Source organism: Lotus japonicus, chromosome 2 (genome assembly GCF_012489685.1).
Source record: "Lotus japonicus ecotype B-129 chromosome 2, LjGifu_v1.2".
In the NCBI taxonomy this organism is placed as follows: domain Eukaryota; kingdom Viridiplantae; phylum Streptophyta; class Magnoliopsida; order Fabales; family Fabaceae; genus Lotus; species Lotus japonicus.
The window spans coordinates 35,533,993-35,678,171 of record NC_080042.1 but is presented as its reverse complement, the minus strand read 5'-3'; the positions used below and the strand labels follow the sequence as shown (position 1 = coordinate 35,678,171).

Here is a 144,179-nt window from a genome sequence, read left to right as displayed (position 1 = left end):
GATACAATACTTGTCGGTACTCCGTGAAGTCGTACAATCTCCGCTATATATATCTCTGATAGTTTCTCCACGTTGTACGTAGTCCTCACAGGTACGAAATGAGCCGACTTAGTCAGTCGATCCACGATTACCCAAATAGAATCGTAGCCCTTCTGAGTTCTTGGCAAAGCCACAACGAAATCCATCGATATGCTATCCCATTTCCATTCTGGCACATCCAAGCTTTGTAGCATACCTGAAGACTTCTAATGCTCCACCTTTGCCTTCTGACATGTCAAACATGCAGCTACATACTCAGCCACTTGTCTTTTCATTCCTGGCCACCAAAAATTCGCCTTCAAGTCCTGATACATCTTCTTCATTCCAGGGTGGATACTTAACTTGCTCTTGTGACCTTCATCCATAATCAATCTTCTCAAGTCAGGGTTGTTAGGCACACAAACCCTATCCTTGCACCGTAGGATATTGTCACTTCCTACCTTGAATTCTGGGTCCTTACCTTGACTTACCAAATTTCTTTTCCCGAGCAGAAACTCATCTTGTAACTGTTGGTCTCGGATTTCTTCCATCAACCCATTGGTAATTCTGATCATCCCGAACTTCAGTTCTCCCTCAGATAATTTCACATCCAAGCTCAAATCTCGAAATTGCTCTAACAGCTGCAGCTCCTTCACCATCATCGACGAGATGTGCATCTTCCTGCTCAAGGCATCAGCAACTACGTTCGCCTTTCCAAGATGATATTGCAGAGTGAACTCGTAATCTTTGAGAAATTCCATCCACCGACACTGCCTCATGTTCAACTCCTTCCGCTCAAGCAAGTACTTCAAAATCTTATGATCACTGAATATGGTGAAATTGCATCCATATAAGTGATGTCTCCAAATCTTCAGCGCAAATACGATTGCAGCTAGTTCCAAGTCATGGGTTGGATAATTCTTCTCATGCACCTTCAGTTGTCTTGAAGCATAAGCAACCACCTTCCGATGTTGCATCAGCACACATCCCAAGCCTTGATATGAAGCATCACAGTATACCTCATAAGGTTCCTCTGGTTGCGGTAAGACGAGTACAGGTGACGTCGTCAACCATTCCTTCATCGTCTGAAAGCTAGTTTCGCACGCTTCAGTCCATGCGAAAGGTTGATCCTTCCTCGTCAGTTGAGTCAAAGGTCCAACAATCTTCGCGAAATTCTCGATAAAGCGACGATAGTATCCCGCCAAACCGACAAAACTTCTGATCTCAGTCATTGTCTTCGGCCGTTCCCATGACAATACGGTCTCTACCTTTGCTGGATCCACAGCTATCCCCTCCTTAGAGATCACATGGCCTAAGAATTTTACCTCTTCGAGCCAAAATTCGCACTTAGAAGGATTGGCATACAACTCCTTCTCCCTCAGCACTTGTAAAACTTGTCGCAAGTGCTCCTCATGGTCTTCAGCATTCTTTGAATAGATCAGAATGTCGTCGATAAACACCACGACGAATCGATCCAGAAATGTATGGAAAGTCATATTCATGTAAGCCATGAATATTGCCGGCGCATTTGTCACCCCAAATGGCATCACTAAGTACTCATAGTGTCCATAACGGGTTCTGAATGCCGTCTTCTGGATATCCTCGGTCTTGACCCTGATTTGATGATAACCCGACTTCAGGTCGATCTTCGAGAATATTGTAGCTCCTCGCAGTTGATCCATCAAATCATCAATCCTAGGTAACAGATACCTATTCTTGACGGTTACTTTGTTCAGTTGTCGGTAGTCGACACATAATCTCGACTTCCTGTCCTTTTTCTTCACCAATAAGACTGGCGCTCCCCAAGGTGAAACACTTGGTCGAATGAATCCCTTCGACAGAAGATCTTCGAGTTGGGACTTCAGTTCCACTAGCTCCGCAGGTGCCATACGATATGGTGCAATCGAAATCGGCCCTGTTCCCGGTACGATGTCTATAGCAAACTCAATGTCGCGTACAGGCGGCAATCCAGGTACATCGCCAGGAAAAACATCCGTGAATTCCTTCACCACTGGAATACTGCCAACTTCTGGGTTCCCTTTGCTCTCCAAGCTTAGCAAAACAGAATACTCCTGAGATCCCTCGTTCAAAGCGACGCTGATGTGATTGGCAGATAGATACTCGGAAAGATCCGAATCAGGAAATACCACTCTCTTTCGGTTGCAGTCCAAAAGACAATGATAGCGGGACAACCAATCCATTCCTAGGATAACATCTAGGTTCTTAAGAGTTAGGCATACTAGGTTAGCATGGTAGATCCTATTGTTGTATGTTATCGGACAATACATGCATGCTGAATTAACAAGTAGAGTCTTGGCAGGAGTAGCAACTATCAGATCGAAGCTCAAAGCAGTAATAGGAAGTCTTAATCTGATCGCACACTCTCTAGAGATAAAAGAATGCGTTGCACCGGAATCAAAAAGTACGGATAGAAGATTACCGTCAATCTCGCAGTCGCCTCTAATCAGTCCATCGACTCCCTCAGCATCTTCACCATCCATGGTGTAGACTCTCGCCTTCGCAGCAGGACGCTTTCCTCTAGCAGTGTTGACGGTTGGTTCCGCCTTTGGTAGCCTGCACTGTGCAGCAGTATGCCCCGGTTTTTGACAATTGAAGCATTGGGGTCTCGTGTCGGGACAATCGCGAGCATAGTGCCCCGGCCTCCCACACTTGTAGCAAGTCAGCTCCCTATTCTGAGTCTGACCTCCAGAACCACCAGCAGCACCCATCATGGGCCTGTAAGATCCCGAGGCAAACCCTCTACCAGCAGGACGCTGATACGGCCTCCTGTTCTGAAACCTTCCCCTGTTCTGATTATTCTGGGAGCCCGACCTCATCGGCCCTCCAGTTCCAGCCTGGTTCAACCTCCGGTTCTTCATCAGCTCCACTTCAGTGGCTTTCTCCACCAATGATTGGAATCGCATGATTCCCAGTGGCCTCACTGAGTCCTCAATATCCGGCCTCAGTCCATTAACGAAACGCTTGCACATGTAGCGCTCGTTCACGTGGTCATGAAAGAATTGGAAATGCTTCGCCAAGGATTCCAGCTTCGAAGCAAATTCCGGTACAGACATACCTCCCTGACGGAGGGTCAGAAACTGTGACTCCCTCTCATCCCGGGCACTTGTTGGAAAGTATTTATCCAAGAATGCGTCCCGGAAAGAGTTCCAGTTGATCTCTTCATGGTTAGCTTCCATGATCCCCTGGTGCCCTTCCACCAGTATTCAGCATCTCCCAGCAGAAGATAAGTCGCCATGCCCACCTTGGCACCCTCTACAGTTTGCAGAACACCGAAAATCTTCTCGATTTCCTGGATCCAGAGATCCGCTGCGTCTGGGTCAGTACCACCAGAGAACTTTGGTGGGTTTTGCCTCCTGAAATCATTGAGGCCTTTGTTCTGGTCCAGAGTGACTTCCCTCTGGCGCTGATGCTGTTCACGTGCTTCTTCAATAGCACGCCTCATGGCATTATCGTTTGCCTGCGCTGTTACCGCTTGGGCCTGCGCTGTTACTGCTTGGGCCATAGTGGCCATCATCTCCGCTAACTGGTTAGTGTTCACCATGTTCTGTTAAAGGAAGCAAACAGTCAGTACTCATCATAAGATAGCATCTAGCATCACTATACAATATGAGTAAGCAATAACTTCAATCAATTTTTAAGCGAAAAATCGCTTGCAGACAATCAATTTTCACTCTTTGCAGAGTCACACAACCTAGCACAGAAGACCTATTCCCCAACAACTCCCGAAAGACTCGACCGTGCTCTGATACCACAATGTAACACCCCGATTTCGGTGGCGTCACTTTAGTAACCAAAATAAACTTAATGCGGAAAAACGTGAATATTTTTTTTTTTGATAATAACTAAGACAAGACTGAATTAAATAAAACCCGAAAGCGAAAAGCAATAGAACAAATATACAATATATAAACAGCCCCCGCTGTAAGTAACAACCTCGTCACGAGTAACCTCCAGTGACGGAAAGAAAAGTGCAACGCTCGTAGGCAATATATACAAACCAAATGAAAAGGGTGAAGTGCCCGCAACACCATCCCTCAAAACTGAGAATCAGCTGACCCAATGGCCTGAAAATAAGACCTCCTAAGTCCAACCAACTCTCTGTGATTCCCGTAAGGAAACCACACAAAAAGCTATAGGCGGATCTACCCTGTCCCCTAAGTAACAAATGAAGCAAGACTGTCAGAGCTAAAACTCTACTCCTACACTAATCCTAACTCGAGGAGCTCATACCAACACTCAAAACTATGTGCTAGCATGATCGTCGTCTGAATCAGAATCCAGAACGACCAAGTCTACTAACCCTATCCGTCCTCCCCTCGCAACCGCAGTGCGCTCCGATGCTGGACTCACGGGCTTAGGGCCCGAACCCTGATCATCAATGATCGCAAGAGAGGGTGCACTAGACCCTGCCGAGGGCACTCCCACTGGAATCTCCTCTGAGGGATCCTCCTCCTCTGAAGATGACGGTGGCGGCGGTGCTCCTCCGAATCCTGGTCTGCAGTGAACGCCCGGTGGCAAGTTGAAGCTGATAGAGCATCGCCTCAACACTCCTGACCTCAAGAGTCCTCCACTGTCCACGTGGTCCTCCATGATGCGCCCCGAATACGTCGCTCGATGGCTCGCGGGGTCAACCACCCACGACCCGGGGTCGTCCTGATCTATCATCTCGTACCTAATCCCCCCCGAAGGGTGGACCATGGTGAACCAGTCCGCAATATTCATCTGACAAAAGGCATTGTCCGCCAGAGCACACACAGAAGACGCGAGGGTCAACTCTAAAGAACTATGTAGATAATAAACCCAATAGGTACAAATAATAAATAGCCACTTAGGCTTATAACTAGAGATGTCATTCCTAGGGATGCATGTTCCATATCGAACGTAAATGACAACAATAACAAATAGCATGTTCCAAATAGGATTGACAAATAACAATCACACTCGACAACTAAATTAGTATGTATGTTGCATGATATGCAATACAGGTTAACCCAGTCAACCAATATGCATTCCGGAACGGATGGACATCATCGGATCAGCCCTAACACCAGCCACGGTGGGACCATTTCGGCCCGTGATGCCTCTTACTCCAACATCATCCTGTAGCCAGATCAGCATAAAACCCGAAGGCCTGCCATTTCGGTCTGCTACTAAGAGACACCTAGCAGCGCTCTTACGCGGAAATCCTGGTCTTATAACCAATTTTGGAATCCGCCGTGGTCCGGTATCTCGCCGTGTTTAAACCACTTAATGAGTGCATGCAATGCAGTGATTAGCCAAACAACGTCTCCGACCTCACTCGACACGTCGCCACGTGTTCTAGCTAAATTAATGTCTCTAAAAGCTTACCCTAAGGTAAAGTCGATTCTGCGACAAAATACAATAATCATAAAATGAGTGCAACCACTCACGATGACTCTTCGGGTCATCAATACTCTCACGAAGTCTCACGCTTCAGTGAAGTTTCATGCTCTCACAAGGTCTCACGCCTCAGTGGAGTTCCATGCTTTCCACAAGGTCTCACGCCTCAGTGGAGTATCCCGCATTCACAAGGTCTCACGCCTCAGTGAAGCTTCTCGGCTCATCCCTTGGATGGCTAACAAACTGCTCAACGAGCGAAGGAGTACCAACATACTCAGAACTTACCAAACTCCTCAACACTTGGATCCGACGACACTCCTCGTTTTTCCAAAACTATGATTTGACTTCCAATGCCTTCCTTCGAGGTTGTTATCATTACTTAAAGATTTTGAGGTTATTTAAGGTCTTATGAATTTTCTTTATAAAATAGATTCCATTTTGTCTTATCGCAAGTCTTATACATTTGCAGGATCTCCCAATCCCAAGTCGCTTCCAGAGGATGTCTCGATCCACTAAACAAAATTAAGGCCCGAACCTCGTTCGTCCTATCAAACTTTCTCAAAACTCTCAAAATAAAATCGGCATGACCTGCCCGCTATTCTCACCATTCAGAATCTCAGATTCCAGTACAGAGCATATTTAAATCATCACAATCAACAACATGTCATATATCAATAAATCGCATCATAAACACTTAGCACTTAGCATATAAAGCATGCACCACACATCCTAGATTACCCACATAGCACATAGCATGTAAGACAATCTCAAAAACATTCAGTAGATGAATCATCTACATTGTCAGCCGAAGCCTCAGAAAACATTTTCCAATCACACACAATCCAGTGCATAAACAGTAAACAATGTCGAAAGCATCGACCCTAAGCATTAACTAGAGATTCAGTGAGAAGCCCTCACCTGAAGGTTCTCCAGAAGGATCGTCTAACGCTTCCTCACCAACAAAGCCTTGTTCCTCAAGGAATTCCTCAAAATCACCTTTAGAGCAAAACCACAGAAATACTATCAGAATCTATCGGAAACTAAACTATCAATACTTACTAAGGTTACACGAAGCAATACATACTCCGAGGTACGATAATCTAGCGCGAAAGGACAAGTTTTCGGAAAAGGAAATTTTCCTCCTTCCCCCTAATAGGGCTCGGCCACTTTGGTTAATTGTGGGGTTCGATTTTTCTTCGATCAAACTTGGTTCCTATGCTTTCATAAGCCGTAACTAAGGGTATTCTGAACTCGGAAAAATTATCGGATCAAAAACTGTCGCAGGGGTATTTTGGTCATGATTTTTAACTTAGGCGAAAAATAAAATTTTGCAGGGACGTCACCAACGACGTTTATGACAACTAATCCTACTAGCACTAAGCTAAGGCGATAGTTTTCAGCCTAAAGGTTGAAGCTTTACACCAAAAACTCCAAAAATGGGTATTTTAGGTTCAAATTGATTCCGGCGGAATTCCGGCGACATAACGGAAAATCTAATCCGGCAGAAGTGATCTTGGTCACATATAGAAGAGGTTTAGAATCAGAAATGAAAGATTCAGGATAGTTTTGCAAAAACCCATAAACTATCCACTCAGAAAACTCTACAGAAAAGCTATGGAAAAAGCGATCAGAGGTAAGGATTAGCGACTATACCTCGAAACCTTGAAGCAACAACTGATTAATCAACGATCAAGCAAGGATTGAACAAAATCTTCTTCTCCTCCTCTCCTCTCAAACTCGCGGCCTCCTTGGATGAAATGGGTAAGATATTTGTTTTTTCTCATTTCTTGGCTATATATAGAGGTTGGCGAAACGCGGTAAAATGAAAGTTTCGCGAATCTGATTTTTCCGGCGTCATTCTCCGTGAATTAATAGATATGTTTTGGCGAAAGAATTCCAAAACTATAAAGAGGTCTCCTTGTATTTTTGGCAACTAATGCATAGTCGGTATAAAACTATTTTACCCGATAAGTTGCTTTTTGCATCGAATGTCGGAATAGAAAACTTCCTTCGGAAGAAAGATTGAAATCATCAAGAGAAATAGGTGTACGCGTGTAGAATATTCATTTGAAGCTCTGAATAGATAAAGTCCCCATAGTCGAGAAATTCTAGGGTTTTGAAATACCAGGGATTCGGTTTCGGCAAACTTCCGATGATTGGAATCGGACGTTCGTAGATCCTAGAGTTTCGCCTCGAAACGATTGTGATATATGGAAAAAGAGAAGTTCTAACATTTCTCTGAAGATTTTTGGAATTAACTGCCATCGTGCCTAAAAGTGAAAATTAGCTATATACTAGGGTTTCTGACCTAGGTTTAAGCGTAAAACGTTCGTGCTATAACTTTTATCGATCATAATGCAATCCTTGAACTTTTCCTGAACTTTCTCCTTCATAAATATATTTCATTTAATAAACTTTCGTTCAGGTTTCCCTTCACATTACATCAACCCTAATCGTGAATAAGAAGTTTATTCACTTAACATAAACTTAAAAACTCGTGCCTTACAAAAAGAGAAGAAAAACCTAGAATTTGATCTTCAAGAGGTAAGGGTTTGAATTTACCTTGTATAATTGTAGTATAACTAAGGTTGAGTTTAACATGAAGGAACCCCCGACTTCTTTGAAAATTCAGAACTGAGGACTGTGTTGAGTGTTAACATGTGGTGAGCAAAATTGATTTTGAGCGAAATTGAGGATTTGGGAAAAATTGGGTTCTGTTCTGCCCACAGATACCCTAACAGTCTGTGTTGTAGAGAGCATAACTCTCTCTACAGACTTCCAAATTGAGTGAAACCAATTTTGTATGAAAGCTAACTCATAGGGCTATGTTGGGTAATATTTTCATAATTGTTCGATTGCTGGTTCAATACCAGAATCATTTGCAAGTTCATTCTGTTTCTGCCCGCAGACACCCTAGCAGCCTGTGTTATAGAGAGCATAACTCTCTCTACAGAATTCCGAATGGAGTGAAACCAATTTTGTATGAAAGCTAACGCATAGGGCTATATTGGGTAATATTATCATAATTTTTAGATTGCTGGTTCAATACCAGAATTATCTGCAAGTTCACTCTGTTTCTGCTTGCAAAAACCCTAACAGCCTGTGCTGTAGAGACCATAACTCTCTCTACAGAATTTCAAATTGGGTGAAACCAATTTTATATGAAAGCTAACGTATAAGGCTATGTTTGGTAAAATTTTCATAATTTTTGGACTGCTCATTTAGTACCAGGATTATATGCAAGTTTGCTATGTTTCTGCTTATTTCTGGGATTGATTCTGAAACTGATTCTAGTAATTGATATGAGACATTTGATGATTTTGTGTTGCTATTTTGTCAGTGGAATAGTGAATGATTTGATTATTGTATTGAAGTGTTATTTTGTGCAATTTTGGTGTGATTTCCGTTATGGAATTTGGTGAGAAAATATGTTATATTTGGGGCTGGAGTGGTCTCAAATTGCATCTTTTAATTTATGAGTTTTTGCACGAAATACATTTCATTTAGTCAAGAGGCAATGTGTCGGTTTTCATTGGAAAACTGAGGTTTGTCCCAGAACTGGAGTGGTTCTGGAAATCTGGCGTGGACTTCATTGGTGGTTAACTGTCTGTAGTGGACGCGGTGATATCGCTAAGGTTAACAATTGGTACCACATACATACATTAGAGTCTCACACACTAAGTTTCACGTTTTTAGTGGTTTTATGTGTTTGGTGATTTGTTGGTGAATTGTTTTGCTGTTGTGGTAAAGTCGAATTATTATTCTTCTTTAAGCTTATAATTTTTCGAAACATTAATAAGAATTGTGAAACTGTCTTGAGAGAAAATATTATAATCACTCAGATTTTAAAGAAAAGGTAAAGAGTTTATAGAGTAGAATTTGAATTGTTTACTTGCTCTTCGTTATGCTATATTTTATACAATGTAAGTTCTTACCCTTCTGTTGGAATGATGTTCTATGCGACATCGCTCAGGTACTGGAGATAGAGATGTGGCTCATGAGCAGTAGCTTCGGAGAGTCTTAGTTTATGTTATTATTATTATTATTATAATAAAATAAGTGTCTTGCTCTGTAATGTAACACTGGGTAGATATTTTTCGTTACTTTTACATTTTGTTGAGAGGGTTTTATAACCTCTCCTGAATGATTTTCTAACTTATGACGATGTCGTACTGTTGATGGCCGAAGTGCTTATGAAATTCAGTTCTGAGTATGATGAATTTTATTGGAATATCATGGAAGTTAAACCTATTTAAATAAGTGATTTTATGCATCTTAGGATTATCTGACTAGTTTAGAAATTTCATTGGCAGAAATAATTCATTCTTTGAAAAGCATATGAACTTATAAATTTTCAAACACAATCAGTGTTAATTTTAATGAGTTTTCGTGAAGAAGTGTAATACTCCCTTGGTATGTTTTTAAACTCTGATAAGCGTTTTTAAATAAAACAATGGGAAAAAGGGGGTGTTACATTTCACACTCATGACATTGAACTCCTTTGCCTTTGTTAGGTTTGTCCTCCTCTTTGTTTCTTCTAGCAAATCCTGTGTTCCTGAAGATGTCTGGCCGTTTGTCGGCAACATTTGGTTTTGTTCTTTTATCAAATCTTCTCATGACTTTGTTGAACTTTCTTCCAAGTAGGGCTATAGCATCTGATAGATTTTCTTCTGATTCTTTCTCACTTATCTCATCATCTCCAGTGTTTGCAGCAAAGGCTATACTCTTACTTTTCTTGTCAGTCTTGTCATCAAAAGTCATCTCAAATGTCTGCAATGACCCAATAAGTTCATCAACTTTCAGAGTACTGATGTCCTGAGCTTCCTCAATTGCAATGACTTTCATTTGAAACCTTGGAGGTAGTGATCTGAGTATCTTCCTGACAAGTTTAACTTCAGACATTTGTTCACCTAAGGCAAAAGAAGCATTAGCAAGATCACGAATATGCATATGAAAATATGAGATAGTTTCATTTTCCTTCATTTTGAGATTCTCAAATTGAGTTGTCAGCAACTGCAGTCTGGACATGCAAACTTTGGTGCTTCCTTCATGAGCAACCCTCAGAATCTCCCAGGCATCCTTGGCAATTGTGCATGTGTTGATGAGCCTGAATATGTTCTTGTCCACTCCATTGAAAATGGCATTCAAGGCTTTGGCATTTCCAAGAGAAGCTTCATCTTCAGCAACGTCCCACTCCTCTTCAGGTTTCAGTTCAGTAGAGGAAGTGGTAGCACCTTCCTCAGGAGCCTTCACAGGATGCTTCCAACCATTGACAATAGCCTTCCATGTTTTGTTGTCAATGGACTTCAAGAAGGCTGTCATTCTAGCTTTCCAATAGTCATAGTTGGTGCCATCCAGGATTGGTGGCCTATTGATTGATCCTCCTTCCTTGTCGTTGTCCATAGTAACAGAATTAGTTCCCTAGATCTCACCCAGAAAAGAAAACAGGCAGGGTGCCTGCTCTGATGCCAATTGAAATTCTATTAACACGAGGACAATTGTTTTACCAGATGTCTACAACATCTTGCATGACAGAAAGAACAATTATGCAGAAAACAGTTAACAAAACTAAACAACACGAAGGTTTGTTAACCCAGTTCAGTGTCAAAACACCTACGTCTGGAGGATACCAATCCAGGAGTCAATTCATTATCTCAGTAATAGCTCTCAGGTCATACATGAAAGTCCCTCCTATACCTAAGTTACTCCCTCTTAGTATAGAGCCTCTTCAAAGTCTACCACTATTACAACTAGTGAATCTAGCTTAGCCCTTCCCTCTAAGCTACGAGGAAACTTCCCCTAACTCCTAATGATCACTGCCACAGTGACCGATCCTTTACACAAGAGATTGAAAGATAGATCTCATGATAAAAAAACAACAAAGCAAACAACTCTCAGTTTATATGGTAACGCTTAAAAGCTTACTGAGGAAGTTACAACAAAACCAGTATGAACTCACAATGAAAACCATAACAATACTCAATCCACGCCCCCCAGAAAACTAGGTTTAGATCTTCATATATAGCAGTTGTGCAGGCCTTGTCTTCGATGGGCTTGGGCGAGCAAAGAGTCCATAGCAAACAGAAAGATTCCTCATTTTAAAATAGCACAAAATCTTATCAATTAAGATTTTGAAGTTAAACAGAATCTTTCACAACAAACCAATCAATCAAATCGTAACACCTGAATTGATTTACACCTGATATATTCTCTTGACGGCGCGGAGAAGCTTCACACGCAACAACCCTAACATGTTGCACACGAAACAAACATAGAAGCTTCCAGAAAACCAACTTTACCAAATGATGTAGTCACAATGTTGGAAACATTTGGTCCTCTAACATGTCACACAACACTTAGCTAAAATTCTTGACAATCACAGGAACAACAGTTGTAGATGTCTTCACTCCTACATCATTGAAGAGGATGGGCTTGATAGAAACAAAAGTTGAAGTTAATCCTGCTACTGCAAAGTCAAGAAGAAGAGTCCCTCTGAAGGACTACCCTCTCTGGTCAAAGGCTGATGATCCAGGGGCTATCAGGTTCTATCTTGATGATCTGAAGCAGCAAGGCTTTGAGATTGATGTGGATGAATTCTTCAGAAATCTTCCAGAACCTCTGGACTTTGAGTCTCCTATGAAGAAGAAGACCAAGAGGAAGCAAGAGGAACCCTCTGAGACAAAGGATCCCTCTGATGGTGATGATGATGATGATGAACCATCACCTCAGAAGAAGGCAAAGAAGGTCAAAATTGCAACCCAAGTCACTCATCTGGAACCAACTCTGGAGCCTACTAGAGCTTCAATTTCTACCAGAGTCACAAGATCTGCAGTCAGAGCTTCAAGTAAGTTTGTTTTGTTGTTCTTTCTGAAGAAGATGATTTAAATTTTCTTGATGCAATTCATGTTGAATCCAACCCTGAACCCACACCAGTTGATCAATCCACTTCACACATTCCACCACCTAGGGCTTCATTCTTTCAACCCTCCATTGAGGAAGAACCCCTCTTGAAAATGCTCCAAACTCCTAAGTCCACTAAACCAACCTCGCCCATTATACTTCCATACACTCCACAAGCCTCTTAACCACAAGCTTCTGAGACACAAGCTCTAGAGACACCAACCACTGAAAAGGCTAACTCTGAGCCTAAACCCTCTGATCACTCAAATCAGGAATCCTCTGATAGAGAAATTCTCTCTCCTACTCCCTCTGTCTCTTTTCCTACCAATGTTCAATTTTCCTCTCCATCAAATAAATATGAAGCCTCTCGCCAATTCTTTCAAATTGCCAGAGAAAGAATTTCAGAAATTCCTGAACATTTTATAAATGTTCGAAGTCCAAACCGCTATCCTGGACCAAGACCAGAACCTCTGGTTGCTCCTGATTTTCCAATCCAAGCGGTCCCTCTGTGTAACACCCCGATTTCCGGGTGCCACCTTAGTAACCAAAAATAAACTTTACGCGGAAAACAGGTAATTTATTTTTTTTTTTCGTTTGATTCCTTTAAATGGAAGCGATAGAAAATAAAGACATAACCCAGCAACTAAACTAACCGATGTACAACATATATAGACATGTACAGCCTCAGCTGTACTCCCACGTCACGCGCACTCGCAGTGACTCCAAAGTAGTGTGCCCGTAGGCAAATATGTACAGTCATCCAATAAGAAAGTCGGCCCCAAAATGGCCTCAACACAAGACCCCCATAGTCCGACAGACTCTCTGTGATCCTCAGCAAGAGAACAACACAAAAAGCCATGCATCGGGAACCTACCCTGTCCCAAAAGCAAAACGAATCAGAGCTCTACACAAAAATGACGCTGCCTAAACCTACCCTCCCATGAACGCTCACATAACCGAGTCCACAGCGAACTGAAGACGGCAAGTTGATGCTCAGCTCCATGCGTCGTAGAACTCCCTCCGTCAGACGTCCACGCTCGTCAGTACGGTCCTCCAACTCAAACCTGATCCCCCCCAAGGGAGAGACCATCGAAACCCAATCCACCGTCGACCTCTGGCAGCAGGCCGACCGTCCAAACACAAACATGAAACCAAAGCCAAGGCACTAGGGTCAACTCACGGAAATAAGTAGATATACACTCAACATGTGATATGGGGTATAGATATATATATGTTGATATATATATATAAGCAATCATAGCATGTTATTGGCTCTAACAATGCTTCAATAAATCAAACAGCGCACAATTCCAGTCAGAGTGAATGTATGCGTGAAATGCAATCAATATGATCCGGATAATTGTGACGCGTTCCCGTTCGCCACAAGTGAAGCATTCCCGTTCTTCACTCTTGGTGAACCATTCCCGTTATTCACCGTATGATGAACCATTCCCGTTATTCATCAATAATGCATTGGTGAACCATTCCCGTTATTCACCAAATGATGCAATGGTGAACCATTCCCGTTATTCACCATATATTGCATGATGCAATATGGTTAGCCAAACATTGAATCGTCCTCACAACACAAGCGTTTAGCTCAAACCCAATATCAAGACAAACCCAAGAGTTAGTGTCGGTCAATACAACACAACTCGGAGTTTGTGTCGGTCAATACAACACAACTCCAACAACAAAAGAACCCAAGGGTTTAGTGTCGGTCACTACAACACAACCCCAACAACAAGAGTACACAAGGGTTTAGTGTCGGTCAATACAACACAACCCCAACAACAAGAGTACTTAAAAGTACTCGGTGACTTTCAATCATCACCGTAGCTCACCTCAGTGGCTTTCCGCAATTCCAAAACCCACAACAAAAGTCGACTTTTCCCCGTCTTTCACAATCATTTTCCCCTTCAGTTTTCCTATGCTTAAACATTAATAAAAATTGTTTCAATTCGAATAAGTCAAGTTATGAGTTTATTTCTCAAAGTCTAAGTTTCCCAAAGTCTCTAGTTTTCAAAATCTCTTTTCTTTCTAAGTTTTCCAAAAACCCACTAAAAGAAGTTTCCCGGGGAAAGTCTAAGTATTCCAACAAATACCAACGAATGGCTAAGTCTCAAACCCCACGTTTGAACTTGCCTAGGGTTGTTCATCCAACCCGAAATATCAAAGATCATCAGTTCAGAGGTTCCCCACTCCGAAGTCGCGTCAAAACGCACAATTCAACAATATCACAATATCACAAGTTATGGAAAACATCATAGCATCAACTCATCATCATAATCAACATCAGATAAAGCATAAGTCGAATTTATCGACGCCTATCATGCAGTCATAGCTAATAGTAAGTTGCCCTAACCTCGAGCTGCTCCAGTCTCGTGGTTTAAATATCCCTCACACGATTGCTCTTAAATATCCAAAGTCCCTTCAACTGAACCTCAGAGAAAAACAAAGCAGAATCCAAACAAAATCGATTAGTTCGATCGCAATACAACACATTAACGATAGACAAAGCATTAAAGCTTCAGAATACAACAATCGGATACGAAAAGACAAGTTTTCGAAAACGAAAACCCCCCCCCCATTGATATAGCTCTCGGCCATAAGGGAAAAAGGGCTCCGGCTCTTTTTCTTCGATCAAATCAGTTCACAAGGTAGTTTTAGGGTAAAACTAAGGCAAAGAAACTGTCGGAAAAATTTTCGGACGATCGGATCGAAATACGGCTGTTCAGGGGCGTTTTGGTCCAAAATAAAAGCTCAAAACCTCAAAGTTATCACTTCGGAAAACAAATTTGACAGCAATGATCCTAACGACATCCGTAACAACTAATCCTAAAGGCACGAAGTCAGATTACGACTTTTCGACAATAAAGTTTCGAAATGTGCGCAAAAAGGGTTTTGAATCAGTTTTTCAGATCCTTGACAACTCGATCCATATCGGCGAATACTGACGAAGGTTTTAGGCTCTTGGGCACGTAGAGAACAAACCCCAACAGAGAAATCAGGAAAAACGGACAGTTTTACAAAAAGCTCGAAACTTTGAGCACAGAAACGACTACAGAAAAGCAGTAGAGACGATGATCAGAGGTAAGAATCAAGCTAGTTACCTCGATACCTTGAAGTAGGAACGAACTGCGCGAAGATCGGTCAAGTTTCGGCGAAAAATTATTCTCCCTCTCCTCTCCACAACTCGCGGCCCCAAATGGAAGAAATGAGAAGATATTTTGATTTTTCAACAATTTATAGGAAGGTGAAATCGCGGGAAAATGAAAATTTTGCGATTTCGATTTTTGCAGCACATTCACCGATAAATTCTAAGAGAGATTCTGGCGACAGAATTCCAGAACTCAAAACAAATCTCTAACATTTGGGAAAAACGATATCTAAAATCCCAAAAGCGGTGCAAGTTAATCTGTCCCGAAAAACTACTTTTTGCTGTGATGGTCAGACGACAAAACTTTGTTCTGAAGAAAGATTGGAAATGTCGATGCAAATCTGGTAGGGCGGACGAAAACTTCGTTAGAAGTTCCGAATAGAAAAAGTCTTCATCCAGCGATCAAATCTAAGGTTTCGAAGCAAAGAAATTAGCGTCGTCGGACTTCCGAAAAGTGAATACTATCGTGCGTACAGTCCAGGGTTCCGAAATGAAACACTGGTCGAAGGAAAAATAAAGAGAACCTTTAAATTTTCCAGGGATTCCAAATCTCACTTAAACGTTGCTCTAAAAGCGAAATTAACCTATTCTGGACACGCTCGCCATAAGGCAGGTGTGCAGACGACTCGCACTAATTCCTAAAACGACTACGCAACATTCCTCAAGCAATTCCTGAACTTTCTTCTTCATTAATCTCTCTCAAACCTCAAACTCCTATCACGCTTACACTGATTCTACGCGTGAGTCGGAAATTAACTTGTCCTGTAAATCCAGGTCTTACACTCTGACTTCAGTACCACCGCCTCTTCCTCTTTCTCCTCCACCTCAAAATGAAAAATCTGTCTCTGACCAATCTCAAAATTCTGAGACTGAAGCCTCTCATCCAAACCCTGAGACCAATACCTCTGAACCTCAAACTTTGCAATTTGGTTCTCCTCAGGTTGTTTCTGAAGCTACAAGTAGCAATCATCCTTCTTCACCTTAAACCAATCTCTCCATTGTTCCCTATGCCCACCCTGGACCAAACACCCTGCTTGATTGCATCAACTTATTTAATCATGAAGCATCTTTAAGGGTTCGCAATGTGCATGGTTGCACTGACCTCAGTGAGAAACCAGACCTGGTTGCTGAAGACTGGGATCATCTTTGCACTTGGATGCTTGACCAAGTGGCAGTGATGATGAGTTTCCTTACTCCTGAAAAGGATCAAAGAGTTGAAGCTGCTAGTCAGCGTTTCAGAAGAAGAGAAGCACTAAATGAACAAAAGTTGATCTATCAACTTTATGCTGCTATTGAAGAAGCAAGAAGAAAGAACAAGAAGAAGAAGCAGCAAGGTTTGAAGCTGAACAACGTGAAGCTGCAAGGCTGGAAGCTCTAGAACAAGCTGCTAGACAACAAGCTGAAGCTGAGGCTCTTAGAAATCAAGCACTTGGAATCATTCCATTTACTGATATTGCCTCCACCTCTGCTCAAGCTCCTCATTCTGATCAAGCTGTTCCGTCTACTCAAGCTCAGTCAGACTCAAGACTTGATCTCATTGAATGAAGACTTGATTCTCAAGAAGCTCTTCTCCAGAGTTTTCAAGAGATGTGCACAGAACTTCTGAAGAGGACACCCAAGCCTTAGCTTTAGGAACTCTCTTTTCTTGTGTTTTCCTTCTACTATGTTACTATGTTTTCGTATTTAACTATGTTTCTTTTATCAAATTATCGTTTTTCTTTCCTATGTGCTTGCATAATTACTTGTTCATCATTACTTAGTTTTACTCATACGCATTAATCAACAAACAAGCTTCTTTTATTAATAACATCTTTCATACATTTGCATTCATACATTTAAAAAGGAGGATTTTTCCTCAACGATCTACACTGCCTACGCATCGCTACTTTCTCAAGCTCCAGACGATGCTGCCTATACTCTAGTTGGATCAAGCTCTGGCGCACTTCCTGCCTCTCAGGACCCTCCACCATTGTCTCGAGTGCAGTCTCTGTCGCTTATCTTTTGGCAGAATTATCCAGCTCCCGCTGGAAGAGATCTTGAAGCTCCTCTACAAATGCAAGGAAGCCTCTGAGGATGCTGTCCATTTCTGGACTTAAGCCCATGCCTAGTAGCTGGTTTGTCTAACTATAGACACTCGGCTCCTCTGGGTGGCGCACGTTGATGAAGAGATCTTCATCAAAGGCTTTGCTCCTTAATTCTTCGATGTATGCTATGACGGATGCCATTGCAATATTGATTTCAAGTGCAAATGAGATGTGAAGACTGTTATGCTTTAACCGCTTTTTATAAGCTCAGTTCAGTCTCCAGAAGTTAATGTTGAAGCAGTTTCTCGAGGATTGTTTATTGGTAACAGATGCTTACCTTTAACTCCTTGGCCGATAGTAATCGTTCCACTCTTTCATTTAATCTTCTGCATACGCATTAATTAAATACGTTTTCTTTATTTTTTATTTTTTTCTCCATCTTTTTAAACCTAGACCTTCTCTAAGGGGGAGTACCTTGTACTTCAAGCTAAGTTTTTCACACCCCGTGCTTTTTGCTTATGACAAAAAGGGGGAGTATACAACCAGTTTTTGATATGTAAGATGTGTTAGTGTGATTTCTTTTTCTTTTGGAGAATTTAAGAGTTCCACTCTTTATGACCATAGATCTGTCCGTGGAAATTTGCAAGGAATACATTTTCACTTCTTCTGAAGTGATCATATGCTAAATCAGTTGACTCTGATACTTTTACCTTGCTCTTGACTCTGATTATTTATGCGCTCTGATATTCACATAATTATCTATGTCATAAATTCCCACTCTGAACTCTTTTATTATTTAGCTCAGAATCTAGATATTACTAATGTTTTCATTAAGTCTTAGATTCAGGGGGAGCTAAGCTCAGAATCAAGCTGTGACTTGAATTCAAGATGAGCAACATAAACCATTCACCTCAGGATAAGTTTATCTCTATTCTCTAAACTCTGAGTGAATTCAGTTTATTGTTTAAGAATTGTTCATCAAAATACTTGGTTTTGTCATCATCAAAAAGGGGGAGATTGTAAGATCAAGTTTTGATCTAGTAATACAACTCTATGTTTTGATGATTACATGTTAACTATTGTGTATGAACAATTATGGTACTCTAACGTTGTTTTCTGAGTGTTTTAATGACAGGCTCTGACTCTGATCTAATTACACATAATTCAGAAGCATTATGCTCAAAGAGTAACCTCCGCAACGCTTTCGCACTCACTATGTTCAATCTGAACAATAGAATAAGCTTCAGAAGATCTGAAGATAGTAAAGCTCTGATATGGATTCAGATCACTTGAAGTTCTAAAGACCAGAAGTTCTGAAGACCAGAAGCTCTGAAGGATCAGAAGCTCTGAAGAATCAGAAGCTCTAAAGGTCCAGAAGCTCTGAAGGTCCAGAAGCTGAGTAGTGAAGATTCTTGTAACGTCCCGATTTCCGGGTGTCACTTAGTAACTCAAAAATAAAACAAAGCGGAAAAGCAGGTATTTTTTTCGTTTTCTTTGTAGAATAAAAGACATTTTCAGAATAAAGACGCAACCCAAAATGCAATAAACATAAACTAATATACAATACTATTACAGTCATGCTGTAACCAAAAGTGTCACAAGTATTGACAAGCGACAGAAAGTGAGCCCGAAGGCAAAAGAGTACAAGTCCAGAAATCAAGTGAGAAGTTTATAAGTACAGTCCTCCAAAAAGAAAGAGAGCCAGCTCAGCCTCCTCAATCTGAACATAGTGAGAGCGAAAGCATTGGGTTGGCTACTCTTTTTGCTTTGTGCTTTTGATAAGTGTGTTTTTAGACCAGAGTCAGAGTCTGTCAATTAAACACTCAGAGAACAACGTTAGAGTACCATAATTGTCCATATACAATAATTAACTTGTAATCATCAAAACATAGAGTTGTACTACATGACCAAATCTTGGTCTTACAAGTGGAAAAAGCACAAATGAAGTACATCGTAGTGGAGGTGGATTACTTCACAAAATGGATAGAAGCTGAAGCATTGGGGACCATAACAGCCGCCAAGATTAGAAACTTCATGTGGCGGAGAATTGTGTGTAGATTTGGCGTACCACTGGCGTTAGTGATGGACAATGGCACTCAGTTTACCAGTAATTTAACAAGAGAATTTTGTGCGGACCTTGGAATTGAAATGAGATTTGCTTCTGTGGAACATCTTCAAACTAATGGACAAGCCGAACCAGCTAATAAAGTGTTCTTAAATGGCTTAAGGAAAAACTTGGACGAGGCGAAGGGTTTATGGGCTGAAGAATTACCCGATGTCTTATAGGCGTACAATAATCCTGAACAAACGAGCACCGGAGAAACACCGTACATGTTGACATATGGGACTGACGCCGAGTTACCAGTGGAAATTGAAAATCAAAGTTGGCAGGTATCTAGATTTAACGAAATAGAAAATGGGGAAAATTTGATCGCCAACTTAATCATGTTGTCGGAGGAACAAAGGGAGGCACATCTAAGGAATGAAGCAAGCAAGGGAAGGGTCGCCCGGAGATATGCAACAAAGGTGGTACCTAGAACAATGAAGGCGGGAGATTTAGTGCTTCAAAAAAAGAACATTACCCACCAAACACAACAAACTCTCGCCAAATTGGGATGGACCCTTCAGGGTAATTGGAGACATGGGGAATGGAGCTTACAAGCTAGAACAACTAGATGGAAAAAAGATTCCTCGTACATGGAACGCCTCGCACTTGAGGCAATATTTTAGTTAAAAAGAAAAACAAAGAAGTCGCACTTTTTTTCTCTACATGAGGTTTTTAATGAGGCGACAAACCATAAATCAAAACACATGTCATGCTCATAATAAATATATAAATTTCCAACTTTAGTGTCATAACATCATATGCATAGCACAGCGGATTTATTTTTCAACTCCAAAATAAAACATAATCCAAAAATAAATAAAGAGAGTTCATAAAATAACTCTTAACATCAAGGTGAAACGTTCTCCCATGTTACATAACAGAGCATGACTCCCCTAACTAAACCATAAATGAAAGATTAGCTCCTCCAACTAATCCTCACGAGAAGCTCCACTATCCTCAGTACCTGAGTGATGTCGCATTGAACATCATTCCAACAGAAGGGTGAGAACTCATATCATATGAATAAGCATAATAATAAGTAATGTAAAAGCTTATCTATGTTCCACATAAATTCTTCACACTTCACTAACAAATAATAAATTATGTAATTTAATATAATCAATCAATCTCACATTTATGACAATACTCAACAATTCATAGCATCAAGTAAGCAAATATTATTGTCTCCAGTTACCACAACATGAAATCTCAAAAAAAATCACAATTATCATTAATTAGCATCAACATCTCCCTAACATATATGATTCAAGTGAGACCCGTGCAAATGCCTTTGGTACCAAAGTTGTTATCCTTAGCGGTATCACCGCGTCCATTCCAGAAAGATAACCACCAATAAAGCCTGCGCTCTAGGCTTCAAAACCACTCCAGTTTTGGAACAAGTCACTAGCCTCCACGAGAACTAGCAAACATTGCCTCTTGACAATTATGCAGTGTATTGTGCAAAACTCAACTAACATATGCATATTCAGACCATCTCCAAGTCTTAATTATTTTAGCATATTCATCATCAGCTCAACAATTCACACCATCTCCAATTTCACAAAACACACACTTACATGTTATCAATCACACAACTTGCAATCACAGTAACTTAGCAACTTAACACATAACATCAATTCAGAAACAACATCATATAATGAACTATTAAACATATATAAATTAAATATAATTCATATATAACAGGTTCTGCAACTATTATACAAAAACTGGATTCTTCCTAATTTACCCCAAAAAACTCGTCATCTCCCTGCACGATCCCCTCATGCGCGCTACCGCGCGCACCACTACCTACATGCGCCAACTCCCTCGCGCGCAACCCTTACCATGGCCCCGCGCCTTGCACATCACCACACGCGCGCACCACATCTTTTTTCGAAAACATCATTTGCACATAAAATGACTCATTTTATTCAAAACGGTTATAAACTGTACAGCAAACTAAGCGAATTTTTAAATACCTCAAATACACTCAGAAAAATTCAATATTGTTATCATGGTTTCCTATACACGTTTTGTAAATCCCTGTAAATTTTCAACTCTAAATTCGAAGTACAAAATTCAGGAAAAATCTAACACTAACAACAGTTCGTGAGAAACGAGACAGCTTAACCTATCCTCACTAAAACGCATATAACTCGAGCTACAGACGTTGGAATGACGTGAAACCAGCGGCAAAAGTTTTATAACAGAAAGGGTTACAACTTTTATGAAGACTACTTCTTCAAATTCAGTCATTAACACAGCTCGAAATAGGGTTCAAGAGCTCGTAAATTTCCCGCGCGCAACCCGCGCATCATGCGTGCCTATCTTCTACCCCCAAAATTCATCTTAAAATCAAACCCTAACTATTTCAATTTGGGAATTTCTGCATCCTAGGATTCCTAATTCATGCTTCTTATAATTACCCACTATCATACTAATCCATAGAACATGAATCCAAACCCTTACCTCTTGTAGATCAACTCTAGGTTTACTTCTCTTTTCTCCCCTGCTCTCTTTCACGCTTCTTTTCTTCTGCTCTGCTAACTTCTCCAATTCTCAAATTCTGATTTCTCTCTTTCTAATTCACTGCTAACCCTTAAATAGTCTTACAATGGGCCCCACTCTCAACTACTCACTATAAAACCTAAAACCCTTATTTATCTATATCACATAATCACTTAATTATCTAATAAAATCACTTAATCACCTTATCATCTAATTAAATCACATAATCACATAAATTATCAAATTACCATTTAGCATAATAATAATTAAAATAAAATAGTAAATAACCTAATAACGTAAAATGGGGTGTTTCCAGAGAAAGGGCCCTTTTCGTCTGAGGCGCCTTCGAGAGTTGTTGTCCTCATGGCGCTTCCTCGTCATTGATACTCCCCCGTGTGATCTTCTCCACCGCTACAAACCATGCCGTTGTGAACCGTGGGATGATTACCAAATCCGCGTCGTTGTGGCGAGAAAGGATGGAAGTGCGGTGTGTAAGGGTAAGGTATGACCTTCATCTTTCAGATTTGAAAGATGAGACGTGATGTTGGGTAAGTGATGACCCTATTTTGGTAGTGTTTTTAGGGTCATTTCTTTGTGAGTTTTGAAAGCAATAAAATTTTAGATTTTGATTTGGTTGATTGTGATAAAAGGGTTTGCAAAATAAGCAAAAGTAAAGAGTTAAAATTATCAATTGATGGAAATGCCTTGGGTTATTGATCATCCAATCCACTCTAGTCAACCTACCCTATGCATATGAAACCTTGATTCAATCCCTTGTTGTTCTAGCATAGTTACTCACTTATTGATTCCTCACATAAGCAATTCTCTCATACTAAAAGCTAAGCCCAATTTCTTGTGTACTTAGTCATTTATATGAGGTTTTAGATCATGCAAATTCAGGCCAACAAAACCCAACCCTTACTCTATTCCTAGTAGCAAGCATAGAATGATCAATTTCAACCCAAGTCCCTAAACCACAACAATCTTCCGATATGATTATAGTTTAGCCTTTAGCAAGTGTTCACACAAGCTAATCATGCAATATAGAATTGAAATTCAAGGTAGATTCAAGAACAAAAGCATAAGGATAGGAATTAACAACTAGAGATTCATGAAATCACTTAAACCCAAAGCAAAAAGTAAACTAGCCACTCATGGCTAGTAAATCCATACAAGAAATGTAAAGAAACCTTCCCACAAGCCCCAAAAGCACTTCCTAAGCTTCAATACTTGGTAAAGTTATAAGAAAAAGTCATAAGTCTTGAACAAAATGGCCTAAGGCCTTATTTATAGGCATTCAGGTCGAGCAGGGGTGCTTGAGCGCCCATAAGGCAGAATCTGGCAATTCCTCATCTGGAAGGCTGGCGCTGGAGCACCAAACATGAGCGCTGGAGCACCAAACATGGGCGCTGGAGCGCCAGACACACGTTCTGATGGTCTTTTTGGCTTCTTGTAACCCCCCTTTGAATGTTTCCATCAATTCTTCAAGCTTTTTGGTCTTCCCTCTTCATGAGTTACCTGCTGAAGTACTTAAGGACCAACACAAGGAAAAATATCAAGAAATTCAAAGGGTTTTTAAGCACAATAGTCCTCAGACTTCCATGGAAAACACATGCATGTCCTAAACTCTATAAAAATGCAAGAAAGACCCCTATAAAACTACATAATTACCAAAACTAAACAAAAACTCAAATAAATAAAAAAATGCATGAGAATGCATGAAGCACTACATGGGACAAAGAGAAAAGACTCAAAACTCACAAAGAAATGACCCTAAAAACACTACTAAAATAGGGTCATCAGTAATTCAATGTCCTTCAGCCTTAGATCTTCCAGGCCAGAGGTGTATCCTCTATCATCTCTTCACGCCATTAGCTCTAATGGAGGTGGGTTCGAGCCCCACGGTGGGCGCTAAAATGTTCTTACATGAACATGGAAGACCTTCATCTAGGGGTTTATGGTAGTCATTGTTGAGTATCAAAGAGAACCTGATTTATTATGAATGGGGGCTAGCCTTTTATAGTTGGGCTGAAACCTAACCTAAATCTATTACATATGGGCCTTATACTTGACTCGTTGGGTTTAACAGTAATAAACCCAAAATCCTAGTCACGTGCCAGGTGTCATCTGTATGGGTCTCGTCAGTATGAGTGGACCCGCCGTGGTCGAGTGTTGGGACCAGTCCAAAATTCTTTAGTGACATTTGAGATTATCAATTTAATTTATCTTCTAGGTCAGTCTAGACCCACCATTTTATGACCCGATCTATGTTTAACTCGCATCTTATCAAGTTTCTACAAGTTCAAGACTAGGAAGAGTTAATGTGTAAAAACTAAATCATATTTAGGTTTGGATAAAAATCAAGTTTTTTTTTTTGTTTGATAAAATTCAAGTACTCAAGTTAAAACATCCCAATCGGTCCACGAGAACCTCTGTCCCCTAGTTTCATTTTGATTTGGCTTTCACACACACTAGCGTTTTTACCCCGTGCGTTGCACGGTGAATATTGATCTCATTATTTAAGCACGATTAATGAATTAAGATATGAAAAATTGAAAAATGAGCATTCAACCAAATAAAATCACAATGAGTAATAACTTGCAAAATTTGACAAAAACTTCATATACATTTAATCCTAAATATTTTTAAAATTATGAAAAATATACTTAAATTAGATTAAAAATTATTCCCGAGAGTTAGCAAAAGTGGTAAAAGCTATGAGACATAAGGGAAGGATGAGAATGAAAAGATAGCAAAAATTATTAGTTTTTACATGAACTATTTCTTGTGTAAAATGTTTTTCCCCGTGAAACTTTTTTGCCATGTGATCTAATCATAAGTATATAGTACTAATTTAAGAAAAATGTTTTAAAATTTGGTCTCAATTACTTTTATTTAGTGCTCATTTTAAATTTCCAACTCAAATCTCAATTTTTTTTTACAATTTTTAAAAAAGGAAATGCATTAACTTAAATTGAATATTGACTCCTTAATCTATGAGATGATTCAATAAATTATATTTATTTCTTAAAAAAATTAAAATAAACGTAATTAATTATTATGAATAAATTTACAACTGATTTAGGGTGAATAAAAAACGTATTATGTGTCTAAGAAAAATAATTTAAAATCCGAGTGAAAAATTGGATCAAATTACTATTATTTAGTACCCATTTTAAATTTCAAAATCAAATCGCAAAATTATTTTTTACAATTTTAAAAATAATAAATTAATTAAATAAAATTAAATATTCACTCCTTAATTTAATCTATGAGATCATTCCATTATTTAAATTTTTTCTAAAAAAGGTAAAAGAAACCCCAATAATTATTATGAAAGGAAAAATCAAAATCTACTCATTAAAACGAAATTGACTCTTTTTTTCATCATTCCACTCCGAAATTTCATGTCGCCCAATTAGAATGTTTTTTTTTTAAATTGATTATTCATTTCCATTTTACTTAAAAAACGGATTTGCCTTATTTATACTCATAACTAACTAAATCTGATTTTGCTTAAGAAAGTTGATTATGTACTCATTAAATTCAATATTTATTTTCTTTTTTCGTTAAAACTAAAGGATTAAGTGTTTACATTTTTTTTAATATCACACCATAAATTTTGACGCAAGTATTATTATTCACAACCAATTTTCAATTTCAAATTTCAAACTCAAATTTCAATATTAAATTGAATATTCACACCACAATCTATGAGATTATTCTAATTTTTATATTTATTACATAAAAAGTTAAAGAAACCCCATTAATTATTATTAAAGGAGAAATCAAAATTTATTCAACAGAATTGACATTTTTTTAATTCATTTTACCTTGAAAGTAAATGTATCCCAATCAAAATGATTTTTTTAAAATTGATTATTCATTTCCTTTTCATTAAATAAACAAATTTCTCTTATTTATACTGATCACAAACTAAATCTGATTTTGCATAAGAAAGTTGAATATCTACCCATAATATTTATTATTGATTTGCTTATTTTGTTAAAAAAAAGTATCAAGTATTTTAAAATCTGACTGAAAATTAGGCTCTAATTACTATTATTTAGTACTCAATTAAAATTTCAAACTCAAATCTCATTTTTTTTTACATTTTATAAAAAAGAAAATGCATTCACTTAAAAATAATAGTCACACCATAATCTAAACGCAAAACAGTAAATAACTCAACATGCACGAATAAATAAATAAATTACAAAATAAAACGACAATCTTTGCTAAGTTGGAAGAAGATAATGCATCAGCCTTTAATCCAAAAGTAGTTGTCATGAACGGATCTGAACCATCCTGAAATTAGAGTAAAAATTGAAATTCACAATACGTAACTATTCTATAGTGATAGCATGTGCATATATAATAACATTTAATTTTATTTTAACTTACATCACTTAATACTAATTATGTAAGCCGCAACTGTTCAACACTGTCATCCTCAACCAAAATCTGTGAACACCAAAAGAAAAAGAGTATAACCAAATTGTAACATGCTGAACATTAAATCATGCAGCAAGGTCAGTAGATGAAGATTCATGCCTAAAATCTAAAGATGTATATGTTTTCATGAGTTATATGTTTCAATATGCTTTGCTCAAAATAAATGTGAATCAAAAAATTCACAAGGCTTACCTCTCCTTCCTTCTATTTCTTCTTTGGTTTTTAATTGTAGAACAAAACTCAACCAAGCCACTCTGGAAAAACAAACAAAAAATTTAGCAAAATCTAACAGAAAGTAGGAAGAGGGCAAAAACCTCACATGTTGTATTCACTCTTCAAGAATCTTCCATATAAGCTCACCATTCCCAATTCCAATTCACAATAAAAGTCCCATGGTGATGAAGCATATGGAATTACAGAAGGAAAAGTAAAAGAGCATCACTCCAATCAAAATCATTTCAATAAATCACACACGTTGCAGATCATTTCATAATGTTCATAGAGGTGTAACTATACCCTTATGATATGGCAAGAAATTGGTTGAATCAAAAGCAATACCTGAACTTTTTTTGCTTTTTTAACATTTGCTTCTCAATTTCCCAGTCATCACAACAACAGTTATTTCAAAGCTCTTAGATGATGGTTAAGGGATGAAATGATAGAGGAGAAGAATTACATAAGGGAGTTTATATAGATGAAAATAATTAGGGTTTATGTTGTTTGCATGTGAAAAATGAAAGGAGAATATTGTTCCAAAAAGAATATTCAAAATTTAAATTTATAGGTTGTCAAAATTTTAAAATTTGAATTTGAATCTTGATTTCAAAAACGTAGATTTTGAAAGGTTAGCAAAATCGGTTTTAATCACATAAAAAAAAGCAAGATACGTATAACAAAAGTGAGAAAGTTTTCGTTTTTAAGCCTTATGTATGAATAAGAATACTAAACATCAATTAATGTGATTTTGAATGATTATTCCATAGGTAGTCAATGATGGGTGATGACTTTTGTTATAGCATTAATGGAGAGTTTAAAAAAAATTAAACAACAATTAATAATATTTTGAATGACTATTCCATAAGTAGTCATTGATGGGTGATGACTTTTGATTCAGCATAAATGGACAGTTAAAAAAAATTAATCAACAATTAATGAGATTTTTTATGATTATTCAATAGATTGTCAATGATGGGCCACAAAACTAAAATTAAGGAGAAATTGTCTCGCCATAAATTTGTCAGAATGATTTAGAGCTTGACACTTATCCGCTAATGAGGGAGGGTGAATAAGAGTGAACCTGGAAGTGCCAACTCATCTAAGTGGCTCTCACAGAGTTCTTCTTTTCTATAGTATATAGATTCCAACTGAGAGAGAAGAAAGACCAGAGTGGCACAAGTTTCGCACGCTAACACCATCCGCGTGAAATCGACGCGCGCTTCCCTGTCCGGAAGATGTCTGAAACCAATTGAACCAAAGATAGAGTGAAAGAGATAAGCAGAAGCTTCTCACTTCTCATCTCACTCTTCACACCACTCTCATTCGCGCTCCCTCTATCTCACATGGAACCTGAATCCAGAGCTTCTTCTTCTCGAAATCCATCTCAGGTATCGTAACTAACGCTTCTTCTTCTTCTCTCTCTAAATAATGATAACATCTTCGCAGTCGATTTTGTTTCAATTTTTTGGTATCGAGTCTTTGTGTGTCTGAATTGCAATGCGCTATAGTTTTCTGACATGTGCGTTATTGTGATGCAATCTTTATCATTTCTGCTACGTAGGTATGATAAAATCCTGTTATACAGAGATTTGAACAATGTTCTTCTTACATATTTATACAATAACGAACTTGTGTTAATTTCTTGTGTTCATTTGTATTTTTCCTTTGATTGTCATTGTATCATGTGAATATACTTCACCTTCAACATTTTCGCTTGTTTTGTTCACAAGTTTTGATTTTCTTTTTATTTTAATGAAAAAAAATAGAATGAGCCCGGTAAACATAATTTTCATGTAATAGCATATCATGTTCACATTTCATCATGTTAGAAGACCGCTAGAGAAAGAGCATAGATAGTCTTTTAAGAGTAGTGCAAACCTCAACTCTTGAGCTTTTGTGGTCGAGTATAGGTCTCCCAATTTCTAATATGGTATCAGAGCCTATCTTAGATCCATTTGTTGTGTGGAGACCTCCCATAATTGGGCCGCCTGTTGTTGTTGATCCCACGTTCCAGTTTGTTCAGTCCTAGACGTGAGGGGGTGTGTTAGAAGTCTTACATTGACTAGAGATAGAGCATAGATAGCCTTTATAAGAGTAGTGCAAACCTAAACTCTTGAGCTAGCTTTTGTGGTTGAGTATAGGCCTTCAAATTTCTAATACATCAATTTTTTGGTTCATTTTTCAATTTTTATAAATTGAATTATGTAAGTGATATATTTGTTCTTCTCTAATTTACTTTTTCTCAGTGAAGCAAACCATCAGTATTGGTATGCACTATTTTATGATATAGACTCTGTTTATTCATCCAAGTATTATTCATTTGAATAATGAAGATTTAATGGCTTTATGTTCTTCCTTTGTGATTGCTTTGCAGTTGTCGGGGGTAAACTTATCTAGGAATTTACTGTTAGCATATCAAAGCTTTGGTGTAATATATGGAGATCTAAGCACATCACCTCTCTATGTTTATAAAAACACATTTAAAGGAAAGTTGCAGGACCACCGTGATGAAGAAAGTATTTTTGGCGCTTTTTCGTTGATTTTCTGGACGCTCACATTAATACCTCTGCTTAAATATGTATTCATCGTATTGAGTGCTGATGATAATGGTGAAGGTATTCTAGTGAAATCTATTTTTCTTCTAATTAATTTTATGGAAGAAAGGTTTTCAACTGCGCAGTCTGATCATGATTTTGTCAGGTGGGACATTTTCTCTATATTCACTGCTCTGTAGGCATGCCAAGTTTAATTTGCTCCCCAATCAGCAGGCAGCTGATGAGGAGCTGTCAGCGTATAAATATGGTCCCTCATCATCACAGTCAGGAGCCTCTTCTCCACTAAAGAGGTTTTTTGAGAAGCATAAAAGGTCAAGATCAGCACTGCTTGTTGTAGTACTGCTTGGTACTTGCATGGTCATAGGTGATGGTGTACTTTCTCCAGCAATATCAGGTAAGGTACTCCTATAATTCAAAATTGGGAGCATTGGGGGGACGTTCTTAGTATGTCATTTTTGTGTAAAACAGAGTACATTGCAAATTAATTTTGTGCCAATAGCCCATACTCCCAACTGTTTTGGTGAAAGAATTGGAATCTGTGTTTAAAAAAACAATTTTAACCCATGTTATAATGCTCATTGAATAGCATTTAATAGATCCATACAAAATTATTCCGGTTTGTTTATCATTAAGATATTTGAATTTTGAAGTTTGGGAGTGCCTGGACTTTGAAGTTTCTTTGAAACTCGTTTTGTTTAGTGTAATCCTTGATATTTATGCAACAAATTACCGTTCCACCTACTTGATCTTATGTCAGATTTTAAAGCTAAGCCATTAAAATTGATTTTGGAAGTTTATGCTCATGCTGTCTCATGCTGTGAATGTTCATACTTAATACAATAAACATTAGTAGGCTAATTGTTAAACTAAATTAGAACTCAAGTAATAACATTAAATGTTAAATTTTTACATACGAACTATTTAGTTTCCAGTAAGAAATTAAATGTTACCTGGCCTCTTATCCTGCAGTTCTAGCATCAGTCTCAGGAATACAAGTAATAGAAACAAAATTCACTAATGGTGAGCCAATTTTCATTTCTTGGAAATATCGACATTCGACGTTCTTATCGTTGTTTGTGCAATCCTACAAGGGCATAAATAATATGTGACGATATAAATTTCATGCTTTTTCCAGGTGAGCTTGTCCTTCTGGCTTGTGTCATAATTGTTGGACTGTTTGCTCTCCAACATTGTGGCACGCACAGAGTTGCATTCTTGTTTGCACCAATTGTAATCATCTGGCTTGTATCCATTTTATGTGTTGGGATTTATAATACAATACATTGGAATCCAAAAATAGTCCGTGCTTTATCCCCGCACTACATCATCAAGTTCTTTATCAACACTGGCAAAGAGGGCTGGATTTCTCTTGGAGGGATACTTCTCTGTATTACTGGTCAGTTCTGGACCTACAATAAGTTATCTAATAAGTTGATTGTGCTGTTCTTTTTTTCTAGTTGATAAATTTAATCGGGCATTGACTTTCTAGAAGCTGAAATTTTGACACCTAAGATAAGTTCAACAATTATGAGAGTTTTGTGTCTCAACAGGAACTGAAGCTATGTTTGCAGATCTTGGCCATTTCACAGCTTTTTCAATAAAGGTGAGCTTGTAGTATAACTTAACTGAGTTTTATTCATCAAAGCTGTGAAAACTGTTGATATTTTATAGTAAAGTAAGAATAATTATTGTACATGCACTATAATTGTGTTTACAAGAGATTTCCTAACATTCTTCTTCTATACGCAGCTTGCATTTGTCATTATTATATACCCTTGTTTGGTAGTACAGTACATGGGCCAAGCGGCTTTTTTGTCTAAAAACCTCAAGTCTATTGACAACAGTTTTTATGACTCAATTCCTGGTTAGTTCTTCTGATTCTCTGACTCATTGATACGGGTGCCTTTGTTTTGTAAATAACAGCAATTTGTTTCAAATTGTTAATGTCTTTACGTGTCTGGCAGGTCCAGTGTTTTGGCCTGTCTTTCTTATTGCGACCCTTGCAGCTATTGTTGGGAGTCAAGCTACTATTACTGCCACTTTCTCCATCATCAAGCAATGCCATGCACTTGGTTGCTTTCCTAGAGTCAAAGTTGTACACACCTCAAAACATATATTTGGACAGATCTACATCCCAGAAATAAACTGGATACTTATGATCCTGTCTCTTGCTGTAACCATTGGATTTCAGGACACAACCTTCATTGGAAATGCTTATGGTAATCTGTTTATTTTTTAAACATTCTGTGCATGTGTGTTTTTGCTGGAACCAAAACTACTGGGAGATCATTAAATGAAAAGTGGATGATCCATTCATGAGGCCAAAAGGCAGGACAAGGAGTGAGATGCTGTCTTGTGAGTTTTCTCCTCCTTGGGCCCCTATGCCCACCAATACACCCCCTTTAAGAGCTGCCTTGTCCCCAAGGCAGAAAGAATGAAATTTTAGATTCAGCAATTTTAGATTCAGCATCCTCCCATCGTGGGACATAAATTCACATATTTCCTTGTAACTACATTTGGGCCTTGGGTTTTGGCCTTTAAGAATATATGTTTGCACGGTATTGGCATTCAAGTCCACGTTTTATCCACAGATGTTAGCTTGTTTCTGTAAGGTCCATTTGTTACATCATTTTGCTTCTTTTCCCGTGGCTAGACTTATTTTCTAACTATTAGGTAGCTTTGCTGTTGTTGCTCTCTGGAGACAAACTTGCATGAATGCTTACCCTTAAAACAAGTAATTTGATCAATAGTTTATATAGATGGTTCATGATTTTTAAGTACCTAGACTAGCTTGAGGGTGTGAAATAATAACAGTAGAAAAGAAGAAAACATAATGTTAAAAAGATAACTTAGGGCCTGTTGATTACTGTTTTGTAAAATACTTTTCCCTTTTTAGAAACTGAAATAAAAAAACTCATTTGATCTGAACAATTTTTAAAAACTATTCTTAAAAACAGTTCTGATTTTTCTGTTTTTAAAATTGAAATCCCAAAACATCGTAGGCTTTGTTTGGGAGTTTTTAGGGGAGGGGAGGGGAAGGCTTTGAGGGTAAGGGGAGGGAAGGGCATGGGGAGGGGGGGGTGTAAGCCCTTCCATTGTTTGGAAGTCCAAAAACCTCCAATTTGGGAGAACTAAAAAATATAACTAAGAGAGGGTTTTGGAAGGGTTTGATAGAGTGGCTTTTAGCTTTAGGCCACCGGTCACTAAGGTGTATGTTAAGCAGCTAATTAGTTAGTTTACCAGTTGTTTTACTGGTTGGGGGGTAATATTAACTGGCAACTGTCAGTCTAACTCTGTTAGCTGTTAGGAAATAAAAGCATGGGGAGTTATGATGTGTGGTACCTTTTGGGTGAACTCATTTTGTGGAGAGCTCTCTAGACTCGAATATCCAGAGAAAATGGTACCTATTCCTTTCTTAATAAGACATTTCAGTTCTATCCGTATTCTGTCTTCTCTGTTAGTTCTGTTTTTCCCCAATTCTCTGCTCCTACCTATCAGGTCTTGGAGGGTTGTAGAAATACCTCGAACTTAAACCCTTCTCTACCTTTATTAAATCTCTTTAACAAGGGGGGAGTTTTTCATAAGCCTCCTCCCTACCCTCCAAAACTGAAATCACAAACACCCCCTTAGAGATGTTCTGTTTCTGTTTTTAGTTTCCAAGTTACAAGTTTTTCAGTTTTGAGAAACATCGCTTGATAGGATCAAGGGAAAACCTATAGTCAATGTATATGTTAGAAAGTCAGCTAAGGGGAGGGTTGACGAGTAAATGTGTCATTTGGATTACTCTTGTAATTACTCAAGTCTGTAGGGACTAGAAACGAATTAGGGAATAATTGTAATACAGCTATAAATTGCTGTCAGTTAGAGTTTGTTAGTAGTTTTCTGGTTAGTTGAGTTTGTTGGAACTGAATTGTGGAATTCAGTTAGTTCTCTCTCTCTAGGAAACTTGTAACTTTCTCTCTCTTCATCTGAATTAGAATCTTCTCCATTTTCTGGAGATTTCTCTTCCTGTTCTTGATTCTTTGTGCAATTCAGATTACCAGCTCTATCACTGGTATCAGAGCACCGATTCAGGTGCCCTGATTTCGTTTACGCTGAAAAACTCGCAAATTGTTGAAGGTTTCAGGCATGGTAACCACGCGCGCAATTTCCCAGGGTGGCGACAAAGGAAATCCTGAGAAAGAAGAGCTTCGAACTTGCATGGAGTTGAACGAGGCCAGAACCAAACGTGTAGAGGACGCGATTGAGGAAAACGCAACCAGAGCAAAGAGAATCGAAGATTCTCTCTTCGCAGTGTTGTCTAAGTTGGGAATTACTACGGTGGATGAAACCCTAACTCGTGAATTGGGGAATGAAATCGGAATCGATTCCAATCCAGAACGCGACAAGGGAAGCCATAGGTGGAGGAAACTGGAAATTCCGATTTTTGGAGGTGATGATGCTTACGGTTGGACTCACAAATTGGAGAGGTATTTTGCTCTGAGAGGAGTTTCAGAGGAAGATAGGATGCAAGCGACTTTGCTAGCATTGGAGGGAAAAGCTCTTAGCTGGTTTCAATGGTGGGAGAGGTGCAATCCCGATCCTACTTGGGAAGGGTTCAAATTGGCAGTGATTAGGCGATTTCAGCCTGCTATGGTGCAGAATCCGTTTGATCTGTTGCTGTCTCTGAAGCAAACTGGAACTGTGGAAGCATTCGTGGAAGAATTTGAGAAATACGTAGGGGCATTAAAGGAGATTGATCAAGATTTTGCAAAGGGAATCTTCTTGAATGGACTGAAGGAGGAGGTCAGAATGGAGGTAAAGCTTTATGAATTACCTACATTAACTGCTGTTATTCAGAAATCTCTTATGATTGAGCAGAAAAATTTAGTATTGAATAAAGCTAGTTATTCCAATTTTGCAAGATCAAATAGCTATAGTAGAAGTAATACCTATAACAAGGTAGTAACTATTGATGCTAAGGGAATTGGTGATAAGAAAGTAGATGCTGCTGTGGGAAACACTGTGCCTAATAGTGTAGGTACAGCAAACACTCTCAGAAGTGTGGATTACAAACACCTCACAAGTGCAGAGATGAGAGAAAAGAGAGACAAGAGGCTGTGTTTTAGGTGTGATGAGCCCTATAGCAGAGAGCATATATGTAAAAATAAACAACTGAAGATGATCATCCTTGGTGAAGAGGATGGGATTGAGGGGGAAGATAAGGAAGAGGAGATTGAACACTTCAATTCTCTTCAATTATCCATGTACTCCATGGCTGGTTTGACTACTGCCAAGTCTTGGAAGATTGCTGGACAAATGATGGGAAAACCAGTGGTAGTAATGATTGACTGTGGAGCTTCTCACAATTTTATAGCTGAGGAATTGATTCCTAAGTTAGCTCTTACAGTGACAAGCACACCTAGATACACAGTTGAAGTTGGAGATGGCTACAAGGTTAATTGCCAGGGAAAATGTGAGGGATTAACTCTTACTGTCCAGGGAATTGAAATTTCCTAGAACTTCTATTTGTTTAATCTCAAAGGGGTGGATTTAGTCTTGGGTCTTGATTGGTTGGCCAGCTTGGGGGAAGTAAAGGCTGACTTTGGAAGGCTGGTGCTGTCCATTAAGCAAGGGAATGAATGGGTCAAAATTTCAGGGGATCCATCTCTCACTAAGACACAATTGTCATTGGCAGCCTTCATGCAAGTGTTGCAAACTGAGAAAGAAGGCATGTTGCTCCATTGTACTGATGCAGGGGAAGAAGGCAGACCAGAAATTTCAGTACCAGGGGAATTGCTTGGGGTTTTACAATAATTTGATGAAGTTTTCCAAGACCCTAAGGGACTACCCCCTTCAAGACCCCATGACCATGCTATCCACTTGAAGGAAGGAGCTGAGATTCCAAATTTAAGGCCATATAAGTGTCCTTATTTCCAGAAGTCTGAGGTTGAGAAGCTAGTAGCAGATATGTTGCAAGCTGGGGTCATTAGGCCAAGCATCAGCCCATATTCCAGTCCTATCATCTTGGTTAAGAAGAAGGATGGTGGCTGGAGGTTTTGTGTGGATTATAGGGCTTTGAATAAGATAACTATACCTAACAAGTTCCCTATTCCTATCATAGAGGAATTATTAGATGAAATTGGGGGAGCAAAAATATTTTCCAAGTTAGATTTCAAATCTGGTTACCACCAGATCAGAATGAGGACTGAAGATGTGGAGAAAACAGCATTTAGAACTCATGAGGGCCACTATGAGTTCTTTGTTATGCCCTTTGGACTCACCAATGCACCTTCAACCTTTCAAGCCCTTATGAACTCAGTTTTGAAGCCCTTCCTAAGGAAGTTTGCACTGGTCTTTTTTTATGATATCTTGGTCTACAGCCAAGACATATCAGATCATGAAGCACATTTGAGCCAAGTGTTGGCAGTCCTAGAAGACAATTCTCTGAAGGCTAACAAGAAAAAATGCTGTTTTGGACAAACAACCCTGGAATACTTGGGCCATATCATCTCAGGGCAAGGGGTAGCTGTAGATCAGAAGAAGGTTGTAGCCATGCAGCAGTGGCCTGTTCCTAAAGACATCAAAGGCTTGAGGGGATTCTTGGGGTTATCTGGGTATTACAGAAAGTTTGTCAAAGATTATGGCAAATTGTCTAAGCCTTTGACTGATTTGACTAAAAAAGACAGTTTTTCATGGAATGATACAGCCACTACATCTTTTAATGCCCTTAAATCTGCTATGGTAGACCTTCCTTTGCTTGCTGTCCTAGATTTTTCCAAACAGTTTGTGATTGAGACAGATGCTTCCAGTAAGGGGTTGTGTTAGGAACCAACTAACAATTAAAGCAGAAAAGGTAATTGCAGAAACACAAATATCACTGATTGCTTATTGATGTCAATAGAAAGTTACAGAGAAGGAATGGATCCTTGATTCTGCCCAGAGCAAAGGCTCCTATAGGAAGCTAGAGCTCCCTACTCAACATTATAGCTACAAATAATCCAAGATACCCCTCAACCTCTCATTCACTCTCCTTATATTCTGTGGTTAGTACAATCATTCCCTCTCTCTATTCTGTTAGGCAACTACATTGTATTCCCTTTCTTAGCCCTTCTAGAAATACCCTCCATATCTTTGGGCCCGCTCCCTTAAAATGTATCAGCTGCTCTTGTGCGCTTGCCACCTGGTTAGTGTGCCTAACAATACCCCCTCCTAGAGCTGCTACCTTGTCCTCAAGGTGAAAATTAGGAAATTGACTCTTAATGGTCACCACATCCTCCCAAGTGGCTTCTTCCCCTGACTTGCCCTGCCATTGAACTAATAACTGAGGTATGTCTGTTCCCTGCTCAGTGAGTACACGAGTGGCTAGCACATCGTGAGGTTGCAAAATTACAGCAGGTTCCCCTTCTAAGTTGTCAGGTAACTCAGCTTGTTCCTCATAGTCCCCGATTGCTTTCTTAAGCAGAGACACGTGAAAAACAGGATGCACACGCGAAGTCTCAGGTAGTTTCAAACGATAAGCTACTGCCCCTACCCTGGCTAAGATGGGATAAGGCCCATAGTATCGCGCTGCCAGTTTAGCATGCACTCGGGTCACGACTGAGTGTTGGCGGTGAGCCCTCAATTTGACAAAAACCCATTCCCCAATTTCAAAAGATTTCTCCACTCTTTTAGTATTGGCTTGAGTCCGCATTCTGTCCTGTGCACGAGATAACTGGGCTCTCAACTGCCTGAGTGCTTCGTCCCGATCCAGCAGTTCTCTTTGGACAACCTCTACACGAGTCTCACCGAGGCCCCATCGTGTGATTGCCGGAGGTTTTCTACCATAAACCACTTCAAAAGGGGTTTGGTTAGTAGCTGAGTGGTATGTTGTGTTGAACCAAAACTCAGCCCAATGCAGCCAGCTAGCCCATGTCGTTGGTTGGTCGGCGTAGAAACAACGAAGGTAGGTTTCGAGGCACCTATTTACCACCTCCGTTTGACCATCAGACTCGGGATGATAAGCTAAACTCATCTTGAGCTGAGTCCCCTGTAATTGAAAAATCTCCGTCCAAAAATGGCTCATAAAAATTGGATCGCGATCACTTACAATGCTTGAAGGGATGCCGTGCAAGCGTATGATTTCCCGAGCAAAAATCTCTGCAATGCTGCGAGCCGTGTAGGGGTGTTTCAGCGGCATAATATGGCAATATTTGGATAAGTGATCCACTACAACCAAGATAGCTTCAAATCCTTTAGATTTTGGTAGACCGGTGATGAAGTCGAGCGAGATATCTTCCCAAACGCGCTCTGGAAGTGGTTGGAGAAGTCCAGCGGGAGAAGAAGCTAAGTATTTATGTCGTTGGCAGGTATCGCATCGACGCACATAATCCTGTATCGAGCTCTTCATGCCAATCCAGTAAAGGTTCTCAGCCACGCGACGATACGTTCGCAGGAACCCAGAGTGCCCTCCCTGAGGCGTGGTATGGTATTCTTGTAAACATTCGGGGAATCAAAGATGAGGTCTAAGACAGTACCAATCGCGTCTTGTAGAAGAGGATTCCCTTGCGGAGGTTGAAATCAGGGTGTGAGGACGGATCCTTGAGCAATGCTTCAATGATCGATTGGAGCTTGGCATCACCTCGAATTTCTTCTGCTGCTAGGAGTTTGTCGTCCCATACTGGATATGAAGTCAGGGTTCGCAGGTCCCCTCCTTCATTGATGCGAGACAGGGCATCAACACCTTTGTTAAGTTTTCCTGGCTTGTAAACGATATCGAAGTTATACCCCAAAAGCTTAGCAGACCAGTCTTGTTGCCCTCCTGTAACAATTTTTTGGTGTAGCAACTCCTTCAGACTTTTCTGATCTGTGGAAACCAAGAATTTCCTACCCAATAGATAAGGTCGCCAGTGTTGGATGGCAAGAGCTACTGCCATCAATTCTTTTTCATATGCCGATTTCGCCAAATTACGCACTCCTAGAGCTTTGCTGTAGTAGGCTATCGGATTCTTCCCTTGCATAAGAATTGCTCCTATCCCACTACCTGAAGCGTCGCACTCCACCAAGAACTCTTTATCAAAATTCGGGAGAGCCAGAACAGGAGCTGTAGTGAGCTTCTCCTTAATTGTTTCAAACGCTTGTTGTGCCTCCATTCCCCACTGAAAAGCGTCTTTTTTGGTTAATTCTGTTAGTGGCCTTGCTATCTTGCCGTAATCGCGGATAAACTTCCTGTAGTAACCCGTTAGGCCCAAAAATCCTCTCACCCCTTTCACATTGCTCGGGGTTGGCCACTGCATCACACTAACTATCTTTGGTGGGATCAACAGCTACTCCCTGTTTTGAGATCAAATGGCCCAAGTATTCAACCGATTGCCTAGCAAAACTGCACTTCTTTTTGTTTGCTGTTAGGCTCTGACTGTGAAGCACTTGCAGGACCTGTTCCAACTGTACAAGGGGAGATTCCCAGCTGGAGCTGTACACTAAAATATCATCAAAGAAGACTAGTACTCCCCTCCGCAACATTGGCCGGAAAATCTCATTCATCAAGCTCTGGAATGTTGAAGGAGCATTCATGAGCCCGAAAGGCATAACCATGAATTCGTAGTGTCCTTCGTGGGTGCGAAAGGCGGTTTTATATGTTGTAAATAAGGAATTAATATAAGAATTATTATTAGAAGATTATATTCAGTATTAGAAGATTTATTCTCTTATTAGGAGATTGTGTACATAATTAGTTATTTCCTTATTTAGGATTAGTCTTCTTCTATATAATGTAATTACCCTTTGTATTCTGATTAAGAAGTAATAATACAATTTCTCCTACTTTCAAGTTGGTATCAGAGCTCCCGATCTTGGGAGTTCTGCTTCTGCGAAAAAAACCCTAGCCGTCTTATTACGGCCCTTTTATCTGGTAACGTTTCCTGTTTTGCCACTGTTGGCTTATACCGTTTGGAGGCCTGTGCTCTTCATCACCGGCCTGCCATCCTCTGTTCGTTACTCCGATTGCACAGAGAGGGTTCCCCGTGCCTTTTGGTCTTGTTCTGAGGGTCGTTTCCTCACTTTGTTGGTGTTTTTTCTTGAGAAGCCTTTGGTTCTTCCATTCAAGGAGAGTGCAATCTTCTCTGTTTCTGTTATTTTTCCTCTTGTTTCCCTTCTACAGTAACATCTCTCAGTATGTCTGGAGACGAGATTCCCATACCTAAGGAGAAACTCACTTCTGGAGTGAAAGTCTCTCTTCCACCTTTGACCCACAAAGATCTTCCGGTATTACAAGGTTCCTTTCGCTTGGATGGGCGCAACTACCTCCAATGGTCTGAGCTCATCTGTCACACTCTCATAAGTCGTAAGAAAATCAGTTATATTGAAGAAAAAGCCCCTGCTGAAACTGATCCACAATATGACACATGGCGTGAAGAGAATTCTCTTATTATGACCTGGTTTTGGTACTCCATGATTCCGGAAATTAGCCGGAATTATATGTTTTTCCCTACTGCTAAGGAGATTTGGAATAATCTGGCACAGGCATATTCTAAGAAACAAGATCTCTCAGCTTGTTATGAATTGGAAAATAAAGTTTTCAATTCTAAGCAAGGAACTCTCTCCGTGACAGATTACTATGGGACCTTGAATGGTCTATGGATTGAATTAGATCAGTATCAAAATCTGAAGATGAAGTGTGATGCTGACTCCACAACATTGAATAAATTTATTGAAAAAGCGCGAATCTTTAAGTTTCTCTCTGGGCTTAACTCTGAATTTGATCCGATTCGGGTCCAAGTTTTGGGTAAAGAGCAACTCCCTTCTCTCTCAGAGGTGTTCTTTATAGTTCGTGGTGAAGAAACTAGGAGGACAGTGATGGTGGAAGACAAATCAGTTGATGGTTCAGCCTTAGCCTCTGGAAAGGGTCCCATAAAAGGATCCACCTCTTCCGGACACCCTAACCGTGATGATCGCCCCAACCGTGATGATCGCTTCAACCGTGATGATCTCTTCAACCGTGATGATCGTTGCACTTACTGTAAGAGGTCTGGTCACACCAAAGAGTACTGTTTCAAACTTTATGGAAGGGAAAACGTCCTTAGACGTATGAGGGGGTCCAAAGGTGCTCCGCAGAGGCGCGCAAATCACACAACTTCTGACATGGAAAATGATGGTGAAGTCCCACCTGTACCACCAGCAGAAGATGTCCCTAGCCTTAGCAAAGCAGAATTGGAGCGTCTGAGAGCTTTTATGGACTCATTGAGTAAGCCCTCTGGTTCTTGTTCTCTCACAATGACTGGTAAGAGTTCTACCTTCTTATCTCTTAATGCTTTGAGTACTGAAAATGACTGGATTATTGACTCTGGTGCTACAGATCATATGACACCTCACCCCTCACATTTATCTTCTTATTCCACTTACCCTGAAAAACACTATATCACTGTTGCTAATGGATCCCAAAACCAGATTACGGGATGTGGTAATATTCACCTTAGTCCATCTCTTCCCTTAAAGCATGTGCTTCATGTCCCAAAGCTTTCTAACAATCTTTTGTCCATCCATAAACTCACTCGAGACTTGAACTGTGCTGTAACCTTTTTCCACTCACATGGTGTTTTTCAGGATCTTGCCACGGGACAGATAATTGGGATTGCTAAGGAACAGGACGGGTTATACTGTCTGCGGCACGAGGAAAGCAAGTGTCATCAGACGAGTTCAGAGTCCTGGAATACTTCTCAAATATGGTTGCGGCACAAGCGTCTTGGGCATCCTCCTTTTAGTATTCTTAGGACCATGTTTCCCCATTTATTTTCAAAAGTGTCAGTCGAATCTTTTCATTGTGATGTTTGTCAGTTTTCTAAGCATCATCGTTCAACTTTTCTTCCTAGTAATAATAAATGTGCTCAACCTTTTGATCTTGTTCACTCTGATGTGTGGGGACCTTCGTCCATTTCTAATGTTTTTGGTGCAAAATGGTTTGTTACTTTTATTGATGATTGTACTCGGATTACATGGGTTTTTCTTATGAAAGATAAGTCTGAGGTGTTTCAATTATTTGTTAACTTTTTCCACATGATTAGAACACAGTTTGGGAAACCTATTAAGAGGTTAAGGTCAGACAATGGGAAAGAGTATGTTAACAAGAATTTTTCTGAATTTCTTACAAAAAATGGTGTGGTTCATGAGTTGACTTGTGTTGACACCCCACAACAAAATGGGGTTGCTGAAAGGAAAAATCGTCATCTTCTTGAAATCACTCGAGCTTTACTCTTTCAAATGAATGTTCCTAAGTTTTATTGGGGGGAAGCTGTCTTGACTGCTGCTTATTTAATTAATAGGTTACCTTCTAGGGTTTTATCTAGTGTTAGTCCTGTGCAGGTTATGACTAGCTTCTTTCCGTCTGTGCCCATTAAGTCAGGTCTTCAAAGTCGTGTATTTGGTTGTTCCGCCTTTGTCCATGTTCACGGTCATCATCGGGGTAAGTTAGATCCTCGGGCTATTAAGTGCATCTTTATAGGATATGCCTCAGATAAAAAGGGCTACAAGTGTTATCATCCTCCTAGTCGTCGTGTCTATATATCCATGGATGTTACTTTTCAAGAATCAGAGTCTTTTTATCCCAATCCTCAGCTTCAGGGGGGGAATACTCAGGAAGTTGAGTCTCCAGAATTGTCTGTTATTCCTCTTTTACAGGATCCCTTGATGCCTTCCTCTATTCCTATCACTGAGGACAGTGATGATGATGACAATGGTCCTGAACTAGTACCAAATCAGAATGATGACAATGGTCCTGAACTAGTACCAGATGAGAATGATGACAATGGTTCTGAAGTAGTACCAGATCAGAATAATGTTGACAGGTTCAGGATAAAGTACCAGCGGAAAGTAAAACCCGTCCTGATCCAACAACAAGTCCAATCGTCTGATCCTGAGGTAAGTGTTGCGAACCCTGAGCCTAGTAATTCCTATGAGCATAACCTTGATGACTTACCTATTGCCTTACGAAAAGGAAAACGTTCATGTGCCAAGTACCCTATATCCCAGTTTGTGTCTACTCAAAATCTTTCTGTGCAGCATCAGAGTTTTATTTCAGCTATTGACTCTATTAGAGTCCCTACATCAGTACAAGAAGCATTAAAAGATAAGAACTGGATTCAAGCCATGAATGAAGAGATGCATGCACTGGACAAAAATGGAACTTGGGAGATTGTTGAGAAGCCAAATGACAAGAGGACAGTAGGTTGCAGGTGGATTTATACCGTGAAGTACCGATCTGATGGCACACTTGACAGGTATAAGGCGAGGCTAGTTGCAAAGGGATACACCCAGACCTATGGAATTGATTATGAAGAGACATTTGCTCCGGTAGCAAAAATGAACACTGTAAGGATCATTCTTTCCTTAGCAGCTCATTTTGATTGGGAGTTACAACAGTTTGATGTTAAAAATGCTTTCTTGCATGGAGATTTGGAGGAAGAGGTGTATATGGAGATTCCACCGGGGTATGACCCTACTTCAGGAAGAAATAAGGTGTGCAAACTGAAGAAGGCCCTATATGGGCTCAAACAGTCACCCCGAGCTTGGTTTGGGAGATTCACTAATGCTATGGTGTCTCTGGGTTATAAACAAAGCCAAGGTGATCATACCCTCTTTATCAAACATACTCAAAATGGTAAACTCACTCTTCTGTTAGTCTATGTAGACGATATGATCATTGCAGGTAATGATGAACTTGAGAAGCAGAATCTGAGGAAACAGTTGGCAGCCCAATTTGAAATGAAGGATCTTGGAAAACTGAAATATTTCCTAGGTATGGAGGTGGCATACTCGAAGCAAGGGATTTTCATATCTCAAAGAAAGTATGTCCTTGATCTTCTCAAAGAGACTGGTAAATTGGGTTGTAAGCCCATTGGAGTGCCTATAGAGCAAAACCACAAGATTGGAAGTAGTGAGGAGGACCTTAGGGTTGATAAGGCTCAATATCAGAGACTTGTGGGGAAGCTCATTTATCTATCTCACACTAGGCCTGACATAGCTTATCCTGTTAGTGTTGTCAGTCAATTCATGCATGACCCACAGGAGAGACACTTACAGGCTGTGGATAGAATCTTGCAGTATCTGAAGGCAAGTCCAGGGAGAGGTCTGCTGTTCAAGAAGAGTGAGCAGTTGTCTATGGAGGTTTATACTGATGCAGATTATGCAGGGTCAATTGTTGACAGGAGATCCACTACAGGATATTGTATGTTCTTGGGTGGAAATTTAGTTACATGGAGGAGCAAGAAGCAGAATGTAGTTGCTAGATCAAGCGCAGAGGCAGAGTTTAGAGCCATGGCTCAAGGAGTTTGTGAACTGTTGTGGATGAAGATCATACTGGATGATTTGAAAATAAAGTATGAAGCTCCCATGAGACTCTTCTGTGATAATAAATCTGCCATTAGTATTGCTCATAATCCAGTCCAACACGACAGAACAAAGCACATAGAGATAGACCGGCACTTCATCAAAGAGAAATTGGATAGTGGTCTAATATCTACACAGTATGTCCCCTCAGGACTTCAGTTGGCTGATGTGCTCACCAAAGGACTTCCCTTGGAGCGGTTTCGAGAGCTTACTTGCAAGCTGGGAATGATAGATATTCATTCACCAGCTTGAGGGGGGGTGTTGTAAATAAGGAATTAATATAAGAATTATTATTAGAAGATTATATTCAGTATTAGAAGATTTATTCTCTTATTAGGAGATTGTGTACATAATTAGTTATTTCCTTATTTAGGATTAGTCTTCTTCTATATAATGTAATTACCCTTTGTATTCTGATTAAGAAGTAATAATACAATTTCTCCTACTTTCAAGTATGAACATCTTCAGTCCTCACTCGCACCCGGTGATAACCGGATTTCAGGTCCAGTTTTGAAAAGTATTGGGCACCATGTAACTCATCAAGGAGTTCTTCAATTACTGGGATAGGGAACTTATCCGGAATCGTTACTTTGTTGAGTGCTCGATAGTCCACACACATTCGCCATGATTGATCTTTCTTCTTTACTAGAATGACGGGACTTGAAAAAGCACTTGTGCTTTGGCGGATTATTCCCTCTGATAGCATTTCTTTGATCTGTCATTCAATTTCATTCTTGTGATGGTGTGGGTATCGATAGGGCCTCACATTAACCGGGCCTTGCCCTTCTTTGATATTGATGCAGTGTTCCCTACCCCTACTAGGAGGCAACCCGGCCTTTGCCTCAAAAACTTCGTGGTATTTCTCAAGCAGCTGCGTTAACCCTGTTTGTTGAGCTGTGGTGAGGTTTGCATCCCCACGTTCCCCGTTTTTTCCCAGGGTCTAGAAGGCACAGTACTCCAGTTTCTCCTCCTTTTTCCCTCCTGAGAATCTGCTGAAGTGCTACCATGGATTCCCTTCCCGCGCTCAAACCTTGAAGCTTAACCCATCGGTCACCATCCCAAAAACTCATGGAGTGTGATTGCCAATTTGCGATGGTATCCCCTAAAGTTTTCAGCCACTCTATGCCCAGTACCATATCAGGTCCACCTAGCTCAAACAGATGAGGAGTGCATTTGAGGGAATAATCCCCAATTTCGAGCTCGATGCTCTTACAGCGGCCGCGGGCGTGAGTTTGAAATCCATCCCCTAGCTTGATGGACATCCTTGGAGTGTCCTCAACCTCCCAGTTCATGCGTTGCAAAAGATTGAGGTCGATAAAATTATGGGTTGCTCCACTATCAACCAGCACCAACACCGGAACTCCACGGATTGTGCCCTGTAGCTTCATCGTCTGAGGCTGTTCCTGAGGGGTGTTTGTCATGTTGTAGAAGCTCATCATGCTCATTTCTCCGTGATCTCCCTCTTCTTGTTCCTCTACCTCTACTGCAAGGGCATTCCCGCCCTCGTTTTCTTCATCTCCTTCTTCTACAATGAGAACTCTCAATTGTTTATCTGGACATAGGTGTAAGGGATGGTATGGCCCTCCACACTTAAAACACTGACCCTTTTGTCTTCGTTCCAGCAATTGTGGATAGGTCAAATGTGAGAAACCTCTATCGCGTGGCCCAACCCGTCTGTCTTGTTGATTTTTTGTTTCAACCTTTGGGCCATTAAAAACGGCCTTGTTGGGGGGCCCTGGGTCTTTAGCTTCTTTGACCCATACCCAATCCGCACCGCCCGCTCGTCCTGATCCACCCGACCCGGCCTTGAAACTCGGGTTTCCAAACCGGTTGCTTCAAGGATAACCCACTCTGTTATCTCCCTTCACCTCTTTCTCTACCGCCCTAGTCACCGCCAGCAGCTTAGCGCGACTGACTTCCCCTATTGCCGCCAGGCTACGAACCTTTCCCCGGAGCTCCTCCTTCAAGCCATGGAGGAAATAGCCCTGAAATTGCTTATCGGGCAACTTAGGGATTTGAGCGGTGAGGTATTCGAACTCGTTGATATACTCTTCCACCGTTCCTTTCTGTCGCAACCCCGTGAGTTGTTCATACACATCGCCGACACCATGGCCTCCATATCGTTCCAGTAATGCTTCCCGCAACCGCTCCCATGTCAGTAGTTCCTCAGATTCTAGAAGGGCATTGAAGAAATGGATCGTAGGACCATCCATACTCAGTTGTGCAAGACTCACCTTGACCTCCGGTGATGTTTCTTGAACCCAGAAGTATATCTCAGCTCGAGAGATCCACCCTGCTGGGTCCTTACCATCAAACACCGAGAGCTCTACTTTCTTTACCGATTGGCGGAACTTCGTCAATGCTTCACCGTGGAGTTGGTGAGCTCGTCGCTTTGTTCCAGGGTCCTGCTGCAGATTTATCATCTGCTCCGGAGATCCCGTTTTCACGCCAGAACTATCTCCGACGCCGTTGCGATTGGCGCTCGTCTCCTCAAGGTGAACTGATTTCCCCATTGAGCGTTCCATCAAAGCTACCAGAGACGTTGGTAGATCTTTGACCGCTGTTGTGACCGCTGCTAGAGATGATCGCACCTCTGCAAGCTCTGATTCCAGCGCATCGATTTTCGCTTCCATGTGACTCGTAGATTGTTAGGATTTTCTGGGTGGCATCCACTGGCTCCGTTTCCGGATCCGGTAGGTCGGACCAAATTGTTAGGAACCAACTAACTATTAAAGCAGAAAAGGTAATTGCATAAACACAAATATCACTGATTGCTTATTGATGTCAATAGAAAGTTACAGAGAAGGAATGGATCCTTGATTCTGCCCAGAGCAAAGGCTCCTATAGGAATCTAGAGCTCCCTACTCAACATTATAGCTACAAATAATCCAAGATACCCCTCAACCTCTCATTCACTCTCCTTATATTCTGTGGTTAGTACAATCATTCCCTCTCTCTATTCTGTTAGGCAACTACATTGTATTCCCTTTCTTAGCCCTTCTAGAATATACCCTCCATATCTTTGGGCCCGCTCCCTTAAAATGTATCAGCTGCTCTTGTGCGCTTGCCACCTGGTTAGTGTGCCTAACAGGTTGGGTGCTGTACTCATGCAGGAGGGACGACCCTTGGCGTTTTGGAGTAAGGGTTTATCTCCAAGAGCTCAACAGAAATCAGTTTATGAGAGGGAACTCATGGCTTTGGTGCAGGCAGTTCAGAGATGGAAACACTACCTAATGGGAAGGCATTTAAACATCAAAACTGACCAAAGAAGTTTGAAATTTCTGACAGACCAGAGGTTATTCACTGATGATCAGTTCAAGTGGGCTGTCAAATTGATTGGCCTAGACTTTGAAATTCAGTATAAACCAGGTCATGAGAATAAAGTGCTGATGCTCTATCTAGGAGGGATATGTATTCAGCTTTATCCCTTGTTAATAGTGAGGAGACTGAGGAGTGGATACAAGAGGTGGATCAAGATGCTGATTTGCTGAAGATTTAGCAAGATCTTCTTTTATCTTCCACTTCCCACCCTGGTTATGAGCTCAAACAGGGGGTGTTGAGGTTCCAAGGGAAATTGGTTTTGCCCAGAACTTCTAATAGGATTCCAATCCTCATTTCTGAATGTCATACTACTCCAATTGGTGGACATTCTGGGTTGTTCATAACTTATAAGAGGATTGCCAGCTTTGTCTATTGGAGAGGAATGAAGAAGGACATCCAACAATTCATTGCTGAATGTGATATTTTCCAGAAAAATAAGTACTCCACCTTGTCTCCAGCAGGTCTATTACAGCCCTTAACAATTCCCACTCAAGTCTGGCAAGACATCTCTATGGATTTTGTTACTGGCCTACCTAGAGTAAAGGCCAATGATACCATTTTAGTGGTAGTGGATAGGCTCACAAAATATGCTCACTTCTTGGCTTTGGGCCACCCTTTTACTGCTAAAGATGTGGCTATGATTTTCACCAAAGAAGTCATTAGACTACATGGTTTTCCCTCTACTATTGTGACTGATAGAGATCCCATTTTTCTGAGCAATTTCTGGAAGAAATTGTATAAGATGGCTGGCACACTCCTAAAATTTAGTACCTCTTACCATCCTAAAAGATGGTTGGAAGGACTTTTATGGGCAGAATACTGGTATAATACTACCTACCACATTTCAGCAGGCATGACCCCATATCAAGCTCTCTATGGCAGGGAACCCCCCACACTAATTAAAGGTTGTGTGGTACCTTCCAAAATTGCAGATGTCAACCAGCTGATGCGGGACAGAGATGAGTTATTGGGAGTCCTTCAGCAGCACTTGCTGAAAGCCCATGATCAGATGAAGCTCCAGGCAGATAAGCATAGAAGGTCCATCTCTTTTGCTGTGAATGATTGGGTGTATCTTAAGTTGCAGCCCTATAAACTGAAATATTTGGCTCATAGACCCACTTGAATATGATAATTTCTGATATTTCATATATTGATAAACTTGTACAATATATATAGATGTAAAAGAGATATCTAAACTATATCTTTCTAAATCTTGAAGATACTAATCTATAATAGAAACCTATATCTGAACCATATCTCTATTTCTAAACTAAATCTTAATAATAATATGCAACACTCCCCCTCAAGCTGGAGCATATATATCTAATGCATCCAGCTTGTTACATATATATTGTATCCTAGGACCTCGTAAAGACTTGGTTAACATATCTGCAAGTTGATCCCTAGATTGAGCATAGGAAGTCTTGATGACGCCTGAGAGGATCTTCTCTCTGATAAAATGACAGTCGACCTCTATATGTTTGGTCCTCTCATGAAAAATTGGATTTGAGGAAAGATACAAAGCTGATTGGTTATCAAAAGCAAGCTCCAATGCACCTAACTCACAAAACTTCAACTCCTGGAGCAAGTGCTTTAACCAGAGCAATTCGCACGTAGTATTAGCCATAGCACGATACGCTGCTTCTGTACTAGACCTTGCTACAACAGTTTGTTTCTTGCTTTTCCAGGAAATTAGATTTCCTCCAATAAGAACACAATAACCTGTAGTGAATCTTCTATCACTAACATCACCTGCCCAGTCTGCATTAGCATATGTAATGACATCAGTATGACCCTTGTCTGTATGGACAAGCCCCTTTCCAGGTGATCCTTTAATGTATTTTAGGATCCGGATGACTGCATTCCAATGACTATCACATGGTGAATTAAGAAACTGACTCACAACGCTAATTGGGAAGGCAATGTCAGGTCTAGTCATTGTAAGATAATTCAATTTCCCAACTAACCTTCTATATCTCCCTGGATCAGGATATGGCTCCCCCTGATTAGGAAGAAGCTTCACATTGGGGTCCATAGGTGTGTCAACAGGTTTACAATCCAGCATTCCAGATTCCTCTAGAATATCAAGAACATATTTTTTCTTTGAGAAATAGCAATACCCGCCTTTGATTGTGCCACCTCAATCCCAAGAAAGTATCGTAACTGACCAAGATCTTTAGTTTGAAAGTTCTTGAACAAGTGTTGTTTCAACTCCTCAATACCCTTTTGATCATCACCTGTAATGACAATATCGTCCACATACACGACAAGATAAATGGATTGATTGGATGATGAGCGTTTAAGAAACACAGAATGATCGGCTTCACAACGAATCATGCCAAACTCTTGAATGACTTTGCTAAACTTCCCAAACCAAGCTCGAGGTGACTGTTTTAAACCATATAGAGATTTCTTCAACCGGCAAACCTTACCTAACTCCCCCTGAGCAACAAACCCAGGTGGTTGCTCCATATAAATCTCCTCCTCTAAATCACCATGTAAGAAAGCGTTCTTAATATCAAGTTGATACAACGGCCAATGGCGAATGGCAGCAATAGCTAAAAACAAACGAACAGATGCCATCTTAGCAACGGGAGAGAAAGTATCACCATAATCCATACCATATATCTGAGTGTACCCTTTGGCAACAAGTCGGGCCTTTAAGCGATCCACCTGTCCATCAGGGCCAACCTTAATGGTAAAGACCCATCGACATCCAACTGTAGATTTACCATGAGGAAGTGGAAGAAGTGTCCACGTATGATTGGCTTCCAAGGCAGTCATCTCGTCAATCATAGCTTGTCTCCATCCAGGATGTGAAAGTGCTTCTTGAACTGTTTTAGGGATAGTAATAGAAGACAGGGCAGACACAAAGGAACAATAGGAAGGTGATATGCGATGATAACTTAGGAAGTTATAAATGGGATGAGGATTAACTGTGGAACGATTACTTTTACGAAGAGCAATAGGCTGGTCATCAAGAGGATCAGGGAGGACCGCAGCAGGAGGAGATGTTGGAGCTGGATTTGAATCACGAGTCTCAACTATAGGAGAAGGTCCTGATATGTCTGATCGTCGTCGCTCATAAGTAATACCAAATCGACGAGAGTCACCGAGTGGCACAGGTAATACTGGAGATGTAATACCAGGGTCAATAAAATCCTGTGAAGCCACGTCGGATGCTGAGTCAAAGAATGGTTTATTCTCAAAGAAAGTAACATCCGCACTCACATAGAACCGTTGTGTAGTTGGTGAGCAACACCGGTATCCCTTCTGACAGCGAGAGTATCCAAGAAATATACATTTAATAGCTCGTGCAGCCAACTTGTCACATCCAGGGGAAAGATTATGAACAAAGCAGGTAGAGCCAAACACCCCGGAGAGGAACAACATAAAGTGTGTCTTGAGGGTGCAAAATACTGTGAGGAACCTTATTACCAAGAGCAGCAGATGGCATGCGATTGATCAAATAACATGCAGTAAGAATGGCATCACTCCAAAACTTCAATGGCGCGTTAGCAGTGATTAATAAAGTTCGGGCTGTGTCTACCAAATGACGATGCTTACGTTCAGCCACACCATTTTGTTGTGGTGTATGAGGGCAACTGGATTGATGAATGATGCCATGAGATGCCAAGAATGAAGTAAACTGCGCAGAGAAATATTCTTTTGCATTATCGTTGCGTAAAGCGCGAATAGTCTTTCCAAATTGGTTCTTGATCTCAAAGCAAAAAGTCTTAAAAACATCAAATAACTCAGAACGATCTTTCATTAAAAATAACCAAGTACATCTTGAAAAGTCATCAATGAAGGTAACATAATACCTAAATCCTAAAACTGACGTAACACAACTTGGACCCCAAACATCAGAATAAACGAGGTCAAACGGTGATACAGTGGGACTACTAATACTAGATGGAAAGGATGCTCTAACATGCTTTCCAAGTTGACATGACTCACACTCCAATGTCTTCAAGTGGGAAAGCTTCGGAACCATTTGCTTCAACCTTCCAAGACTTGGGTGACCCAACCGACGATGCAAAAGATCAGGAGACTCAGAGACTGCACATAGTGTTGATAGATAAGGTTGCATGTAATAGAGACCACGTGATTCATATCCAACTCCAATCGTCTTCCCGGTACTTCGGTCCTGTATGAGAAAAGAATCAGAAACAAAGGTTATGGAACAATTCAAAGCACGAGTAAGTCGGCTTATGGAAATTAAATTAAAAGGGGAACCAGGTACAAAGAAGACATAATCTAATGATAAAGAGGAAAGGGGTGAATCTTGACCAATGCCCTTGACTTGTGCTTTAGATCCATCAGCAAGAGTAACACTATGAGGTGCTTTAGGAGGTGTCAAATTATTGAAAAGGGAAGGATTACCAGCCATATGTTCAGAAGCACCAGAATCTAAAATCCACGATCCTGCAGATTGAGAAAGACAAAGGGTAGAATTACCAGCATGTGCTACGGTGGCTGAGGAAGAGGATTGTTGAGCTTCCTTAAGTTGAAGAAATTCCTTGTATTCACTAGCAGAAATACGATGTTCCTCAGATTCGAGCTTTTGTTCAGGAGCATGTATCGGATAGCAGGATTTGTCAGAGTTTGATTCCGAATAGATTCATAGTCTTTATGGAGGCCATGGAGAACAAGTACCATGAGCATATTATCAATCTTCTTTTTCATCTCCTTTACATCATCATTTTCCAACATCAGTTTGACTTCATCACAAAGAGACTGAGCCTTCTTCAGATAGGAGGGCAGGTCAGAATCTGTCATATGAAGAGACGATATACCTCGAGCTGTCTCATAAAGCCTTTGAACATCATTCGCATAAAAGGTTTCAGCTGTCTTCCAAATATCATAACAAGTTTTGTAAGTGCGAAAGTGAAGCATCAAACTCGGTTCAATCGACTGCCATAACAAGGATACAAGCTGAGCATCAACTTTCTTCCAATCGTCTTTTTTAGAAGCATCAATGTCAGAAACCTTGAAAGAAAGATGGTCAGATAATCCCTGACCAACAAACCAAATGTCAACAGCATCACGCCAACTCATTTAGTTCTTTCCATTAAGCTTTTCCGAGGTAACTTTAGGAGATCCGGAAAAAGCATAAGACACCAAACTCTTCTTCTCTTCAGCCATGAAGAAAAGAGGAAAAATACCAAAGAGACAAAGCACAAATAAACAAAATTGGGCAAACGATGGGAGCCGTCAAGGAGGACGTCCAAACAGATGCAAAACAGCACCTAAAAACAAACCAAATCAAACCAAACTTTGTCAACAATGAGAGGTGGCACGAAACCGGGTCAAGACAGAAGACCCACAAACCAAACGTGGCCAAAAGGGAAAGAGGAAGGCCGGGCGATCACTCTGGTGGCGGAAAAACGGCGCGTGGCGGCTTGGAAGGCGGCGCGTGGCACTCACGCGCCTGCGAAGCTGTGGTGCTGTGGCGGCGCGTGGGTGGTCGGACGAAGTTGAAATTTCGTCGGAGAGCAGATCGGCGGCCTCTGGTTCTGATGGCGGTGGTCGTGAAATCACTTAACCACCGGAAAAACGAGCGGCAGCGGCATAGTGGCTGCTGGAACAACAAACCAGTAAAGAGAGAAAGAAACCTAAAAACTAGCTCTGGATACCAACTTGAATATGATAATTTCTGATATTTCATATATTGATAAACTTGTACAATATATATAGATGTAAAAGAGATATCTAAACTATATCTTTCTAAATCTTGAAGATACTAATCTATAATAGAAACCTATATCTGAACCATATCTCTATTTCTAAACTAAATCTTAATAATAATATTCAACAGACCCTATGCCAAACTAGCAGCAAGATATTATGGCCCTTATCAGATCCTTGAGAAGGTTGGAAAGGTTGCTTACAAGTTAGCCCTACCAGACCATGCCAAGATCCATCCAGTTTTCTATGTTTCCTTGCTGAAACAAGCTTTACAGCCTACATAGCAACCCCAGCCATTGCCTCCTATGTTGAATGAGGAATATGAGTTAGAGGTGGAACCAGCAGACTTGTTGGAGTGGAAGACTAATCCTAAAGGACAGTTGGAGGTGCTCATTGCTTGGAAGGATCTTCCAGCTTGTGAGAATTCTTGGGAATTGGCTTCTTCTATGTTGGCCAAGTTTCCTTCATTTCCCCTTGAGGACAAGGTGGTTCTTTTAGGGGGGTATTGATAGGATCAAGGGAAAACCTATAGTCAATGTATATGTTAGAAAGTCAGCTAAGGGGAGGGTTGACGAGTAAATGTGTCATTTGGATTACTCTTGTAATAACTCAAGTCTGTAGGGACTAGGAATGAATTAGGGAATAATTGTAATACAGCTATAAATAGCTGTCAGTTAGAGTTTGTTAGCAGTTTTCTGGTTAGTTGAGTTTGTTGGAACTGAATTGTGGAATTCAGTTAGTTCTCTCTCTCTAGGAAACTTGTAACTCTCTCTCTCTTCATCTGAATAAGAATCTTCTCCATTTTCTGGAGATTTCTCTTCCTGTTCTTGATTCTTTGTGCAATTCAGATTACCAGTTCTATCATCGCTCCAATAGTTATTTTTCTTTTCTTCATTTGACAAACAAGTTTTAAAAATTGTTTCTGAACATAGTTTTTCAATTCAAAAAACTGAGAAGGAATCAAACAAGCCTTTAGTTTACTCAAGTATTTGTTAAATTTGATGTATGTAATCTTTTGGTAAATCCAACTTAAATATATATTTTTTCCTGCTACTGCTTTTAAGAAGAAATACCTGTTTTCTGTACATTTGCCTATTTATCCAAGAGACAATGAAGATGCATATTTTCCAATGAAGTCAATAGTACTGGGTTGCGCATGATTCCTGTGTTTCAACAATGGCAACATACATGGGTTTTCTCTGAGCTGCATCTGAATAGCTTTGTATTCTATTTGTCTTATGGAATTTGAAATTTTTTTTCTGGATATTTTGTTTGCAGGGGTTGCTTGTATTACGGTTATGTTTGTGACTACGTTTCTGATGGCGCTAATCATAATCTTTGTCTGGCAGAAAAGCATACTGATTGCTACAATATTTCTTTTATTCTTTTGGGTGATAGAGGGTGTATATGTATCAGCAGCACTAATAAAAGTGCATCAGGGAGGATGGGTTCCTCTTGTCTTATCCTTCATCTTTCTGGTCATTATGTATGTATGGCATTATGGTACTCGTAAGAAGTACAGCTATGATCTACGCAACAAAGTTTCATTGAAATGGTTACTGGCTTTGGGCCCTAGCCTTGGTATTGTGCGTGTCCCAGGGATAGGTCTCATCTACACTGAGCTTGCTACGGGGATACCTTCAATATTTTCCCACTTCGTAACCAACCTCCCCGCATTTCACCAGGTGTTGGTTTTTGTTTGTGTGAAATCAGTTCCTGTTCCACATGTCTCATCTGAAGAACGCTTCCTGATTGGGCGAGCTTGTCCCAGACCATATCGTATGTATAGGTGCATTGTGCGATATGGGTACAAGGACATTAAAAAGGATGATGGAGATTTTGAGAACCATCTCATACAAAGTATAGCAGAGTTCATCGTGATGGAGGCAGCGGAATCACAGTTCTCAAGTTCTGAAGCTTCTTCACTTGATGGCAGGATGGCTGTTATAAGTACTAGAAGCTTAGAATCAACTTCAAGCCTGATAGTATCTGAGCTTGAAGATTTTGGTGTGGATGACAGCATCGCTAGCAGCAGATCTTCAACGCTTCGACGTTTGCAATCAACTTATGATGATGAAAACCCACAGCTAAGAAAGCGGCGAGTGAGGTTTCAAGTACCTAACAGTCCTGGGTTGGACCATGCTGTTAAGGAAGAGCTCTTAGATTTAGTTCAAGCTAAGGAGGCTGGTGTTGCATATATATTGGGGAACTCATATGTGAAGGCAAGGAAATCATCCTCATTCTTGAAGCGGCTTGCCATTGACATTGGATACTCATTTCTAAGGAAGAATTGCAGGAGCCCAGCTGTGGCTCTTAACATTCCTCACATCAGTCTTATTGAAGTTGGAATGATATATTATGTTTAGTTGGTTGAATTTTATAATTGGATGCTCTTGGTTTATAGGTTCTATATCCTGGCTAGAGATAGACATCAGTTACAAGTTTCTAGAAGGGCTGGTTGCTATTTCTCTTTGTTTCTGCTCTTTCCTTCCATTATGTAAATCTCATATCTTTCTCACACTTGAATGTTGGTCTAGCAACATCTGTAGGATTTCTCAATATGTTGTTGGAAAACTCATAGTAATTGCTTTAGAATTATCTTGGTACTTGTTACTAAACGAAATTTTTGGAATGAGATTAATTATGTTATTTATTTTTTCGTCACTTAAAATATCTTACAGATTTGGAAATTAAATAAGAACTTAATTGTTGAGATTTTGTCATAATTTCCAAAAGAAAATATACTTTTGAAAAATGTTTTAGCTTTCAGGATATGCAAAAAACATTCAAAGAATTTGTTAGTTTTTTTTTTTTTTTTTTTTGCAAAGAAAAGAATTTGTTAGCTGAATTACAAGATTAGTTTGTTTATTTAATTTAAACTAACTATTTCCCTGCAGTCATACTTTTTTTTATATAAGTCAAATTTGCATTAAAAGGAAATACAATGGATACTCAACCCATAATACAAGAAGAAACAAAAAGGCGAACAAAACAAGAGAACATAAAACCAGAAGCCTGCAATGGGAAACACACACAGTAAACCAGCAAAAAAGAAATCCCACCCAACATAGCAAAGGCTACCACGTCCTTGGGTCCAAAGAATATGCCAAAACCCAACTTAGCAAAGGCTAACACGTCCCTGGGTCCAAGAATATGCCAAAATTATACAGCCCAACACAAAGCATTCCTCAGACCCAATAACTTCAATTCCAAAAAGAAGCTTCCGCAAAACATCCTCTAGGATCCATGAATGCAAAGAAGAGGATTAGAAAACCGATCAGAGGAAGAATAACAAAAACCTCGCATATTCGCCTTACTCCATTGCCATGAGCGACGCTTAACAAGCTCAAGTACAGTCTCCACATCTGCTGACCTCCCGCGAAAGATCAAGTCATTCCGTGTTAACCACATAGACCAAATGACAGCAAGCCAGATTGAACGAGACAAGCGTTGCTGCAATTTATTAACGCCAAACCTGAAGTGGGAGAGGTGGTCACGAGCAGAGTTGGATTGAAAGAAGGAGCAACCCAACCATTGTAAACATCCTTGCCAAATACTCATCGAAAAGGGGCATGAGAATAAGAGATGGAAACCTGATTCCACATGGTTGTTACAGAGGGCACACGAGGCATCAGCTAGAAAAGTAATTACCCGACGCTTCAACAAGTTTTCCTTGCTCGTAAAGCGGTCCAGCATCACTTGTCAAGCAAATTCGTTCACATTAGACGGAGCCAAAGATTGCCAAATATTCAAAAAATCTTGATCAGACTCAAACAAAGTAGGTTCCTGCAAGAAAAGATAAGCAGAATTAACAGAGTAAATGTCATCATTACTTGGCAGCCACAACCAAGCATCCGGGACACCTTCAAACAATTGCACTCTCCCAATCACATTAAGCATGGCTTGTTCCCACCCCAATTCCCTCCCTACTAGAGGTCTCCTCCACAAGAATTTCCACTGCCACCTCTCATGCTCCCAACTACAACAATCACTGACACGATGCCACTTCTGCCTGGAAAGGTTATAAAGTCGATAGAAAGTACCACGCAAACATTTATCCCCTATACATTCGTCGTGCCAAAAATCAGTAGCATCCCCACTTTTAATTGATTGAGAAACAGCACCATCAAACCAATTTAGTTCATTAAGTTGGCAAACCGCATCAATATCGCGCCACCAAGCTGAATATTTTGGGCACGCACTAACATATTTGGACCTAACCACTTGACACCAAAAAGAGTTTGCGTCTGTGCGCCATCGCCAAAGCCACTTGCCTAGTAGTGCCCTGTTAAAGAGATATAATGTTAAGTTCAAACGCATCATATCATTTTAAAATATAATTTTGATCAAAAATGTAACACCCCATTTTCCGTTATTAGGTTATTTATTATTTATTTTAATTATTATTATGATATATGGTAATTAAGTGATTTTATTAAATAATTAAGTGATTATGTAATATATGAAACGAGTAATTTATTTAATTTTTATTTGAGAGAGATAAGATTAAATTAGATAAGGTTGTTGGGTTTAGGTGATATATGCAGTGAGGCTCATTAGTATGACTATTTAAGGGATAGGAGTGAAATAGAAAAGGAGAAATCAGAATTTGAGAAGTTAACAGACAGAGAAAACACGTGAAAAGCAAGAAGGAGAGGAAAAAAGAAAACCTAGAATTTGATCTTCAAGAGGTAAGGGTTTGGATTCATGTTCTATGGATTAGTATGATAGTGGCTAATGATAGGAAGCATGATTTAGGAACCCTAGGATGCATAAATTCCCAAATTGAAATAATTAGGATTTGATTTTAAGATGAATTTTGGGGGTACAAGATAGGCGCGCATGATGTGGGGGTTGCGCGCGGGAAATTTACGAGATCTTGAACCCTTTTTTGAGCTGTGTTAGTGACCTAATTTGAAGAAGTAGTCTTCATTAAAGTTGTAGCCTTTTCTGTTATAAAACTTTTTTCGCTGGTTTCACGTCATTCCGACGTCTGTAGCTCGAGTTATATGCGTTTTAGTGAGGATAGGTTACGCTGTCTCGTTTCTCACGAACTGCTGTTAGTGTTAGATTTTTCCTGAATTTTGTACTTTGAATGTAAACTTGAAATTTTACAGGGATTTACATTACGTGTATAGGGAACCATGATAAAAATATTGGATTTTTCTAAGTGTATTTGAGGTATTTACAAATTCGCCTAGGTTGCTGTACAGTTTATAACCGTTTTGAATAAAATGAGTCATTTTAGGTGCAAATGTTGTTTTCAAAAAACGATGTGGTGCGCGCGCGTGGTGATGCGCAAATCGCGGTGGCGCGCGGCCAGGCCGAGGGTTGCGCGCGAGGTAGGTGGCGCATGTAGGTAGTGGTGCGCGCGGTAGCGCACGCATGAGGGGGATGGTGCAGGGAGATGACGAGTTTTTTGGGAAAACTAGGAAGAATCCAGTTTTTGTATAATAGTTGCAGAACCTGTTATATATTAATTATATTTAATTTACATATATGTTTAATAGTTCATTATATGATGTTGTTTCTGAATTGATGTTATGTGTTAAGTTGTTAAGTTACTGTGATTGCAAGTTGTGTGATTGATAACATGTAAGTGTGTGTTCTGTGAAATTGGAAATGATTTGAATTGTTGAGCTGGTGATGAATATGCTAAAATAATTAAGACTTTTAGATGGTCTGAATATGCATATGTTAGTTGAGTTTTGCACACTGCATAGTTGTCAAGAGGCAATGTTTGCTAGTTCTCGTGGAGGCTAGTGACTTGTCCCAAAACTGGAGTGGTTTTGAAGCCTAGAGCGAGGGCGTTATTGGTGGTTATCTATCTGGAGTGGACGCGATGATACCGCTAAGGATAACAACTTTGGTGCCAAAGACATTTGCACGGGTCTCACTTGAGTCATATGTGTTAGGGAGTTGTTGATGCTAATTAATGATAATTGTGATATTTTTTGAGATTTGATGTTGGGGTAATTGAAGACAATTATATTTGCTTACTTGATGTTATGAATTATTGAGTATTATCATAATTGTGAGATTGATTGATTATATTAAATTACATAATTTATTATTTGTTAGTGGAGTGTGAAGAATTTATGTGGAACCTAGATAAGCTTTTACATTATTTATTATTATGCTTATCCATATGATATGAGTTCTCACCCTTATGTTGGAATGATGTTCTATGCGACATCGCTCAGGTACCGAGGATAGTGGAGCTTCTCGTGAGGGTTAGTTGGTGGAGCTAGTCTTTCATTTATGGTTTAGTTAGGGGAGTCATGCTCTGTTATGTAACACCGGGGAAGCGCTTAGTTTGTACATTGATGTTAAGAGTTATTTTGAAAACTCTCTTTATTTATTCTTGGATTATGTTTAATTTTGGAGTTGAAAAATAAATCCGTTGTGCTATGCATATGATGTTATGACACTAAAGTTTGGAATTTATATATTTATTATGAGCATGACAGGTGTTTTCATTTATGATTTTGGAGAATAAGTGTGACACCCTCTGTGTTATGCATTTTACTCTGATTTAAGCTATAATATTTATGCGGGGTTTAGAGGGTGTTACATTAGTGGTATCAGAGCATGATCGGTCAATAGACTAGGGTTATTAACATGTCTAATTACTTTTGTATTCGATATGTGTTTATGACGCAATCGATACTGTTTTGGAATTCCTATCCCGAGTTGTTCGTTTAAGGTAATTTTCGAGAGCGAAAATTCTTAAGTGGGGGAGAATTGTAACACCCCATTTTCCGTTATTAGGTTATTTATTATTTATTTTAATTATTATTATGATATATGGTAATTAAGTGATTTTATTAAATAATTAAGTATTATGTGATATATGAAGCGAGTAATTTATTTAATTTGTATTTGAGAGAGATAAGATTAAATTAGATAAGGTTGTTGGGTTTAGGTGATATATGGAGTGGGGCTCATTAGTATGACTATTTAAGGGATAGGAGTGAAATAGAAAAGGAGAAATCAGAATTTGAGAATTTGAGAAGTTAGCAGACAGAGAAAACACGTGAAAAGCAAGAAGGAGAGGAGAAAAGAAAAGAAAACCTAGAATTTGATCTTCAAGAGGTAAGGGTTTGGATTCATGTTCTATGGATTAGTATGATAGTGGGTAATGATAGGAAGCATGATTTACGAACCCTAGGATGCATAAATTCCCAAATTGAAATAGTTAGGGTTTGATTTTAAGATGAATTTTGGGGGTAGAAGATAGGCGCGCATGATGCGCGGGTTGCGCGTGGGACATTACGAGATCTTGAACCCTTTTTCGAGCTTTGTTAGTGACCGAATTTGAAGAAGTAGTCTTCATTAAAGTTGTAGCCTTTTCTGTTATAAAACTTTTTCCGCGGGTTTCACGTCATTCCGACGTCTGTAGCTCGAGTTATATGCGTTTTAGTGAGGATAGGTTACGCTGTCTCGTTTCTCACGAACTGTTGTTAGTGTTAGATTTTTCCTGAATTTTGTACTTCGAATGTAAACTTGAAAATTTACAGGGATTTACAAAAAGTGTATAGGGAACCATGATACAAATATTGGATTTTTCTGAGTGTATTTGAGGTATTTAAAAATTCGCCTAGGTTGCTGTACAGTTTATAACCGTTTTGAATAAAATGAGTCATTTTAGGTGCAAATGTTGTTTTCAAAAAAAGATATGGTGCGCGCGCGTGGTCATGCGCAAATCGCGGTGGCGCGCGGCCAGGCGGAGGGTTGCGCGCGGTAGCACACGCATGAGGGGGATGGTGCAGGGAGATGACGAGTTTTTGGGGAAAACTAGGAAGAATCCAGTTTTTGTATAATAGTTGCAGAACCTGTTATATATTAATTATATTTAATTTACATATGTTTAATAGTTCATTATATGATGTTATTTCTGAATTGATGTTATGTGTTAAGTTGTTAAGTTACTGTGATTGCAAGTTGTGTGATTGATAACATGTAAGTGTGTGTTATGTGAAATTGGAGAAGATTTGAATTGTTGAGCTGGTGATGAATATGCTAAAATAATTAAGACTTTTAGATGGTCTGAATATGCATGTTAGTTGAGTTTTGCACACTGCATAGTTGTCAAGAGGCAATGTTTGCTAGTTCTCGTGGAGGCTAGTGACTTGTCCCAAAACTGGAGTGGTTTTGAAGCCAAGAGCGAGGGCGTTATTGGTGGTTATCTATCTGGAGTGGACGCGGTGATACCGCTAAGGATAACAACTTTGGTACCAAAGACATTTGCATGGGTCTCACTTGAGTCATATGTGTTAGGGAGTTGTTGATGCTAATTAATGATAATTGTGATATTTTTTGAGATTTGATGTTGTGGTAATTGAAGACAATTATATTTGCTTACTTGATGCTATGAATTATTGAGTATTATCATAACTGTGAGATTGATTGATTATATTAAATTACATAATTTATTATTTGTTAGTGGAGTGCGAAGAATTTATGTGGAACCTAGATAAGCTTTTACATTATTTATTATTATGCTTATCCATATGATATGAGTTCTCACTCTTATGTTGGAATGATGTTCTATGCGACATCGCTCAGGTACCGAGGATAGTGGAACTTCTCGCGAGGGTTAGTTGGTGGAGCTAGTCTTTCATTTATGGTTTAGTTAGGGGAGTCATTCTCTGTTATGTAATACCGGGGAAACGCTTAGTTTGTACCTTGATGTTAAGAGTTATTTTGAAAACTCTCTTTATTTATTCTTGGATTATGTTTAATTTTGGAGTTGAAAAAAAAATCTGCTGTGCTATGCATATGATGTTATGACACTAAAGTTTGGAATTTATATATTTATTATGAGCATGACAGGTGTTTTCATTTATGGTTTTGGAGAATAAGTGTGACACCCTCTGTGTTATGCATTTTACTTTGATTTAAGTTATAATATTTATGCGGGGTTTAGAGGGTGTTACAAAAAACAATTTATATATATATAGAAGTACTTCGCTGAAATCTAAGCTTCTCAATTAATTTGAATTTCAGGATTTATTCTATTATGAATAAAGGATTTTAACGTCAATCTATCCTAAAAGATAAAGATTCAAGTTTGCAAGACTGTCTGGCACACATGTGACACAAGCTGAATGACATCCACTTCTGATCGTTTAACGCAAGTTCATTATTCAGAAAGTTGAAGACAAATGTCAAAGCATCAAAGATAAAGTCAGAATGCATTCAGCCGCTAATGATTCAAAGGTGATCACGTGAAGACTCTCTCTTTCCTTGAAGCACGCTGGCCAAAAAGAAAAGTACAACATGTCACCATCAAATTTCCAAATTGTCTCACTTCTGAGAAGTAGCCAAAGTATATTGCCGCCTACTAGCTGACAAGCCTCACATTTTCGGAAAAAGGACAAAAGTAAACAGTAGCATGCATTTAATGCATCTACCAACCAGAGCCATTTGAATCAATAGATGTATTTATCTCACAACGGCTAGAACAACGGTTGGAATTGTCTCACAACAGACATAACAAATGCAAGCAAGTATTCAAGGCGATTCTGACGAAAGAAGAGAAGAAGAGTCAAGACCGAAAGAACAAGAACACCAAGCATTCATTCCTTCATTCTTCTAAGCATTCAAAGCTCTTCAAGTTCATAGCAAAAATTATTTTAGTGTCAAATCCTTGACCACCAAATCTGCAAGAAAAGAGAGAGAGAACCTAGATCCTTAAAGAGTCGAATCTCTTCATTTAATTCTCTCTAAGAAACAGAACTCTTGAGTAATCCAAATTCATATATGTACCAAAACACTTAGAGTTCTAGTGCCATAAATTCTCTACCATCACTCTTGTAAGAAGAGAATATTTGTAGAGCCAAACGATCTTGTAAAGATTGTAGGAGAAGTCCTGGATAATACTTGTAGAAGAAGTCTTGTAGAATACTTATAGGAGAAGTCCTGGAGAATACTTGTATTGGAGAAGTCCTTGATACTTGCTAGTGAAAATCTTGTTGGTGGCCAAGTACCGGACGTAGCCCATCGTTTAAGGGTGAACCAGTATAAATCTGTGTGTGCTGATTGTCTGATAACTCTGTTTACATTTCCGCAGCACTAAACGTTTACGACAAGTTTTCAAAAGCATATATTCTTTTTGAAAAACAAAGTTTTAAAAGAACACAATTCAACCCCCTCCCCCCCTTTCTTATGTTATTTACTTACATCTTAGATAGACCTTTAATACCCAACCCGCTAGATTCCTAAGGCAAACAAATTTGGGACCATTTAACCCATGCAATTTTCCTATCCTCATCACCACCTCCCCACATAAAATTTCTCATGAGGCTGGTGCAATACTTCACAACACACGACGAGATTTTAAAGAAAGACAGGAAAAACAGAGGCAAAGCGGAGAGTACGCTCTGCACAAGACAAATTTGCCCGCCAAAAGAGACTGTTTTCCTACGCCAGGCAAACAACCTACTACTGAATTTTCCAATGATAGGGTCCCTTGTTTTACGGTATCAGGTCTAGCTCCAATTGGTATGCCCAAGTAAACAAAAGGGGTTTCTATAAATTTGCAATTAAGAATCGCTGCAAATCTCTGTTCAAGACCAGGATCAACTGCTATAGATGCTAATTTGCTTTTGTTAAAGTTCACATTGAGCCCTGAAGTCAACTCAAAGCAACGGAGAATAGCTTTAAGCACCACTGCATTTTTTATTGATGCTTCCCCCACAAACACAGTGTCACCAACAAATTGGAGCATCGTAACTTCACAATCCCTATTCGTACCAACCTTGTACCCATTGAACAGTCCTAAATTCAAAGGAAAAACAGAGGCAAAGTAGAGAGTACGCTCTGTACAAGACAAATTCGCCCGCCAAAAGAGACTTTTTTCCTACGCCAGTCAGACAACCTGCTACTGAATTTTGCAATGACTTGGTCCCATGTTTTACGACAGTCAGGTCTAGCTCCAATTGGTATGCCTAAGTAAACAAAAGGGGTCGCCATAATATTGCAGTTAAGAATCGCTGCAAAATTCTGTTCAAGACCAGGCTCAACTGCTATAGATGCTAATTTGTTGTTGTTAAAGTTTACTTTGAGCCCTGAAGTCAACTCAAAGCAATGGAGAATAGCTTTAAGCACAATAACAATTTTTATTGACGCTTCCCCCACAAACACAGTGTCATCAACAAATTGAAGCATCGTAACTTCACAATCCGCACTCGTACCAACCTTGTGCCCATTGAATAGTTCTAAATTCACAGCATTCATGAATAACCTGTTTAAACCTTCAGCCACAATTAGGTATAGAAATGGAGCTAAGGGGGTCCCCCTGCCTGAGCCCGCGTTCCATCCTTAATTCACCAGTCGGACTGCTATTAACCAGGACCGAAATAGTAGCTAAATCAAGGTAGCTACGAACCCAATTAATCCATTTATTGCTGAAATTCATTCTCACCAGCATATACAGCAAAAAACTCCATTCAACTGAATCATAAGCCTTTTCGTAATCAACTTCAAAGATGCGAGTTGAACGCTTACGAAGTTTATCTTCATGAACAACCTCATTTAGAATAACCGCACTATCCAACATGGAGCGACCCTCAATAAACGCAAATTTTCGTTCATCAATGATTTTCACCATCACACATTTCAGCCGCATTGTTAAAAGTTTTGAAATTACCTTAAAAATGCAGCCAATCAAAGATATAGGTATGAATTCATGAAGGGATTGTGGAGAGTTCACCTTTAGGATAAGAGCAATAAAGGAGGCGTTACTTCCTTTGGGCCAAACACCTCGACGCCAAAATTCCTTCATAATGTCCCAAAATTTCTGTATGAATTTGAAATTAAACCCGTCCGGTCTCGGGCTCTTGTCACCACCACAATCTCAATCTGCGGCCTTGATTTCATCGTCTGAAAATGGAGTTGTCAATCGATCGTTATCCGCAGTAGAAATAGTACGAAATTGAACCCCATCCAGCGTAGGTCGTTGCCACTGTTCAGATCTGAATTTCAATTCAATTTTTTTTTACCGAGCCTTTAACTTGCACGGGATCCTCCTCCCACCACCATCAACTAATAGTCCCACCACAGAATTAGAGCGCCTCTTCCAATTTATTGTGGAGCGAAAGAAGCTCGAGTTCTGGTCCCCGTGAGCTAACCAATAGAATCTAGCTTTTTGGCAAAGCAAAGATTCATGCAACCAGAGAACTTGCCAAAATTCTAAATTTAGTTCTCGCTGCAAGGATCTATCTGCCTCTGATAAACCCGCCTCTTCTTCCTGCACATCCAATTCATTGATGCGTTGGACTATTGCTTCCCTCTTAGTCTTCAAATTCCCTAGCACATTTTTATTCCAATCCTTCAAAACAACTTTAAGACCCTTGAGTTTTTCTTTGAGAACTAATGCTGCCCAACCACAGAACTTCAAACCTGTCCAAGAATTGATCACCATTGTATGTAGCCTTGGATCTTCAATCCAACAATTCAGCACTCGAAATGGTTTAGGCCCCCAGTTCTAAACTATTTGCCTTAGGAGAATCAGACAATGGTCCGAGATGTTGCAATCAAGAACAATCTGAGAGCATTCAGGCCATGATTCACACCACTCACTTGAGACAAGAAATCTATCAAGTCTACTGCGAGCTCGGTTATTCAGACTATACCAAGTGTACTTTTTCCTTCCTAGAGGGATATCTACCAGTTCCATATCTGTAATAAATGCATTGAACTCAAGAATATCCAATCGTTGAGACTTGAGAGTTACTCACCTCGCGACTCCCACGTTGCTCTACATCACAACGGACTGCGTTGAAGTCGTCGGCTAAGCACCAAGCCAGAACATAACGACCACCCTTCCAAACTTTCAAGGCATCCCAAGTAATCCGCTTAACTTCCCTAGTGCAGGGTGAATAGATATTGACTACAACACACCCTTGTTGAGTAGTCCCCCACACACCTACCAAACCAAGGAAGCCAGGGCCCTCAACAAATTCCTCCATGGTAAATAGGTTTAGGTTCCAAATGCATAGAAGTCCACCACCCTTGTTTACTGCCGGAATAGCTTTCCAACCGAAATATTTTTCACCGTATAGCGGAGCACAAACCTGCCTATCAATAACCTGCATTTTAGTCTCTTGCACACACAACAATTCCACATGGTTCTGGAAAATCGTGTCTCAGATCATTCTTCGTTTGGCACCATCCCCCAAACCTCTCACATTATAAGAAAAAATCTTCATAGATTAGTTGCAGAGAATCCCCTATTGGCATGTAATGTCTCACCATTATTACAAGCTTCATCCCTGCGTCGTAGATCGTCAAACCTGTTGAGAATTGCATCATCACAACCTGGGAAGGACATACCACATTTTCCCAATATCCCACATAAATTTGGCCTCCGAAGACCCCCTCTGCAGCCACTTAATATAACGTAGGTTATCAGGTACATGGGAAGAAACATCACCTTTTCCATATAGTCTCTATCTTAGAGCCTTGCGAAGAGATGTGCTTGAAGATGTCTAGGATCCATGCTCAGAGTTTCCCACCGATCTCGACATTGTCCTACGGCATAAAGCTCCAAATGAGTTTCAGAGCTCAATGTAAAATCCTCCTGGTTAGGAAAATTGAGGTCAAGAGATTGATGCACTGGGTTTTGCCCTTCACGATGTTATCAGACGGAGGAACGAGAGGCTGGGAGTAATCCCTGGAGTTGCTGGGAAAATTCTGTGATGGTAAGGGTGGTTTTTCGGAGATTCCTTGAGTTGCAATTGGAACTGGTCTATCACTCGACCTAGTTCACCCTGAGGCTGGTCTAGATCGTGTAATTCAAAATCCCCAACAGTCCCAACATTTAAACTAGGCTTATCCAAGACATCACTCATATCAGTGTTAGTTAAGAGGTGGGCTTCCTGTAAACCCATGTTATCACCGGCCATATTCTCAGTCAAAGGAAGAATCATGTTATGGTTTTTAACTTGGTCAACCCCAATTCTTCCCGCGGGGCCCACAACAGTGTCAGCCACAAAGGAATTTGAATCATCCTCAGGATTAGTAACTGACGTCGATTTTTCTCCAATAATTGTTCCATCATTGATACTTTTCTCCCATCATGCACCTTGGAACCGTTACTCCCTTCAATGCCATCGTCATCAGAGCCTGAGTTATTGCTTTCTCCCAGAGATTCGTTTAATGCAGCTGGTATGTTCTGCGCCGCCTCACCACTAACCTGAATCTAGGTTTCAGGCAGGGAGGCGTTAATATCTTCATCCACCGAATCCCCAAGGAAGCCATCGTTATGTGCAGCATCCTCAAGCGACCAATCTGAATTACTTTGGCCATCCTCGTCAACTTCCTCCTCAGCCATGCTCCTTCAATTGGTTCCATAACTGTGTGCAAGTGGATCACAAAGTTCCTCCATGAGTCTGATGTTGTAGACTATTCCATGGACATTGATTCGCATGAAGTGTGACACTTGATGTGGGGCATTAGTTCAAACTAAGATCCTTGCGTACTCAAGGATAGAGAAATTTGTAGTTCTAGCGTCAGAGGAGATGAAATCACCAATTGGTTTAACAGCTTCTGCAAAGCAAGCATTATTCCACATGTGGATAGGTAGTCCAGTACATCTGTCCCAAGTAACTCTATGATCAGGTCCAATTAGCAGTACCAAGTCATTTCCCAGGTACCTCACTTGGATATAATTAAATCCCTAAGTCATTGTGTTTTTTTAAAACTTAGTTTTTCGGAAAAATTTAACCTGCACAAGTAAAAACTTGTGTAAGGTTGCACATGTACCTTTTGACCTGCAATAGGAAGTTTTAAAAAAAATCAAAATACATATTTTCTTAATTAAACATTATCTTTTAATTAATTTTAAAAAAAAATATCTTAATTTATTCCTCTTCTCTCTCCTTCTTCAGCAGACCTCCATCTTCTCCTACAGGCACAAAACCCTAGCTGCCACCTCCTCCATCTCTCCCATGGTCACGCCGCCACCACCGCCTCCTTGGCCTTGCCACCACACCACCTCCTTCTACCCCATGACCCCGTTTCCTTCCTTCTCAACCGCACCACCACCTCTTCTCCTTCTTTCCTCCACAAAACCGCTTCGCCGCCACGCAGATCTCTCTTCTCACCCTCAGACCACCACAAGCACCGTTCACCTCAAGATCCGGAGTTGCATGTCGTGAAATCTTGATTCGGAGAAGGCTATGGATCTAATTTTGGTGGTTAGATTCCGCGATGAACAGTGATTCGTGTCGAAACCCACAGCCAGTTCGTCTCTGTTTTCTGGGTGTTGGAAGGTGACAGGGGTTGCAGTGGGGAAGGAGGAGCTAACCCACCACCACCCCCTTCAAAATTGCCCTCGTTCAGTCGTGGATCTGTTCATCTATTTATACTCATAAATCAGATCTTCATCTTTTTTTGTTTGTTTCAAATTTTTGATCTATTGTTACTATCTTCATCTTTAATTCTGGCTTCATGTATTCAGCGTCTCTTTTTAATTCTTTACCACATCTTCACCACAAATCTGAAAATTTTCACTTCTCCAAAAAAATTCGCAAACCAGATCTACAAAATATTCACTTCCCATCTTCATTTTCCAATTCTGCCATCTTCATCTTCCAAATCAGCATTTTTTCATCATCAGTTCATCTTGAGTACTGGCATATTTGGAAGGGGGAGAGATCTGGGTTATTTTGTTTCAGATCTGTTGTTGATGATGATGAACAATTCAAGTTTAATAGATCAATTAACTTAATTAAAATTATCACAAGTTAATTATTGTAATTAATAAATATGTATTTTTATTTATTTTTTAAAAACCGGCTAAACCTCCTATTCCAGGTCAAAAGTCACTTGTGCAACCTTACACAAGCTATCATTTGTGTACCGTAAATTCCTCCTAGTTTTTCGAATAATATATGTTTTTGAAAACTTTTCGTAAACGTTTAATGCATCGGAAATGTAAGTAGAGTTATCAGACGATCAACACACACAAATTCATATTGGTTCACCCTTAAACGATGGGCTACGTCAAGTACTTGGCCACCACAAAGATTTTAACTAGCAAGTATCAAGGACTTCTCCAATACAAGTATTCTCCAGGACTTCTCCTACAAGTATTCTACAAGAATTCTCCTACAAGTATTGTCCAGAACTTCTCCTACAATCTTTACAAGATTGTTTGGTTCTACAAAGATTCTCTTCTTACAAGAGTGATGGTAGAGAATTTATGGCAGTGACACTAAGTGTTTTGGTTTAGATATGACTTTGGATCACTCAAGAGTTCTGATTCTTAGAGAGAAATAAACGAAGAGATTCGACTATTTAAAGTTCTAGGTTCTCTCTCTTTTCTTGCAGAGTTGGTGTTCAAGGATTTGACACTAAAAGAATTTCTGTTGTGAACTTGAAGAGCTTTGAATGCTTAGAATAATGAATGAATGAATGCTTGGTGTTCTTGTTCTTTCGGTCTTGACTCTTCTTCTGTTCTTTCTTCAGAATCGCCTTAAATACTTGCTTGCATTTGTTGTGTCCGTTGTGAGACAATTTCAACCGTTGTTCTAGCCGTTGTGAGATAGATACATCCGTTGCTTCAAATGGCTCCGGTTGGTAGATGCATTAAATGCATGCTACTGTTTATGTCTGTCCTTTTACCGAAAAGGTGAGGCTTGTCAGCTAGTAGGTGGCAATAGACTTTGGCTACTTTTCAGAAGTGAGACAATAGGGAAATTTGATGTAGACATGTTGTACTTTTCCTCGTTAATCAGCGTGCTTCAAGGAGAGAGAAAGTCTTCACATGATCTCGTTTGAATCCTTAGCAGTCGGTTGCATTTTGACTTTATCGTTGATGCTTTGACATTTGTCTTCAATCTTTTTGAATGATGAGCTGACATTAAACGATTAGAAGTGGATGTGGCTCGGCTTGTGTCACATGTGTGCCAGACAGTCTTGCAAAATTTGAATCTTTATCTTTAGGATAGATTGACATTGAGGTCCTTTATTCATAATAGAATAAATCCTGAAATTCAAATTAATTTAGAAGTTTAGATTTCAGCGAAGTGCTTCTATGTATAAAAATTGTTATTGATCAAAATTAGATTTTAAAACGATATGATGCGTTTGAACTTAACATAAATTTATTGACTTTTTATACCTCTACTTTTGTTCCTTATTAAATTTTCACATAAAAAAAATTGTTTCAATATATATGTCCACTTGAAATTTTAAAAGAGAAATAAATGATGTTTTTCCAAATAATGCATTTTTTGTTTTTTTTTTTTTCAAATAATGCGCTAGTGAGAATCATAAATGATAAGAGATAAAATACATTTTAAAAGGTAAAATAACAAAATAAATGCTTGCTCCATTTCTATGTAACTACCAATTTAGGTAAAAAAAACAATTATTCCTACTTAACTATCCACTTACAATTCAAGATAAACATTAAATAATTTTTTATAATAATACCCTATTACAATAAATTGTGATATTCCAACCTCACATAAAAATTAAATACCAAATGGTTAAAGATAGAGAAGACAAATAAAGGAAATAGAAGTGAGAATGTGAAAGAATAAATGATGAGAGATAGTGATGAATAAAGTTCAAACGGGTAAAATAGAAAAACTTATTTTATTTTTATGAAAAATCAACAAAATTAATTGCATTCTTTAATTTGTGTGTTTCTTCTCTTCTTGAGCAGTTATATAGGAGTAGAGGGAGTAATACTTTTCTGAATATAAAAAAAGTAATTGCCACCCTGAGTGTTGGGGTCCTTCTTGTTGGGAATTTTCAAGTGTGAGTAAGTCTCATATTGGAAGCTAAGGATAAGTTTGAGTGGTTTATAAGTGTGAGGACCCATACACCCATTGCCTTAAGGTTTTGGGTGAAAGATGTGGTGTCTGGTTCACTTATGGTTTGCTCAAACCCCAATGTGGAATTTTATCCCCCAATTTTAAACCATCTCCTTTGTTTGGGTCTTTCTTTGGCCCAACAGGGGGTCCCTCTCTATGAATCATGTGTTTCATTGCACTAACCAAGTACTGCAGGAATCGTGATATCGAAAAAAAAGTAACACAAGAAATGGGGTTTGTATTGTGTTATGATAAAACTTGAGTTTCTCAAACGATTATAAGTTTATGAAATATTTTCACAATCGTTTGGTGCAGCGGATATATATAAGAAAGAGAGTAGACGATAAGCACAGAACGATATATCCTAGTTCACCCACAAACGATGGAGCTACGTCCAGTCCTTGGCTTAACCAAGATTTTCACTAACAAGTATCAATGACTTCTCCTACAAGAAGTATTAGACAAGACATCTCCCAACAAGTATTTGATAGGACTTCTCCCAACAAGTATTCTACAACTTCACCTAACAAGTTTTAGACATGACTCCTCCCACAACAATTATTTTCAGGACTTCTCCTAAGATCTTTTGCAAGATTGTTTGACTCTACAGGTTCTCTCCTCACAAGACGGATAATATAAATTACAAAGCTCAGGAACTACAAAGTGTTTGAGGATTTGACTCTGAGGTATACTTTGTGTAACACACCGACTTTCAGGGGTCACAGTTAGTAACCTGCTAAAGTATAAATGCAATGATTTCCAAAGGATTTACGAATACAAGTATATCTTTTTTTTTCTTTTCTTTTTAAAAGATTTCCAAAACCTGATATGCATACTCATGCCCAAACCTATACATCCGGCCTTGTCAAGGCAGGAACCCGTGAGTGACGACAGATGTTCAAATCATGCAAACTACAATAATGTAATGTTTTACTCGACAACATAGTTCAGAAACGATTACACCTTAAGTCCAATATACTTCCTACAATCCCTGCACTGGAGAATCGTAGAAGAGCAATGCATCGGAACCTACCCAAAACCAAAGTAAGTTATACAATCGTCCCTTAATCAAATAATATAGGATATGAGGTTCATTCCCTCAATCAATGTGGAGTCCGATCTTTCGACCGTCTCGCTTCAAGTTATGCACGTAAGCAAAAACTAGCAAACAACGATTCGTCCTTACCCGGATACGTGTCTAGCTAAAGTTCATCATCTCTAACCGTTTGATGGATAATTGATTTTCCTTAGTGTTGAATTTTTATTTGTTTTGAAAAACTAAACATTTGAGATGTGTGATCGGGCATGAATTTGTCTGATGTTTGTCGGGCCAAATAATATTTCTCTTAAAAAAACCTGATTGGTTGGCTTTTAAGTTCGTATTTTTTTGGGCTTCAAATAAAAGTTTATATTTTTTTTTCGATCTCTTCTTCTTCATAATTGTGTTCTTTAAATAAACTTCCATAAATGATATACAATGAGAAAAGTGATGATGCACTGATAGTGTGCATTAATCGTCAACCAATCAGATTGTAAGGATGTGCCACGTCAATTAATGAAATTAATTAAAAAATAAATTTTCTCACATCCTTAAAATCTGATTGATTGACTGTATAAACAAACTTTACACTGTCAGTGTATAGAATTTAATTAAACTCATATACAATACGAGTTATTTTCACCCTATTTATTATAACCTAATTTGATGGGTCTATTTATACACAGATTTATTTTTACCTCACTAGTGCTTGTTGGTCTACTAAAATATTTTATTATGAAATATGCCTTTAAATAAATGAAGGGACAACAAAGTTAAGAGTTTTAAATTTATTTTTAAATAGCTAAATTGGTAAATAATGCGTCTCTTGGACATTAACACAAGAATTTACTCCATATTCTATTCCATGCGGATAAAATTCGATTAACTCAAAAATTACTTGATTATTATAATAACTTCTTCATGCTTTAAAAAAAAAACTCTCTTAATGCATAGTAAGGTCTAACATAGTCCCCATAGGATAGCTCAACTGGTTGGAGCTCTGGGGCATATGGGTTGGGTAGGGGGAGGTCCAGGGTTCGATTCCTAGCGGGTGCAATTTATCTTTTCGATGTACCAAAAAAAAAGTACGGCCTAACATAATTACTTTCAAAAAAAAAAAGTCTAACATAATTGTTAGATGATAGAACTGATCTAGCATCTAGACCACGGTTCAAGCTCTAGACGTATGAAGAATTTTTAGTTTTGAGAGGTCTGTTACATAGTTCGTAATTTTTTTTAGTACATCGGAAATCTTATCATCATATCATATACTATATACTATTTCAGAAATCAAAAAGTGGTAATTTCGACAAGTGTCACTCCTTCATCCAATGTCTTTCTTTATAAGTTTTCTGTCATACTATAATATATATTTTCTGATTTTTTTAAATTTAAATATTAAATAATTCCATATTTTTGAAAAAAAAAACAATTGTGACTTTTTTTCAAAAATAACTACATATTAATTTAACATTTAATGGTTTTCAATGACATTAGTACAGTCAATAAAAGTCAATTGTAATTTTTCTACCATTAAGATATATACTGATAATTTTTTTTAATAATTGGGTTATTTTTTAAATTAAAAACTAAAATAATGTAATATCTGACTCGAAATGATATCAAAAAGTTTTAAAAATTTGATTTAGAAATTAACTCAATTTTTGCATTATATATATATATATATATATATATATATATATATATCGGAAGCATATTAAATTTGACATAAGATAAGTTAGTATATGGGTATTTTGAAATGAGTAGGCAGGAAAATAGAATGACAAGAATAAAATACTTACAATAATAGAGCTTTTATTGAGAACTTCAAAACTTGGATTACAATGCGAAAGAGATATTACACAGATTGAAAGAGAGAAGGAGATGGGTTTTTTCCGGAAGCCTTTCCCGAATGGGTAAGCTTCCTTTTATACATACTTTGAACCACTACTGTATCTTGGGTTTTGATAACTCTGGTTACTTTTTGAAATAACTCGAGTTTTCTTTTTGAAAATTATTGATGACTATTTTGGCTTCTTCTTCTTTTGGGTTGATGGCTGATAGAACTTGTCTGCCACGCCTATCACTTTTGTCATTTTGCCATGATTTGCTTTGATCTTGATCCAAATGTCTTGTCTTTTGCAATTTTGTCTTCCACTTAATAGAAAGAGTGGAAGCCCATATTGAATATATATATATATATATATATATATAAATATATATATAGAAGATTAAACTTGTTTTGATATATTGATTCAAAGCAGAAAAAAATTAGAAAAAAAATGGAATTAGAATGTAAATAGGATTAGTATTAGAAATTAGGAGGCTTATACTCAAGAGTTGAAGTTTGCACTACCCTTACGTGAGATCAACAACAACAGGTGCCCCATATATGGGAAGTCTCCACACAACAAATGGATCTAGGATAGACTCTGATACCATATTAGAAATTGAGAGACCTATACCCAAGCACAAAAGCAAACTCAAGAGTTGAGGTTTGCACTACCCTTATAAATGTTATCTATGCTCTATCTTAAGCTAATGTGAGACTTTAACCATTAGGAAAAAAATTTAATTGTGATATACATTTTTTTTGTTTGAAACCGTGATAAACATATTTAAAAATGAAAAACAAGAGAGGAAATATGTAAATGTTTAATGTAGGCTTAATTGCACTTTTGGTCCCTCACGAATAACAAATGTGCATTTTTGGTCCTAAATGTTTGAAAATAGCAGAATCAGTCCCACACGTTTGTCTCCGTTAGCGTTTTTGGTCCCTCCGTTAAAATTCTAACAGAAGTTACTTATTGCACCCCCATTTTACTATTCTCACCCCTCACTAGGACCAAAAATACACATTTATCATTCGTGGGGGACCAAAAGTGCAATTAAGTTTAAAAAATAAAAAAACCAAGAAACCCATCAACCACTTCTTCTTATTCTTCTTCTCCCAATTCTCATCTCTCCTTATGCTATGTTATTTGTCCATACCCAGGTGTAGGTTCATCATTAACTTCCAATGAGAATCTGTAAGAAAAAATAAGTATAAGTTTGAAAACTAACACTGCGTATCTCACATGTTTGTGCATGATGAGTACTTGCAGGCCCTGACAATAAAGACTTGCAACCATGTGTGTGAATGGATAAAAGATGTGGAAAATGAAATATTTTTGCTAGGAGCTAGCCCCTTTTCATGGTGATTCCCATGCAAATACTGTAAACATGTACAATAATTTTAATTTAATACAGTGATGTTGGAGTGGAAGCCATTGTGGATCATTAAAAGGAAATATTTCTCTAATCATTTAAGAACTTGATGGAGAAGAAGAAGTGGTTTGTGGGTTTCTTGGTTTTTTTATTTTTTAGGCTTAATTGCATTTTTGGTCCCCCACGAATGATAAATGTGCATTTATAGTCACAGTGAGGGGTAAGAATAGTAAAATGGGGTGCAATAAGTAACTTCTGTTAGAATTTTAACAGAGGGGACCAAAAACGCTATTGGAGACAAACATGTGGGACTGATTCTACTATTTTCAAATGTTTAGGACAAAAAATGCACATTTATCATTCGTGGGACCAAAAATGTAATTAAGCCTTTAATGTATCCACGAAGTAGTAGCAGCCACCACATTAGTTGACTAGTCACTTACGACTGCGGTAATAGCGGTCGCTCGAGTCTCACGTTTTTTTTTTTGCTAAATGACCCTGTCCCTGACTGAACAACTTCCTCTCTCTTTCCCTTTTCTTTCTCTCTCTCTTCCTTTCTCTGACATTCCCATTACAACATTGCTTCTCGAATGCGTGACAAAAACTTCCGTTCATTTTGGACCAAGAAAAGTCTCTTCTTCCTCCCTTCTAATTATCAAATTTAATTTAATGTAATATTACAATGCTCATTTTTTGTTTTTATACGCAACTCATATTTTTATTTTTAAACCCTTCCCTCTGAATCTATCTATCTATCTTTCTTTCTTTCCTTCTTTCTTCGCGTTCAACCCAACCTCACGAATTTCAATTTTCCCTTTCCAATTTCAAGCACAATTCAAGAGGAAATTCCGAAATTGATTGTCTCTTAGGTAAATCAAGTTCGTAAATCACCTTGCTACGCACAATTCATGTTTGGATGATCTTTTCCTCTCTTTTTCATTCTTAATTTTTGATTTTCAAACTTTCTTTTTTATGAGTTGGATCGGTCTTGTGGATGCAATTTTTTCTTGTGAGCTCAGCAGATCTGGGTTTTTTGATGGAAGCATGTTGGGTTTGGAGCTGCCTCCTTTTGTTTTTGCTATTGGGGTTTCCTGTTTTGGTTGTTTGATTTGTTCCTACAAATGTTGGAAGGTTAAATAAGCAACATTGTAATGTTTTCTCACAAAAAAGTAAAATTTGTCATTTTCAGTGCACAAATTAGTCTTACTTTTCATTGGTTGAATACATTTTTGTGTTTTTCATGTGGGATTATAGCAACATCTTGCTTTGCTACCTAATATTGTTTCTGCTATGTATTTTGCCTTCTTCTTTACCAGCTTCATTAATTTAGCTCATAGATCTCCACCATGGACAATTTCTCATCTAACAATTGTTATTACTAAAAACAGCATCATTGAAGGTGTGAGTGAATTTTGATCTGATTATTTTGGTTTTGTGTTTGCTAGTGATACAGGACTACTGTTGCTCTGACACTTGTCCTGTTGGTGCTGACAAGAAAGGCTATCTTCCTTTGTACCCCTGTTTTGAGAATTGATATCTGTTTGGCAGAGTCCTTAATCTCTCTGTTGCATGTGGTGTCTCCTTCACGGTGCCACATCTTTTATCCATGGGGGAGTGGATTGTTGGTGCTTTCATTAACCTCTTTGGTAGTATTGCTATAAACTTTGGGACCAATCTACTCAAATTAGGGCATAATGAGGTATGACACAAATTTTCTATAGGTTGGAACCTTAGGTAACATAGGTTTTATACATTGGTTTTATTCCTTTTTGTAATTTGGTGCAAAATTTTACTTTGCTAATGCATACCGTATGCATTAGAAAACTAGCATACCTTCTCAAATTCAGCTGACATGATAATTCTTGACTTAATTAGTTGTTTTATAATATATCATATATAACCTCAAATGGTTCGTGTGAGTTGTTACACCATTGCTTTGGATACTGTCTGCGTGATTTTTTGGATTAGGGAGGGAATTATGCAATGTGACATTGACTTACAGTATCAAAGTGAAGCACTGAGACTTCCTTATATTTAATTTCGACTGACTGTGTTTCAAAATTGTTTAGGTTCATGCCTGTAATTTAGTGCCTGATCACAATGCCATGCCTAAATTTCACCATAATAATATGGCGGATGGCGTTGTGGCATATGATGGCTATAACAAAAGTATAATATATATACACACAAAAGCTATACCAAGAAAGCTGCAAATTGTAATAAAATAAAGGAGAACTAATAAGCTATGCTAAGAACAATAAACTAGAAACATATTGTGATAAATAAAATTCACCAAAAGTATATTGTTAGCAGCCCTTGAATCACTTAACCGGGGACAGAACCATGTAGAATGGAAAGAATACATAGGACAGACCAGAGAAGGAAATAAGAGAAGATAACAGAGGAGTAGAGAACCAAACATGAAAACAGGATATAATAGATCAGGTATTCAGATTAGAAAAGAAAGAAAGAAATTAAAGGAAAGGAGGAAGGGAATGGGCTGTTCAGTGGAGATTTGCAGTCTGCCAGAGATATGTTGTTCACTCGAGAATGATCGCCAGGCATCGCTGAGATGTGGGCGCAGTGGGCATGTTAGCAACGATATACAACTGATAAGAAACAACCAAAATGCGATAGGGTTTGACAGGTCATCATCAGTATTTTGTCAAGTCATTATGGGCTTGACAGGTCATCAGGGTTTAAAACAGGCCATTTGGGTTCAAAAAAGTCATTAATACCCAGTTGTTTCCATGGCTTAAGGTGATTTAAACACGCCATGCCTACTGGAACTGCTATACTTTCCATGGAAATAGCAGATGCCATGTGAAAAGCTGCAAATCCATGACCATCAAATGGTGTTTTCTAAAATGTCTACCATGCCACCATAGTGCTACCATCATTTCAAAGCACTCGGCTAACGTTATAGGACTTCTTTGAACCCTAAATTTTAGTGTGCAGTCTGCACAATCTGTGGCAATCATCACAGAACTTACTTTTTCTTGAAAGTTGAATACAAATTATTCGGGAAATATGAATAGCTTGGGCTATATTTTTTGCAGAGAGAAAGACATGTACTTGGAAGTGATGGGTTAAATGGGAAGATGACTCTGAAGCCTATTATATCTTTCCAGAGTTGGAGAATAGGTATTGTCTAATTGCACTTATGAATATGGCTTTTGGACATTTTACTCAGCTGGCTGATTCTTGATTTTGTTTTGGTATGACAACACTTGAAACACAGGTATCCTATTTTTCTTTCTTGGAAATTGCCTTAATTTCATTTCCTTTGGCTATGCTGCTCAGGTATGTTATCAAATGATATTTTTTTTTGAGATATTTTGTTCAACATATTATGTAATTTTATGATTGTGTTGGTTGGTATTTATTTAATGAAACTTGTAATTTCGTTTAAGTTCATTTGATAGATGTAAGGCCTTTCCTTCTAATAACCTATTCTTCTATCTGCTGTGCAGTCACTTCTTGCAGCCTTGGGATCTGTTCAGTTTGTATCTAACATTGCCTTTGCTTACTTTGTCTTGAACAAAATGGTGACAGTCAAGTAAGCCAAATTTAAATTGACATTACGATTTAACTTCTGCCTTTTAAACTGGAGTGTTATAATGATGTAAATTCTTGTGGCTTAATTGCTGGCCTTTAAACAGGGTACTGGTTGCTACAGCTTTCATTGTTCTCGGAAACATTTTTCTAGTTGCTTTTGGCAATCACCAATCACCTGGTACGTTATGTTTTTCCTTGTTCAATTAAACCTTTGCTTCAAGGTTTCCTTGCAAAGTCAATATTCAATAGGCTGATAGTCGGATAAAGCATCACATTATATTATATCATGTATCATCTAGAATTGACTGAAATGGATAATTCAGAAATCTGCAATCTAAAACATATTTGTGGCTTTCATATGTGAAAGATTCGGAAGGAAGGAGCATTTATAATGCTTTTGCTATACAGTTTAATGAATTTATCATTTAATATGTTATTCATGTTTACTGAATCTCATATTCTTTTCTGCTAAACAGTTCATTCATATGTTAAAGCAATTATTGATGCAGACTAACTTTTTTGTGATTAACTGCTTGTGTTTCAGTTTTCACACCAGAACAGTTGACAGAGAAATATACCAATGTTGCATTCCTGCTGTACCTTCTAGCTTTGATCGTAATCGTTGCCTTGCATCACTCTGTTTACAAGTAATGAGTAGGACTTAAGTATTAATGCTACTTCAACCAAAAAAAAATCTTCTTTGTAATTAACTTGTGTAATATGCAGGAGAGGAGAACTTCTACTTGCAGTATCAGGACATGACCTTAGACCCTATTGGAATATGCTGTTGCCCTTTTCATATGCTGTAGTTTCAGGGGCTGTAGGTTCATGCTCAGTATTGTTTGCTAAATCACTGTGAGTAATCTATTCCAACATGCTATCATGCTTCATGACACAATAACCATGTACTTTTTACCTAATGTCAACATCGTTTTGACAGTTCTAACCTCTTACGACTGGCAATGTCCAATGGTTATCAGTTGCACAGCTGGTTCACATATTCTATGCTGCTTTTATTTCTCAGTACTGCTGGATTCTGGGTAGGGTTTATTTTTCATGTAAATATTTTTCTTAGTACGTGTATTAATGTGTGGAGATTTTTTAACAGATAAACTTTTCCATTTGTGCAGATGACCAGGTTGAATGAAGGACTGGCCTTGTTTGATGCCATTCTTATTGTTCCCATGTTTCAGATAGCATGGACTCTCTTCTCAATCTGTACAGGGTTTATATATTTTCAGGAATATCTGGTACTTTTCCTTCCAGTTATACATACATATAGTCTTTGCCTTACATGGACACTCTAAGATGTTTTAAATAGTCTTTGCCTTACATGGACACTCTAAGATGTTTTAATAATAATAAGAAGTTTAACTAATGAAATAAGAACTACTTCAATGAAATGTAACAACTTGATTATATTTTTCAAAACATCTAATTCATATTATCTCTCAGAGTAAGTCCCTTGGGTTCAACATTCATATTGTTAAATAGTTATACTAATGAGGGAGACAATGTGTTAAGATGTGAGAAATACCAGTTCTTACTCAAATAGTCTAAATCTAAAAAAAAAAATCTCTACTATACAAATTACGAAGTGTAGGAAACAGAAAGTTATAATAAAAAGCGCCAAATGAAAAATAAGAAAATGCTGACATGTGGAAGAAACACGTTCTCATATTTTCTTGAATAAAATCTACCAGAAGGAAAAGGATTTTATTATTTGTGCCACTTATGTTTGTGATTTTGGATTTCTACCATGATGATGATCTCTTAAATATGTGGGTTATAAAAGTCAATATGAACTTGCTTTCATAAAGAATCTTGACTCATTTACATCTGTCATCAGTTTCTCCTTTGATTCATCTGCATATCCCTAATTTTGCATCTTCCTATCCACTAGGCTCTTCGTCATCAACAATGCCCTAGAATTAATTGTCCTTAGAGCTGTATATATTATCACAATGAGAGAACCAAATTAAAATTGGAATATCATACGGTCAGCTAGAGATATACAAAGTACTCAAGTACACAGGGAAATGGGGAGGCTGTGAATAAGTGGGATCTGTATCAAACAGATGGGCTTTGTGTCTTTGTAGCTGTCTAAAGATTCAAAGCTGCCTTTCTTGAGGAAGCAGACCGGTGCTTCTTCTCATGAAATCCCAATCTAGTGTAACATTTTGGCAGTACAACTCACTGGTCCATGATATGGGATTTTATAGACCAAAACTATCATTTCAGATACAGGAATTCCTTTCTAAGATCGTTTGTCTCAATAGACTGAAAATAGTCAATGTTATAGAATACAGAAGTACAGACAAAAGGATCACAGAATATATAGAAATTGAACTACATAGATGACCAAAAAACTGTATATTTCAAAGTTCCAATTATGCCAGATGTGTCTAACTGAAGGATATATGTCTATGTTAGATGGAGAGAATAGCTACGAATTTTTTTCCCTACTCTCTAGGAACTGTCTCATCTTTTATATATAAGGGTTGAATCAATGGTGGTATGCTGTGTAGCATCATGAGTTAATTACATGATAGATTGAAATGCAACAATATGGATTGTTCATGAACCACACATGATGGTTCTAATTCTTTTTAACTATTTTACTGCCAGATTTAGTGTGTTAAACAGTTACCTTTCCCCCTAAAATCAACTTTTACTTTTGCAAATTTTGTTCAGCTTGATATGGTTTAAACCAGTTTAACTTTTTACTTCATTTTTCAATGGAACAAAGGTAAAAATTGTGAACAACATAAACTTGACTGCATGCCTACTAACATTTCCACCAAATGATGAGATGTGGCTAATAAATTCTGCCTGTCCACTCTCATTTAATCCAATATATGGTTTATAATAAGTAGACATTCAGCTCTCACCCTATAGAAGTAAATGTTTCTAATGTTTAGATTCCATCACTTGTTTTTTAAATTAAATGTTCTGTGGTGTGTATGTTTGGCTGTTTGCATCATTACTTCGATGATTGCTGAACGTGTTCTGATAAATGAATTTAGGTATCATGTAAACCTTATCTTCCTGAAAACAGGTATTTGATGCCTTAAGGACAACAATGTTTATACTAGGAATGATGTGTGTGTTCCTTGGCATTTCTTTGCTGGCACCTGATGAATCAAAAGGTACATAAATTTTTAGCTGTTCTATGGATTTTGAGATTTCTAAAATTCAAGGTACACTGTGTAATATGTTACTTGTTCTGAATGTTTCAGGTGCTGAGACTAAAGACAGTTCTTTGGATTCCATGGTGTCTCCTGCCATTTCAATAGAAGCGAAAAGGTACAGTATGAACTCTTCATATGACTGGCTGAAAGTGAGAACTTATAGCCCATACATTTTATCATATTCATAAGACATTCCTAATAAGTAGCTAATTGAAGTACTAGCACGTTGTATTATCTAACATTTATACTTAAGGTTGGTTTCAACATAGTAATATATTATATATCACAATTTGAAGTAATAGAAGCTTCTAGCTTATTCTTTTAACTTCTGCATCGATCTCAAATATAGAAAAGGTCCCTTGACATTTGTTGATACAATTGCGCGTGACATTGTAATTTCTTGTTTTCAATTTCCCGAACTTTGATTTCTTGTTGTGGGGTGACTTTCACTTATGCTAATACTTTTTTAATCTGCTACAGGTTAGTAGTGTCTTCTGAAGAAGCACAAAACAGAGAGACAAGATCGTTTGTCAAAGGAATGCGAATAAAGATTACAGATATGTTAGCCAAGGCAAAGGTATTACAGTATTACTAGTAGCATTAACATTATTGTTGGATGGCTATCTGTTTCCGATAAGTAACAAACTGAGTTTCTATTTGTTTTTGAAGGCTTCTTTTGCATTATCTTTTGGGTTTGGCGAGGATTCCATTAATGCATCTTCAGTTCTTGTGATGCCAATGATGTCTTCAAGAATAACTGGATTCAGAGGTACTGGGATTGACCGATCAAGGATGTTGTCCATGAGAAATTATGGTTGGAGCAAGATCCCTATGGATGAAGATGCTGGGAAATTGCTTGAAACTAGTCAAATTGTTCCCCCTAGCCCTTGATAGTAGTGGTTGGTAATGGTAGCTATAGGATATTATATCCCACGGTGTGGATATCTTTTTTCATTTTTTCCTCATTTTTTTTATTGACTGGAGTAGCTGAGTTAGAAACCTGTCATCATTCAATTATTTGCTCCGTTGTTGAGCATTCTTGTAATCTCCCACGGAAAGAGGATCCAAAAATTGTTGTATATTGTATATACTTACTGTAAATTTTTTCTTGGAAAATTGAAAGTTAAAGAAACAAAGAACTATTCAGACATTGGAATGACAAAATACCTGTTTTTATTTATTTTCGCAATGGAAAGTTTTGGTATTCAATCTCAATGTACTAGCGAAATTACGAATTAAATGCTTCATTTTTTGGTATGCAAATTATTAGGCGCAACGGAGTAGAAGTTGTTTGTAGCCACATAGAGGCAGTGTCGGTGGCGTCATGTGGGAGCGAGTGAACCCTGCAGCGAACCTCATGGCCATTTATCGTTTTTTCCTGTAATGGAGGTTCTTCCATTGTCGTTTGTTCATTCTTTTTCCGTCCATGGGAGCATCGTTGTTCACTGTTGCTTTGTTGTCGTTGACCATGAAAGTTGAAGATGTCGTAGTTGGTGGTGTAATTCACTGCGGCTTCGTTGTCATGGACCATGAAAGTTGAAGAGGTCGGTGTTGGTGATGACGAGCCGGAGAGAGCAATGTTGCAGGTGATGTAATTCACTGTGGCTTCGTTGTCGTGGACCATGAAAGTTGAAGAGGTCGGTGTTGGTGATGAGGAGCCGGAGAGAGCAATGTTGCATTTGGCAAGGTAGACTTGTATGAAATTTCTTAATTTTTAGATTTATGAAGTTTCTAAAATAACCTTTAAATTTTTAATGCTTGATGCGGTATATAATGTCACATTAGATGTCGGTAAAAATATTAGAGTCAAATTGAGAATTAGGCGATTGAGTTATTATCATTCACATTTCACTTATTCTTCAATATTATTTTTACTAATTTTATTTTTTAATTTCTCTATTTTTTCGATCACATCATGATATCTCTCATTTTTTTACTCTGTAGGGCGCAGTTTAATTTGGAGTATCAACATTAGTAATTAGTCATTCAAAACACAAGCCAATATGGTACTTACCCACAACAAGGAATCACATTCATATATAAAGTTCAATTGCCATGACAAGGAGATGAATATATCTTCTAATCACTCAAACCAGATTGTCTTGTCAGAGGTTCCAAGATAATGAAAAGAACCTAAAACCACGAAACTATGTAAATAAAGGAGGCCAGATGTTGTCAGCATGTAACTATGCTAACAATTGGTAGTCTGCATTCTGCAAGCCCCAAACAGAAGTACCAATGGTAGGTGAAAATGTGGGAGTTGGCGGGTGGATCTGAAAAGCCTAAACTAAAATATATCAAAAAGGCAAAGACAGAAACTAATACTATTATTCACAAGGGTCCACCACCACACCTACAATGATGGAACACCAAAGCAGAATGTGGAAAGGTACACACAACATTTTGCATAACCTTTATTACAACACACGACATGAATATTCCAAAACATATATCACAAAACTTGAATTTTTAAATTATGAAAAGCAATAGAATAACAAAGTCCAATGCTCAAAATATTTACAGCAAGTTGAAACCAAATATATTGAACAAGGACCACAAACAGGACTGTGGTCTGTGAAACAGCACCAGATTACATCTCAAAATGATGAAAAGATCTCTGAGGAGAAAATACTTCACTATATGGTGAAAGAACTTCATCAGAATCAAATTAAGTTCTGTTTACAATTACATCTCTTGGTACTGCAGTAACTGCATTCGGGTTTGCATTCTTAGTTGTTCATAGAACCTTCTGATGAAATCTTCAGCCTGATCATCAACTTGACCATTTATTTCACCCTCTTCATTTTCATCCTCGGATGAGTAATTCGACACCCTCACAAAATCAGATGCATGATCGAACCTAAAGTTGAACAAGTATTCAGGGGTCTTGGGGACCAAAACCACAGCTCTAGGTTCTTCTTCTTGAATTTCAAGTGCTGCCAGTTCATTGATCTCTTCAATAACTTCAGGATAATTGCTGCAGGGGAAGTTGAAATGATGGTGCTTTCGTTTCGGAACGTGGGTAAAAACAGGATTTGGGCTGTTGCTGCAAGAGAATTCATATTCCTGTATGCCATAGCCAGTTAGCCACCACGTGTAAAACTACTCCTTGAATGATGATGATGATGTGACATGAGATTTCTCAGAGACTTTTTGAGCAATTTCCCTTTCTTCATCATCAAATTCAAATCCATAATCAGCTCCCTCTTTGATATCAAACCTTTCCTGATCATAAAAAAGGTGATCCTCAACACATTCCATAGTCTTTTGGCTATAACAGGAGAGTGTACCTCCATTTTGTAAAATTTACAAACAAAATAACAAATATAACTAATCGTGAAGTTTTATAGTCCCTTGGGTAAGAAACAATGCAAGAATTTTTGTGAATCTAAGTGTGGGATTTCTTTTGTTCTACGAGGCTTAACAAACCTCGCAAAAACAAGAAAACCCGATGAGAAGAAATGGAATGAGTAGCGTATGATTTATATAGGAATGAATGATGAATTGCAGAAGAAGGCACTGGAATAGGGAGTGAGTTTTCAAGGTGGACCCAACAATCCGCTCCTATTGCATTCCTTTGTTTGAAGAAAAGAAAACACGGAACAAACTATCCGTTGAAAAACATAATCTAATTAATAATGGTTATCATGCACACTTTATGTCCCCCAGGGTTAGCTCAAGTGGTAAGTGCTAGGGACATAAAGGTTAGGAAGGGGAAGGTCCAGGATTCGAATCTTGTAAGAAAAATTTAAAGGGATTTTATAACTTACTAACTAATTACCAATAACATTTACCTATAAAAAAATCATGCACACTTTATAGATTAAGGAATAATTTAAATCATCACTTCACTAAAATCACAATAAGCTTAGGTTCCCCAATAACCACATTTTTACAAGTATCTTAGAACAATTTAAGTCATGCATATATCAAAATATTTTCCGGTCATCTAAACCTATAATGATTTAATCTAATATTTACATTGGATGATTTAGATAATATGTAATTTTGATTAAAAATATTCAATTTTCGTTTCATCCCGCTTGGTGCAAATGAGGTACTATTAGAGTTTCAGGATAAGGAAGAGATGGAGTCAACACTAGCAGAATGCAGATTTTTTCTGGAACAGAAGTTGACAGAGCTGAGGCCGTGTACACTGCAAACTTATGGGGTAGCACACTTGGTTTGGATTCGTTTATGGCAAGTCCCGTTGGGATTATGGTCAGAGCCTTTTTTTACCGCTGTGGGGAATAGATTGGGGAGTTTTGTGAGTCTGGATACATAGGGCCGATTTTGCTCGCATTTTGGTCCGAACGCATCATCCACTGCTTCACTGTTTTACCATGGCAGTTGACGTAGAGGGTACTGCGTTTATAATTTTGGTGGAGAAAGATGATGGTGCCTATGACTATGGCAAGGTTGAATGTATGCCGTCTACGCCGGTGAAAATTTACAACTCCGAGGACGACGTTCAGTCATATGATGATTCTGAGAATAAGGAAGATGAAGATGTAGATGAAACACATGCTCCAATTCTCTTTAGTGAGAAAGATTATGAATCTGCTGTTGATGTTGCATCAGATGAAGAAGATGAGCTTTTTAGGGATGAAAATCTGGAAGGGTTATGGACTGGGCGAGCCCCTAGAGGGGCAACGCCCAGCATGTATCCCGCCCTGAGGCGGGGCCCTGGCCTTCAGATGGGCCTTGACCTCGGAGGCCCAATTGGCCCAATAGGTAGTATCCAAGCTCTATAAATAGGAGGTAGTTATCAAGTGTAGGGGACTTTTGGCTCATTTGAGTAAATCACGCATGAAATTCAGCACTCTCTCTCTCATTCTCATTCTCTCTTAGCACAATCCTCTACCTCTAGGTACTATACCTCTCTTCAATGTTCATTCCAAGAACATTTGGCGCCGTCTGTGGGGACTGTAAACTTTCTACTCCCATTCACGTGGATTGATTGTGCATGAAGTTACCTCTGATTGTGATTAGGCAATTCTCTGGTTTTCTGATTTTGATTCTGTGACTAGTGTTGGTTTTCCGATCGAGTTTGCATCGTTTCTGGTTTGGATGGAGACTCGACGCAGGAGGCAGCATCATTCACCAATGCGACAGCGGATTTCGCCGCCTCGGCGGCCTCATCGTGTGGTCCTGGATTCTCCGGTACGAACGACAGGAGTACAGTCGCCTTCTCCTCCTCCATCACCACCACCTCCTCCATCGCCTTCACAGGTGGGATCTCTGGAGCGCTCACCAGAGAATTCACCTGCTCCGGAACAACAACCGACGGTGACACAGGAGCAATGGCGCCATTTGATGCGCAGCATTGGCAACATCCAGCAGCGGAATGAGCATCTACAGGCTCAGTTAGATTTCTACCGTCGCGAGCAGCGAGATGATGGAAGCAGAGAAGCAGATTCCGTGGCTGAGTTCCGTCCTTTCTCGGAAGATGTTGAGAGTGTGGCGATTCCGGATAACATGAAAACGTTAGTTCTGGATTCTTACAGCGGAGATTCCGATCCGAAAGATCATCTTCTGTATTTTAATACGAAGATGGTGATAATTGCGGCGTCAGATGCGGTGAAGTGCAGGATGTTTCCATCGACGTTCAAATCGACGGCGATGGCGTGGTTCACAACTTTGCCGCGAGGATCGATTTCAAATTTCAGAGACTTCTCATCCAAGTTTCTAGTGCAATTCTCGGCAAATAAGAATCAGCCGGTGACGATCAATGACCTATACAATATTCGCCAGCAAGAAGGGGAGTCACTGAAAGAGTACATGGCAAGGTACAGCGCGGCGTCGGTAAAGGTAGAGGACGAGGAGCCTCGAGCTTGTGCTTTAGCATTTAAAAACGGTTTGCTGCCGGGAGGGTTGAACAGCAAATTGACACGTAAGCCGGCGCGCTCGATGGAAGAGATGCGTGCTCGTGCCAGCACTTATATTCTTGACGAGGAGGACGACGCTTTCAAAAGAAAGCGCGCGAAGTTGGAAAAGGGTGACACGTCGCCCAAGCGCGCGAAAAAAGATAGGAGCGGCGAAGATAAGGGGGATGGCAAGCAGTAGAGACCAGGTAAGGGGAAGTCGGTATTCAAACCGACCAAGGAACAGTTGTATCCACGGCGCGATGATTATGAACAACGTCGGCCTTGGCAATCTAAGTCTCATCGCCAGCGGGAGGAAACTGATATGGTGATGAACACAGATTTATCGGATATGCTCCAAGGGGCGAGGGACGCAAATCTAGTGGATGAACCGGAGGCCCCAAAGTATCAGCCACGGGACGCCAATCCCAAGAAGTGGTGTGAGTTCCACCGGTCCGCCGGGCATGATACGGATGACTGTTGGACTTTGCAGCGGGAGATTGATAAGTTGATTCGGGCGGGATATCAAGGAAATCGTCAAGGTCTGTGGCGCAACGGTGGCGATCAAAACAAAGCGCACAAGCGGGAGGAGGAGCGAGCGGACACTAAGGGCAAGAAAAAGCAAGAATCAGCGGCTATCGCCACAAAAGGAGCTGATGACACGTTCGCTCAACAGTCAGGCCCGCCCGTCGGGACCATCAACACCATCGCCGGGGGATTTGGCGGCGGTGGCGACACTCATGCGGCGCGTAAGCGCCATGTTCGTGCCGTTAATTTCGTTCATGAGGTCGCTTTTGGATTCGTACACCCTGACATAACAATCTCGATGGCGGACTTTGAGGGGATAAAGCCTCATAAGGACGACCCGATTGTGGTGCAGTTAAGGATGAACAGTTTCAACGTTAGAAGGGTACTCCTGGATCAGGGTAGTTCGGCTGATATTATCTATGGTGATGCATTTGACAAGTTGGGACTAACTGACAATGATCTGACTCCATATGCGGGAACCTTGGTAGGTTTCGCGGGGGAGCAAGTAATGGTGCGGGGATACATTGATCTAGACACAATATTTGGGGAAGATGAGTGTGCCAGGGTTTTGAAGGTAAGGTATCTGGTTCTCCAGGTGGTGGCATCTTACAATGTCATCATTGGGCGAAATACATTGAATCGCCTTTGTGCTGTAATTTCAACAGCCCACTTGGCGGTCAAGTATCCGCTAAGCAGTGGAAAGGTGGGAAAGCTGAAGGTGGACCAGAAGATGGCGAGGGAGTGTTACAATAATTGCCTTAACTTGTATGGCAAGAAGAGTGCGTTGGTTGGTCATAGATGTTATGAAATCGAAGCTTCGGATGAAAATCTTGATCCCCGGGGCGAGGGGCGAGTAAATAGGCCCACGCCAATTCAGGAAACGAAGGCGCTAAAGTTTGGCGATCGCACTTTGAAGATTGGGACCAGACTGACGGAAGAGCAGGAGACGCACCTGACAAAACTGCTTGGGGAGAACTTAGACTTGTTTGCTTGGAGCTGCAAAGACATGCCTGGAATTGATCCAAACTTCATATGCCATCGGTTAGCATTGAATCCAAGTGTCAAGCCAGTTTCACAACTCAGGAGGCGCTTGGGTGGCGACAAAGGGAAGGCGGTGCAACAGGAAGTCGACAAGTTGCTGGCGGCAGAGTTCATCAGGGAAGTGAAGTATCCGACGTGGTTGGCGAACGTCGTAATGGTGAAGAAGGCGAACGGGAAATGGCGAATGTGTGTAGATTACACAGACTTAAACAAAGCATGTCCAAAAGATTCGTATCCCCTTCCCAGCATCGATAGCCTTGTTGATGGTGCCTCGGGCAACGAACTGCTTAGCTTGATGGATGCTTATTCTGGCTATCATCAAATCCGCATGCACCCGGCAGACGAGGACAAAACGGCTTTTATGACCGCCAGAGTCAATTATTGCTTTCGCACCATGCCGTTTGGACTAAAGAACGCTGGGGCGACCTACCAAAGATTGATGGATAGGGTTTTTGCTGGGCAGGTGGGAAGAAACATGGAGGTTTACGTTGATGACATGATTGTTAAATCAGTACGTGGTTTAGACCATCATCAAGATCTGGAGGAAGCATTTGGCGAAATAAGGAAGCACAATATGCGCCTCAACCCGGAGAAATGCTCTTTTGGTGTTCAGGGGGGCAAGTTTTTGGGATTCATGATCACATCCAGAGGAATCGAGATAAACCCAGAAAAATGCAAGGCGATTCAGCAGATGAAAAGCCCTTCTAATGTGAAAGAGGTCCAACGTTTGACGGGGCGAATAGCAGCATTATCTCGGTTTCTTCCCAAGTCTGGTGACAGATCTTTCCCTTTTTTCAAGTGTCTTCGTAAGAATGTCGCATTTGAGTGGACGGAGGAGTGTGAGGAAGCTTTTGTTCGCCTCAAGGAACTCCTATCGTCACCGCCAATCTTGTCGAAACCAATACAGGGACACCCGCTGCATTTGTATTTTGCTGTGAGCGATAGTGCTCTGAGTTCTGTGATGTTGCAGGAGATAGATGGCGAGCATCGAATTGTTTATTTTGTTAGTCACACACTCCAGGGAGCGGAGGTCAGATATCAGAAAATTGAGAAGGCGGCGCTGGCGGTCCTCGTCACCGCCCGGCGGTTGAGACCTTATTTTCAGAGTTTTCCCGTGAAGGTGCGGACGGATTTGCCTTTGAGACAAGTATTACAAAAACCGGATTTATCAGGTAGATTGGTCGCCTGGTCGGTTGAATTGTCAGAGTATGGTTTGCAATATGATAAGCGGGGCGCGGTTGGTGCGCAGTCACTAGCTGACTTTGTGGTCGAGTTGACTCCAGATCGGTTTGAAAGAGTGGACACTCAGTGGACTCTCTTCGTGGATGGATCCTCCAATAGTAGTGGCAGCGGCGCGGGAGTAACGTTAGAAGGGCCGGGGGAACTAGTGTTGGAGCAATCCCTGAAATTCGAGTTCAAAGTAACGAACAACCAAGCAGAATATGAAGCTCTTATCGCCGGATTGAAGTTGGCGCGGGAAGTGAAGATCGGGAGTTTGTTGATAAGAACGGACTCACAATTGGTGGAGAATCAAGTGAAGGGAACTTTCCAGGTCAAAGATCCTAATCTGATCAAGTACCTTGAGCGGGTACGGTATTTGATGACACTTTTTCAAGAGGTCGTGGTGGAGTACGTTCCTCGGGCAGAAAATCAGCGGGCGGACGCGCTGGCCAAATTGGCGAGCACGCGGAAGCCCGGCAATAACAAAAGTGTGATTCAGGAAACGCTGGCGTACCCAAGCATCGAAGGCGAGCTCATGGCCTGCGTGAACAGAGGGGGAACATGGATGGATCCCATAATATCTATCTTGGCGGGGGACCCGGCAGAAGTGGAGCAATGCACGAAGGAACAACGGCGGGAGGCGAGTCACTATACTCTCATTGACGGACACTTGTATCGCCGTGGTTTCTCAACGCCATTGTTGAAATGCGTACCGCCAGAGAAGTACGAAGCGATAATGTCTGAGGTACATGAAGGAGTGTGCGCGAGCCACATCGGGGGAAGGTCTTTGGCTTGCAAGGTGTTGAGGGCGGGTTTTTACTGGCCCACCCTCAGGAAAGATTGTATGGACTTCGTGAAGCAGTGCAAGAAATGTCAAGTGTTCGCGGATTTGTCTAAGGCACCGCCAAAAGAGTTGGTAACGATGAGCGCCCCGTGGCCTTTTGCCATGTGGGGTGTGGACTTAGTCGGACCTTTTCCGACCGCCAGGGCACAAATAAAGTTTATATTAGTGGCGGTGGACTACTTCACTAAGTGGATTGAGGCTGAACCCCTGGCCAAGATTACTTCTGCAAAGATAGTCAATTTCTACTGGAAGCGTATTGTTTGCAGGTTCGGGATCCCAAGGGCGATCGTATCTGACAACGGGACCCAGTTTTCAAGCAGCCAAACAAGGGAGTTCTGCAGGGAAATGGACATACAGATGAGGTTCGCCTCTGTTGAGCATCCGCAGACGAACGGGCAGGTGGAATCTGCAAACAGGGTAATCCTGCGAGGACTAAGACGACGGCTTGCGGAGGCTAAGGGAGCTTGGTTGGATGAACTTCCGGTGGTGCTGTGGTCGTACAACACCACCGAGCAATCTACTACAAGGGAAACCCCCTTTAGAATGACCTATGGGGTAGACGCCATGTTGCCGGTGGAGATTGACAACTTTACATGGCGGACTCAACCAGGTTTTGAAGGGGAAAATCAGGCCAACATGGCGATGGAGCTGGACCTTTTGTCGGAAACGCGCGACGAGGCGCACATTCGGGAAACAGCGATGAAGCAGCGCGTGGCGGCAAAGTTCAACAGCAGGGTTCGCGTCCGAGATATGCAGGTCGGCGACCTTGTCCTCAAGTGGCGATCGGGAGCCCCGGGGAACAAGCTTACTCCCAACTGGGAAGGGCCCTACCGCATTATTAAAGTTCTTGGTAATGGGGCCTATCACTTAGAAGAGCTTGATGGAAGGCGGTTACCTCGATCGTTCAATGGTTTGAGCTTGCGCTACTTTTATAGTTGATCGCAGGCGAGAAAGTGAACAAGGCGGAATCGCCGGAGCCAGATATCTTTAAGATTTTCCGAAGTGTTTTCAAATTCTCCAATGTATTGCAATAACAAGGCGTGCTCTTTTTCTCCGAAAGGAGTTTTCTAATGAGGCGCTCCATCAATAAAATAAAACGAAAACTCACGAAATTCGTGTCCAAAAATTCCAGGGATTCCCTGACGATCGGAATTGCCGATCGACATAAAGAATTACGGCGATCACTAAGTGGGACAAGCTTGATCCCCAAAGGGGCTTGCTGGAACCCTGAAGGTTGTGGCGATTCCACAAATGGCCTTTGACGCCTGGGAATCACCCTCCGGAAAGTCTGACGTGATCGCCGGTCCCGTAAACGATGTGCTGGGTAAGTCTCGCCAGAATACGACGAGCGTCGTTAGCTAGGCAAAAGTCTTGGGACCCCCAACTGGCCATTGGGATCCAAGCATTGTAAGCCCCGAGCGGGCAAAGCCCCGGGCGAAGTCCTCGAGAATGGAGGCCGTTTCTTCCTATTGGGGAAAACGTCTAAAGTCTTGGTGGTGGAATACCAAGCAACAAGTCCTAGTTAAAATTAAGGCACGAAATCGTTAGGCGTAATTCAATCATATGACGCGTGAAAAATAGCGCAAGATATAAGGTCGGCGAATGAATAAGGTGGAAGGCGAGTGCTTGGTCACTCAGGATGTTGAATATTTTACTACTCTGGCGTGTTGAGGGGTTAAACTATGAAACTTATTCTTAAATTTTTTAAGCCATAAGAAGGCGGCGACTAAAAAAGTGTACGGCGGAAGCATTCCAACATGATTTACAAAATATCCAACGGCGATATAAAAAGCTATGGCGAAGGGTTGCTTAAACATAGACGAATGGCGGAAAAGTACACTACAAGGTGACAGTAAAAGCTAAAGTAATGTTAAAATTACATTATTCATTGTTTTCTTTCTCCTGTTCTTCTTCTTCCTCTTCTTCTTCAGTCGCTGTCCAGAGGTGTTGGTCAATCAGGGGAGGATCGTCGGGACCAACCAGTCCTGCGGCGGTTATCTCTTTCATTACTCCCATGGCGCTAAAGTCAAAGTTCGGGTACAAATGTTGGGCCTGATCTTTGGCGAGGTAGAAACCGCGCTCGCGGTTGTCAAGGGCGATGTCAGCGGCTTGTTCCCTCGCCTCAGTGGATTTGGCCTTCTCCATCGCCAGCTCGTCCTCTAGTCTTTTGATCTTTGCCAGTTGGGAAGCAATCTCAGCATCTTTCATGGCGAGGGCCTCGGCATGAGTTTCGGTCGCTTTCTTGATCTCCTCGGACGTAGCCTGCATCACCGCCTCCATGTCAGACTTCGCCAATGCCAAGGACTCCGCAGACTTTTTCTCTTGCTCCGCCAACGCCTTCTTCACTAACTCCAGCTCAGCGCGCAGTATGGCAAGCTCTGACTCCTTAGCAATCAGCGCCTCGCCTCGGGCGATCAAGTCCTTCTCAGCTTGCTCTTTTTCCTTTTTGCAAGCTTGAAGGCTTGCATCAAGCTCATCTGCTTCTTCCTTCATCAGCGCCAGCTGATCCTCCAGCTCACCGATTTTAATCCCCGCCGTGCCAATCATCTTGTCGGCATAGACTTTGTCTTTTCCTGCCTGCGTCGCCAGTTTGTCGAAACGCTTTTCCCAAGCAGCGGCGGCTTCTTGATGCTTAGCACTTTCGGCCTTCAACCGCTCAGCTTCAACGGTGGCGGCATTGAACTTCTCAAACGCGTGGGCAAAGATGCACCCAGCGCGTAGGAGGCAAGCAAGAGTCTCCTCCTTGGTGTCATTAAGGCCCCGACTCAAAACTTCTTTTTCTATGGCGTCACGGTTAAGACCAGCAAGTAAGAATTATGAGGGTTCAATGGCGTGGGGGAGCATATTATAATAGCTTGAAGAACCGACCTCGGGAGCAGGGGCTTGTTCAATTTGAGCCGCTTCAGAGGTAGTGGCAGCGCCAGGACAGGATTTTTCCCCTTGATGAGGCGGGGAAGGCATGGAGCCCGCATCATGTGTTGAGGGCGGGCTAGGAGGCGCACCTTGGCGAGAGGGAGACTTCGGGGTTTCATTTTCTTTTTCCTTCTCTCCAACAGGAGTGTCGGAAGACGCAGCAGCTTTTGTGGCGTTGACGCCGGCGAGTTTCTCGGCAGCTGAGGATTGAGAAATGTTGGTGGTTGTGGCACCGACGGAGGCGGCTGTGGCGCCAGCAGAGGACTCAGCGGCAACAGCAGCGGTCGCATCGGCGGTGGCAGGAGTAGAAGCTGGTACGGTGGTTGGCTCGATAGCCGCGGCGACGGAGGCTTCAGTGACATTTTTGCCTTTAGGCGCAGCAGCAGTGGTGGGCTGAGCGCCAGGGTTGGATGTGCCGGCGCCGGAGGAGGCTTTGACCAATCTTCTCCTCTTGGGAACTTTGGTGCTCTCGGCTTGGTTCTCAGCACCGCCCCGTTTTTTCACGTCGCCCTCAGTGTTGAATTTTGGGGAAAAGCGAGCCATTCTCCTCTCGCGGGCCTTCAGGAGCTCGGCGTTCGTGAAATTCATATCTTCTGTAACAATAAAAAATACGATCAGTGACAACATAGGAGACGAGAAAGGAAATGTCAATAATAAAAGTGAGCTATGGGCAACCTAAGTATTTGGGAGTTCTTGAGAGGTCAGCGCCCTCAAGGACTGTTGTGCAGTCAAGGATGGGAAGTGGGGCAAGGAGATTAAGAAAGGCTTTGTCGTTGGCGGACAAAGATTCCTCTGAAGGATCGGTGATCCCATTGGGCTTCTCCGTCCAGTAAAGAGGAAAAAGGGCGGTCCCGTCTCTAAGGGTGAATGCCTCTGGGTAGGCGGGATGAACCGCCACACGGAAGTACTTCCGTGCGAAGGAGGACTTCGCGTTACTTTTGTGAGGATGCAAGCACTTCCGGCCGGCTCGGGCCTTCAAGGAAATCCATCCTTTGTTTTTGATGGACTTGGGGTCGACGTCGTAGAGGTAGAAGAAACTGGTGGGGGATGGGGCGATGCCGACAGCGGCGCTTAAGATTTCAAAACATCGAATGAAGACCCAGGCGTTAGGGTGGAGTTGGCAGGGAGCCGCGTTGATGTCGCGGAGGACGGTTTGGACAAAGGGCGAGAAAGGAAGCCTGATTCCAAGCTCGCTAAACATGTATTCATACGCAAAGAAAAAATGGGATCTCTTTACGTCGCCGTCTGGCTTATGAAGCCAGGGGCGGTCCTCAGGACTGCAAATCCAGATCCTGAGTTTGGCGTTAAATTCATCGTCATTAGACAAACCACCCAGGGAGTTCACGAACTGCACGATGAGATCGCTATTCTGGAAAATAGAAGGTTGGTCTATAGCCTCGTGAGTGGGGGCTATTTGGACTGGAAGGGGCAGAGTGGCGTAGGTTTTTAGTCGGTAAGGTGGGATCTCCGGGACCTCTAAACGGAGGCCGCCGGCGGCGGTGGCATCAGGGTCGCTTCCGGAAGAAGAAGAGGAGTGGTTAGGGGAGGTAGGGCTTGAAGCCATTTTTAGAAGACAGTGAAGTGAAAGAAAGGGAAAGATGAGTATGTGTATGATGCAAAGATAAGGACAGTGGGACTCACCGGAGTAGGATGTGAAGAGTGGGTAGCGGAAAGGGTGATAAGCGACGGCTCCGGAGCGGAAGTGGGCAGAGGGAGTTTGGTAAGCGATTAGGGAAGTAAAGAGGGGTCTCGGAAAGGGATGACTGTGGGGAAGAAGGGTTTTTATAGGAGAAGGGGGGAAGCTGGAAGGGTGACGCGTGTTGGACGCGTGTGGAAGGTTGGAAGTCATGATGGTTTTGGGGAGGTGGGTCGCGTGCAATGGGGAGTTACTGCGCACGATGGGACGGTTATGAAAGGTGAAGTGACGGTTCCGGAGAAAGAGGGAAATTGATGTAACCAACACATCACGTGGGGCAGTCACGTGGGGCAGATAGGGATTTGAAAGGGTTTTAAAATAAGGGAAAGCGCGAAAAGCCTCGCCACTATAAAGATCAAACACCATCGCCTGACAGGTGACACCAACAACAAAGTTCAGTCGCTCGCCGGGGTTACCGCCAGTCAATGATTGAATGATCAGCACATGACCCATGCCTGCCACCTTTCCCGCCGGCGAACGATCATACACCTGCTCCAACTTATCGCCAATACGAAGTAATCGTTCTCGCCGCTTGTAGACTTGTGGACTTGCCAGCTCGGGTTGCTCGTCAAGTCAGTGGACTGGGTAACTGAAAATGCTAGTTTCCTTTTGCTCACGCCATGTTGGCGATATAGTTTACTTCTCTTTTCTCAAGCCATGTTGGCAGTGCAGATTCCGGTGTACTGTAAGACATATGTAAAAGCATTTAAAAGACACACTTAGCTCTCATACCTCGAGCTCGGTGTCTTGTGGACTAGTGGACTGGGCGAGCCCCTAGAGGGGCAACGCCCAGCATGTATCCCGCCCTGAGGCGGGGCCCTGGCCTTCAGATGGGCCTTGACCTCGGAGGCCCAATTGGCCCAATAGGTAGTACCCAAGCTCTATAAATAGGAGGTAGTTATCAAGTGTAGGGGACTTTTGGCTCATTTGAGTAAATCACGCATGAAATTCAGCACTCTCTCTCTCATTCTCATTCTCTCTTAGCACAATCCTCTACCTCTAGGTACTATACCTCTCTTCAATGTTCATTCCAAGAACAGGTTACACGTGATTCAGGATGAGGATTTTTTAACGTTGAATGATGAAGCCAGAGAGAATCCTTTGAGCGGCGGCGGCTTGGGGTTTCAAGGCTCTTCGCCGGCGACGGTTTCCGACGAGGAGGAGCGGCCGGAAACGGTGTGCGTGGATGATGCAGCCAAGAATTCAAATTCGAATGGAATAACTGAAGCCATTAATTTTAGGGAGGAGATCAAGGAGCAGTTTCAGGTGCTGTTGGACTCAGGTTACACGTTACCAGAGATTGAGGAGTGGAGGAAAAAATCAAACGCTGCTACCATCATGATAAATGCACACAAAATCTGTTATAATGATTTCAAAATCATGATATTAATGCAAATAACAATTTAGCTGTTTCAGGTTTCTCATTTAATTCAAAGGATTTGAATCAGAAATATTATTGGCCTCTCTTTTCCACTTATTGGGACCCACAGAATATTCTACAGCAACAAGTGTCTGGGACGTGTTTGGCAAATGGTTTTCTCAGACATAACAACTTATTGAGTTTGACGTCTTTTCCAGCTTCGACAACTTCTGGCTCGCAGAAACAAGTTAAAGCATGTCGTGAAATTTTTGTGCATACTTCTCCTCATCAGATTGTCAGGTTCATGCATCCTACCAGCCCTATCTTTCCTGTGGAAGGCGTGAACATTGAAGCTCAGACGCTACAAACTCTGCTGCCTCTTGAGCACGCAGAACCAGTTACGCCGACGCCGTATAATTCACCAAACACAAATTCATCCAAGAAGGGGCGTCCGAAAGGGAGCAAGAACAAACCCATAGCAGTTCCACATGATTTCTTAGAACCAGTGACAGGAGAGGATGGTGTGACGACACGCGCGCAGAGAGCCTGGTTGGTTGGAAAGCAGTTAGGGCTTAAACCGCGGGGGTCGGAAGCTTTGATGCTACGGGGTTTGGAAGCTCAAATTCGCGAAAATCACCCTCACCTTAATTGACATGACGGGGCCTTGTCTCACTTGGAATGTACGTGGGCTAGGCGGAATAACGAAGAGGGAGGTAGTTTAGTGGATTGGTTTTTCTTGTTGGGGATTTTAATGCGGTTCTGCTGGGATTGGAACGGTCATCTGGAGGGGTACTGGATGCAGGCGAGGTAATTTTTCAGCAGTTTGTGCAGGTGTTGTTTCTGCTGTTGCTGTTTTGTTGCTGCTGGTTTGCTGTTGCTGTTTTCCTATTTGCTGTTGCTGGCTGTTGTTGGCTGATGCTGGTGCTGTTGAATGTGTGATGTTTGCTGTTTTGCTGAGGCTAATTGCTGATGTTGCTGTTTGTGCTCCTGTTGTTGCTGTTTTGTTGTTGCTTTTAATGTTTTGCACGAATCTGGCTACCATGGAGCTGTTTTTTGAGTCAGACTTCTTATGAGTATAGAGTTTTTGTATTTTGTAGCAGAATGGCTATCCCAAGCTTGTGGTACTCTTTTTCCTTACTGGGTTTTTTCCCACTGGGTTTTGCCTAGTAAAGTTTTAATGAGGCCCTTGCTTGGGATGACGCTGATGCCATTTTGCGGGTCGGTGGTGGGTTATTTATTTGCTTAGTCGTTTGGTCATTGTACTTATCCTGTTGCTTGTTTGTGCACAGGTTACCTTATATCTCTTAATAATAATTCTGCTTTCAAAAAAAAAATATTCAATTTTAAATTTTATGAAGTCACGTTATCGACAATTTTTCTCAAAGAAAGCAAATGAACTTCTATATTCAGATATAAATCAAAGGGAAAATTACACTCACCTCCTCTCAAGTCTGACAATAAACACTCACCTCCCCACTATTATTTAACCATACACGCACCCTTATTAGATTAATCACACTACACAAATACCCCATCTATCTAACAGTAACTTAACAGCGTTACTTTAGACCCAAAAAAAGAAAAACAACAACGGTGCTTCACTGTTATACAGTCATAGACTCATAGTGATTCCTTCCATTCTTCCCCTTTCCATCCAAAGAGCCACGTAAATGATGCAGAAAAGCAGAGCGTGTATCTAGTGCAGTAATTCTGTGTGCCTCAGCCAAGGTACACAATTCCACTTCACATCCACCCACCATAAAATATTTCAGTTTTGCACCATTTTGCTTTTCTTGATTACCCATGAGACTAGTATTGAGACTGGATGAAATATTTGTGCTTGATAACCATTTTATGTGGTTGTTTGTGCATATTTGGTAAATTGAGCACAAGATGTTTGTTTATTTATCTGACCCAAGAAATCACAGTCATTTTTGGATTTTTATTTGATTTTCCTCCCCTTTTATCAACAAAATGCACCACGAGATGCACATATCCTGGATTGGGTTTGTCATACCCATGACTCTCCATCGTTAATCACTCACCTGAAATGTATTTTGCAACCAAAAAAAAATTTGTGTCAAAGAAGGCATGCGATTGAGAACAAAAATAATAAACAGAAAAAGAGGCAAACCGGTACTGCAAGAGCCAAGAGGGGAACAAACAGGGAGAAGTTTGATGACCTTGCGCGGGAATAGAAGAAGAAGAAGAAACGATTCAGTATCTGTGAACGAAAGACAAGGAGAAATAGGCAAACGTTTCAGTTTCTTATATTTCTGATTTAATGGAAGTGGACGCCGTTTAGGGTAAGGGAGGTTAGTGTTTTTTTTGAAACAGAGGGGGTGTGTGTGTCATGTGGGTAAACTTGAGGGGAGGTGAGTGTAATTTTCCCTAAATCAAATCACTTAACCTAAAACATTTGCTGCATTCCAAAATATTTTAGTATGTCAATGAGATATATATATTTTTTTTCAATGAGATATGTTTAGATCAACATCACATAAATAATTCACTATATATGAAAATAAAAAAGAGTTTATCAAAATCACTCACACGAATAATATTTAAAAAATCAGATCGGTCATCAAACCGGTTAAGGTACAGGTTCAAGGTTCAAAGGTCGAACAGGGGTCCAACCGTGATAATTTAAATGATATATATATATATATATTATGTCTATGCTTTTTTTGGGAATAATAAATAATTTATTAATAGTATATCATCAAATTCTTTTTTATTAATATAAATTTAAAGAATATAATACTACGTTTACATAAATTATTACTTAGTTTATCTTTTTATTAAAATTCATATAAACTAATATGCCATATTTTTTAAAAATAACTAATATGTCATTAATATGTATATAACACATTCTTATTCTTATGTATCCAAGTGATTAATATTAAATATATGCAAATAAATACACACTGCTAAAAACCTATAAGACTAACTCCAATGGTGTTGAAATGTGAGTGTTTAATGTTGAAATGTGTGTGTAATGGTGTTTAATGGAAGTGTTGAAAGTTGAAAGGGGGAGAGAGGAGTTGAAAAAATTAAACACAGTTGAAACCTGCGTCCGGAGTCACGTGGTACGCCCTGGTTGGTGACCGACAGGCGCGTGCCACACACGCGCCGACAAGGCGCGTACCGTGTCAGTTGGCTGCGCTGTGGGACCCAGTGGCTCCGGTAGTGGGACGCGTGGCACGCCCTGGTTGGGCAACGACAGGCGCGTGCCACGCACGCGTCAGAGGAGAGAGAGAGAGGGGCTGCAGTGGGACACGTGGCTCCGTTTGATTGGTTCGGGCGATTTTCGTTTATCCTAATCTTTCCAACTCAATTATTTCATTCAAAAAAAATTTTAAAAATATAATTTTTTTTACCAAAATTCATGATTTTTTTTTCTCTATAAATAGAGCCTTGGTTCGTTTGATTTGGCAGAAAAAAAAAAACCAAGTTTTTCATCATCTTATTCATCTTATTATCTTTCTATTATCCCCTTTGCTTTGAAATGGATCCCAACAAGTACCATTTCAACACCCAGAATTCTTCTAACCAAATTCCCAACAATTATCAACATCTAAAATTAAATCGATAATCCAAAATTAAAAATTAAACATTAAATTAAATTAAATCGATAATAGTTTATTTAATTTAATTTTTATCGAAAATTTTAATTTTATGAAATCATAAAAAGAAAAATATAAAATTAAATCAAAAAATGAAATAAAAAAAGTGGTGGGGTAGGGGGTTGGGTGTTGAATGAAAAACCATTGGAGTGGGTAAAAGTTGAATGAAGTGTTGAACTGGAGAGAGAAGGTGATGTGGAGTGTTGGGAAGAGAAAAAGTGAAGTGTTGAGGATGTTGAATGTTAAAACCATTGGAGATGATCTAAGCAAAAACCTGTACCTCCACCAATGCAGTGCCGGTGTGCATGAAAAGATGTGATGACAAATAAATTTGTGAGAGAAAGTTGCCTTCATCCATCCAGTAAGTAACTTTAGTTATTATTATATAGTTAACTGTGTCACAGTGGTATGCATTTGTTTTTACTTCCCTCAAGTCATGTGTTCGAACTCTACTAACTGCATTTTTTTCATTTATATAGTTACTGTGAACCGGTCTGTTATGACCTATTTTCTCGGTTTTTGATTAGTTCAGCGGTTTTTTCACTGATTCGATAAGTGGCAGGTTTTTCATGCTGACCGGACCGGTCAAAAGCCTAGTTCTTGGTTAAACCGATTGAAATGACTGGTCCATCCGATCTCGTTTTCTGAACACTGCTCATGAAGGTAATTTAACTTTATCCTAATGGACACATAGAATATAAGAAAAAATATAGAAAAAAGAAATTGAATTTTTTTACCCACTTATCTTAAATCCTATTTATCCAATAATTAAGGTGGTTAAAATTACTATCATGAGTGATTTAAATAACTGAAATTAAATTATCTGATTATAAACTTATGATTATAAAATTTTACAATATTCGACATAAATGATGGTGAATAGTCAAAATTCAATTGTTATAATTCAGTACATATTATATTTGAAATTATTAACTATGTAAAATTACTAGTGTAATATAGTAGTGCAACTGCCATCCCCATTTATAAATTATAAAATTGACTTTCTATTAATATGTTTAGCTAATCTAAAAATTTATGTATTTAATTTATTTTTTATTTTAAAAATTAAAATTATCTTCCTCTTGTAAAAAAAACTAAGAATTAAAACACCTTGATTGCTAGAAAACTTGCTTGTGTAAACAAAAATAAGGTGGACTATAAGGTGATTGCACCGGTACCATACATGTTTTTTTTTTATAGACAAATGCTAGTTGTTAGTAATTGTTAGTAAATTAGTCATTCTCAGGGTTCGAACCCTGAACCCTGAACCCTCCCAAACCTTCGGTGCCATACATGTAAGGCCAATAGGATTATTACAACACATATCATTGAAGGAATGAGGAACCAAAGTTTCTGTTAATAGAGATTTTTATTATATTTGAATCAACTTTAGCTATTGACTGAAAAACCCCTTTGGATAGTTAGATCTATGGTATTAGGGTTTGAACCTCCCAACTTGTTGTCTCCGTTCGTTTAGGTTGTTACTAGCGGCATCACCGCCGTCGCTGCTCCATCTCTCCAAAAATTGCTCACCTTTCTCTCCATAAAGTTCGTCGCAAAGCTTTTTGCCCTTGGTGCCCGTGAGGTTGACGTTGACCAACGGTTTAGAACCCCAAAGCAAATTACAGAAAAGGGCACCACTTCAGCAAAATAAAGTTATCTTGAAATCCTATATAAAGCAAAGTTGGTTAACGAACTCGTGAGATTGATGTAATGGTTGAGCATTTTATTCTTAAAGCAAGTTGTTAATGTGAATGAAAGAAATTCATTGGCCAAGCCCCTAAAGGTGAGGCGGGTGATTTAAAAAAAATCTAAATATAATATTTTGGACTTTTGGTCGGTGAGGAAAAAGGGATTCAACGGCTCATATATGACCTGAAAACATACATTGCGGGGCCCATTTACCGTGTACATTATATGACGTCTTTATTATTGTTATTTATTAGTCTAACGGAAAGAAGTTTAATCATATATTAGCCGTGATGAAATATCATAAGAACCTTCTCATGGGACCAGGGACGGATGTATGTTGGTTAAGGTGGGTCAAATGCCCCCACCAAATTTTCATAAAATGTGCTAATAAATAATAGTATAGTATTGAGAATAGAAGAATTTCATTGCCCCCAGTATATAAGAAATGCCCCCGCACAACCACACACCTATACATTTTCAATAAGTTTGAACTTTTTTCAATGAGTGCCCAACAAATGTTCACACAACTTACCATGTTTATAATTTACTAAAATTAATTATCAGTGCAATTAGATCATTAAATTGAATTTTGATAATAATATGTTGTATTGATATAATTGTATATACTATTTCATGAAATTGACCACTTTTTAAATCTTTAATAGTGATATTTTTTATAGGGAATTGATATATGACACGACCATTTCACACACGACCACACACGACTACATTGCAACCGTTTGATGGATCATTGATTTTTCTTTATGTTGAATTTTTATTTGTTTTGAAAAACTGAACAACTGTTATTTGTGGTCGTGCCTGGATTCGTCTGATATTTTTCGGGACAAATAGCATTTCTCGCACCTTTCCCTTTAATTTAGTACGAAATATTTTGCAGCAACAAAGAAACTTGGTAGGCAATTCAAGGATAACTAGTTTATCCTCAATAATGCCTTCAGGAAAATAAGGGCTTGTTAACTCTTTATAAAGTTACTTTTTTATGATTGAATGAGTCCCTTTAACTTAGAGAATGTTAATTGAAAGAGGATGATAGACTTTCGTGAAAATTATGACTTAGACAAAAGAATTGTGTTGTATTAATGTATGTATCTATGTTTTTTTCTCCCCTTACAAAAGACAATAAATTAATATCACGTCTAAATATGGAAATTTATTTATAATATACAAATTGTGAAGTGCATATTTGTAGCGTTGACACATTATAATAACCGTGATTAAGCAAGGGAAATAAATTTGAATAATTTCCTGATTTAGTGCTTAATGCTTTTTCCCTAGGCAAATGTTAGTTTTTAGTATTATTACTCACTCCGTTCCTTTTAAGTGTCATTTTAGCATAAAACTCTACAACTAAAATAGTGGATTGTTAGAGTTTTTTTTCCCATTCTACCCTGTCACATCTCAATCATAAACTCATAAAGCTCTCCAAACAAGATAATTAATTTTTAGTTTTTTTCCCACTCTCTCATATCATTAAACCATTTACTACTCTCTACCAAATCATAAAGTCATAAAGCTCTTTATAATTATTGAGAAAGGAGAACTTAATGGAAACTATGAAGTGGAGTTATTGAAAAAGTAATGGTATAACTAACAAATGGTAACCTTAAAACATCAATATGACAGTAAAATAGGAACAAAAATTCTTCTAAAATGACACTAAAAAAGGAACAAAAGGAATAGTAAATTAGTCCATTCTTAGGGTGTGAGCCCTAGACCCTTCACCCTTCATTCCCCCAACCTTTATGTCCTCTAACTCTTACGACTTGAGCTAACACTATGTATAACTTTGTATGACAGATTTAATCCCATAGCAATGATGTTAAATTATTAAAATCGAAGTTAATTCCCAATGTGTTTCCTTATAGGAGTCACCGAAGAACTCAGTTACATTTCAAAATGGACCGAAAGCGACGCGTTGTCGCCTAGAACGAGATGTATACATCAATTAATTGTTTGAATGAAAATTAAATGTTTTTCTTATCATTACGATAACGTACTCGTAATTTGGTAAGATTTTACTGTAACGTTGATGGGTTTTAGTTTCAGAATGGAAGATTTTCTCACCTACTGCAAGGGTTTCAATAGATGACTTCTGAGCTCCAAACGAGGACGTTTGGGGCTCTGTTTTGAAAATCTAGGTCTCAAAAAATGATTCCAATCAATAAAAAGAATCCAACTCTAAAATGAAAAAAATTTCCATTCGAGAAAAAATCTCGAGTCGAAAAGGAGTCGATCTTGGTGCACATTGTCCTGTGATATAGGTTCTACAAGTGTACAGAATGCTCTAAGTAATATAAAAGATTGTCGAACCACAAAGATTGGGGAACGATCGACTTACACAAGCAATGATTGGTTAAATCAAAAGAAAAGTAAAAGCAATATATGATTGATTGGGAAAGAGCTTAGAGTTCAGAAGTGTAGAAGAAACAATGTTTAAAGGTGTAAGACCCAGGTTTTTAGACCTAGATTAAATAAATTAATTTCCAACTCACGCTTAGGTTTCGGTATAGCGTGAGGGGATCTAAACAAGTGTTTCTCGTTTTGGATAACTTAATGAAGAAGAAAGTTCAGGAAATGACTAAGGATAATACTGTAGTCAGTTTAAGTGACAGGAAGAGTCATTTTCATACCCGGCTAAGGTCGAGAGTGTCCGAAAAAAGTTATTTGCGCTCCTAGAGCACTGTTTAAGAGAAATTATAAATCGTTAAAAAAATAAGGACCTCAGGGTATTTTTCCCATGACCAGTGTTTCGTTACGAAACTCTGGACTGTACATACGATAGGTTTTGCTTCCAGGAAGTCCGTCGAAGCTAGACTTTATCTTCTCGAGGACTTTAATTAAGAACATGAATAAAGAAGGAAGTTTCTTCATCCGACTTTACTTTTAGCCTCATTTCTTTCGACGTTTGCGATATTTTTCCATAAGGGAGTTTCTTCATCAGACGCCAACTGCAAAAAGTAGTTTTTCAGTGTATTTTGATTCATACTGGCATTTGGATCGTTTTCTTCAATTAAAAGAACCTCGTTTTGAGTTTTTGCATTCTCTCGCCAAATACTCACTTATAATCAGCAAATGAAATACCAAAACGACCAGACCCGATAAAATCTTCTTTTTTATCATTTTCCCTCCCCTATAAAAGGAGAAAATGAAAAATAAAATTGAATGTCTGCATCTTTAGAAATGTTCTCTGCTAGGGTTTCATGCCTTGCTGCTGGTGGCGGTGCTTCTCTCCTTGCTGCTACTTCAGAGGACAACAACAGTGACGGCGACCCTGGAAGTCGAAATGCTCTCAACCCAAAGGTGATTCAAACCAAAGTAGGTCGACAGAACCTCTGTTCAGGGCAAGTAGAAGTCGCGACCCAGAATGGAGGAAGGAGGAAGGATCTCAAGCCGGCGAAATTACAAGGAACCCCGACGGCGATTCGAACTGGAGAAAGAAGAATGTACCACTCAAGGACCCAGCGACAAGCAGAGGAAGCGACTTAGGCTGGAAGAACGCGAATATTTTCTCCATCTTCACTTTCTCTTTCGATGGAATTTCGGACTGCACCGATTATTACCATATTCGTGGGTTGTTTACCCAATTTGGTAGGGTTGTTAATGTTTTTGTTCAAAGGGAGAGGAAGATCGTAAGACTGTTCCGATTTGGATTCGTGAGGTTTGCATCCATGGAGGTGGCGCCAAAGGCCATTGACATCCTCAATGGGTTCCGCTTGGGGGTGCAGCTCTTTTAGTGTCTATGGCGAGGTTTCTCCGACATGGTTTGGAGGTGCATGGAGACCAGAGTTTGGTGATGGAGGAAGATGGTGCTGCTCGTAGAGAAGTGCTGCAATTCTTAGAGGATGAAGACTTGATGCTTCGTGGGATTGATAGAGGGGGCTTGGTGAATTCTGGTTTATCTCCCATGGTGTTTTCCCTGAACTTTCTGTTTGCAGGTACTCTGTTTCTGATGTTTGCCATGACTCCTCTGGTGCTCCCTTCTCTCCCCCTTTAAAGATTCCCCAAGAGGTTGTAGAGGTGCTTGATGGTCCTATTGAGCAACCTCTCCCTAAGGTTCTGAAAAATCCGAGGGGTCGGGACAGATCTAAGAAGGTTGTGCTAGCGGGAAACAAGTTGCAAAGTCGGTCCGAAAGAGGTCAGGGAGAGAGCTAATGGTGTTTTTAGGGGAGTTGTCAGAGCCTTACAGTGTCATGGCTTGGGCGCGGAGCACTATTCTGATGGGGAAACACCTAGGTATGGTATACGATTGCACAGACGAAACGGACCACGCCATGATTGTAGCTCAAATCATGGCGCGCAAGTAGCTTTAGTTTAGCAAAGGAGTTTCTTGGGTGTTGGCGGGAGCTTGGGAGTTGCTTGGTTTTTGGTGGGTTTTTCTAGGGTTTGTGAGGGCTTTTAGTTGGGTTTGTATAGGCTTTGGGTAGATTGGGTTGGTTGCTATATTTTTTGGAGCTCTTTTTGCTTTTGCTGACTTTTGACCCTTTGGAGGAGGGTGTATTTTCTGTCTATTTCCTCATCAATATATTTTCTTCTTTCAAAAAAAAAATAAAAGGAGAAATTGAGAATTTTTCCTCATTTCCCCAAAGAGAACCCGCGGTTAGAGAGAGAGAGAGAGAGAGTGGAGGACATATTTTTCTCAGTTTTTGCCCGATCATCCCAATTTCTGTTCCATTGGATTGCTAGCGAGGTAACCTTCTTACTTTCTTACCTCTGTTTCTTCTTTCTGATGCTTTTCTATACGTATTTATGTGCTCAAAGTTTTGAGCTTTATGTAAAAATGTCATTTTAATTTGATTTCTTCTTTCAATCATCTTCTACACCTTCCATACGTTCCATATTCACTGCCGGTGCACTTGGATTTTCACTAAGTCATCGTAGATATGAAAATCTGACTAAAAAACCTATTTCACACCAAGTTTACTTTTTGGATCAAAAAGTCCCGACCTAACTTAGTGCCCCTAGGATTATTTTCTATAAAAGGCATTGTTTACAACTCTATCAGTTTACTTTTTCAAAATTTCAACTTTGAGTTTTTGAGCCCAAAATCTTGACCCAATTATCCCTAATTGCATTTGAAACTCTATAATTTTTCCGAGCATTTTTTACCCTACTTGTGACCTAAGATTACCTAGGAACCAAATTAGATCGAAGAAAAAGCCTCGGAACGCTAAAATGTTTGTGGTGGCCGAGAGCACCATTACGGAGGGGGAGAAAATTCTTTTTCTTAGAAACTCTTCCTTTCGTGTTAGGTTGTCGTACTCTGAAGCTTTTGAAGCTTTGACTGACGTTAGTTAATACGTTTTAGATTGAATTAACTTGTGTTGATTGAATGATGTTTTGTTTGCTCAAAGGTTTGGATTTGGGAACCTTGGGAGCAAGCGAGGTAGCGAGTGAGGAAACCCCACACTGTGAAGTTGGACAGTCCAGCGGTGAGGGAAACTTACTTGCTAGTTAATGATATAGGTATCGATAACTTCGACTTGCTTATTGCTTATGATTGAGGTTATTGAGCTGAATTGGAAAATGTTTTCTGAGGTTTAGGCCATTGTTAAACCTTGAGACTTGTGTCTCCCTTTTCTGAGGCTTCAGGCATTGGTTATTGTTGAGGCTTCGGCCGTTGCTATGATTTGTGTTGAGCTGAGTAATATGTTATTGTTCATGCTGAATTTTATGATGTTTTGCATATGCTCTATTGCATTGTACCGATTTGAAATAATGCAGGTTTGACGCGATTGCAAAGGGTGGGAAGCTCTAGTTTAGGTAATGTTAATGATAGGGTTTTGCGAGGAAATCCTGGGTAGGCTCTGACAAGAGGTCTGAGCTTTAGCTCTAGTGAGGTTCAAGACTTTTCCCGGGGATTACACTTGGTGGGATTTTGGGAATCTTTGAGTAGTTAGAATTTTGAAACTAAGAGATAAATGGAACTCGAATTTTGACAATAAAATTCATAATGAACTAATTCAACTTAGAGCACTTTTAATAATCAATGAGACCCCTTTAAGGAAACTTAGGAGTTGCAAATGAGTTTGAAAAAACGAGAAAAGTCGATGTTCCAAGAGTTGAGGAAACTTAAGTGCGGGTAGTACTTCCTTTTTGCTCGTTGAGCTATTCGTTTGGCCATTAAGAGGATAAGCCAATAAGACTAGAAAAGTCATTAAGTGCAGGTAGTACTTCCTTTCACTCTTTGAGTAGCTTGTTTGGACATCAGGAGGATGAGCCATAGTTCCGCTCTTTCAGTAGCTTGTTTGGACATCACGAGGATGAGCCATAGTGACGAGAGAAGTCACTGAGAACGATCAGTACTCTTGCTTGTTGAAGCTTCAGTCATAGAGTCGACATTAACCTTCGGGTTTTCTTGGAGTCAATATTCTTAGCTAGTCACTTTGCGTTGTGAGGACGATATGTTGTTTGACTAACCATATTGCATCATGCATACATTCGGGGTTGAGACGATCTAAAGACCGGGCCTCGATGAAGTTGAGACCGTCGAAAGATCAGGTTTCACGAAGGTTGAGACGGTCGAGAGATCGGGCTTCACGAAGGTTGAGACGGTCGAGAAATCGGGCCTTCACTCAAGAACACCAAGAGTGTTTCTTCGACATAGGGGGCGGAAAAGGTTAAACCTGGAGGAGTTAGGGCCGATCCGACTATGTCAGAGATTGTAAGTGACACCCGAGCGGAAAAGGTAAAACACTAGGCCAGTGCTAGGACTGACTCGATGGTGCCCAACCCATTTGTCCAGAACATTTTGAGTACAACATTGCATGACATATCATGCACCTAAGTATATTGGTTGATGTGTTGAAGATGGAATTGTTATTTGTGATTTTATAACATGCTATGTATATACACGCTATGTATATACACTAGGATAGGTCATGAAGAACCTATATATGTATATACCCCCTTTATTTACATGTTGTTTGTATTATCTACACTATTCTGTGAGTTATCCTTCGCGCCTTGCCTTGTTTGTCTGTTTGTGTTTGGGAGGTCGGAAAATTGCCAAATGACGCTGGGCGATTGGTTTGTGATAGTTCACCCTTCGAGGGGGATCCGTTACCAGATGCTTGACCAAATTGACCCCTCCGCATGTGTGACTGACCTCGCCGGTCACCAAGCGACTTACATCGGGAGGCTGATGTAGTACCGGATTGATGAGCATGGGGATTTGACGAAGGGAGTGTTATGACGATTGACACTGAGCTTTGACCTGCCGCCTATGGTGCGTGGTGGACCCGACTCTGGGATGTGGGCACCTTCACCACCGCCGTCATCTGAGGAGGAGGATCTGTCTAAGCTTGACGCTTCTACGGGAGCACACCATGGACCGACCTAGCCTGCTCTCCATTGACCCTACAAACATTGCGTCTTCCTCGAGGCTCGTATAGGACAATGTCATTTTTGTTCTAATTATAGCAACTATTCTTTAGCTCAATTTTTACTCATTTCCTTGTTCATGGATCATTTTAATTTGCTCAAAGTGATCCTAATTTATATTTTATTATTTAATAAAGCTCCTCATAATTTTTAGTATTATAACACATCATCCCTATATTTTTCCCTTTACCCCTAATGTAACATATCCCACACCCTAACCAATCAGGTAATGACTATTTAGTCGATGACTTAACCCTAGGACTAAGAATGAGCTAGGATTAGGACTTTGGCTAACCATGAATGAGTATATATATATGAGATGTGTCATATGAGAAAGATGTTCTTATATGAGAAAATAAGAATAAATCATGACTATTAGATCTAATCATGAATGGTCAAGATTAAAACATAAAGTCATGTGACGCTTTCACGTGTATATCTATGCATGTGTGTATGTGTATGACCTAATGCTTGTGTACTGTAACACCCCGACTTTCGGGACGTCAATTAAAAACTAAAAGCGGAAAAACAGGTATATTTTATTTTAAATTAAAACAAGACTTGTCCAACGAGGACTTAAATCAAAACTCCAGACATTCCCCGATAAGCTATATATATATATAAAACAAGTACTGGAACGCCCCGATTTTCAAGGGTTATTTAGTGATCCAAAAGTAAATTAATCATGCTAATGAACTTTCGAAATCATAAAAATGCATGTATATTTTTTTTTTCTTTTGAAACATAATACCTTATAATACTTTCCAAAACATGCTCTAACAAATGCATACATAATACCCATCATAATAAATACCCTTACATCAACGAATATAATCACAACATAGACTCCAAAAGGAATATAACTAAAAGCCTTATATGCCCATCGAGCTCCTCGTAGTCTCCACACGACTAACCTCTGAATCGGTAGCTCTTCGTCCCACCATTTCTCGGCAACGTCTCCTCTTCTGCATCTAATGGTCTCTTGCTCATCCTTTAGAGCGGCTTCGTTGAACATTCATGAGAGAAAAGGTGCAAGGGTCAACTTCTCATACCACAAGGCCATAATTTGGACATGCACACATACAAGCAAGTAAGAGCATGCATGAGCATGCATATTCACATATATATTCTGTAAGACCAAGATTTGGTCAGGTGGTACAACTCTATGTTTTGATGATAACAAGCTTATTTATTATGTATGAACAATTATGGTACTCTAACGTTTGTTTGTTAAGTTGTTACAAACAGGCTCTAACTCTGATTTTAAGACTCAACTTTTATCAGAAGTTAAAGACTCAAGAGTAACCTACGTTACGCTTCTGCATTAACTACGTTCCTCTAAACGGTAGCAAACAATTCAGAAGATCTGAAGATTTAAGCTCTGATGTGGACTCTGAAGAATCAAGCGCTGAAACTCTGAAGACCAGATGTTTTGATGAACGGTCCAGAAGCTGGAGGCTTGAAGCTCTGAAGTCCAAGGACAAGCTGGCTCTCAAGATCAGAAGCACTTCACATTCTGAAGACCAGATGTTCTGTTGAACGGTCCAGAAGCAGAAGTTCTGATGATCTGAAGATCCAAGCTTCGCTCTGACTCTGATCGCGTAAGCTTCACAAGTTCCAATATGAAGCATCTCCCAAGATCAAGAGTCAACTAGGCTAAGGCACGTCATTGTCATTCGTACAAAAGCAGATATACCTTTCTGACTGCCTTACCTACGATGCTCAGCCATAGCAGGCTCTGGAAATTCCAGAACTGCCCTCCAACGGACAGATTCATCCAACGGATACACACTCTAAACCTTGGAGTATTTAAAGGCTGAAGATAGAAGAAATCAGCTAAGAAACTATTGAGCAATACAAGCGAAAAACTTCAAGCGAATACCTTAGCAATATTTCTTCATTGTTCCCATTATGTTTACCTCTGCTTGTTTCAGATGCACTTCGTTGTAAACAAGAATTTATTCACAAACTTTGTTTGTATTTCCTTGAGAGACCAGCGAGGTCAGTATTCTTGAGAAGACTAAGGCAAGGTTGTCTTAGTGCTGCTAGTTCATTGTATTGTTAGTCACTGAGCAAGGTTGCTAGTGCAGTTGTAATAATCATTGAATAGTCAATTGCCTTCATTCTAAGAAGGAAGAATCACCTTAACAGGTGGACTGGATTAGCTTGAGTGATTTATCAAGTGAACCCGGATAAAATCATTGTGTGCTTTTCTCTTTCCCTTATCTCTTGCACCTTATGATCTTTAGTCCGAAAAGATTATCCTTAATCTTAGAGGGAAATTTCTAAAAGTTAAAAACCCTATTCAAACCCCCCCCCCTTTTCTAGTGTTTTTCATACCTTCATAATCACCTATCAAGAATCTTACCAACGACATACTAATACATCCCTAAGGAATTCTAGATGTAACATAGGATAAGGAAGACACTTCAACAAGCAAGGCACAAGGCCCGCAACCACACATCGCACCATATAGGGCATTCAATCGTCTAACACAAGTCACAAGACAACAACCAATGTTCTAACGTCAACAACGTTCAAGGGAACCTATGTATCTCTATATTGTTAGCGTATGCAATATGCTTGATGCTCAATGCACACCATGATCCGGATAAACGCCAACTCCATACCAAGCAGGCGGGACAAGGACCCTTCCCATGTAGTCACTTGCCACTTATCTAATGACCCTTCCCATGCAGTCATTAGCCAACACCTTGGTGTACCCTATCCAAGCGGTACCCTCGGTCAATACAATGATATGCTTCATGATTAATCATACAACATAGTTATAGTATTTTGGTCGTTCCATGACGACTTCACCACAACTTGACATGAGTGGTCGGGGTCACCAACTCATAGGCGTCACAAGCTTTCCGTCACCACGGTAGCCCAACCATCGTAGGTTCCACCTTCGATCTCATTCGATCAACATCGCCCATACAACGCATATCATTCGATAAATATCAGGGCATACTATATCATGCATCGTAGGAGCATAATTCCAGACTTACATTCATCATAAACATCCTAAGAGTTCGTCATATCATATTCAACAAGTAGTCATGTACTCAACAAGTAAACATGTTCTCAACAAGTAATCATGTTCTCAAACATCAAGGCACTTAAGCATGTTATCATTCATCATGTTCAGAAGAAACTTCTCATGTTAATCATGCTTTCTTGACTCATAAACTTCATGTATATCATGCATAACATTCAATGATACAACCCTTAACCATAAGTGCATACAAAATAGTCCAAAGTAGAAAAAAAGTCACTTGGCGCTGGAGAGGCAGCAGCTCCACGCATGTGCGCCACGTCCCCCACGCACATGCGCCAGAGGGGCAAGTCTCCCACGCATGTGTGCCACTCATCCACGCACATGCGTCGCAGCCCTGTCCCTTTTCCGGGTTTCATGTTTTTTCTCACTTTTAACTTGATTTTTAGCCCAAGACTTAACCTTTAAGTTTCCATTCATGTTTATAAGGATCATACAACATACTAAGCTCATTTACATTAGTCTTCCAAGGTCTCAACATTTTCATTATCATCATACAAGTTCATGCAATTCTAGCACACAATTCGTGGACGCTAAAGTCCAAGACCCGAAGTGTCATTACCTCGATCGTTGGCTTTATCTTTAACTTCTCTAGTCTGATTTCCTTCAAGGTTTTCTTCACCTTCACACAAACACACAGTGCACACAACCATCAATCACCAAAATCACACACATTCTTAACTAAGTCTAGCACTTCTCATGGATTAACTTAGTCTTAAGAGCTCAAGGGTTTGAGTTTGAAACAACACTTTGAATGATCTTTGAGAGTTAAAAACTGAACTTTTAGCCTCAAGGATTTTAAGAAACAAGCTTGGAAACCTACTCTTGAAGTCTCTACTTCATGAGAACATTAAAACATCAAGATTCAACCTTTTGAACAAGAAAAGGTTTTATGATGAGTAGTTTTCTTCCTTGGCTCTCCATTTTCGAAATCTATGGTTCAAAACACAAGAGGTTAAAGCCTTAAGATCAAGCTTCAACCTTTTTCCAAAACTCTTTTCACAAACAAGAAGCTAAGGGGGATCACAAGCTCACCACAAGCACACAACAACAACAACTCGGTTTTAGAAAAGATAAAGAGAAAGATAGCTCCTTTTTGAATTTGGAAACCATCACCATGATCCTCACCTTGAATGCTAGCTCCTTTGTAAAGGAATGGAAGACAAAAGATGATTTCTTGGTGGTGTTTAGAGATGATAAAGATTTCAGTTTTTTAGTAAGAATGATGAAGATGAGATGAAGATGATGTTCACTCTCTCTCACTTATCTCTCTAAAGTCCTCTCATTTCCTTTACTTTTGGTTTAGAAATCTGATAGGAAGTCCTTATGATAAGGTGATGGACGTTTCCCTAGGTGAAAGGTTGGATTGTACTTTTGGCTTTGGTTTATCTTCCCATGCACACTACTTATGGCAAAGCAATCATGATACTAACCTTTTGACCTTGGTTCATGAGCCCACCCTAATAGCCTTTCTCTCCACACTCAACATCTGAACACTCAACCCCAAGATCAGATATTTTCTGGCCAATTTCGTGATTGGCTCGTTTATGAATCGAGCTCGACTCGTTTTTGAGCCGAAAACACTATCGGGCGAGATTTTTGACCTTATATCGATATTACAGTCAAAATTCTCGAAATTACGCGTAGATCATCGTAATGATAAGGAAAATATTTATTTCACAGTTGAATAATAATTCGATGACAAAAGACGCTCTAGGAGAAACCGCATCGGTTTGACTGTTTTCTGAAGTGCAGCCGAATTCTTCGACGAACGAAGAATGAAACACTTGGAAAATATCTTCGATATTAATAATCCAAATATTACTTTCATTAGATAAAATTCATCATACAAGGTCACTCCCATAAAGCTCACATTAACTGAGCATTAAAGCACTAAACCGAGAAATTGACCGAGTTTATTTCTCTTAAACTTTCACGGGTGTTACAAGTACAACCCATGTTGTACCATAAACGTCACCAGAACCTGTAAGTCGCAGAAAGTATGCCAGAAGGAAAGTGTACGCAATAGTGATCAAAATAAGTGTCATAATTACAATCCTCCAAGTATGGGAGAGTCAGCCCAAAACAGCCTCCTCAGACCTCTTATCGTCCGACTACTCCCTGTGATTCTCATACAGAGAACCACACAAAAAGAAAAATGTCGGGAACCTACTCTGTCCCACAATGTACAACTAACGAACCAGAGCTACGACTATATACACCCTAACCCAAGTCATGCAAAGAAGCGGGTCTCCCAACCCTCTTCCTCCTCCTCTTCGCTCGTGTAGTCATCCTCAGTGTCTGATTCCACAGTGATCACATCGACATCCAGATCTAGAACCTCCTTCCTCACAGTCTTATGTGCCACCCTAGTCAAACCGGTCTCTAGGTCGACCACGTCGGTAGCGATCTCCTCCTCAACCACGCGAACCAAAGGTTGCACGCGGTATCCAGAAGAGGAAGTAGACGCTCCAAAACGGGTTGGAGGCATGGCGACAGGCTCCTCCTTTGGCTCAACGAGCCTCGAAGAAAACGCAACGTCCGTTGGGTCCACAACAATGTCGATCACGGAAGGATCCTCCTCATCAGACGATGACGACGAAAACGACGACGATTGCGTAGGTGGTTACAATCCACAGCCAGGTCCGACTTCCATGCGATAGGGTCAACTCTATCAACCATCTCGTACCTCATGCCCCCGGAATGGCGAACCAATGTGAACCACTCCCCAGCGACATCTGGCAGTTTACCGTGTTAGAGAAAATAGAGAAAGGAAAAAGAAACGTATCTGAAATATTCATTATCAATTGGTTAATCAGTTACAGTGTGAGATCAATCCTTATATAGAACTTCAGTGACTTGCACAACAAGCTATCACAACTGATTTCTAACAGAATAGCAGAACAGTAACTGCTCTAAAAGCTGTGTCTAGCTGGCACACACACAATCACACATGGGCGATATTTACATATCCCTAACCTTCCTATACACTCTAATATGTGGACCGCCCAAACACAAACAATATAAACAAGGCAAGGCGCGGGGGTCAACTCACGGAATATGGTAGATAATACAGACAACAAGTAAAGCATAGGGATAGATATATATAAGTTCGATAAATCAATTCAGCTCAATAAATATCAAAACAATCAAATAAGCATGTCGAAGTTATCGACACCTAAGTCATTGTCTAGTAGAGTAAGTTTCCATCACCTCTAAGTCGTCTAGCTTCACAATCCACGAGCTCCTCCCTTGTTTCCTCAACAGCTCCAGAAGTTTCCAAAGTCAAACCTTTGAGCAAATGCAACATTACTCAGTCAAAAGCAATTAAAACGACTTGAACAATATCAACTAACGTCCGACGAAACTTTAAAAGTTTCAGAGTATGATAATCTAAGACAAAAGACCAGTTTTCACGAAAAAGAAATTCTCCCCCCCCCCTTCAAAACATGCTCTCGGCCACCCCATCATTTTAGCGTTTTAGCGCTTTTTCTTCGATCTAATTTAATTCCTAGGTAATCTAGGGGTACAACTAGGGTAAAACAATGCTCGGAAAAATTTTAGGAATGGAAATGCAATTAGGGGTATTTGGGTCAAGACTTTAGGCTCAAAAACTCAAAGTTGAAATTTTTGAAAAAAAGAATTTGATAGGGTCGTAGAGAATAGCGTTTATAGCAACTAATTCTAAAGGCACCAGGTTAAGTCTTGAAGTTTTGGTTCAAAAAGCGAAACTTTGGTGAAAATGAGTATTTCCACTGTTTTTCAGATCTACGACGACTAGAGAAAATCCGAGCGCACCGGCGGTGAATATGGAACGCTGGAAAGATATAGAAGAGGATTGAAAGAAAAAATCGAATTAAAAAGATTTTTTTGGAAAAATGCTCAAAACTTTGAGCACAGAAAGACATGGTTTAAAGCAACAGAAAGTAGAAACAAAGGTATGAAATAGCAAGATTACCACGCTGTCGATCTAAAGAAACTGAAATCGGGTTGATCGGAAAAGAACTCGCGAAGAAATCCTCTCCCTCTCTCTCTCAAACCCGCGACTCTCTCTCTCTAATGGTGGGAAATGGGATATTTTCTCATTTCCTGCCTTTTATAATGGAGGTCGAAAAAGTCAACTTCGAGGTTTTCCGAATCCGGTCGTCCTGGTACTTTCATCTGCTGATAAGAAGTGAATATTTGGCGACAGAATGCCAAAATTCAAAATGAGGTTCTCTAAATTGAAGAAAACGATATAAACGCAGTATGGATCAAAATACGCCGGAAAACTACTTTTTGTAGTTGGCGTCGGATGAAGAAAATTCCTTCTGAAGAAAGATTGCAATTGCTGAAGAAAGATTGCAATTGTTGAAGAAAATACTTTAAAGCTCCGAATGGAAAAACTCATCATTCAGGGTCTTAATTAAAGTCCCCGAGAAGATAAAGCCTAGCTTCGACGGACTTCCTGGAAGCCAAACCTATCGTGTGAATAGTCCAGAGTTCCGTAACGAAATACTGATCATGGGAAAAATACTCAGAGCCCAAAAATACTATTTAATTAAATCTTATACTATAGTGTCACTCATATCCAATTTAAATAATTTACTCACTCCATAAATCACATAATCACTTAATTATCTAACAAAATCACATAATTTATCAAATTACCATATAGCATTATAGTAATTAAAATAAAATAGTAAGTAACCTAATAACGGAAAATGGGGTGTTACACAAACCATATTGTTTAGAAAAAATGCAGCCAATCTCTAAAAAAAAATACTCAACATCACCGATCTAGCAAAATTGGTCCCCATTGTTCTCCAACCACTAGACCTGGCTGGATCTAACGTCGAGGCTGCAACACATGCCGCCGCTCGAGTGAAACTCTACATTGTCTACGCCTAGTCTCCATTGTCAGAAATCTCCAAGCCCAAGTAAGCACTAAAAAAAAACATGTGATCTTGGAATCAAAAACTTATCGATCCCCATAGAAGGCGCCAAAATGTTCCGGAATGAACACTCATGATGGGTTTGAGCCCCAAACCCTAGCAGACAGGGCGAGGTAAATACCTAGCCGTTTTACAATAAATGCCAAAAGTCCCTTTTTTGGTACAAGAATTCCCTTCTATAGGGTAGATACACGAAGCCCTAATTCTTAATCCTCTTTGGGATAACTGGGCCTCGTTACTCTTGTCCTACTTCCGTTACATACTAGTGCCCGCCAATGGCGGTTGCTTTGATTGGCTACACCTATCTCTGTGTCTCTCTCATCACCCTTGCCTTTAGGGTATTGTCCTCTGCGCAAAACGCCCCCAGGCGGGACCTCCTTGGGTACGAGGGGTCCCGCCTGGTCTAGTGGGGCTACTGCATGAGAGGAAAAGAGGCGTCTTGTAAGTATTGATTTTTTTTAATAACAAGTGATAAAAGTGTAGTGGGTAGGATGTGAAAGGAGATATGGATTAGCTCAGGACATTCTGTTAGCTTCTCTTACTTGTAGTTTATACAAATAAGTAAAAAATAGCCTATGGTCAGTTTATAAACTATTTCAATAAGCTCTTCCAAACACAACCACATGTGCTTATGTTATAATACAAGGTCAAATAATGTGATCATAAGCTCTTCCAAATGCACCCTAAATTCCACGTCAACAAATCGTGTATAATTTAACTTCCACAAAATATTACTCCATCCGTTTCAAAATAACTGGCCAGAAAGAGAAGATACATACATATTAAGAAATGCAATAAATATCGTTAAGTTTTTAAAACATATCATTTGTTTCTCTATTTTACCCTTTAAAGTGTACTTTTATATCTCCTCATTTATTCTTTTCTTTTTATGAAAATATCAATTAATGCTCCATTGAAATTCTAAGTAGATATTTATTGTGAAACAAAATTTTCTCTTAGAGCATCTCCAATGATAGTTCTTAGTTCTTAGCACTATTCATGTGGGGTCGTACTGCCACATGTGCTTAAGCAACTCGTTGCAGATTTTGCTTCAACCATGTGTTTTTAGTTCTTAGCACTATTCATCCGGTCCCCCAATACCATTATATTAATATTTTTTATTTCCATATAATTTTAATTTTAATTTAAATGCTAATTCAATACTTCAATTAAATGAATGAGAGAGAGAAAATTAATTTTTTATGCTAAGAACTCAAAAAGTAAAACTTCTTATATAAGAACCTAGTTCTTATTTTTAAGAGCTAAGAACTCCATGTCATCCCATCCCGTGGTTAAGAACTTAGTTCTCAGTTCTTAACTCGAAAATAAGAAATAAGAACCTTGCATTGGAGACGCTCTTATGAAACGAAGGTAGCATATCATTACACTAGTTGGATTACAAATCTAAGAATGCCCACATAAATATCGGGTAAATAGCCAAGTTGGTCCCTGAATGTGTTAGCTGCCTTCAAGTTAGTCCCTAAACTTCTAAAATGCATCTCGCGGTCCTTGAATGTTGCAAAATGCATTCAAGTTAGTCCCTGGCGTTAAAAATCTTAACAGACGTTAACGAAGAGGCTGACATGTCATTTTTTTTCCACTTGAAAATTCCACGTATGAAAGAGATTTGACCGAAACATTAAATCTTCAATTTAGTCCCTATGGTTGAAATTTTATTTTTCTCACCCTATCTTCCTCTACCTCTCCCCACCACCATCACCCTCTCTTCCTCCCACCTCCTCCCCAACCGTCCACCCACTCCATCACCACCGCTCTAAAATCCCAACTTAAAAACCACAAACACATGATTCATGTTGTCTCCTTTTTTCACACCTGAAAACAGAGATATTGACAAGGAAAGCCTGCAACATCAAATAGAAAAAGGGAAAAAAATGAAACAAATCTGATGAAATCATGTGCCAACACAAAGAGAAAAATAAAAGACCAATTTTCTCAAAGTTTCCTTCTTTTCTTTACCCAGCACTTGAAGATACCCACAAAAATATAGATTTTTGAGACTTAAAACCAAATATACAAATACCATTTTCCAAAACTTGTTCAATGCATGGAGAAACCCCAATAAAACAAAGAAAAAATTAGACTTTACCTACAAAGAAATAAATTCAAACACCCTGAGCTAAGTTTTCAAATCTTTTTGCAGAATCAGAACCTTCAAATCCCATGGCAGTATAGGAATCATCAGGGAAATTAAATGGGTTACGTCTTACAGCAATAGGTGCAACGTTACAGGGAATATCAACAGAATCTAAGTCTATTAGATTCTTTTCAGCCATCAGTCTCCTATGCATATGAATTCATGAGTTTCTCTTTGATGCTAAACCCTAAGCAACTACCTATTGATGCCTCGCATAGATAATTCTTTCAAACGAAAAGATAAGCCCAATTCCTTGCGTACTTAAACATTTGTTTGAAGCATAAAGCATATAATGTTCAGGCCAACAAACTCCAACCCTTCCTCTATTCCTACCAACAAGTATAGACGGAGTAATCCCAAAACAAGTCTCTAAACTACAATACAACTCTGTTCTGATCATAGAATAGCATAAAGCAAGCATGCACTCAAGCTTAAAGAGAAAAATAGAAATGTGATTCAAAAATATTGACTCAAGAACAGATGCATAGAGATAGGAATGAAAACTAAAACTTCATAGTATCACTTAAACCCAAAGCAAAAAGGAATTATCCAAGCATGGCTAGAGAATTCGTACAAGCAATGTAAAGAAAATGTGAGTTACAAAGGTTGGAGACCTCTCACAAGCCCCAAAATGCTCCTCAGCTTCTAAGCTTAGGTAAAAATCTAAAGTGTCAAAAGTTCTCCTCAAAAGAAAACAACTTATTTCTATTTATAGGCTAAAATGACAAGCTTGGGCACTCAAGCGCCCATTTGCCATGCTCAAGCGTCAGTTGCTCCGGTGGAAGGCAAAAACGCCTCTATCCCTCCTGGCGCTCGAGCGCCAATGGCAAAACTGTCATACCTTGGCCTCTGTTGGTGGTGGCGCTCAGGTGCCAACTATGGGCACGTGAGCGCCAATTTCACGCTAGAAAACCTTCAAAAATCAACTTTACTCCACTTCAATGCCACCGTCAAAGCTCCAAGTTCATTGGTCTTCCCTCTTCTTCAGTTTCAAATCTGAATACTTCAACAACAATCTTAAGAAAAATATTAGGAAATTCAAAGGTTTATTGACATGGAGGTCCGAAAACAAGTGGAAATTACCTAAAACCCCTAAACTTTACTTTAATGCAACAAAAGTCCCTATAAAACCACAAAATTACTTAACTAATGCAAATGCACAAATAAAAGAAAAAATGCATGAAAAAGTATGAAACACTACATGAGATAAAGAAAAAGACTCAAAATAAACAAAGAAATGACCCGAGAAACTAAGAGAAAATGAGGGTCATCACCTCTCTCTCTCTCTCTAAGCTCACAGTCTCTCTCTTGGAATGGAGGAGATATTTGTTTCTTCTCCTTTTATAGGAGGAGGAAAAAGAAGAGAAAGAAAGATTTCGCGGATCCGGTTGTTTTGGTGCATTCATCTGCTGATTTAAATTGAGTATTTGGTGACAGAATGTCAAAACTCATTTCAGGGCTCATTTAAAATGAGAAATGATTTAAATGTAGTCTGCATAAAAAACTGCCGCAGAACTACTTTTTGCAAATGATATCGGATGAAAAAACTTCCTTCACGAGAAAGATTCCTAGCGGTGAAGGAAATTTGACAACGTGGGTAGAATTCCCGAAAGAAGCTTCAGAAAGAAAAGCCTTTTGTACAGGGTCTCGCTTAAGTCCCTACGAGAGATAAAGTCTAGCTTTATCGAGTTCCCGGAAAGTGAAAACTATCGAGTTTATAGTTGAAAGTTCTGTATTGGAAAACTGGTCAAGGAAAAAATACCCTAAAGGTCTTATTCTCTTGCCCTTGTCGACTAAGTCTTAAACAATGTTCTAGTAGCGGAATTATCCTTTTTCGGACACTCTCGACCTTAGTCGGGTCTGAAAATGACTCGTGCTATCACTAAAACTAACTATAATACCATAATTACACATAAACTGAGTTTTCTAAAAAGTTTCACTTGATAACTCATCAAATCCTAGTTCAGGCTCCTCTCACGCTTACACCACAACCTATGTGTGAGTCGGAAATTATTTATTTACTCTAATGCTTAAAACTTGGGTCTTACAATAGTGGTGTTATATGCAAGGCTAGCCTTGGGTAGTGAAGCTTACCGTCATTTGTTAAAGCTCGCAGGGTTATTTGTATAAGTATACTTTTGGTTTTGGGTAGGTTTCGATGCATTGCTTTCATGCAATTCCTCGGTGTGGAAGTCGTAGGGAGTATGTCGGATATATGGAGTTGTTGCATGTTGGATTCACTTGTTGAACCAAACTTTATTTTATCGTAATTCTTACGATATGGACATCTGTTATTACCTTCAGGTGCTCTCTTGGTCAAGGCTGGATGTATGGGTTTTCGGGCAGATGTATGCATGTTAGGTTTTGGAAATGTTTTAAAAAGAAAAAAAAATACCCGCATTTATAAATCCGTTTTGGAAATCATTGCATATTTTCTTGTGCAGGTTACTAATTGTGAACCCTGAAAGTCGGGGTGTTACAGGTTTCCTGCTTAACTTGTTGTTAAGCAAACCTGGCCTCAATCCATTTTTTGATGCCCCAACGCAAACACATCTGGCATTGAATCTTCAACCTTCACAGAAGTCATCGCCCTTGCCTTTAGGGTCTTGTCCTCTGCGCAAAATGCCCCTAGGCAGGACCTCCTTGGGTATGAGGGGTTCCGCCTAGTCTTGTGGGGTTACTGCCTGAGAGGTAAAAGAGGCGTCTTGTAAGTATTGATTTTTTTTTAATAACAAGTGATTATCTCGGTACATGCTGTTCGCTTCTATTACTTGTAGTTTATACAAATAAGTACAAAATAGCTTATGGTTAGTTTATAAACTATTTCAATAAGCTCTTCCAAACACAACCACATGTGCTTATGTAATAATATAAGGTCAAATAAGGTGATCATAAGCTCTTCCAAATGCACCCTAAATTCCACGTCAACAAATCGTGTATAATTTAACTTTCACAAAATATTACTCCCTCCGTTTCAAAATAACTGGCCAGAAAGAGAAGTTGTATACATATTAAGAAATGCAATAAAGATTATTAACTTTTTAAAATATATCATTTGTTTATCTATTTTACCCTTTAAAGTGTACTTTTATATCTCCTCATTATTTCTTCTCTTTTTATAAAAATATCAGTTAATGTCAAAAAAAAAAATATTAATTAATGCTCTATTGAAATTCTAAGTGGATATTTATTGTGAAACAAATTTTTTTCTTATGAAACGAAGGTAGCATATCATTCCACTAGTCACTAGTTGGATTACAATTTACAAATTTAAGAATCCCCACATAAATATCTGTGTAGATTTTGTTTTTTGTTTTTTTCTCTTACTCCTATTATTTTGGTTGGTGTGTAGTGTGTATCTGAAAAGAACTTATTAACTAATAACGTGGGAAAAATTTAATATGGACCACTTTTCGGTGGTGCAAAGTTGCACCACTCACCTTTTGATCCGGTAGCAGGTTTTATTCTATTTTCCTTTTTTTCAAAATTAAAATATTTAATATATTTAAGTAAATTAATTACCCTAATCTTCTCCCCTTTTCTCTCTCTCTCTCTCAAAGCTTCAACCTTTTCTTTTCTATACTCTTGAATCTGTTCCTGTAATTTACTTGCACTCCACCCTCTTCAATTCCAGTTCCTCAGCCTCTCGCGTTTTCCTCCGTAGCCTCTCCTCCAACTCATCAATTCTCCCCAAAAGCGACGCCGTTCCACTCTCGCGGCGTTCCAATTTCGCAATCGCGGATTTCCTCTTCTCCTCGCTGGCTCTCAGTGACAACTCCTTGGATCGAACGAGCTCCGTCAGCGTCTTGTGCAGCGCCATGCCTTCATCGACCTCGCGCTCGAGCTCCTCGATGCGACGGCGTTTGGAGTCGGAGTGCTTTGAAGTGGATTGGAAGTGCGGGTAGATCTGGGAGCAGAAAACCCACACCCACCAAGATCATCTTCATCACTGACACCTCTGTTTTCTTCTTCTTCTCTCGGTTGATGGGTTGATGCAAGATTGCAAGGTCTGGGTATGGTTCAGATCTGAGAACCAAGAACCACCGCATGCAACCATAGCTCGCGGTTGAGGGGTCAGTTTTGAGGTCGAAGAAGGCTTTTCTTTCCATGGTTGCTTGGTCTGAGATGCATCTGCAACCCTGGAGACGCCGCATCACCATCACAAACCCCCTCTCACCGGATCCACTGTGACTTGCTGGTTTTCCCACCTCTTCATCACGCCTTTGCCGTTACTGAGGTGATGGGTGTTGGTTGGGCAGTGGATGATCGATTTTGCTGCTCCTGGGAACAAAATCTGGTTTTTTCTCTGCAACTCAGATCTGGTTCTCCATTCCCCTGGTCTGAGAAACCCACCACACACGACGAAGATGGTTGTGTGGTGGTCGGAGAGGAGGTTGGGGGAGGGAGGTTAGTTACAGAGGCTGGGTAGAAGGTAGAAGATGAAGAGGAGAGAGGAGAGATTACTAGGAATTAGGTTTTAATTAACTTAATTAAAATTATTTCAAATTAATTATTGTGATTAATAAATATGTATTTTTTTTTTTAAAAAAAAAACCGGGTAACCTGCAATAGCATGTCAAAAAGGGGGTGGTGTAACTATAGACCACCAAAAAGTGGTCCATAGTAAACGCGTCCAATAACGTGCCCCTGGCGCTCATTGACATTCAGCTTCATTGAACAAACCTCAAAACGCGAAAATTGAAAACTTCTCAATTGAATCACACAATTACTGCTTCCTCCTTCTTCATCGCACCCACAATTCATCGCATATTTGAATCGCAACAAACCATCCTCATTCAATCTCGACAGAATCGCAGGTTTTTCTTTGGTTCTTCTTAATATTTTCTTTAAAATATACAAATTTTATTTTTGTGCGGTTTGATCAGAATCTACGATCTGATTTTGTTTTTACAATTACCTCTTCTCGTTTGAATTCCATCAATTAATGGTCAATTTCTATTAATCTATTGACATTATTGTTTTGTTGAGCAGATTTTTTTGTCAATTGCCACTTTATTTTTGACATGTTTACTGATGATTACCATATCTTATCCTTTTCATGTGATAATTCTCTTGTATTAATTCCAAGCTATATCCAAATTCCAAAGATATTGAATTTGAAGATTTGGTGTGTGATTTTACTCTTGCAGGCTTTTGGTTTTGTTTCTTGCTAACATTCAAACAATTTTTCAGTTCTCCAGTGCTCAGTACTACACTTCTCATAATATAACTTTTTAAATCTTTTTTTTACAATAATTAAAGAATAACTGATCTGATAGGTCCAGTGTCTTGATTTAAAGTGGAGGAGTATGTAATTCCCTAATTATGCTTTTCCAGTTGACAATCCCATCTTCCAAATGATTGCATCGTTTCTGTGTTATCTGATTAGACTTTAAGGACTAAACTTGTGGAAGGCTTGTCAGTTGTTACACGAATTGGAGAGTGTGAAATGTTTTATATTTAATGATCGCTCTGGTCTGTCAATTGTTGCAGGTTAAGTGGCTGTGGATTGTTGTGAAATTTTGGTTATCAGTGGAAGCTTTAAGAAATAGTCAGTTCTGGAAATGATGAATGGAACTCAGACTCAGTATTCGGGTGAAAGTTCTGGTTCAACTTCCCTTAGCAGTCAGCAGGACATTGAGGATGACCGGATGATTGCTCTTGTGCTGTCAGAAGAGTATGCAAAATTAGATGGCGGAGTTGGTCGGCGCCTTTCCAAATTGGAACCTGTCGCGGTAAGAACTCCTGATTTCTATTATTCGACAAACTATAACAAAAACGTTGGAGTAGGAGCAGTTATGCTTATAGGGAAAGAAAAATACTCTAAACTTATGTTAATATTGAATCTGTAAGTCCAGAATATGTATACAACACACTCCTCAAATTGTGGGATCACTTCCTAGATTAGTGCATTATACTGCATATATTCATGCTTAATATAGATAACATACTGATGGAACCCTAATATTATTCAACAAAGAAATGTACAAGAAACAGATGAGTATTCGAGAGACTCATCACTCTCCTAAATCCCAATTCTCAATTGATCTCCAAAAGATACCTAAACCCTCTTCACACTCCCTTATTTATAGGCTAACCCTTAACTAACTAAATAACTCCAAGTACCCGTCAATACTCTCCCCTAAACATCCACCTTGTCCTCAAGGTGGGGTACTTGAAACAAAAACATGGAAAAGGAAACAGAGCAGGAAATCAACAGACCCAGCATATCTCTCAAATTCCTCCTCATATTCATCAACAGACCCCCCTTGCTTTAAAGACAATAGCAATTCAAAAGGATTTTGTATCATGGAGGGTTGGAATCGTCTTACCACTGCTAGTTTGAAGCTTTCCCATGTTGGTGAAGGGTTGCAACGCTCCCACCACTGGAACCAGCTGAGAGCACGTCCTTCCAAGGCTACTGGTGTTGCTTGCATCCTTTCTTCCTCTGAAACTTCCCTCAGTGAGAAATACCTCTCTAGCCTCTGTGTCCAACCGAGAGCATCGTCACCAGAGAAGATTGGGATTTCCAATTTCCTGGCGATTCTCGCGATCCCGTCCAACCTCGCTGCCTTCTTCATCGGAGAGTTCCCTTCTCTGATCGCCGAGCCTGGCTTCGAGTGCAGCAATGAGATCCTCTACTTTCTTCATTCGAGCTTCGTTCAGCTCCAATCGGGTGCACAATTCCTCTCTTTCCTGTCGCAATTCTTCCCGTTCTTGATTCCAAATGGTTTCACTTCTTGCCATTTTCCTTGTCAGGACCTTGCAGAGTGCGTGGGTTTCAGGCACCAGGATGGTGCTCTGATACCAGTGTTAACACTGGTAGAAATCAGAGATAGGAAAAGGAATAGAAAACTGAATGCTAACCCAGAATCACTGAGATTCCAAGCTAGAGAAAAAGATTGTATTGCTATTTGGGGAAGAACACACAATTAGGGTTATAACTGATTCCCAATGATCAGCTTCTGGTTCCACAACCAGTTCCAGATTCTATTTCCCAAAAGATGACTTCCTCTACAAGCTATAGCTATATATAGCCTACTGAACTAACAGATCTAACTGCCAGCTAACACTCTAACAAACTCTAACCGCCAGCTGTATACTAGCTGGCTTAATTGTTTTATTACACTTTAGTCCCTGAACTATGTCATTACACATCTCTAGTCCTTTTCCTAACATGTTTAAGGGCTGGCTTAGCCTTAGACCTATCAGATACCAATTGATGGAACCCTGATATTATTCAACAAAGAAATGTATAAGAAACAGATGAGTATTCAAAAGACTCATCACTCTTCTAAATCCCAATTCTCAATTGATCCCCAAAAGATACCTAATCCCTCTTCACACTCCCTTATTTATAGGCTAACCCTGAACTAACAATCTAACTCCAAGTATCCATCACAAACCTAACACTAAATATGTTGTGGACATAGTATCTCAAATTAATACATATAACTAGTACATAATACAACTAGATATTCAACAATCCCCCTCAAGCTGGTGCGTATATATCATATGCATCCAGCTTGTTACATATTGTTAGGGTTTGTTTTCCCCAAACAGCCAAACAAAAGGAAACAGGAGCAAAGGATAATATTTTTGGTATTTTCTGAATATCATTTAAAATAAAATAAAAGACACGAAGAAGGATATCCTTCTTTCACAAGGGAAAACCCTTCACAAGGTAAAAACCTTTCTAACTCAATAAATCCTAGGACCTCGTTAAAACTTAGTCTATGTATCCGCGAGTTGATATTAGAGTGCACATAAGAGGTCTTAATGATGCAAGAGCAGATCTTCTCTCTGATGAAGTGACAATCAACCTCCATATGTTTGGCCCTCTTGAGAATTTGGATTTGAATAGCTGACTGGTATGACAAGCAAGTTCTATAGGTCCTATCTCACAATACTTCAGCTCCTGAAGAAAGTGTTTTAAGTTTAAACACTTTGCAAGTAGGATTTTCTACAGCACGATACTCTTGTGTGTGGTACTGGTAGTACATGAGAAGTCATGTCTGGCAAAGCAAACAATGCAAAGAATGGCGTATCCGTAAAGAAGGTAACATCCAGACTGATATAAAAGCGATGTGTAGTGGGAGAATAACATTGATATCCGTTGAGTCAGAGAGTACCCAAGAAATACGCCCTTAATAGCTAGAGCAACCAACTTATTACATCTACGACAAATATTATGAACAAGAAAGTAGAACCAAACACCCGAGGGAATAGCACAGAGAGGGTCCCGAGGAAAAATAATAGTATTAGGGACCTTATTATCGAGAACAACAGATGACCTGATTGATTAAGTAGCATTAGGTAAGGACAACATTGCTCCAAAAACTTTTAAGGTACTTTAGCTTTGATTAAAAGAGTGCAAGCTGTATCTACATGGTGACGATGCTTACATCAAATTATACCATTTTCTTATGGCGAATGAGGACATCTGGACTGGTGAATGATGCCATGAGATATCGGGAAGGAAGTACGCGACACAAAGAAATATTCTTTCGCATTATCACTTTGCAAAATTCGAATTGTCTTGCCAAATTGATTTTTTATTTCTGAACAGAAAGTCTTGAAGGCACCAAATTACTCATAATGATCTTTCATTAAGAATAAGCAGGTGCATCTTCAAAATTTATCAATGAAGGTAACATAAAACTTACATCCTAAAACCAATATAACACAATTCGGACCCCAAACATTAGAATGGTTGAGATCAAAAGGAGACACGAGTTTATTAATAATGTTAAAAAGTGATGCCCTAGCATGCTTTCCAAGTCGACGTGAGTCACACTCCAAGGACTTTAAATGAGAAAGTTTCGAAACCATTTTCTTAAACTTTTCTAGACTTTGGTGACCCATACAAATATGAAGAAGATTGGGAGACTATGAAACAGCACATGTGGTAGACATTTGAGATTGCTGATACTATAGACTTGTGATTTAGGTCCAACTCCGATTGTATGTTCTGTACTTCAGCCCTGTATAAGAAAGGAATCAGAATCAAACGTTATGGAACTATTTAGAGTGTGATTAAGTTCACAGGTGGATATTAAATTAAAAGGGACAACTAGGTACAACAAGAACTGAATTTAAAGGTAAAAATGGAAGATGTAAAGCTTGACCGACGTCAGTGGCTTGTGCTTTAGATCCATCAGCAAGAGTAACAATGTGAGGTGTTTTAGGGGGTGATAGTTTACTGAATAGTGAGGGATTACCCGTCAAGTTATCGGAAGCACCGAAACCTAGAAATTACGATCCAACAGATTACGAGATACAAATGATAGAATTACCCGTATGTGCTATGGTGCCTGCAGAAGAGGCATGGCTTCCTTAAATCTAAGGAACTCCTTAAATTCAGCGGAAAGACGAGACGATCTTCCCCAAACTCAATCTTCTATTCAACATGTACCGGAGAGCGGGCAACATTGACAATTTTGCTGTGAATCCATGAAACAAGGGATAATTGTTAGAATTTGGGAGTCCTAATTCAACCCCAAAGCTAGTTCACGGGTGAGGGTTGCTCTACCCTTATAAAGGCTATCTATGTCATATCTCTAGCCAATGTGGGACTTCTAACACACCCCCTCACGCACAGGGTTGGACATCTAGAGCGTGAGATTTGCAGGGCTGGACATCTGCAGGTTGCCCCAAATTGGGAGGTCTCCACCAACTATCAGATCTAGGATATAGGTTCTGATACCATATTATAATTTGGGAGGCCTAACTCAACCCAGAAGCTCGCTCAAAAGTTGAGGGTTGCTCTACCCTTGTAAAGGCTATCTATGCCATATCTCTAGCCAATGTGGGTCTTCTAACAATAACGATGTTTGTGTGTCTCCATCTCGATCTCAATATGAATGATGGAGGTTGCCTTTACTACCTCTGCCACAACTACCACCTCTACGGCCACGAGCTCGACCTCCACAATTTGATGAATTTGAGACTAAAACAGAAGACTCGGGAGTTGTTTGAGAATCAATCTCTGGTGATAGAACCCGAATTTAATGATCAATGAGTAATTTTGAAGAATATTTACGGTTCGCCAAGGGGTAATTTTGAAAAGATTCAGTCTTTATAGAGGCCATGAAGGATAAACATCAAGCTTATTCATCACTTATCATCATTAGTTTGTCTTCATAGGAAAGAGACTATCCCTTGGTCAGAAATGAAGGGGGATCAGAATCTATCATTTTATGTGATGATAAACTACGTGCCATTTCATAAAGGCTTTGCATGTCATTGGCATAAACAGTTTCCTCTTTCTTCTAAATATCAAAACAAGTATTGTATGGATGAAAATGAATAATCAGTCTAGGCTCAATGGACTATTATAAGAAAGAAACAAGCTGATAGCTAGCCATCTGCCACTCTTCTTTCTCAGATTCCGAATGTCTGAGACCTTCTTGGAAAGGTGATCATATAACCCCTGGACGAAAACCAAATTAAAACTGCACTCTTCCAATCCAAATAATATATCCCGTTTAGTTTCTTTGAGGTACTGGTAGGAGACCAGGAGAAGGCAAAAGAGACCGAATTCTTTTTTAAAGAATCACTTTTGACAGATTCAGCCATTGAAAAGACTGGGAAAACAGCAAGGAACCAGGAAAAATCAAATCGAAACAGAAAAATGCATCAGTGCTGCTGTCAATTGAAAACGAGCAGGGGTGACTGAACCAAGCAAGAAGCAGCAGTGAAGAAACAGCCAAATGACCACTCAAAAGGAAGACACACAACCTAAAAGGGATCACAAAATAACAAGGAAGGCCAGACGGACCAAACAGAATCAGCAGCGCAGCTGTCTGATGGCCGGAAGGAAATGGGTCTACGCTGATATCAGCCGCTAGAACGCTAAACCAGTGTAAGAGTAGCTCTAGGACTCTGGTACCAAGTGAAAGAGAAATAATCTGAACCTATGTTATTCTGGATTGAATCTGTAAGTGCAGACTATATAAACAGTAAACTCCTAAATTAGTGGGAGACACACTTCCTAGATTAGTTCTCAATTTAGGTTACATACCTAACTCTAAATTAAGGCCTAAAATAAGTTCATAATACATCAGATATTTAATACTTATATGGAGTTAGGGACCAGTTTTTATTCATGATTACTTAGATATAGAATCGTTTATGTACTCTCACCTGATACCTTACAATTTTTGGAAATTTTTGTTGGTTGTATGGTATCAAAGCTCTATGACCATCTGGTGGGAGCAAGGTTGGGAGTTGGGTGGGAGCAGCCACACTTCAAGCCCAGAGGGCATTTGTAGAGCAAGTTAAAAATAAAATCAGTTTTATACTTTCACCGAATATCTTGAGCTTTCATAGAGTGGAAGTGGAGGAGAAGAAATACATTGAATAATTTGAAAGGGCATACTGCTTCTTACATTGCACTTCCCTTAATACTAATGTTTTTCTTAATTTGTTCTCTCTTGATTCAAACTTCTTGAAATTACAGCATGTGCCCAGGATAAATTCCTTCATCCCCACCATAAGTGATGCCAGTATGGACCACCAGCGTCTGCTTCAGAGGTATGTCTTTCCATTATATAAAATGTGCTTTCTTTTGTGAAAAATTCCGAGCCTAAGTTTCTGTCTCTGACATTTTGGTTGAAAGATTCTGTTAAAAAGATGAGCATGGACAGAAAGTCTGCATCTTTTTTATTTATAATTTTAAACATAACTGGTTGAATAAATTTTATTTCCAGGTTTTTTATGTTGGGTTTAAAATTAGAAATAGGATATATTATAACATGGTTTTTCAAATGAAAATAAATGACTTGGGGATAGACACGTCTCCTTATAGGCAGCTTGAAAGTTGTGTGGCATGTGTCATGACTGCATGACTGTAGATATAGCAGAAATTTGGAAAGCCATGTAATTATGGCTAGTGAAATTCGATAATGAAGCTTCCATAGAAACTCTGATGATTGCAAAATACCATCGTTCTTTCAATCTCAAGGAATAAACAAAAGTTGGAATTCACAATGCCTCATTACTCATAAGGGGAATTGTAAAGGCAGACTAAATAAATCAGTGACCTGTCTGTATCTGGATATTAACTTGGTAGTAATTGCTGGGTTGTTTCTTCTAGCGGTAATTAAGTGTTGGTTGTTAAAGCATGTAGAGAGTAAGTATTCTGTAACGTCTGAGTTAGCAACTCAAGATTAGGGTTTTGAAAGGAACCTTGATTTGTAAAATAGTGTGGATAAGCTTAGATAGTAAAATGTTATATACCAATTTCTACTAAGCAGTTACTCTATGTTGGACATGTTAAATCATACTCTTTTCACTCATGCAGGTTGAACATCTATGGTCTATGTGAAGTAAGAGTATCTGGAGACGGAAATTGTCAGGTTTGTTATTTTGGCGACTATTTACAGGACATGAGCATTATCCCTAATTCTTTTGAATTCCTACTGATGATTCTTTGGATATTGCAGTTCCGTGCACTTTCAGATCAGCTGTATAGGTCACCTGAACATCACAAGCATGTCCGTAAAGAGATAGTAAGACAGGTATTTTTTTTCTGATGTTGGTCATATGGAATTCATAATGCCTGTGAAATATGTCCAGCTATGATGACATCTGATTTTCTTGTCTTGTGATTATTTAACTTTGTAAACCTTTTATGCTGTATGAATTTTGAATCAATGAGTGTTTATTCAGAAGAGTAGAAGGGGAAGAGGTTCTGTTCTTTCATAGTTCCTAAGATTAGTTGACAATTGTTGATTAAGGATGAATGCAGTAGATAACCAATAACCAAAGAAAATAAGAGACATCCTTCAAGAGAATAAAATGGAAAGATCTCAGAATTGTAGGTATATTATTTGCATACTTGGTAAACATAAGTTATCAAATCATGTGCGGGAAATGTTACAAACCGTTTGTATCTAATACGTGGAACAATTTGAAATTGATTTATTCTATTAAATATGGTCAACATGGTTTGAGATGCTTATTTGCATAATGTTTCTCTTTGCCAGCTCAAAGATCACCGTTCCTTATATGAATGCTATGTACCAATGAAGTACAAACGGTATTACAAGAAAATGGCTAAGTATGTATCTTTCAAATGAACCATCAGTTAAAACATATATTAAATGAGCCATCCCATTTGTCGATTTTTTAAGTAGCAATTTCATCAAGTATTAACCACCTTTCCTCAACATGACAGGTTAGGAGAATGGGGGGACCATGTTACCTTACAGGCAGCTTCTGATAAGGTTGGTTTTGCTTGTTCGAAATAGTGTTTCTTTTGTTGGATGCTAAGTATTGACAACTATTTTTATCCCATGTTTAGAATTTTCTTTTTAAACTTGGATGAAAAATCTCAATTTGATTTTTTTAATCAAAAGAAACATTCTTGGTAATTGAGAAAAAGTATTTCTGTTAGTCAACATTGTAATTGCGGTTTGAGATTTTATTCTGTCTTGAAAGAACATGTATCTCAAGTTCTCACTAATGTTAATACCAGTTGTGTATGGTTGATTTTAGGAATTCCCCACATGGCATTACGCCTAATGAAGAATACTGAAGTTTTAGAAGTTGAGATGGAAAACCTAGTTGCAAATATGTTTTTGCTTGGTAATGTTGAAAATAAAATTTGTGTGCCTAGCAAAACTTGTTTGGTTAGTGATAGAAGAACAAACAAAACTTACACGTTATTTGTTAGATGATCTTGCAAAATATACGATTAACATTGTTATGTGTTATTTGTATAACATTAGGTAATGTGTATTTTTTCTGTTTAAAAAAAAAAAATATTTATGGACATTTGTGTTCACTGTACGATTTTATATTTCGGCGCTTTAGTAGGTTAATGCATTGTAGTAGTTGAATGTCATTAAACTATGTCCTTTTCTTGAAAGGACATATTTAGTAGATTTTGATATAGTTGATCTGTTCTTTGACTTTAAGGACTTGATAGCAGCACAGAATACAAAATCTGTAATCAGTTTTGTGTTACTAGTTCAATGATTTATTATGCAATCCGTGTCTCACATTTGAAGTGTAATAAGTTTATACATCCATATATGTAACTCTTAAGGAAACTATCAAATTGACTGAGGGCAGGTTGTGATAGATATGAAGTATCAGTAAACTATATTCCAGTTGAGTTTCCCTAAACTAAACTTTTTATAAAAGATGGAAAAATGTTTCAATATTGAAATTTTTTGTTGTAGTAAACTAGTAATGCAATATTATTGAAATTGCTAAGTCTCTATTCTATTCACCCAGAAGTAGAATTCGCTTTTTTAGATTTATTGATTTTTGCATCAAATTTTATTGACATACTTAATGTTCTTTTTGGTTTATTGTTATATGATGCCATTTGTTGTGTATTACTGCCAAAATCTCAGATAATGTTCTTTGTTGAATGTAGTTTGCAGCGAAGATATGCCTATTGACATCATTCAGAGACACTTGTTTCATTGAAATTATGCCACTGTATCAAGCACCACAGCGTGGTAAGATCACCATCACCATTGCTATAACTGACCATGTGAATACTCAAATTTTTGAACTTTTCTAGCACGTTGATATAAAATGAGAGTCATGTTTTGAGATTCTATGCAATGCCCTACTATATTCAACAGCCCATTGCTTTACTATAAATGAAATTGGTATAATTGAGAAGTATATATTTCCAACAGAAGTCATGTTTTTCCCTTAGATAAGTTAAAATTACGAGCTTCTTTTAATCAAGTTAATGCGAAGCCTCTTTTTTAACTCAATATTTTATAACCAAGCTTATAATACTTGAAATTTTCCCAGGCCTTTAATTTGATAAGGTTAGTAGTACTAGATTTACATTCTCTTACTCCTTTGTTTCCCTTTATATTCCCAACAATGCAGAAATATGGTTGAGCTTCTGGTCTGAGGTTCATTACAATTCACTGTATGAAGTTCGAGGTTTGTTCACCATAAAATCTGATCCTCTATCATACTTTAGTTCCTTTTGGTCTTTTAGGATATTAAGTATGCGTATATTAGTTATTGATTTATCATCTTTACTTTGTTTTAGATGCACCAATCCAGCATAAACCAAAGAAGAAACACTGGCTGTTCTAGGAGAGGAAGATATAAGCTCTAAAAAGATGTAGTGCAGTGCATACATTCTGTATCATTTATAGATATTGAGAGAGGTCCACAAAACTCCCTTTCAACTTTGAGGCTTTGGCCATAAACCTCTAATTTAACTCCTTACAAAATCCGGAGACATCTCAAAGGCCACTATCATCTACTCTTTTTATTTATCAACTTCTCTTTGCTAGAAAACAACCTTCACAGCACACTATTTCATCCCACTTGTTCAGCAATTGGATCTTACTGATCATCTCCTTGTTTGGTTCACAAGATCTTAAAATTAGTCATATCCTTTATGAATACAGAGTAGCTATTTACAGTATGTTTGGATCTAGCTCTCTCTCATCGTAATTAATTCTAGCCCCCAGAAGCAACCCGCAGAAGATTTGTCTTTAGAATCAATTATCAATTTTAAAAGAATTCAAAGGTGGACTGCCAAATTTGAAAATTGAAAAATCTCTCAGCCAAAGTTTCAAAGTTGAGGTAAGCTGTGGACATCTTTTCTTGTAGATAAAAAAACGGAGGAAGCTGGAGGGAGAGAATCACTTGTATGAAAAATCCCTTATACACTTAGCAGTATACCGGTGATGATTTTTTATTAGTTTACTTTCAGCATGCCTTTTTAAACCAGGCTGAGCAGTAATGATTTGTATTCTTCACTAGTGTTTTTACCCGTGCGCTGCACGGCGAAAGATTTTTCTAATTTGTTATGACAATTATATTTACATGAAATTGACATGATTAACTACCACAAAACAATAGATAACAATTGAAATTAGATTTGATTCGTTTACACAACAATGAAAAACTGAATGAATCTAACAAAGGTTGATGATTACAGAAATATATATATCGGCAACAAAAAGATGTCATATGAACGTTATGCATTCCACTTGTTGCTTGTTGCCCCATTATCATTGAAAGTCGCTTGAATCTGCAACAATTTAGAAAATGTTTTAAATAAGTATATCAAAAAATACAGCACACTAAATACAATGTGCATTATACAAAGAAGTACGAATTCAAAGATAGATAATCTAACCATTCATATGTTTTGGAATACTTCTTCATACACAACATTCCGAGTGCAATTAGATACTACTCCTTTGTCATCGACTATAAGTATCTTCAACCCTTTTCTAGATTTTACTCTTGATAGTGCTACATATAGCTGGCCATGCGTGAACACCGGCCTAGGAAGGTATAATCCAACATGCGATAACGACTGGCCTTGGCTCTTATTTATAGTCATAGCAAAACAAACAGTAATAGGGAACTGTCTCCTTGAGAATTTGAAAGGAAGGCCAGTATCAGAAGGAGTTAAGCTAAGCCTAGGAATATAAACAGGTTTACCTGTTTTAGAACCGGAAAGAGCTGTTGCAACAATGATATAAGGTGTCAAAGCGCTCACTATCAATCTTGTTCCATTACACAATCCAGCAGACTGATCAATGTTCCGAATTAACATGATAGGGACACCAACTTTGAGAACAATTCTGTGGTTGGGAATACCAGAGCACTTAACATCATTTAGAAATTCTGAAGTGAACCATTCTGCATCTATTTCAGAGTCTTCATCTGACCTGCATGGTGTGTCATAACTCAAATATTCTGTTTCCTCCCCAGGGATCATTGACATCATGAAGTTATTAACCTCTTCAACACTTTCAAGAGTGGGAGCAAGGAGTGCTCTTTGTTCAAAATATGCATGGTTCTCCAAATTAGCAACAACATTGGGATATGCAAAATTGACTAACTCAAGTAAGGGATTATCGGACTCCCTCACCAACAAATCAGAGGGAATTTCTATAATAGAATCATCCTCATCGATTGGCTTAACCGTGCCATCGCCCACTTGAAGAAGCCAATCCGCAAATTCTTTGATCTCCAAGGATGAAGAAGAGGACCCTGCTTGTTGTAATCTCATGTTGGTAGTTAACTTCATTACTTTACAATGCTTCCATAGGTATGATGAATTCACAGAAGAAGAAATGATTTCTGATCTACTTCTTTCAAAATTACTGGCAGAATCTGTCGAAAGTCCCCACCCAAAACAACTACCTTTCCTCCAAAGGGTTTATCATGGCCAAAAGTTGCTTGGGTCTTCATGATGTCATTCAAAGTTTTGTCTAGAGCTTCAAAACAGTGCTTGTTAAGCATTGGAGCTTCATCCCAAATGATAAGACTTGCTTTCTGAAGCATTTCAGCTTTATGAGAACCTTGATGGACATTACATGTTGATGATTCATGGATAGTGATAGGAATGGAAAATCTAGAGTGAGCAGTTCTACCTCCAGGTAATAGCAATGAAGCAATGCCACTTGACGCAACATTTAGAACAATCTTTCCTTCAGAACGCAGCGCAGCTGAGAGGGTATTCCACACAAAAGTCTTACCAGATCCGCCAAATCCATATAGGAAAAAAAATCCTCCGTTATTGGACGAAACAACATCCAATATCTGTAAATTGACATAATTTGTCAAAAAGAAAATACAAAATACATAATAATCGAATTTATTCATTTTTTCTTCTATTATGCTTTAATCGTAATTTATTACCTGGGTATACGCTCCTTTCTGTTCAGAAGTCAGGGAACAGACCAATTGTTGATGTTGTACGTTCATTTCATCCTTATACAATTAAGCTCATCTGCAACAAATTGATTTTCAAAACGAAAGGTCTCACAAAATGATGGATAAGGTAAGCTAGGCCATTCTTTAAGTGACCTTCCATTGGTGCTCAACACCTTCTCTATCTCAATCAAACATAAGTTCATCAAATCCTCATCATTTATTTGAAGATCTGCAACAAATATTAAATGGATTTAAAACAATATAGAAAAACATTCTCTAAATCACGTAATGTATACAATCAAATCCAATTGTATAGAGGTTGTTTCTTTGATATAGCAAAGAAAATGATTCCTTCTAAGATGCCCATTTAAAATAACACACAAAAATAAAAAAACGCCATTCAATATATTTAATAAGAACATAGTGCAAAAATACCTGGCATTTTAAGCAACCTTCTTCTGTGGTACAAAATGCCGTCAGCTAAAAATCTCCATATCTTATCCCACACTTCTCTTGGCTTTCCTATAGCGTTTGTTGAGAGCAACGTTACAAACAAATGCCTCAAATAAGACCCTGAACCAATCTCACTCATGTGAATAATCCCATCAACATACTCCCTCTCATCTTCCATTAATCCCATAGCATCGCACACATCTTGATTTGTAAATATTGTAACACCCCGATTTCGGTGGCGTCACTTTAGTAACCAAAAGTAAACTTAATGCGGAAAAACGTGAATATATATTTTTTTTTCGATTATAACTAAGACAAGACTGAAATAAATAAAACCCAAGTGCGAAAAGTAATAAAACTAATATACAATATATAAACAGCCCCCGCTGTAAGTAGCAACCTCGTCACGAGTGAACCTCCAGTGACGGTTAATAGAAGAGTAGCGCCCGTAGGCAAAAGTACAAACCAAAAGAAAAGGTTAAGTGTCCGCAACACTATCCCTCAAAATGAGAATAAGCTGGCCCATCGGCCTGAAACAAGACTTCCTAAGTCCAACCAACTCTCTGTGATTCCCGTAACGAAACCACACAAAAAGCTATAGGTGGGAAACTACCCTGTCCCGAATGAAACAAATGATGTTCAGAGCTAAGACTCTACTCCTACACTAATCCCATCTCGAGGAGCTCACACTAACACTCAATCCTACATGCTAGCGTGATCGTCGTCCGAATCTGAATCCAGAACGACTAAGTCTAGGTACATCCTCCGTCCTCCGCTCGCTATCGCGATGCGCTCCTGTTCCAGCATCCCAACTCTAGTTTCCCCCGAAGGGTGAACCGTCGTGAACTAGTCCGCCAAAGACATCTGACAAAGGGCGTTTGTTCGCCAAAGCACACACAGAAGACGCGAGGGTCAACTCCAAAGAATTATGTAAATAATAGCAAGGATAGATACAGATAATAGGATAGCCACTTAGGCTTTTAGCTAGGGATAACATCCTAGGGTTGCATATCTCATGATGAATATAAACAACGATAAATCACAGTTAACATGCCTCAAATAGAATTAACAAGTATCAAACACACTCATCACTAAGTCAGTATGCATGTTGCATGAAATGATATGCAGGTTAACCCAGTTAACCACATGCATTCCGGAAAGGGATGGACATCAAACGGATCAGCCCTAACACCAGCCACGGTGGAACCATTTCGGCCCGCGTGCCTCTTACACCACACAAAGGTAGCCAGATCAGCAGTAAACCCGTAGGTCTGCCATTTCGGTCTGCTACAAGAGACGTCTATAAACGCTCTTTCACGGCATTCCGGGTCTTATGACCATTTAGGAAACCGACGAGGTCCAGAGTACGTCCTGTGTTAATACCCCATTAATGTTGCATGTATGCAAAATGATTAGTCAAACAACGTCTCCGTCCTCACTCGACACGTCGCCACGTGTTCTAGGGAAGTTAAAGTCTCTAAAAGCTTACCCTAAGGTAAAGTCGATTCTGCGACCAAAAGACACACTTCATAACGACACATAGCTGCTCCAACAGCACCACAACAAACGCTGCTCCAACAGCACAATAACAAACGCTGCTCCAACAGCACAACAATAAACGCTGCTCCAACAGCACAACAACAAACGCTGCTCCAACAGCACAACAACAAACTCAACACTTGGATCCGACGACACTCCTCGTTTTTCCAAAACTATGATTTGACTTCCAATGCCTTCCTTCGAGGTTGTTATCATTACTTAAAGATTTTGAGGTTATTTAAGGTCTTATGAATTTTCTTTATAAAATAGATTCCATTTTGTCTTATCGCAAGTCTTATACATTTTCAGGATCTCCCAATCCCAAGTCGCTTCCAGAGGATGTCTCGATCCACTAAACAAAATTAAGGCCCGAACCTCGTTCGTCCTATCAAACTTTCTCAAAACTCTCAAAATAAAATCGGCATGACCTGCCCGCTATTCTCACCATTCAGAATCTCATATTCCAGTACAGAGCATATTTAAATCATCACAATCAACAACATGTCATATATCAATAAATCGCATCATAAACACTTAGCACTTAGCATATAAATCATGCACCACACATCCTAGATTACCCACATAGCACATAGCATGTAAGACAATCTCAAAAACACTCAGTAGATGAATCATCTACATTGTCAGCCAAAGCCTCAGAAAACATTTTCCAATCACACACAATTCCAGTGCATAAACAGTAAACAATGTCGAAACATCGACCCTAAGCATTAACTAGAGATTCAGTGAGAAGCCCTCACCTGTAGATTCTCCAGGACGATCTCCTAACACTTGTTCACAATCAAAGGCTTGCTCCTCTGGGAATTCCTCAAAATCACCTTTAGAGCAAAACCACAGAAATACTATCAGAATCTATTGAAAACTAAGCTATCGATACTTACTAAGGTTACTCGAAGTAATCTATACTCAAAGGTACGATAATCTAGCGCGAAAAGACAAGTTTCCGGAAAAGGAAATTTCCTCCTCCCCCTTTAATAGGTTCGGCCACTTTAGGTAATTAGGAGACTCGATTTTTCTTCGATCAAACTTGGTTCCTATACTATCATTAGCCGTAACTAAGGGTATTCTGAACTCGGAAAAATTATCGGATCAAAAACTGTCGCAGGGGTATTTTGGTCATGATTTTTAACTTAGAAATTTCAAAATTGAAATCCCAAAAACCAAATTTTGCAGGGACGTCACCAACGGCGTTTATGACAACTAATCCTACTAGCACTAAGCTAAGGCGATAGTTTTCAGCCTAAAGGTTGAAGCTTTACTCCAAAAACTCCAAAAATGGGTATTTTAGGCTCAAATTGATTTCGGCGGAATTCCGGCGACATAACGGAAAATCTAACCCGGCAGAAGTGATCTTGGGCGCATAAGGAAGAGGTTTAGAATCAGAAATGAAATAATCAGGATAGTTTTGCAAAAACCCATAAACTATCCGCTCAGAAAAGTCTACAGAAAAGCTATGGAAAAAGCGATCAGAGGTAAGGATTAGCGACTATACCTCGAAGCCTTGAAGTAGCAACTAACGGATCAACGATCAAGCAAGCGATGAACAAAATTCTTCTTCCTTCTTCCTTGTTCTTGGCCGCGGGTTTGAGGAGAGAAAATGGAGGAAAATTTGAGTTTTTCTTCCTTTCTTTGCTATATATAAAGGTTGGAAATTCGCGGGAAAATGAAAGTTTCGCGAATCTGATTTTTCCGGCGTCATTCTCCGTGAATTAATAGATATGTTTTGGCGAAAGAATTCCAAAACTAAAATGAGGTCTCTTTGTATTTTTGGCAACTAAAGCATAGTCGGTATAAAACTATTTTACCCGATAAGTTGCTTTTTGCATCGGATGTCGGAATGGAAAACTTCCTTCTGAAGAAAGATTGAAATCATCAAGAGAAATGGGTGTACGCGTGTAGAATATTCATTTGAAGCTCTGAATAGATAAAGTCTTCATCGTCGAGAAATTCTAGGGTTTTGAAATACCAGGGATTCGGTTTCGGCAAACTTCCGATGATTGGAATCGGACGTTCGTAGATCCTAGAGTTTCGCCTCGAAACGATTGTGATATATGGAAAAAGAGAAGTTCTAACATTTCTCTGAAGATTTTTGGAATTAACTGCCATCGTGCCTAAAAGTGAAAATTAGCTATATACTAGGGTTTCTGACCTAGGTTTAAGCGTAAAACGTTCGTGCTATAACTTTTATCGATCATAATGCAATCCTTGAACTTTTCCTGAACTTTCTCCTTCATAAATATATTTCATTTAATAAACTTTCGTTCAGGTTTCCCTTCACATTACATCAACCCTAATCGTGAATAAGAAGTTTATTCACTTAGCATAAACTTAAAAACTCGGGCCTTACATTACTACCCTCCAAAAAGAAAGTTTCGACCTCGAAACTTAAGGTTAGTAAAAAGTTCTGGATATTATTCCTTGATCTTTTCCTCTAAATCCCATATAGTACCATGAAATCAATCTTCTACTTAGTCACCATTCAAATTAAATCTCGACTTGAGCCTTAATACCTAGTGCATCACTAGACTCATTCCCTAGAAGATCAACTTATAATTATACCCCAAGGGACTTAACTAGTCATTTTATCGTTCGATCCTTCAACTTTCCGAGGTTTAACCGTTATCGTAACCGCTAACACCACTAAATCCCTTATTCGTACATGATTTTCAACTCCCTAAGTCAATCTTAATCATAGGATTCTCATTCAACTTAGTAGAATTCATTGGTTAACTCTAGTATACCTCATCAGAATCCATAACAAGGTTCCATTCACTCTTAGACTCTATGAAACTTGCCCAAATATAACGACTTCAAGTATTCATCTTAATACTAGCACTTTCCTTTCTGTATCTCAATCACCATCTCGTCAATCAACTTCTTAATCCCTCAATCAAGTTCTGACAAACTTCGGGTCCTACACACCTTAGACAGAAATCCATAGATTTAAAACGTAAACCTTCACCAAGTTTGGTCCTCTAATGGCCCTTAACCCTTCAATACTTCTTAAGTGAATATCCATTTCTTAAAACTATAACTCCTTCGCTTACACAAACGACCTGATAAGTGTCGTCATGCTCTCACACTCATAACTTGATCCTGATATCCATAGTCATAACTTGTTATGCTAACATCCTTCAAATCTTATCACATGGTTCATTATGTCCGCAATCTCATAATCAACATCAATCGATTACCAACTTATAACCAACCTTAAAACTCTACACAACTCAGAATTTCTTTACTTCAAGATCTCTCTTATACTATACCTCAATGGTCTTAATCCGCAACTCATCTTCAGATCTCCAATCTCCTACTCGTACGTGATTCTCAACTCTCAAGGTCAATCTTAACCCTAAGATTCCAATCCAACTTAGTAAATCTCACTTAGTAATCTGAGCATATTTTCTTTGAAATCCATATCAACAACCTCAAGGATTCAACTTATGCTAAAACCTTCTTTTTCTAACTTAATCATTGATTCAACACTTAGTCACTCCAGCAAACTCCTGACAATTCTCTAAGTCTTACACATTCAAGTTAAACTTCCTGGGCTTAAAATCCAAACTTTTATCTAGTTTGCATCGGTAATGTCCTTTGACCCTTTAACACTTTTCAAGTGAAAATTCATCTCTTAAGACTATAATGTCTCCACAATTAATCATGCACTTAGCAAAACTTATTCCTCGAACTCGACTACAACAATCTAGTTCAAAGATAATTCTTCCCAATCTTGCTACTATCAAGCTATCATCTATAACCTGATTAAATCCAACCTATTTGGTCTCTAACAATTCCACTTTGTAATCACATAACCTATGACTTCATAACTTCCGAGAAAATACCTAATATTTTTCCAACATTAAATCTCTTGACTTAGTCTACCTCCACTTGAAGTAATCGCACGAACCAAACAATTAATGTCTATACGACAATCATCAACTTCCAAAGGTTCAAATCTTAATCTTGTACAATCAAGTGCTTAATACAAACTTTCCTCCCAAATTCAACTAATCTTCGATCAAATCGAGTTAATCTTACCAATCCTTCTATCAAAGTCCATATCCAGCTGTGATTCCGAATATCACCCCCTCAATATTAAGTTGATCAGGCCTAATACATCGAAGGTGGAAATCTAGAAAAAACCTACTGGAACAGTCAATGAGTTCCTATCATCCAATAGTCACAAATATCCCGACATCACCTCCTCAACGATTCCGCTACGGAACTACACGCCCTCAACATCATACGTATACTATCCATAAGAAATCTCTATAAGATTCATTATTCAGCTTCTAGCTTCCTTTTAAACGCATCGGTAGAAGACTACTTTCTAGGCTTAGCGTGTCATTCTAAACCTCGAATAACTTCTATAGCTAAAATACGAGCTACGGTCAAATAAGGTATTAATAGGCGTAATAACTATAAGGTCAAAGCTTAGACAATATAAGTAAGATAGGTGTGCTTGCACATGCTACGAGAGTAATGGAATATATTATACTGAAATGAGAAAGAATGGTTAGAAGGTTATCATCGTTCGGTTTAGTTAAACCAACAGTTAGTACTAATCATAAGATAGCTTTTCCATAACTATACAATATGATTAAGCAATAACTTCAATCAATTCTAAGCGAAAAATCGCTTGCAGACAATCAATTTTCACTCTTTG

General features: G+C 39.3%; 5 protein-coding genes, 1 long non-coding RNA gene and 1 pseudogene across 8 annotated transcripts; 3 read left to right on the top strand and 4 right to left on the bottom strand.

The window, feature by feature from the left end:
- Positions 1–27,925: 27,925 nt before the first annotated feature.
- On the top strand, positions 27,926–55,327 carry LOC130737956 (potassium transporter 4). Its single transcript, XM_057589832.1, has 9 exons — positions 27,926–28,158; positions 29,145–29,385; positions 29,471–29,719; positions 30,295–30,345; positions 30,461–30,721; positions 30,876–30,928; positions 31,075–31,189; positions 31,290–31,544; positions 53,953–55,327. The coding sequence occupies exons 1-9, from the start codon at positions 28,114–28,116 to the stop codon at positions 55,038–55,040; spliced, it is 2,358 nt and encodes a 785-aa protein (XP_057445815.1). The 5' UTR covers positions 27,926–28,113; the 3' UTR covers positions 55,041–55,327.
- A 1,049-nt stretch (positions 55,328–56,376) lies between these two features.
- LOC130736389 (uncharacterized) lies at positions 56,377–64,306 on the bottom strand. Its single transcript, XM_057588223.1, has 5 exons — positions 64,009–64,306; positions 63,543–63,896; positions 63,158–63,456; positions 62,860–62,897; positions 56,377–56,959 (listed from the first exon to the last, which is right to left on the bottom strand). Exons 1-5 carry the CDS (start codon positions 64,304–64,306, stop codon positions 56,377–56,379), a joined length of 1,572 nt encoding a protein of 523 aa, XP_057444206.1.
- A 4,326-nt stretch (positions 64,307–68,632) lies between these two features.
- On the bottom strand, positions 68,633–73,440 carry LOC130735363 (uncharacterized). The gene is made up of 2 exons (XR_009018412.1): positions 73,347–73,440; positions 68,633–69,670 (listed from the first exon to the last, which is right to left on the bottom strand). It is a non-coding gene; the product is annotated as an uncharacterized LOC130735363 (long non-coding RNA).
- Positions 73,441–75,268: 1,828 nt separating this feature from the next.
- Positions 75,269–82,664, top strand: LOC130737955 (probable magnesium transporter NIPA8). Of its 3 annotated transcripts, none has more exons than XM_057589830.1 (14): positions 75,269–75,381; positions 76,197–76,450; positions 77,811–77,895; positions 77,993–78,054; positions 78,225–78,310; positions 78,414–78,487; positions 78,854–78,956; positions 79,036–79,164; positions 79,250–79,349; positions 79,440–79,559; positions 81,368–81,458; positions 81,549–81,615; positions 81,981–82,077; positions 82,170–82,664. In XM_057589830.1, the coding sequence occupies exons 2-14, from the start codon at positions 76,358–76,360 to the stop codon at positions 82,389–82,391; spliced, it is 1,329 nt and encodes a 442-aa protein (XP_057445813.1). In that variant the 5' UTR covers positions 75,269–75,381; positions 76,197–76,357; the 3' UTR covers positions 82,392–82,664. The 3 variants fall into 3 exon arrangements, with proteins under 3 accessions (XP_057445813.1, XP_057445812.1, XP_057445814.1); XM_057589829.1 differs by having other exon boundaries at positions 75,364–75,620; XM_057589831.1 differs by lacking the exon at positions 75,269–75,381 and adding an exon at positions 75,405–75,422.
- Positions 82,665–83,950: 1,286 nt separating this feature from the next.
- LOC130735362 (uncharacterized) lies at positions 83,951–84,937 on the bottom strand (annotated as a pseudogene).
- A 39,527-nt stretch (positions 84,938–124,464) lies between these two features.
- On the top strand, positions 124,465–135,645 carry LOC130737954 (OVARIAN TUMOR DOMAIN-containing deubiquitinating enzyme 12). The gene is made up of 10 exons (XM_057589828.1): positions 124,465–124,653; positions 125,330–125,571; positions 131,298–131,371; positions 132,141–132,195; positions 132,283–132,357; positions 132,826–132,899; positions 133,017–133,065; positions 134,226–134,310; positions 134,699–134,755; positions 134,868–135,645. Exons 2-10 carry the CDS (start codon positions 125,401–125,403, stop codon positions 134,912–134,914), a joined length of 687 nt encoding a protein of 228 aa, XP_057445811.1. The 5' UTR covers positions 124,465–124,653; positions 125,330–125,400; the 3' UTR covers positions 134,915–135,645.
- A 317-nt stretch (positions 135,646–135,962) lies between these two features.
- On the bottom strand, positions 135,963–136,859 carry LOC130737952 (uncharacterized). Its single transcript, XM_057589827.1, has one exon. The coding sequence runs from the start codon at positions 136,854–136,856 to the stop codon at positions 135,975–135,977; it is 882 nt and encodes a 293-aa protein (XP_057445810.1). The 5' UTR covers positions 136,857–136,859; the 3' UTR covers positions 135,963–135,974.
- Between the last annotated feature and the right edge of the window lie 7,320 nt (positions 136,860–144,179).

Excerpts from the sequence above, each read along its gene's own strand:
- LOC130737956 (XM_057589832.1), top strand. The coding sequence starts at position 28,114 with ATGGAACCTGAATCCAGAGCTTCTTCTTCTCGAAATCCATCTCAG. Across the intron at positions 28,159-29,144 it reads CTTCTCGAAATCCATCTCAG|TTGTCGGGGGTAAACTTATC; the intron begins GTATCGTAACTA and ends ATTGCTTTGCAG. Across the intron at positions 30,346-30,460 it reads AGAAACAAAATTCACTAATG|GTGAGCTTGTCCTTCTGGCT; the intron begins GTGAGCCAATTT and ends TGCTTTTTCCAG.
- LOC130736389 (XM_057588223.1), bottom strand. The coding sequence starts at position 64,306 with ATGCGGCTGAAATGTGTGATGGTGAAAATCATTGATGAACGAAAATTT. Across the intron at positions 63,897-64,008 it reads GGTTAATAGCAGTCCGACTG|AACTATTCAATGGGCACAAG; the intron begins GTGAATTAAGGA and ends CTGTGAATTTAG. Across the intron at positions 62,898-63,157 it reads TTGGAGCTAGACCTGATACC|GAATCTAGCGGGTTGGGTAT; the intron begins GTAAAACAAGGG and ends TGTTTGCCTTAG.
- LOC130737955 (XM_057589830.1), top strand. The coding sequence starts at position 76,358 with ATGGGGGAGTGGATTGTTGGTGCTTTCATTAACCTCTTTGGTAGTATT. Across the intron at positions 78,055-78,224 it reads CCTTTGGCTATGCTGCTCAG|TCACTTCTTGCAGCCTTGGG; the intron begins GTATGTTATCAA and ends TCTGCTGTGCAG. Across the intron at positions 78,311-78,413 it reads AACAAAATGGTGACAGTCAA|GGTACTGGTTGCTACAGCTT; the intron begins GTAAGCCAAATT and ends GCCTTTAAACAG.
- LOC130737954 (XM_057589828.1), top strand. The coding sequence starts at position 125,401 with ATGATGAATGGAACTCAGACTCAGTATTCGGGTGAAAGTTCTGGTTCA. Across the intron at positions 125,572-131,297 it reads CCAAATTGGAACCTGTCGCG|CATGTGCCCAGGATAAATTC; the intron begins GTAAGAACTCCT and ends TTGAAATTACAG. Across the intron at positions 132,900-133,016 it reads TATTACAAGAAAATGGCTAA|GTTAGGAGAATGGGGGGACC; the intron begins GTATGTATCTTT and ends TCAACATGACAG.
- LOC130737952 (XM_057589827.1), bottom strand. The coding sequence starts at position 136,856 with ATGAGATTACAACAAGCAGGGTCCTCTTCTTCATCCTTGGAGATCAAA.